General features: G+C 45.7%; 3 long non-coding RNA genes across 7 annotated transcripts; all 3 read right to left on the bottom strand.

Annotated features, from left to right (window-relative positions):
* Nucleotides 1-31,718: 31,718 nt before the first annotated feature.
* On the bottom strand, nucleotides 31,719-59,543 carry LOC144370294 (uncharacterized). 2 transcript variants are annotated; one of them, XR_013430238.1, is made up of 4 exons: nucleotides 52,085-59,543; nucleotides 38,504-50,195; nucleotides 36,458-36,610; nucleotides 31,719-32,181 (listed from the first exon to the last, which is right to left on the bottom strand). It is a non-coding gene; the product is annotated as an uncharacterized LOC144370294 (long non-coding RNA). The 2 variants fall into 2 exon arrangements; XR_013430237.1 differs by having other exon boundaries at nucleotides 36,458-50,195.
* Nucleotides 59,544-64,468: 4,925 nt separating this feature from the next.
* LOC110598557 (uncharacterized) lies at nucleotides 64,469-115,497 on the bottom strand. Of its 4 annotated transcripts, XR_013430236.1 has the most exons (9): nucleotides 114,385-115,497; nucleotides 103,963-104,079; nucleotides 88,319-89,002; nucleotides 87,579-87,704; nucleotides 72,288-72,666; nucleotides 71,779-71,876; nucleotides 70,951-71,020; nucleotides 70,170-70,402; nucleotides 64,469-69,596 (listed from the first exon to the last, which is right to left on the bottom strand). It is a non-coding gene; the product is annotated as an uncharacterized LOC110598557 (long non-coding RNA). The 4 variants fall into 4 exon arrangements; XR_013430234.1 differs by having other exon boundaries at nucleotides 71,779-72,666; XR_013430235.1 differs by having other exon boundaries at nucleotides 71,779-72,666; nucleotides 88,545-89,002.
* Nucleotides 115,498-119,024: 3,527 nt separating this feature from the next.
* On the bottom strand, nucleotides 119,025-121,281 carry LOC144370576 (uncharacterized). Its single transcript, XR_013430490.1, has 2 exons — nucleotides 120,079-121,281; nucleotides 119,025-119,215 (listed from the first exon to the last, which is right to left on the bottom strand). It is a non-coding gene; the product is annotated as an uncharacterized LOC144370576 (long non-coding RNA).
* Nucleotides 121,282-133,375: the final 12,094 nt, after the last annotated feature.

Raw genomic sequence — 133,375 nt, 5'->3', positions numbered from 1 at the left:
CAGATAGTGGCCTGTCCTTGTTCCCAGGTGATCAAAGAGAAGGCTTTGAGGAGGAAGCTGAGATCTGCGGTTTGGCTTTGCTATTAACGACAAATAATGATGACGTACCCCAGTGTCTGAACAACCGTAGGTAGTTCTGACTGCTTTCCTATCTGTGTGTGCAGTCTTCCAGAGTGACAGTGAGATCCTGAGGGCCCCAAGAACTGGATGATGAGGGAATACAATTGTTCCCTGAGAGTTAAACCTAGTAAAATCCGCACACAATGGAAATGATTAGGCAACCATGAAAGTAAATGCAGAGATTATCTGTAATTGTGTGACTGGAGTGTTTGGGAGCACCCAAAACTCCAGTCAAGGCGATCTGGGAGCAATCTGAGGGAGAAAAAAAAAAAAGATGGAGTGAGACTGTAATTTGGTAAGAAGAAATCTAATCAATTGTATTGTGCCTTCCCAGAAGAGAGACCTCTTCCACGGCTGCCTGTCAGGCCGGGATGAGTGTCCGTCCGTCCGTCCTTCTGACAGGGAGACGTCTGTTATGGAAACAGATGCCCTGGGCTGTCAAAGCCAGTCATAGGTGAGTCATAAAACTGTTTTCTTTGGTTCTGATTCTGTGATTCTCACCCCTTTGTTTTGAGAAGTCGATTTTCCATGTCAGAGAAAGAATGGGCTGGAGGGGCCAGAGGGCCTGAGACCCAGTCCATCTTGTACCCCTGCCATGTCTCCACAGGCCTCTCGAGGCCCTTGTGAATGTGAACTAGTTGCCCTGCATTCAGTTAACTGGACAGGACTGACGAGGGCAAATAGGAGTTCTGGGGCCCCCATTCTGCTCCCCTCCATGCTATTCACAAGGACTGGCCAGAGCGGGGAACTGGGGAGATCCTCCTCAGACACGCTTTAAAGACAGGTCAAAAGGAGGCACTTTGAAACACCCCGGCCCCCTCCTGCTGCAGATTCCGGCTGCCAGGCCTCTGGCCTCCTTCTGGGTCCGCAGGCTCACTCCTGAGACACTTGGTCTTGGGTTCCTCCTGCTGAGGGATGGGCAGCGTGGCCACAGGGGCTCCAGGAGTGCCCTCTTGGCACTCACCTTCACCTGAAGACCAGGAGCCCCACATGGAGAGAACAGCACTCAGGCTGGTCCCTGAGAGTGGGGGAGGACAGCCCGTGGCTCCCGGCACTCTGAGGGGGTCCAAGGGGCAAGGTCTGCTCTTCTCTTTCTTTCCCACCCTTCTCCACTGTTTGCCCCCTGGAGAATCACAAGGAGACACGTCTTTGCATGATCTCTGTCACTCTTCTCTGGGACAATTAGCCCTCAGGACCACAGCCAAGGTTCAGGCTTTCCCACGAGTGGACTTCCTAAGAGGCCACGGGGCGGCATGGTCGTGGGGCTGTACACGGCAGATCAGGTGCAAGGCTGTGTCCTCAGCCTTCTTCTCTGTCAGGACCCCACCACACCCATGTCTGCCCTCTCTTTAGACCAGGAGTCCTCTTCCCCTCCCCAGACAGCGTCTCCCTTCTGCCCCCAGCGTCTGACTCTTCTCCCGTCTGAATACCCTTTCCAATCCAACACCATCTTCTTCTCCCTCCCTCTGGGGTGATCTCTCTTCTTGCATCAAATATCGTCCACTCACTCCCATTTCTTAAAGCTCCAGACACATCCTAAATCCCTGAGACAGGCCCTGCTCCCTGCTCCCTCAACTCCCCCTGGCCTTAGCGTCCATCCACCTCCTCTTAAAGCATTTGTGCTCGACCTACAGGACAGTGTCCCTGTGATTCATTCCTTCATTTGTGAAAAATGAGATTCCAATCATGGTGTATGCACGCCGGAGACTGTTACACAGCCACTTAAAATAATGGGGTGGAAGGGAGTTTGATGAGGTGGAACAATGTTCACAGCACACATTCGGTAAACAAAAAGAGGGAGGGGGGAGGAAGCAAGAGGGAGAGACTACAAAACTACAAAACAGTGTGCATGGAATGTTCACACTTTAATAAAAATATTCATAATTTTCCATAAATGCATGTGCGCATCTAAGCCTCCATGACGGAGTATGTGTACGACTGTGTTCTCAGCCGTCATCTGGCCTCTGGGCACTGGGATGATTGCAAATGATACCTTCTTCTTTGTGATTTTCTGTGCCTTCTAATTTGGTTTACAATGAGGAGATATTACTTTTGTAACAAGAAAAAAAGAAAAATCAGAATAAGTGTGATTTTTTTTTCTTGAGATAGGAGTAAAAAATGCTTTTTCCATATCCCACCTCCCCTCTGGGTCCTTTCTGTTTATCCACATTGGTACATGTCGTTGTGATTCTCAGCAAATGAGCCAATTAAAATAAGACTTAATTTATGTGAGCAGATCATGGCTGTTGATAGTTAAAAAAAAAAAATAGTCAACACTGAGTAATGGTCTCTTTGGTTGTCTAAACCACACTGTCTTCTCCAGTCTTAGTTCTGCTCAGCTTTTTGGCTGAAGGCAAGCAATGTTGCCTCTAGAATTCTTTCACCTAACTAGAATCCTCTCTTGGCCTTGGAGAGTTAGTATTGTGGTTAACAATGTGGATTATTTTCTTCCTAGACTGACAACTGGGTAGGGATTTCCTCTCTGCCACTTACTATGACTATTGACTTTCCGAGCCTTGGTTTCCCATCTGGAAATTGAGAATAATGAAAACATCCACTTAGAGGATTGTCCCGAAGACTAAATGACTAAATACAATCAAGTACTTAGCACAGCGCTTGGCATACAGCAAGTACGTAACAAATAGGAGTCTTTATTAACCCCTCAGCAACCTTCTTCCTTAGAGGAATGACTTGAGGACATTGAGAATTATTTTTAAGTCTCATAGGCTTGACTTTGAATAAAGAACCCAAGAGCGGGTTTTGACAGCTTTCCGAGGACGGAGGTGGAGTGTTCTGTTCTGTTGCTTCCATCTCAGAAATATTTAGACATAGGCACAGTACCTGAGCAGTTTAAATTCTTCCAAAGGGTCCTTCTTTAAAATGTCATCCTTCAATGACCTTTCAGTCATTTGGGGATGTTTTCTGTGCTTTGAGCAGACCACATTTCAATAGTGACCTGCTTAAAATCCATAGAAATTCTGGCTTTCAGCTCACTGAAACAGAATCTGTACATGCATGCCACATCATTATCTAGTCTCTACCCAGCAGCTGGTGACCAGGAACTCCTACCACAAGGCACAGGGTCGCCGGGCACCCAGAGTGAACTCTGAAGAGAAGTACTTTCTTGTATTGAAACTAAATCTCACTCTCTGTAGCTTTCAACCTTTGGTCCCCCCTCGGACACTCAGAAGGGAACATAAAGGCCAGCCTTTTCCTCCAGGGCATCCTGTCAAATACCTGTGGCCAGGGACTATGCATTCTTCTCGGCCTACCTTCTCTGGGGTAAACATCACCAACTTCTAAACTAGTCCCCTATATGGAAGGTTTTATTGGGGATTTTAGAAAACATTCTAATTCCCCTCCTGTCAAAACAGAATAGCACAACATGGTGTCCAGATCCCATAATCCAAAGGATAGAGTAAGATGGTAGGAGCCTTCTCCTTAAACCCCACAGTTACATTCAGTCGCCACGGCTCCATCTGTTCTTAGATGTCTATCAGGAATTTGGTCTTCACATCCTAGATAGATAGATAGATAGATAGATTGATAGACAGAAAGATGTGCCCTTCACAATCACCATTTCTACATTATAATGGTCTCATCCTATGACTCTGATATTGTGTTTCTAAACCCAATATAAGATTTTACATCTCCTTGGTTAAATTTTATCATTTTGGATTCATTCCATACTTTCAGCTTGTCAAGAATTTTTATGGACCTGATTCTGTCATCTAGAATATTTGCTACCCATTCCAAATTCCTGTCAGCCACAGATTTGAGGACTATGGCTCCTGTCTTCATAGAAGCCATTGATTAAAATTTTGACTAGCACTGAGCTGAAATTAGAGCCGTGGGGAGGTTCACTAGAAACTTCTCTCCAACTTATCATTGGTCCAAATCTTTGGCTCCTTCCCCAAGTTATTATCTGCCTAAGAACCCTTTTATCATTTCTTAATATATCTTAGGGTATAATATGATATGGTATGTGATATGAAACGAAGTGATGTGATATGATTTTTTTTTCAGAATGCATAAGTGAAATCCAGAAATATACTTTTCTAATCTACCAATCTAAAATCCTTACTTAAAAAAGAAAGAAGTAGACAAGTCTGACATGACATGCTCTTACAGAACTCACTCTGGGTTTTAAATTCTCTGCTACCTTTTCTGGATATTCTTAAACTGTCTTTTTTTTTAATAATTCATTTTGGAATTTATTTTCTATTTTCTTTTGAAAAGTTAGATTGACACTGTCCATCTGGTCTCCGAAAACTTCTTCATGCTTCAAAATTCCTCAAAAATCCCAAGAACCACCTGAGGTAGGCAAGGACAACAACTTCAAAGTGTGATATTGTGTCCAGGAGGCTTTGTTAGTTTAGATAAATCAGACAATTTGTCTTTATTATTTAATTATTTATAGTTAATTAATTATATAAATGAACAGAAGAAAATATTAAAAAAATCTGTTACCTTCAGTTCAGGATAATTTTTTAACTATAATCCCAAAGGCACAAAAACCAGAAGGTGAAAGGCTGATAGATATTACTCCATTAAAATTAATTTGGGACAACTCTAAAGGGACAATTCAGCTTCATGCTCTCGGTGGGGTGGCCAGGCTTTAGCTGCAAGTGCTCCCTTGATCTGCTTGTTTAGCCAAGTCCTGCCTCCCTCACACTTTTCCAGGCATGGCTCCTGGGGATATAATCCAATAAACTCCCTGCATGCAAATTTCCATCTCAACGTTTGCTTTCAAGGAAGTTGACTTAAGATAATTGGTATCAAGGAGCAGATTTGAAAAAAAGGATTTTGGAGTCCAAAGCTCTCTCTGTAGACTCAGTTGTAAATGAGGTTCTGTCATTGATGGTTGCTGGAGGACTGGTGGTCCCTGGCATGCCATATTGCCATGTTATTAAAACTTTTATTGGTGGTGAACTGGGAAGAGATACCAGCAGAAGGGAAAGCATGGGTGGGTGGAATATCTCAAGTACTTGAGAAGCATCAGAAAATAGCAAGTTTCAAACTTTTGGAATTGATGGCTGTTGCTGGGTACTACTGATGCATTAGATAAAGACAGTAAAGGCTAAGGGTGATGAAGTACCTAGGTCAGGTAAAGTGAGAAATCCAGAGGAGCTCCATGGCGGCATATTAAAAAAAAAAACTCCTCTCTCCTGCAGCGGGAGACGGGAAAGGCGAAGGATCCAGCCAAGAACTTTATTACAAATGTAGCAAAATATTACAACAGTTGGAATTTCAGCCTGGGCAGTCTGCTATGCCAGACTCACGGATGTTGGGAAGGAGTGGGACCATGAGTCCTGGAAAGAGACATCTGTATTGATCTACTCAGGAAGCTTAAAGCCCCAAGTTCTCCTCCAGCTCTCTGCAGAAGTGTCCCACTCCTTATTGGAAGCCAAAAAGTATTGCAGAGGACTCTTGTTTGAAAACCACAGAGACTATTTTCTAGATATAACCCACCCACCTTATTAGATACAAGATCAATAGTTAGGGTCACATCACAGCATAAACTAACAAGGAAAGTGCTATGCCTACTAAGGGAGAAAGGGACTCTATGTCAGACGGACTATGGTATATAGCCCATAGGTCACAGCAGGAGCTTGGAAAGTAGGCACTAGACCATCTCCTAAGAGTGTGGAGTCAAGGGTGGCAGAACACAAAGTTGGATAACAGAGATTTTATTGCGATGGAAGTGCCCTCCCCAGGACACAGGATGTGACACCCAGATAAGCATTGGGCAGAATGGTGCTATTAGTATACCAGAGGTCTCTAGGAAGCTTGGGACAAGGTATGGCATCACTAAATAAAGTAGCAATGCAAAAACTGTCATGGTAGATGATGGAAGAAACAGTATTAAAGTTCAGAGACGTTGCCATGCTAGGATGGATACACTACATAAAGCCAGAAAAATCCTTTGGCTTAACATATTTCATGGGCCTCAAGATGAAGGCCTCCAGATGCTTCATTTATTAAAGCAATAAAGAATGAACAGGAAAGTGCGTGCTATGGTCTGAATTGTGTCCCTCCAAAAGTCTGATGGTAAAGCCTTGACCTCCGGTGTGACTGTGTTTGGAAACTGGGCCTTTAGAAGGTAAGTATGGTTAAGTGAAGGTTACAGAGGTTGGACCTTAATCCCAGAGGACTTGGTCCTTATAAGAAAAGATACCAGAAAGCTTGTGCCCTCTTGGGCTCTCCCCCTCCCCTGCTTCTCTCTGCCATGTGAGGTCACAGCAAGAAGGCTGCTCTTTGCCAGCCAGGAAAAGAGAGCCCTCGCCAGAAACTGAATTGATTAAGCCTTGATCTTGGACTTTCGGCTTCCCAGACTAAGAGAAAATAAATGTCTGCTTTTAAAGTCATATAGTCTGCGGTACTTTGTCATGGCGGTTCAGAGCTGACTAATATAGAGGGCCACCAAGACTCTTAAAAATTCAGTCTTCTGCAGACCCGGGTTTATGCACCAGGGATCGGAGAATGCTCAAATAATAGAGGCCAGGTGGTGACTTCACCATCCAAAGAAAGGTGGCTTCAATGTCATAATGATTGGCAAGGTCAGTGTGGCAGCCAGCTGGAGGCCTGACCTGCAGAGAGCTCGGAAGATGAAAAGACTTGTCACATTATTGGAAATTTTAGGAGTTCTGCGTCCGGGATGTGCCAGGACATTTTCTCCCAAATAAAGGGCAAATTCTTCTTCTCTAATCCTCAACAATAAGAAGGAAGCACAATGCTTAATAGATCTCATCTGGTGCTGAGGGAAGCAGATGGTACACCTGAGAATACCACGCTTCCCTATTGCATGGATGAAATGGGAGATTTTAAATGGAGTCTTAAGTCTTGTGCCATAAACCTGGCAGACCCTATGGTATAGGAGGTATCTATGGAGAAAAATGATACCACATGGAGTTTATAGCAATTCCCAGGAGGAGACTCAAAATGAAGACCTCAGATTTCTCTACGAAGGCCATGCCATGTACTTCAGAGATGAATACACTACTCAAAAACTAACCACTGCTAAAGGACACTGATAGGAACTGAGCATCTGACCATAGGACATCAAGTGGTCAGAGCTGCCCTTCATGAGCTGAGCGCTATCATATCTGCCAAGTACTAAGTTTAGGTAGGATCAGCAACAAACTTCTCTAAGGTGAAAGTAACTCAGGGTCAGAAGCAAGCAAAACCAGAGGGTTCAAATAAGTTGTGCAACCAGTGGTACAGAGTCTGTGTTCTCAGCTCGCACATGTAGCACCAGTTGTTACCTGGAAAACAACTACCTGCACAAAGTCTAACCGTGTTCAAGGATGGATTGGTTTGGTGTGTGGGTGGAAACTGAAAGTAGACTTCTGCAACCCTCTAGCACCCTCAGGGTGGTCCTGAAAGACCCATAAAGAGACCTCCCACTGGCCAGTGGTGGTTCAGGTGATATGGCTGGTTGCCTATCTTGAATGACTGTCCACTTCTATAGTGGTCTGAAGTAAAACCCACATATGAACCTTAGGGGCAGAGATGAGTGATGTGGAGCTTGTAGGAAAACAGATTATAAGATTGGGATGAGGGAGAATGGAGTGGTAACTGAGGATTAATCTTCACCATGGGGTGAAGACCTTTATCTCATAGGTCAGTCCCCTTCAAAGATCACCCACCCAAGACGAGGCACTAGATTAAGTACAACCCTCCCTCAGTGTCCACAGAAGATTGGTTCCATGACCTCTCCTCATCCCACATGAAGACCAAATCCAGGGACTCTCAAAGCCTGTCTATAAAATGGAATCGTAGGTGCATATATTCTATGCACGTTCTCCCATACACTTGAAATCATCTCTAGATTGCTTATAATACTTCTAATGCTTAATACAATGCAAATGCTATGTAAATAGCTGTTATACTGTATTATTTAGGGAATAATAACAAAAAAGTCTGTACATGTTCTATTCAGTACAGATGCATTTTTTTTTTCAAATGTTTTTGATCCATGGTCCGTTGAATTCACGGATGTGGAACCCCTGGGTATGGAAGCTAACTATTTTCAAAGGAGGGTGTTTGAAGTGGGACATGAAGACAGGAGGTGACTGATGGATGGAAACTGGGCTCCATAGATTGAAAGTTTTAGATTGGTATCCCCATGCAGGGGAAGAATTTCATCAATGGAGGTTGAAGGATAGCAGATTTTATTACTAAAGTAGATATTCAAATTTATGCTATTGGAGATGGGAACATTTCTATTGATGATGTGGCCCACTATGGCATCATGGAGTGAATATGACTCAGATGAAGAAGAGATGGTCATTGGACATGAGTCACTGAAAGAATGATGAGGCCAGATGTATAATGCCTGGTCCACAGGGATGCTGATTTTGCCTGGGACAAGGGTAAGAGTTAAACAGCAGAATATGAGGAGCCAAATGCTAAGCCTCAAAGAAGAAGGATACATACAGCAAGGAGCCTCAAAGGATTATTTTGAGGATATATATCCTCAGAGGATTATTTAGAGAAGGCACGGTCAATGGACTGACCCTTAAAGTCTACAAACTTTTACAATGTGCTGGAGTGGCATTGGAGGGGAAGACAATGTTTTTCAGACTTCCCAGCTTTGACATGCAAGGGGTATAAGCAAACAGATCTCTATTTGATGAAAGTTGGCGAAATTTTGGTTAAGGCAAGAATAAGAAGGACGGAAGCATGTGGATTAGCATTACTTGCCCAGAGCCACCCAGGTAGAAGCAGAATTTAACTGTACCAGGCAGTCCAGCTCCAGAGCGAGCTAGCTCTCTCACAGTGAGTTTGTCACAGAAGGAAAATTAAAACAAAATTTACAAATTCTGTTAAACTCTTGTTCCATCAGTTAAGTATATTTTTATAAGGGCACAGTGGTCAAGTCAATTTGCAAAATGTTTATCTAAGGTGTTATATAGGATAATCAATAAAAGGTGCTAGGTATATGGTGGAGGGCTTGGTATTGTAGGATGGATGAAATGCTACATGAATAATTTTACACTTAATTCTTTTTGATGCTAATTCAAAAAGATTTGTGGATTCCCTCTCCTCAGTCTCAGACCTCCTTGGGCACTCTTTATCTCTACTCTCAAGGAACTGGAAGCCCTCAGATTTCTTGCCTGGGGTCACCTACTATGGTCCCAAGTCCAATAATCTTACTTTTTCTCTATGTCATCAACACTTAACTGGTCAAAGTCCATATTCCAGGGCACTGCCAGTGGATCAGCTTGCTAACCCTGGATGCCCTCCATTCTTTGTGATTATCTCTGATAGTTGTTTTGTTTTTGTTTTTGTTTTCATTTTTGAGATAGGAGAGAAACTGTATTGTTCATCAATTGTAAGATATATCTAATTTTGAATCTTTAACATGTACCAAAGAGTACTTAATTGAGGAAATAAAATATGGTATACTTGATCTTTTTTAAAAAAATAAAGACTATTATTGACATGTCTTATGATAGCTTTCAATATTAAAAAGTATTGTGTGTGTATATAAATGATGGTGCTGATGCTAAGTGACATTATTAACTAATAACAGACTAGAAACAAATATACATACAGGATACTTTTTAGTGATTTAGTGTATTATGTCTCTGAGGAATTTGAAAAGAGGTAACCTTTGTCACCTGGTGACCAAAAGTTACAATTTCTCAGAGTAATGGATGGGTGATAGTAAGAATTTTAAGCTTCACTTAAGAACACTAAGGATTTATCTTTGCACAGGTCAGACGTTTATTGTTGCCTTGAAATCTTGGCATCTCTCCTTGCATTTAAGACCCGCCCTTCCCATTGCTTCCCTACAGTCTCTCCATCCCTTAAGGTGACAAAAGAGGCTGCTTAGGGCTGCAGAAGTTAGGTTCCACCTAGAGTCATTTTACTGTGTTTATTTATGCTAAGGACATGGGAAGCAGCTGAACCCAACATGGGGTGAAACCCCAGGTCTCAGCTTTCTTCAATCTAGACCTTCCCTGAATCAGTAGACAGCCAGCCTTCATACCCCATCTCCCCAGGGAGCCTGCAGCTGGGGGAGAGGGGCTCTAGGGATGGATGGGTTGTTAATGCAGTCAGACAGTTACATTGTCTCATCCTGACAAGGCTGCCATTTAACATCCTCACGGGCAAGCACCGTGACCCAACCACACAGCTAATGAGGCTCAGCATGCCCAGCTCAGTCTTTCCGATTCTTAGTTAACTTCACTGTCCATAAGCATAAATGCTAAACTAGCCCATGGTGGTGCACAATGGAGACAGTGGCTCGTGCATGTGGAAATGGGGCCGCTGGAGCCTCCAGCCTGTTGGAGAGAAATCTCTCCCAGGCGAGGAGACCATGAAGAGCAGGGAGACAAGCGTTTCCAGCCTTGTTCACACAGAGCCCCTGGAAGGGACTTTAGAAAGTATTTTGCCAGGTGCCTTTGCTTTACATAAAAAGAATGTGAAGACAGGTGTTAGGCAGAAAACTTGGCTACAACTAGCTCAGAGATCAGACTTGCGCCCAGGGCTTCTTCACTGTCTCCTCCCAAACAGTAAAGTCCTGCTGGGATGCTTGGACGGTACCCAGGCTTAGCCTAAGGTGGTGCCCTTGGTTCCTCCCTCCTCTGCCCTCCCGTGATGCTCAGCCCTGAGCCTGTTGTCCAAGAGCTGGGTCCTCCCAGGCCCATCCTTTCCTTCCTACCTTTACCTTGACTCTGAACCACACCAACAACCTCCCCAGTGGCTTTCCTTGCATGAGAGTTGGCTCCACCACGTCTTCTGCTTGGCCCTTGCAGATCCAGTTCCTGACCATTCCTTTTCTTACGGCCTTTCCCTGCTCAAGAGCCTACTCTTCTGGTTCTCCATGACCATCAGAAATTCTGTTTGCTTTTTCCTTCCTAAGAGCAAACACGATGCTCTTTCAAGGTCACATCAAGCTTCCCTCTTGCACAGAATGCTGCCTGAACACTGCAGCTGCTCCGTCTCTCACTCCTTGACCCGTGACCTCCTACAGCTCTCACGGAGACTGCGTTGCACACACCCTGCCTGCACGGCTATGTGTACTTGTGCGGCTGAACATTCCATCTTTTCAAGTGATTTCTAAATTTCTTAAGGAAGAAAATTATGTCTACACTTGGGCCTCCCTTAAAAGAGGGCTAGAACAACAATGGGTGCTTAATATACTCCCATTCAGTTGAGCCATAAGCAATGCTTAGGTCCAGGTCGCATTTGTTGGCATTTATATGCTTTCCAGAGGTGGTTCTGATTGCAATTGTAAGAACAATTACCCATACCCAGTCCCTATCTACCATGAACCATGAAAGGCCTGCTTTTTAGACTAATGCACAGTACAATCAAAATCTATAGAAGAACCAAGAGGATTCCTTAGAATTCATTGAAACAAGACTTGATGTGCAGAGAGGGAAACCTTTACGTTTAAATCGAATATATGGTGCCCTAAGTCTTAAGTCAATCAGAGCTCAACCCTGTACGAAATTCAGTTTTCTTATCTGTAAGACGTAATACTATCTTGCTTTCAGCAGGGAGGGGGATGGGATGTGCTTGCACATGAGAGTGCTCAGCACGCTACCTGGGACATGGTCTGCTGTTCATTACTTGTTTAATTTCCTCCTTGGGATTAGTCACCCAGTGGGAAGCACTAGAGAAATAACTGTTGGCACCCTGAGCCAATGGCTGCTCCTTGTTTTGTGATGGGGTCAAGGGTCATGAAGAACTCCTGGAGTCTTTTCAGAGGGGAAGAGGGATTCACGGTGTTGGAAATGTTTTTACTGATTGTAGCACACAAGGGGCCCCACGATGCTCTTTCCTCATTTCGATTCCCATGCATCTCACCCTCTCTTTGCCTTTCAAAGTCTGGCTGACCAGTTGTCAGCCGCTGGCACCTTAGTCATTGGTGGCTTCTGCCCACAGTGTGGAGTGGGGTGTGGGGAGGAAGCCCTGGGCAGGCAGCCAGCCCAGCAAGCTTGGATTTCCTCCATCCTCTGCACTCTTCAGAAGGAGGGACTCCACACGACACCAAGGGGACCTTGAAAAGGTCCTACTAATTTGTGACTTTGTTCCTAGAGCTGTCCCTAAGAAAATATGACAGTGGGTAGAGGCAGTTTGGAGATTCCAGGAAAAAAAACAAATACAAGGAGGAGAAAACATGTTCCTTTTCTACTTCAACATAGCAAAGGGTTTCTGCAGGAGCACCTGAGTCCCAGCGGGGAGTCTACTTCTGGGGAGCTTTTGATAATGGCTTTCCCCCCTCAGTTCTTTGACAAGGAAGGATAGCACAAGCCACAATGAGACCATTCACTGCCACTGCCCCCCGGCACCTCACAGATTTCTTTCTTTCTGCAAGGAAGATGGCATTTCAGAGTTGACAGCTTCTCTCTCAAGCTGTGCATTTGCTTTGATAGGTGAGAAAGTCAGGGCTCCCCCCAGGGTAGGGCATTACAAGCAAGTACTGCTCAAGATAAGCGAGAGAGAGATCTGATAGAGGGGAAGGATGGTGGAAGCTTTTGGTTCACCATCTTCCAGTCAAGCACGGCCAGGGTAATTGTGGTGGAGCAGGGCCCCATGAAGGGAGGAAACCAAGCCGCCCAAGAGACAGCACTGGGTACCAACAGACCTTCCACCAAACCTGTCTCTCTGCCTCACTAGGAAATTAAAAAGCATCACTGCACAGTGCTCCATAGAGCAGAGACCCTTGGCTATTAACTGTTCCTGCTCATATGACCACACACGGAGCTAGAAGCTTACGGAAATAACTGTTCTTTTCTTCTCTTCCCCATGGAAGCTATTTAGGATGAATCACTCCGAAGCCCAACTTCTCAGCAGGTGCAACTACATCCCTGCAGCCAGTGGGTGGAGGATAAAAGGAGACAGATTAGAGTGATCAAAGGCAAAATCCTAATGATCGTAGCTGCCTAATAATGGAGCCAAGTGTCTGATAAGGCGGTGAGGTCCTTGTCCAGGAGGTGCCTGGTGGGTCGTTTCCAAGAGCATTCCCACTGTGTGGAGACTGGACTAAGTCATCTCTGGCCTTATGCCGCAGCCCGGCTGGCTGAGCAAAATAACCGGGGGGTGACGAGGAACTTGTGTAGATTGATGCAGCAGGAGTGGGAGCCATTTATTGTAGGACGGAGGGATATTTATACATCCCACACTGTTTATCTTAATTAACATAAATAGATACAGCAGTCAACCAATAAGGAATCTCCACACTTAATGGCTCGCTGGCTCCACCTCACAAACCACTCCCTCTGGCAAAATGCCAGGCGCCATCCAGACTTCTTTACAGACTCTAACATTTGCCAGGCGCCATCCTGACCTATTTACAGACTCTAACAGCCTTAGACGTTGCTGATACTGAGTTTCTATGGGAAACCACTCACAGAAGTTGGAGACGGAGGACAGAGGGGATGGCACGCAGATCCTGTGCTGAACTAAGGTAAGCATGCCGAGGGCCGGGCACGGGGTCTACTAGAGGCTGTGTGGCAGACCTCTCTCTGGCTCTTCCATCTCCTCCTCTGATCTATTCAGTTGCTTCTAGGCAAGTTCCTAGCTCTTCATTCTTGGAGGGAAACACTAAATGCTAATGACATCCTCGGGACAGGTTTTTCCCTCCCACTTCTCTTTTGTGGTTATTTGGAATTTGGCGTCCAGGTAGAAAGAGGCCAGAGATGACAAATTGGGCTGACTTCCGCCCTTTTCCCTCCCCTTTCATTCCAGCCTCCTGCTGGACTCTCACTGATCTTTGGAGCGACAGCCAGTTATTCTCCCAGAGAACCCCCTACCCCAGGGACAACAACCCACCCTGACCCTCCCAGGAGCAGCAGAGAGCAGAGGTCACTGCTGTGGGCTTGGCGGCTGCGGGCATTGCCACCTTACCAGTTGCCAACCATGCTGTGACTTTGAGCAAGTTAATTCCACTCTCTCAGCCTCAGTTTCCTCCCCAGGGGTATAAAGGATGAAACCACCTCACAAGGATTTCTGTGATTCTCTTGTGTATATTAAGTGCTGTCTCAATCCATTTCTCCTCCTATCCCAGAAAACATGGGATGGGATCATTGACCAAGAAGTTGGTCTGGTTTATGGTTCTGGAGGCTAGAAGTCCAAGAGTGTGGTGCTGGCATCTGGTGAGGGCCTGGTGCCACATCAGGACCTGGCAGAAAGACAGAAGGGCAGTTGGGCATGCATGGAGCGGGGAAAACAGGGGTGGCCTTGCTGGGTAACAACCCACTCTCACGGTAACGGATCTAGTCCACAAGAAGGGCTTCAGCTCCTCTAATGAGTCAATCAACTTTTGAAGCCTCTGCCTCCTGGGCATTGAGAACTAAGATCCTAACACACAGACTTTGGAGTGACGCTCAAACCATGGCAAGTGCTTAATCCACCCTATGTGGGTAACAAAAAGTGACCACTATTTACTACCTATTATTTACTAATTCTACCACCCACAGCATTTTACTGTCTTCCCCTGTCCCCTGGTCCTGCCCCACTGTCAAGATCTCTCCCTGTCTAGATCCAGCCTCCACGCTCACTTCCCTCTTGCATATCAAGGACATCCCTCCCCCCATTTTGCAAGCCCCCAGCATCATCGTTTTGGTTTTTTTTTCATTTTCTTTTGAAATGCTTCCATCAGCATGCAAAAATATTGCTCTATCTTCTCATCTAAAAAAAAAATCCTATAAGTCTCCCTTCCCTGCCAGCTATGAACCTATTTTTTGCTCCCCTTTGCAACAAAATCCTTGAAAGTGTTATCTCTACATCTCTACTCACAGCCTTCTAGGCCCCCTCTTACCATTTTCTCCTAAACCCACTCCAGTCAATCCCGCCGCCACACCAGTCCATTCAAACTGCTGGTATCATGGTCTCCGGTGACCTCTGCATTGCTGACTTAATTCCCTGTTCTCATCTGAACTGACCCTTCAATAGACTCTGGCCCAGTGGCTATCACCCTCCTCATTCATCCTTTCTTGGTTTTCAGGACAACACTCTCTCCAGAGTGTCTTTCTGCCTTGCTGGTCACACCTTCTTAGATCCTATTGGTGGCCGCTTCCCTTTGCTCTGCAGACCAACAATGGGGGCTTACTGGACTCACTCTTCTCTGTCTGCTGTTATCATCTGTAACCCACAGCCTCATGGCTTTAAGTGACATCTATGTTCCAATGGCTCCCAACTTTACATGTCCATTCTAGACCTTGCCCTGAATCTATCATTCCCATACCCAACCTCCACCTGAGGACTAATAGACACGAGACAGTTACTGAGTTCAAGACTAAGCCTCTTATCTGCTCTTGCAAATCTCTGCCTTCTAGGGTCTTCTTCAGCTCAGTGGGATGGCCATTTCCATCCTTTAGTTCATTCATACAAAATGAATAAACTAAATGATGAAATACTTTAGCGTCATCTTTGATGGATCCTGTATCCAAACCACCAGGAAATACTTCCTGTTCCAACTTTAGGAGCATTTCTAGAATCTGCCCATTTGCTACTACTTTTATAGCAGCTGACCTGGGTCTGACCCTGCCATTTCTTCTCCTCTAAACACCTGCCATCAGCTCCTAGTCCATCTCCAGCTTCCACCACTGCCCAATTCTGTCTAATCTCAACCAAGCAACAGAATATGCCCCCAACAAAGCAGGTGGGATTGCATCCTTGTTCTTTCTGCTCAGTTCTCACCAGTGACTGGCTTCTCAACCTGCCAGGAGTAAACTGGAAGTCTTGCAATATTCTAGAGAGCCATGTGGATTGGGATCTCTGCTGGTACTCTGACCTCTGCTCTCATTTCCTACTGTCCTCTCCTGGCTTTCTCTGTCCCAATCACAGAGGCCTTTGTCTCTTCCTTCTGTCCTACAAGCACATTTCTCTTCAGGACTTGTGGAGGAGCTCTGCTTAGGACAGGTGGGCGTGACTCAGTCCCTCGGTTCCTTTCTACCTCAGCTCAGATTCTCTTCTCAGTGAGACCTTTCTCTATCATTGCATTTACTTCATGCTGTGCCTCCAATCCCCTTCCTCATATCTACCTTTTTCTCTTTCTATAGCACTTACCTCCTTTTAACATGCTATATAATTTATCTATTTTTAGATCTCGTATTGGATGTATAGCCCTTGTCCCAACACACAATTTTTGCACACAATTAAGCACCACCAACGCAGGGGCCTTTGTTTTGTTTGCTGATGTATTACCCAAACATTTTGCAGTGGCTGCCACAGAATGAGCCATCAGAAAATCTCTGCCAAATGCAAGAATTGTGTTATTAATTATTGTTAAACCATTTCGGTTCACAGTCATTGAATGGCAGGAACACAGTTAGACAAGGCTGGCACATAGAACCATATGCAAGACTCCATTTCCTCAAAGATCCTTGCTCACCGCAAGGATAAATCAGGCAGCCAATGCTGCTGTGTGACTAGCAGGTGTAAGGGGGCCGGCAGCATTGGATGCTATACTCGAAGGGCTCTGGACCATCCTTCTGGGGAGGATGGATGGCTTCTCCATCCATCAATCTACTGAACCACTGCACTCCTCACTAGAAGAAGACAGGAGGAGTTAATACAAGGTCCCTGCCCAAAAGGCAACACTTAGCCACATAAAACAATAAGCAGACAGTAGCAGGCAGTATATCATCCAGCGCTAAATTGGGTGTTATTGACTCTAAGTGCTGTTCGAGTTCAGAAAGGGGAGAAATCAATGGGCACTAAAGCCACACGCGGATACCTGGGCCATCACTCCTCAAGTTCCTTGAGGGCAGGAGCGGTGTCATCTTTTTATCTTCTTTCTATTTCTCTTCCTCTCTTCCTGGCCCACTGACTTTCCTCCCGTCTTTCTTTGTCTTGCCTCCCATTCAGCCAGGACCGTGAGGGGCCTGGCACAGACACATACCAACTGCTCTCTTTGTGTCTCCCCTAACTACTTTCAAAAAGGATTTGAAGCAGCTTATAGGGATATAAAATAAATAAATAAACGTGCTTTAAAAGAAGGCGACAAAGAAAAAAATAAAAAAGCAAAGCAAGGGCGGAGACCGAAAATGGAACCAGGAATGTGGGAAAGAGGCGGCTAAAATACAAGCCAGAGAGGACCCGGCCGCCCGGCGACAGCTGAATCCCACGTTGGGCTCTAAGCTTTCAATGGACGATTTGGAAAGGAAAACCCGATTAATTATGCAATTCATACCGTCCTTAGGACAAAAACACACCAACCCTTCAGCAGACACAGAACGACTCCAGATACTGAAGGCTTTCCCTGAATTTCTCCCCGGGGCCCCGCAGAGCAGACACATTCCAACGCGCTCCACAGCTGAACAGCCTCCTCCAGGAGCCTCCTAGAGGAGCCTCCACCCCGGGGAACCTCAGGCCTGTTTGTTCCAGATGAATTGTCCACACTCCTCTTTTACTAATCTTGAGGGTCAGGGGACAGCGGTGGCACCTACCTGGGGTCTGAATGAATACATTTAACAAGGTCAAAGGGAGTAGGACAAGCTGTAGAGGAACACTGCTCTCAGAACTCTAAAGGATCAGAACAAATGCAGCACGCCCAGTGGACCAGGGTAGCCACTTTTCTCTTTCCTGCACAAGCCGCATTAGTGTTTTTTAATTGACACATAATGACTGCACGTATTTATGGGGCCAGTATGACATTTCCATAGATGTATATGATGGGTAATGATCAGATCAGAGAAATCAATCTTTTGCCTCAAACATTTATCACTTCTTTGTTTTGGAAACATTCAAAATCCTCTTTATTATGCCAGCTGTGGTGGTGAATGCCTGTAACCCCAGTAGCTTGGGAGGCTGAGGCAGGAGGATTTCGAGTTCAAAGCCACCCTCAACAAAGGCAAGGCAGTAAGCAGCTCAGTGACATCCTGTCTCTAATAAAATACAAAATAGGGGTGGGGATGTGGCTCAGTGGTTGAGTGCCCCTGAGTTCAATCCCTAGTAACCCCCCCCAACGCCAAAAAAATCTTCTTTACTTTTTTTTTTTTTTTTGGTACCAGGCATTAAACCGAGGGGTGCATAACCATTGAGGCACATCCCCAGTCCCTTTTCGTATTTTATTTAGATATAAGATCTCACTGAGTTGCTAAGTGCTTTGATGATCTGTTGAGGCTGGCTTTGAACTCTAGATCCTCCTGCCTCAGCATTCCGAGTTGCTGGGAATACAGGTGTGCACCACATTGCCCAGGTTTTACTATGTATTTTGAATCTACAATTAACGTTGATCATAGTAACCCCATTGTGCTGTAGAACCTTGCAAGCTGTTTCTCCTATCTACCTGCACCCCATACCTATTGGGCATTCCCTCTCCAGCCCCGATACTCCCATCCTAAGGGAACCAATATCTATCTGCTGCTTCTATGAAATCATCTTTTAAAATTTCCACATGTAAGTGAGAACATGCAATGTATGCCTCTCCATACTAACATATTTTATTCAACATAATGTTCTCCATTTCTATTCATATTGCTGCAAATAACAGGATTTTGTTCTTTTTTTTTCTTATTTTACTTTAGGGTGGAATAATACTACATTTTATACTTACCTTTGTAGTGATGTGTGCAATTTACTTGTTTTTCTTGCTTGATTTTACACTCATAAAGGCCAAGTATAAAATGGAATCCTGTGAGTCTTTGTACCTCTCACAGTGCCTAGCACCAGGCCTTGCTCGAAATGAATTCTTTTTTTCATTTAACAAATCTTTGCCACATGCCTACTTGATGAGAGGCACTTTTCTAATAGTAAACAAAACAGATGAAAATCTTTATGCTCAGTGGAATTTACCATTAGAGATGGATATGAGACAGATGATCAGGAAATTATATAGTATACAAGAAGGTAAATAATACTATGGGAAAAATTAGAAATGAAGTATTATAAGAAGGATTTGGAGTGTGTTAGTACAGTTAGTATTAACTCTGATAGTCATTATTCACCTCACTGAGGGCACACTTCAGCAAACAGTTAAAGAAGAGAAGGAAGTGAGCCAAGTAGATATCTGGGGAAAGAACATGTTAGGCAGAAAACATAACTAAGGGTGTGTACAACTGAGGAGAGACATAGACATATATTTGTTGTACATTCTTCAACCCCCAGATAATTGGGACTAGTGTTAGAGATGTTAGAGTAGATACATGGCATACAAAAGGACAGCTGTGGGATAATAAAAATCCTGACATTCTTAGCAATAATAGGGAATTGCTTTCAAATGTAGAACAGTATGTATTGGATGGAGAATAATATTGATGATCATGACCAGCTTGGAGGCAAAAGGTCTTGGCCAAGGTCTTAGGCTAGGTAAGGCTGCAATAACAAGTAAACCCAGAAATCTCAGTGACTTAACACAAAACCCTTTTAGGAGATTCTTCCATCTCTCCAGGACTGCTCCCTTCAAACAATAGTTCTGGGATCCAGGCTATTTTCACCTCATGGTTCTGTCATTTGATATTTTAATTCCATGACAAATGGAGCAGGGGAAGAGAGAACAGATGGAAAACTCACACAGTTCTTTTATCCTTTGGCCCAGTGACTCATCCCACTTATATCAAAGCTCTGTGGCCAGAATAGTCACATGGGACTGCAAAGCATTCTGAGAAATGCAGTCTTTCTATAAGATCATGGAAAGGAACACGAGACTTAATAAACTAGTATTGCCTTTGACACAGAAAGAGTATGTCAGGCTACTTAAGTTTATGGTACTGTCAGACAGGTTAACCATGATTTAGATCCCATTCTGAAATGAGTCTTATATTATGACTCTAATCCTCAGAGATGGGGGGTAAGCTTGGTCAAGATCATAGTCAATAACAATATCTGGATGACTTGTTTTATGCCTTGACTCTTAAAAACTTAATAAAGTGAATACAGAGAATGATTAAGTCCATGCTCTGCATTAAGATCTATGCATATATTATCCTACCATTTATTGAACAAAAGGACATAAAACACACTAAATATATTCTGAAGGAGATTTCTGTATGTTCTGACGTGGGAGATATTCTGATATAGATTTTAAATTATTTATCCCTTTGGAAGCATCAAAAATTTTTATCAATATGTACCTGAGAGAAAATCTCTACCCACAAAACTGTTTCTCTTTCTTATTTCTTCTGCTGGGTTTTAATCTTGCCATCATTGTTTTACATTGGTCTGAGTCTCTGTATTTATTTATTTTTATCAGATCCCTTTTGCTAATTTCAGATATTTCTCATCCCGTGTCCTTAATCGCTCAGGGTCTGGATAAGAAATAATAGAGTGACATCTGGAATACGTCGTACAAACCTGCTTTCCACCTGCTCCATTTGTTTTGCTTGGCTCATTGCCCAATAGTGACTTCACATTCAGCTTCTCTGGTTTCCTACCTTTTCTTATTTGTGTCCCTTCTGTGTGTTTATTCTGGCTCTTCCTCATGTGGAGCACACCCAAACCCATGCATCAGAGATGCAACAAATTTTCTAAGTGCAGGTAGAATAAATTCCTGACTGGCCATATGACCTACCTATTGATATATGGATTTGGTCTCTGGTAGAACAGAAGATACCTTTCCATCAACCTTTGAATACTCTCGAGTTGTAATTCTATGTGGTAGTTCCTACAAAACCTGGGCAGATGGGGCACATTCAACACTGTGTTCTAGAATATTCCAGCTTTGGAAAAGAGCCATGTTAGTTTGCCGGGGCTTCGGCTGCTGGAAATGCACCCAGACGGGGTGAATTCTCTCTAGTTGAGAATGAGACAAGAAGAAAATAAGAAACACTGAAAGAATTTGGTTCCTATATAACGAGATCGTAAGATAATTCCTGAAAGTATTTTAAATTTTGCAGACAACAAAGGTGGTGCATTCTTCCAGATCTTCTTTTGGTAAGTGCATTTAACCAGAGTCAGCCAACTCATTGCTGTTTTAAAACTATATCTGTTTTGAGTTTTAATAAGTGTTCTTGGAATTTTATAACATATCTTGAGAATGTTTGTGTTTAATCCCAGTTTTTTGGTCTTTATTATACTTACTATATATTTATCAGATATTTTTTAAATGCCCCCAGGATTTATGTTCCCAATTTCTATTGCTTTTTTTTATTTTATAGTTAATTAAATCCTGTTCAACCACTGTTGTTTCCAAGGTCTTGTTTTTCTCTTCATTTGTTATTTTCTTCCAGCTTTTTAAAATTCTTGAATTCCTAGTTTTAAAATTTTTATTCATTCTTATTTTATGCAAGCAATTGAGATTTGAATTTGCCTTTATTATTTGACAATCAGAAATTATGGTCATAAAAATCTACTCTTTGAAATTCATTGAAGTTTCCTTTGTGACCTTGAGTATGATCAATTTTTTATAAACACGTCATGTTTATTTGGAAAAAATGTATTCCCTTAGGTTATACATTTTGATATTCACATGTAAAATTAATCTTGCTTGTTATATTATTCAATCATCACTTTCCCTGTTTATTTGAGTCAATTTGATATATCAAAGACTGAAAGTGCTATATAAAGGCTCTTTGTGGGATCTGATTATTCATGTATTCCAAAGTCATTTTCATGATATTTACAACAGAAACATTAATGACCATTACATCTTTAATGTGAAGAATGACCTCATTAACCTGCTAACTGCTTTTTTTCTCTTGAATTCTCCTTTGCTGTTATTAATAACAACTGTTCCTTATTTGTGTTGACTTGGTATACCATTGCACATACTTTTATTTGAAAATTTTGTAAGTAATTTTGTTGTAGTTATGTTTTATAAATAGTATGAAGTTGGGTTTTAGGTTTTGTGGTGTTTTAGCAGTCTAAAATTCCTTATATTTTAAACTGGATACTTATCTGGTCACATGCTTATGTAAATGCTTTATTTTAAATTAGTTTTAGACTTAAAGGAAAGTTGCAAAGAAAGTGCAGATCCCATTTCCCTCAGGCTCAGTATCTTCTACCAGTTAAAACTTAGACTCGTATAATATGTTGGTCACAAATTATGAATCAATGTTGGCATGCAATTATTAACTAAAGATGAATGGTTTTTCCAGAGTTCGTTCGTTCTTTCTTTCTTTCTTTCTTTCTTTCTTTCTTTCTTTCTTTCTTTCTTTCTTTCTTTCTTTCTTTCTTCCTTCCTTCCTTCCTTCCTTCCTTCCTTCCTTCCTTCCTTCCTTCCTTCCTTCCTTTCTTTCTTTCTTCCTTTCTTTCTTTCTTTCTTTCTTTTTGCCTTATATCTTTTTCTCTATGGGGTCTCATCCTGGATACCCCATAATATCATGTTTTCTCTTTAGGCTCGTTTTGGCTGTGACATCACACTTCCTTTATTTTTGATGACCTGGGCAGTTTTGAGAAGTCAAGTTTCTTCAACTGAACTTTGATATTTTTCTTAAACTTAGATAAGGAGTTTGAGGAACAAGGCCCATAGAGATAAACTGGTTCTCTTCCCATCGTATTAAGAACGTCCTCTATCAACACCACGGATCATGCTCATACTGGCCTGGGTTCCACAGTGTTAGACTCACTTCTCTGCTGACCACTTGCTCTTTGGTCTCTCTTTTCACACTGTCCTCTGTAGATGGCAGCCTCCTTAAGCAGCCACATAAGTACTAGGGAGGTGCCCAGAACCCTCCTTATAGATAGAAGATCTGTTGAAGTATTTGGAATCCTTCTGCCCAGGTGATTTTCCTGGGCTCCTCTATTTACTGACTTAACCAATCATTAGTTTATATCAGAATGGACTATGTGTTATTTATTTTATACTTTGGATTAAGCCCAACAGTATTTTTATGTTTTGTGGCTCTGATTTTGGCAGCTTTGTCCACTGGGACTCTTGCAATTGGCTCGTGTGCCCAGTGACATAACCCTTTCATTGCACTGTTTATTAGATAGTTTAACATTCCCTTACCCTCTGGCATTATGAGGTGTGCTACTCTCTTCTTGTGTATTTTCTTCCCCTGTCTGGAACTGAATCCTTTCTCCAGGGAGCCCTGGTTCCTTTTTGTGCAGGAAGGTAATTTAAGGTTTGGACCTTGGGTGTGCTTGTTAGTACTAAGATATCATGGCATCTGGCCCTCTCAGCTTAAAAAAAAAAAAAAGAAAGAACAGAAAATCAAGTCGTTTATTTACTTTATCTTTTTAAAAAAAATTTAAGTTTCTTGGATCCCCTCCACCCCTGCTTTCTACCATGATGACAAATTCTCCTGATGTAGAAAAACCAAACCCAGGAAATTCACATTGGTACCACATTATTGACCAGAGTGCAAAGCTTATTCAAATTTCATCCTCTTTTACACACATTCATTTGTGTGTGTGGGGGGGGGGGAGGTGTACACGTGTTCGAAACAGTTTTGTGCAATTCAATCCCATGTGTAGGTTTGTGAACCCACCTGTGATGCAGAACTATCACCACCACAGAGGATCTCTCTCATGCTAGAGGAGGCCACAGCCCAACCTCATGCTTGTCCCTGGGAAGCACTAAAATTGTCTTCCATCTCTGTAGTTCTGTCCTTTTGAAGATGTTATATAAATAGAATCATACTGAGATTGGCTTTCCTCACCAGGGAAAATATCTTTAAAATCCATTCAAGTTGTTACATGCATTAATGCTTTGTTCCTTTTCATTGCTGAATGGTATTATATGGAATAAATTTACCAGAGGTTGTTTAACCATTCACCACCTAATGAAGGACATTTGTGTGGCTTCCAGTTTGGGGTTATTACAAATAAAACTGCTATGCACATTCATGCATGGGTTTTATTGGAGCATAAGTTTTCATTTCTCTGGGATAAATGTCCAAGAGTAAAATTGAATTGCATTGTAAGTACATGCCTAGTTTTAAAAGCAACTGCCAAACTATATTCCCAAGAGGCTGCACCATGTTACATTCCAACAAACAATTCCCATCAGATCTCTCTTCTTTGCATCCTTTTCAGCATTTGACCTTATCCATGTTCCTCTTTAAGTGTGCCATTCTAGCACATTCACGGTGACATGTTGTGGGTTTAATATGTGGTTTGCTAAAGGCTAATGATGTTGAAACATTTTTTCTTGTGCTTATTTCATATTCGTATCTCCTCTTTGGTATTTCTGTCTTTTACTTTTGAATTGTGAGTTTGTTTGTTCTAAGATAGAAATCCATCATGAAATGAATGGTTTGGAAATATTTTTTCCAAGTCTAGCTTATATTTTCAAGTTCTTCTTAGGGCATGTCATAGAAAAAAATTTAATCTGGGGAAATTCAATTCATTAATGTTTCTGTGGATCATTTTTTTGGTATCATATATAAATTCTTCAGATCCAAGAACTCCTAGAGCTAAAGATTTTCTCAAATGTTTTCTTCTAGTAGTTTTATGGTTTCTGTTTTACATTTAAATCCATGATTGCTAATAATTATTTTGAAGGCTGATATATTTTACCTATCTGCTGTTGTCTAGCTCTATGATTCATTGTGTTTACTTCCTTATAGTTCTTTTTGACAATTTTCCCTCTTTTTTCTCCTTATAATTTCTAATTGCAATGTTTATAATAATTGAAGGAGTTTTCCTAATTATCAATATTAATAATAAAACTAAATTTATTAATTTTATTCTATATAAAACTTATCCAACCCTAATTTTTTTTCTTCTACTCACTATGCTATTCATATTGAATATTTCTTACCTGAAGATACACTTTTTGACATTTATATTATGTTTTCTAGTTATAAAAATAACCATTGTGAGATAATTCTATGTTTATTTAGTTTTATTGTTCATGGGCAATTCTATTTTTACAAAACTATAATTGTTTTTAATCATTTCATTTACTAGTGTTCATTATTTATTCAATTATTTAAATTATTTTAATTCATAAATGACAAGGTTTTGTAGTAATATTCTTGAAACAATATAGAAAAACCTTTCTGGGACTCTTATCTATGAAGGCCAATTCATGATGATATGGATTCTTCAGCCTCTGTTTTTTCTTGTTTTATTTTTGGTTTTAATATTCTGTAGATTTTCTATGATTTTTTGATACTCAGTGATGTGGAAAAGAAAACAGGATATAAGAAGAGTGTCAGATGAGAATACCTAAATAAGCAAGAGACCTGACTGCAAAGGAAGCAAAACTGAATCAATAATTAAATGTTGCCCTAAAGGTCAATTAGGTTGATCAGTGAGAAAAGTTATTGGATTTTCAATTAGAAAATAATTGTAACCTTTGAAAGAGTAATTTCAGGGAAATGGTGAAGGGAAAGTCTGCTTCTTAGATCTGGGAAGAGCCTTAGATATATCTAGTCTGAAGTCTTCACTTGCCTGTCCAGAATGTAACAGAGTGACTCACCTAAGGTCATAAAGCTGGTTAATGAGGCCAGTAATAGACACCATGGGTATACAACCATAGACATTCCTGCTTCCTGCTCTTTGTATCAATAACAAGAGCAGAATTGGAGAGAGAGACAAACTGATCTTGTCGAGGGAAGGGAAAAGAGGCTGTGACAAAGACCAGCTGAGTGGATGAACGCTGTAGATGTGGATCTTTGATGGAGGTGGGCAAGGCAAAGGGGCAGGGGCATAGGAACGAGGAGAGAGACAGTGAGAGACAGAGGGAGAGAGAATCTGGGAAGCTAGGCATAGTATTTTGAGTTTGAAGGTCTGTCAACATTGGCAATGACCTCGTTCTTCCAAGGTCAAAATGGAGGCTCACAGTTGCCTTGCTGGAACTGACAATCAAGAAAGGAATATTAAGTGAGAAAGCCCACTTAATAAATCTGTGACCTTACCTGTGGAAACAGTGGTGATACTGAACAGTGTCAACCAGAGCTGAGCTGAAGAGTGGCTTATATTCATTGTATTCCTCTATTTCACATGGCCTAGGTTCCCCAGCCCCAACCCTGCCATCCTAGTTAAGCAGTGCACCTAAACTGTGGGTTGGACCACAGTGATATAAAATGTAAAGTGAGAACAGTGAAGACTCAGGGAGTATACAGGCCAGAACACAGAGACACTGCCTTCAGTAGACTACATATATATTTTTAGAAGCAATGAAACACAGAGTTAAACTCACTTCCGGCTAGAGTAGATAACATATCTTAGGTGCTTGGCAATGTCTATTTCTCCATTTCCTTTGATATTTTACTGTTTAATTTTCCCGTTTTATATCATACTTAATTTTATACTATATCTTAAATCCTACTGAAAGAAGAAAAGCCATAATCCTACCCCCAAACCCACACACACAACACACACACACACAAATAAAAATGGAAGTCAGGAAGTATGTCAAACCAAAGGAGCTTGGCTATTATCATTGTAGGCCTTTGACAGTGATGAATCTGGTGCAGTCCTGCAGGCCACAGAGGGCCTGGGGTCAGCGATCTTTTCTGCTGGCTCTCCAATTGCTCCAGTTTCAGGCTGCACTAAGCCAGTTGGTAAGCAAACAGGGACCACCATCCATTAACATTTTTCAGTCTTTTGCAGTGTACTCTAATTTATCCCTGTCATTTAGACCCAGGCTGTGGTCTTTAGCTTATTTCTGAGATCTTATTACATTTTTTATTCATAGAGAAGTAAGATTTAGGTATCGAAGATCAATAGCAACCTCCATCATACTTACATTATTAATAAGAAAGATGTTGTATGAAGACAGACTGCGTATTGGATTTGCTCAACAGCGGGTAACAGACAGGTAAGATGCTTTGCTTACATTATGCTTTGTCTGTTTTCTCCTCTGATCCATGTGCAGGATTCACCCCTTCTGGGAGTGTGGTCTCTGGCACTGGCCTAGCATTTTACAAGTTGGTCTGGTACAGCCACACCTCAAAGAGGAGAAGCTGTCTAATTATTGGAAGGGGTCCTAAGAAACAAGAGATCTATACTTTCTTGGGGACCCTGGATTGCTATTGTTTTGCAGACTGTGCTGGATCTCCAGTGCCACCGGGAACAATGCTAGTTAGGTACTTTACTGTTTGCAAAGTTATTTTCACATACATTCCAGGTCAGGATTTCCTCTCCCAAACTCCAGCTGTTGTCTAGCACCAACAACGACAGCTTGATATTCTTGCTGCTCTAATACTTGAAGTTATTTTAAGGCACAGACTACAACAGTGTCCTGCCCAACCCAAAGTCAGAGCTTAGTTGTCTCCCCCCACCTCCCCCGCACCCAGCATTTTCCAGAAGAGGTAGAGGGAAGTCTCAGAGGCTGAGAGCAGCCATGATCCTCAAGTAAGAAGGGTAAGGACCAAGGAGGACTGTGATTTCTGAGTCTCCTAAATCACTGTCAAGTAGAAGGCCTTACTCTGTTATTGTCCCATCATGTTCTTACTCCTTGAGGGAGTGAAATCCTTCAAAGTTGCCTGCAGCTCTCAGTGACCTGGGACCAGGCTGAGCCACAGGTCAACTCTCCCAGTCTTCCTAGTCTGTTATTTCTGTGGCATTTGACACCACTGATCACGTCCTCCTTGACAACAGCCGCCCTCGGATGGCTTCTGGAAAGTGGTCTCTTGCATCTTCTCCGACTTCTCTGACCAACTCTGCTTTGTCTCATTTTCTCCTACCCTCCCTTCTGTCCCCAACACTGAACGGTAGTACTTCCTAAGGTTCTGTTCTTGGTCATTTGTTGTATCAGTCCCCATGCTCTTCCTCTGCAATTTCATCCTCCCCATGGTTTAAACTACCCCTACAGAACTCTACCTCCCAAGTCATCATCTCTAAAGAACTGAGGCCAGTCTTTGAGGCTCCCTGCCCCTCCTTGCTCTCTTGAGATCCTATAGGCATTCCAAATTGAACACTTCTGGAACCAGGCAATTTCCTCCTCCAGATCTCTGCTCCTCCCTGTTTCTAAGTGATTGGCAGCACGCAGGCAGCGAGCCAGCACGTCGGAGGTGCATTCTCCTCCCTGATGCTCGCTTTCCTTTTCTGCCTCCCTTCTCTCTGCCAAGCCCTCATTACCCTTGCCCTGACTTAGCTTTCATCTTTCTCTTATCTGCCCTAAGAGTCTTGGACTTTATTTGTCTTTCTACTTATTAATAGAGTTTCCCAGAGCTATTGGACTAGAATACAAATATGAACTTATTACTGCCATAATTAGATTACTTTAGTGGTTTCCTGATACTGTTAAAGAACTCAAATCCTCCAGCCTGGTGAGATCTCTCCTGAATTTTCTGCAGACCTTCTTCTCCCAGGATGCACAGTGGCCTTTATTCCAAACATCATATCTTAAGCCCCATTCATGCCAGCCCCAAATGTCTTGATGTTATATGTCCCTTAAGAATTTATTTTTCACTTTTCCTTCCTCCTCTGCTGACCATGTCCTGGCAACCCCTGAATGTCACTCCCTCTCTGTGGACCTGAAGAACACCTCTTCACCAGCAGGAGTCTGATCCTGGATTCTCTGAATCCTACCCTCATTGTCCCACTCCTTCCTCTCCCTCCAGGTGGAATCATGCAGTTTTCCTTGACAAACTCAGTATCCTATGTAGACTGCTGGTAGAATACTTCTAATTTTTTATTGCCTAATTTTTGTTTATAGAATCCCGTATTAGTTTTTTCCACAACCCTAGAAATAAGGATGATTGTAGTGTATCTAACACTATGTCCCGGGTACGGTGGAAAGCACTTTTGTCACACAGACAGCTAAGTGGCTGAAAGAGGTTTTGTATCTATCTGTTCTGACTCTAAAACTTAAGAATTGAATCACTGTACTTCACTACCAATATTGAGTATATGAAAGGCACTTAGTAGGTGCTTGACAGATGAATTTAATGAGATTAGATGCTTGGAAAGGTGGGCTGGATGCCACACCTGTCAAGGAAAAACAAAGTTAGGGGCTAAGCAGGGTCAAATAATCCACCAGGAAGATTCAGCAAGGCTGGAAAACTGCAAGAATCAGTGTCTGGAAGCATATTCTGAGACCCAAGCCAGGAGAGATTGGCAGGAAGGTGAAGCCTGGATCCTAGGACAAGTCCTCCATGGACCAGATGTGTATCTCTACCATGGTGTCCTGAGATACTACAATAGAGGCTTCTCTGAAGACTTAGAGCCAGGTTTTGATGATCTCAGGGGCCAAGTGACCTGAACCTGAGCTCAGCAGAGTAGTAAGCTACCAAAGAGACTTCCCCACCTATAGCAGACCCAGTGACGGAAGCTTGAGCTCTCTCTGCCCCTTGATCTCTTGAGGACAGGAAGAGTTTCCTATGACACTTTGAATCTCTCCAGCCCAGTAAATAACACATGGTAGGCACCTGTTAAATGTTTGTCAAAGAATTGAAATTAAGCAACAAAAACAAAACCAGGCCAGAAATTCAGCCACTCTATTCCCCTCTTGCTTCCTTACAAAACCCACCACAATCCTGGGGACATAAATATGCAATAAATTATAGTATATAGATAGCATCTTTTTAGGGACTATTTTTCCCCACACTAAACCTACAAGGAAATTTTTATTTCTCTTATCATCCCTTTCTTTCTAAGTATGAATTCAGAATCTCCTAAGCAGCAAGAATCCCATAGGTTAGTGGTTGTCAGATGTCAACCTTGGGTAAGATTTTCTGGTCCCAACATTCTTGTCTCCTGGGTAGATATTGACAATATCCATATGGAGGAAACACTGCTCCAAGGTTTTTTAATAGTCAGGAAGTAGCAATTCCCATCTTGCATTGCCTACATAATTTTCTATTCCAACTCTCCTCACCTCCAAAGTTATTTTTTCCAAAGTTCCTCACAATTAAAAACTTCAGAACATAAATTTCAGTCTCCAAGGGTTTATTAAGTATAATCTGTATCCCCAGCATTGAGCAAAATTGGATAGAGCAGTCTTGAGATACGAGTCCTTCTCTCGACTTTACTTGGAGATAATATTACTCTTTCAGTGTTATAAAGAGTAGGAAACAGGCTTGCAAAGTTAAGTAACTTGTCTAACATCAAACAGCTAGCAATGGCCGAATTGGGAATCTAAGGCAGATTTTCTTAACTCTAAATCCTGGGTTCTTAATGAGACTACTCTACAGTAACAACAACAACAACAGAATTTAAAGTAGAGAAACAGTAGTTGGAATTAGAGGAGTCGGGAGAGATTTAATGGAGGTGCTGCAGTTTGAACCTTGAATGTCACCAAAGGTCTACAAAGGCTTGGCCTCCCGTCCACGGTGCTATCAGGAGGTGGTGAAAATATCAGCAGATGGCACCTAGTAGAAGAAAGTTATAGGATGTCCTCAGGAAGGATATTGGGGCCTGGCCCCTCCTCTTCCATGGCTTCTGTGTTTTCTGGTTACCCTGAGATGAGCAACTTCCTTTACCCTGGGCTCCCTCCATGATGTATGGCCTCACTCCAGGCCCAAACCATGAAACCTCCAAACTGTGAGCCCAAATAAGCCTTTTCTCTTTATAAGTGTATTATTTCAGGTATTTTCCCCACAGTGATGGAAATCTGGCAAACCCAGAAGATAGGGAGTCACCAGCTGGAATTTGGGTTTGGGACTGGTAAGAAGAGAGCATTGCAGAGGGGGAGGGACACGGTGAACAAATGCTCAGGAAAGGGAATGTGCTCAGTCTGTGTAGGATGAAAATGAGGGAAGATGAGCAAACAGTAATAGACCAAGAGGGGACGCCTGGGGAAGGAAGGGTGGCAGCCCTGGTCCTCTTCCTCCCATGGTTCCGCTCCCACAGCTCTTGCTTTGCTGCTCGGCCACACGGGCCAGATGCAGGCCTGGCATTTCCCCATCCCTCCTCCACCCTGTCTCCCCGTTCTAAACACCAACCAGTGGGCAGCCCAAACACATTTCTCAAAGTCTAATTAGCATCAACAATAGTTCAAGCTAATCGCCATAATTAATGGAGAGACAAGGCAGTGACTGGGAGAATTATAAATGGGGATAATCGAATGTGATTGAGTCTGGAGCAGCTTCTATTCAGGAGAGCTGGAGGGGGAAGGAGGCGACTCATCCCCTGTTCCTTTCATCCCTGCGATCTGGGCTCTCCCACTCCCCTGGCCCCCCGTCAGGCAGCGTGAATACAAAAAGTGACAGTCTCATCAAATCAGATTCCATCCACAAAGCAGGCAGTGACCTCTCCCCGTGAATTACAGTTATTAGACTTAATTATATAATAAGAGTTGCACAATGGCCTGGACCCCCTCCTCTCCTCTGACAACACTGGCACCCCCGCGGTGACAACGGAGCCACAGTTTTCTCTCTGGCCTTTTTTTTCTTCCCCAAATTACTCTCCTTTTCTCCTTCCTCTTTGTTCTTTATTTTCTCCTTTCTCCTTTTTCCCCTGCCTCCTCTTCTCTACACCTCTCTCCTTCTTTCCTTTATCCCACCACCTCTTTTTCCTCTCCTTCTTTTATTTCTTGGCCTCTCTTCCCAGGAGCCTCTCCAACTTTTGCAATCAGTATGCAAGAAAGCCCTAGATATCTGCCCTCGTTTTCTGAATTGCTCCTGCACTCCTCCCCCCCCCCAAAAAAAGGTGTTCCGTCCTCTGCTTCCTTTTAGTGTTTGTGCAGAGGGAAAACATGGTGGGATGTCCTCCTCTGTGGGTTTTCTTGTCTTCCCACAGCACTTTGGCAATGCCTCTCGCTTCCTGTTGGAACACAACAGCTCCACTTCTTCATGAGATGGTTCCCCTCCCTCCCTCCCTCCAGTTCCTCCTTCCTTCCTTCTTTCTTAACCTTCCATATTTACTGAACTCCCAGAGTGTACCAGACACATGTACGTATGGAAATAGGAAACTAAAAGCAGATCCCCTTCACCCCTGAACTTCCTGTCTTTGCTAAATTGACTTCTTCTCTGTCCTCATGATTCAGATAAGTGGTTCTGATGTCCCATGGGCTTTAAACATGGAGGTCTTATTTTTCTTCTTCCATATTTACTGTACGGAAATTTTGTCAACAAGCCGGGGCTATACTATGTTTACTCCAAGTAAAATCCTCCTGGGATCCCCACGGTCTGCAGCGTCACTCCCGTCATCCAAGCCTACCCCACCACTCATTTCAGACCTATATTCCACCGACAGGTTCTGGAGACCAGGGCCCTTATCTGGGCATTGTCCTGTTGGTCAGAGATGAGGGCTGAATTCTGAAAATCTTCTTCGTGTCTAATGCAGATGAGCTGAATAATGGTTGTCAAAGTTGTTCCCCCTCTGAAGAAAAATCCAGAAAGGCATACTTGTAATTCTACAAAGCCAAATGGTATAGTTTTAAATGCAATCTACTCCACGTACTACATTGACAGGGACAATGTGGTCTACCTCCTGGCCCCATCTGTGGGCCCACTCCCAGACAAGCCTGAGCACACAAGGAGTGTGAGGATAGCAGTTGATGAGCAGGAAGGGGAGACATAGGGCCAGGTTTTACTTCCAGGTCAAGGGTAACAACTCTATAAAGCAACGTAGGAAAAGAAGGTACAGAGAGAAAGCAGGGTGTAGTTTGGCTGATGTAAGGGTTAACCAGCGACCACATGGGCCTTTCATTAAGATGAGTAAATATTCAGAGTTTGGAGCTTTCCTGGAAGAAAGGATGATTTATTTCCCCTTTCCTTTATATATGAAACCCAGGGGTCAGCAAGATTTTTGGAATTCATGCTACATACACTTTTAGATATTTCAGCAATAATCTTTAAACACCGTACCTCTGCTAGCATATATTTGTAAGACAGAAAGGAATTGTGAAGAAAGGCTAGGATTTAGAATATAAAGACCAGACTTCATGAAATTACCAAGTATGTGGCTCATGGATTCATTCTATCAAATGAAGACTGTAATAATGAAGATGAAAATAGCATGTGAGATTATCTTTGTATTAATAGCTGTCTTTGCCTGACCCTACAGGTTTGTTGTGAGGATCGCATCATAAAATAGGTGATAAAATGTTCCGTAGCTGTTAATCACCGTACACGTTGGTTATGTTGGATCCCCTATGGTACTCTCTCTCCGGGTGCCAGATATGTACAAAGTGAATCTGACATGTGCAGACAGATCGGTATCTGCTTCTCTCAGTAGAGAATGATTATGGCCAAGTTACTGCTCCTCATACAATGAAGGTCACATCACATAGAGAATGTGAGGTCTCCCTTTCTGCCCCCAAGTTCTCAGCGTGGCCCCAAGAAGGTCACAGAAAGTGTGATACCAGGATTAGACTGAGCCACACCCCTGCCACAGCAATCAGGCACATGGCTGGCTTCATTAGCTGAAGCCTGGGCCCTCCACATCCAGAGAGGAGAGCAACTCTGGCTCTGTGAAGGCACACCCTTGCCCTGCAGTGATCTGGTCTCCTGTGCACTTTTTGGAAGGTGCAAGCCACAATCTAGAGCAGGGTCTTGATCAACTTGGGATTGACTCCATGTCTGTCCCTCATCCCAAGGATCCTGTCCTTAAGTATCACATGGGTTGTGTAGAGGTGACCTTGGCAATGAAGTTTGGTAAGCAAGCCAATGAAAGGAGGTGGAGTCCTCTGCCCGCTCCCATGAGAACTGGAACAACTTTGTGTCTACAATATATGATGTGTCCCGGGGGCAGTAGAGCTCCGGTGATTGTCAAATGGAAGCCAGAGGACTGGGGTGCTTTCCTCAGGGCCCTAGCCAGTCTGTTTTGCCATCCAGCTTCGGGTCGTCATGCTGTTCTGCCCACACTCTCACACCCTAATGGATTGGAGCCACAGGAGGGACTTTTCCCCATTTCCAGTGAGGCTCAGACCACCACACACTTCTGAGCTACCTTCAAGATGCTCAGGAGCAACTTAAAAGTTGCCTAAGAGTTCCTCTTTGTTTCCAAGATCTCTCCAGAACTACCTGGCAGCCTTCTTTGCATGACTCCTTCCTTTTAAGGAAAGCATCGTCTCTCATGGATTCCAGAAAGAAAGGGAGTGGCAAGCAGAAAGGTAGCAAGAAAGGAATGAAGGATCATGGAGCTCCTGTTGCCTTACCAGGCACTCAGCTAGCTACTGAGTAAAATCTCATGCAGTTCTCATACCACACGGGAGGTGGTTGGTATCGTTCCCATTCTGCAGATGCAACAACTAAGACCCTCAGTTTCCCAGCATTAGTGAGCAGTGGAATCGGGACTAGAGACGTTCAGAGCTCCTGTTCCTAGTGCCACCCCTCTTGTCCGTCCCACATGGAGAAGACCTGGGAATGTGATGGGGGGACCTGATGCCATTCGCCTCTTGCTCTACAGGCCTGAGAATTAGAGGTCAGGGCCCAGGAGGTGTGTATCCCTATTTTAGGCTTAGACTCTTCCCAGCCAAGGATGTGGTGCCCAGGCCCAGCGCTGGCCATTGTACACCAGCAGAATACTGTCGCTCCATCCACTTGGAAACCAACCAATCATCTCCTGCAAGAGCCCCTCTTCAGCTCTAATTGTCTCTAAGAATCTAAAATTGTTGATAGACATCTTTTTTCTCATACTAGAAATAAAGTGAGTTCCTGATGGGAATGAAAGAGAGAATGGAAAAATGTTAAGTACTTTAAAACACACTATTTATCATGCCATGAATTGTATTTTGTTTCTGAGATTCTTCTGTCATTATGTGATTTTAGAGAGGGTTGGGTCCTTTTTACATGATTTTTTTTTTCCTCCCATTCTCCAGGGAGCTTGTAGTACTTAAAACTGTGTTGTATAATAGATAGTATAATCACCGTAAATTAAATGCGCCTCTGCCGAGTTGTGTTTTATGTTAATTCCATTGTGTGGTGGCAGCTGCTTGGGAAAGAAGCTATAGATTGGCAGGGGACGTGGGTTTCCAGCTTTGCCAAGTACCCACAGCCACAGGTTCTTTGCTACAAGTGGCATTTTATCCCGGGCGCCAGCCAGTGCTTTGGAAGAGGGCAGAGAGGCTCAGGATGGGACCGGTGCACCCCCATCTGGGCCAGGAAAAACTAACCTTGATTCCCAGGATGATGGCCCAAGAAATCTTTCCTAAGGACCATCCGAATTAGGGTTCAGGAAGGATCTAGCTGTAGTCAAATTCAGACTCACGTTTCTAGGAGCAAAGTGACTTCCCTAGTGTAGGATACTCTAGTTACTTGATTCCATCTACCCTGAAGCAATAGGCCGAGAACCTCAAAATCAAAAGGGGTCTGTGAATTTGATTAGAGAACTATATAAAATCCATAAGGAAGGGTATTTCTGTGTTAGATGAGGTTGAGGAACCCTGGACAGCAGAGTTGGCAATAAAAGCTCAAGAGAAACAAGGGTGGCAGGTGAAAGCAAGGGGCCCTGTCAACCCAGCCCTGGGGGAGAAATCAGTTAGATAGAGGGGTCGCTAGCCAGGTGCCCCAGCTACAGCTCCACAGGATGGACCACAGGACACTGAAGACACTGGTGTGGAGAGGATGTTCCAAAAGACATAAAATGAAATTTTACAAAATTGAAGATCTACTATTTACTCGCTCTAGGCTGGCAAATATTATCCTTTTTAGTTTTTTTTTTCTTTCATTTTTTTTTATATTATTCATATGATTCAAAGTTACTAGCCAGTTCTGTGGGTAGAGAAATCAAGTCTGGGGGAGATCAACTTGGCAAAGTCACATAGTTAGCAGTAGACCATGCCCCAACCACGTCTATGGGTTCCATGTTACCTTCAGGAGGAAGTCGAGTTGGGCTGAAGGGCAAGATGAAGGAGGGCCTTTAGCTAAACAGAGAAACGGGCTGATCTGAGCCAGCTCCTGGGCGAGGAAACCACATGGGAAATTCGCACAGCTCGCAAGAGCGTGTGTGTCGGAGTCATGGGGGGTCCAGTGAGCAGAGCGTGGGGGCAAAAGGAGCCAAAGAGCCAGGCGTGGTGCTGCATGCCTGTAATTCCAGCAACTCAGGAGGCTGAGGCAGGCAAATCACGAGTTCAAAGCCAGCCTCAGCAAAAGTGAGGCGCTAAGCAACTCAGTGAGACCCTGTCTCTACATAAAATACAAAATAGGGCTGGGAATGTGGCTCCGTGGTCAAGGGCCCCTGAGTTCAATCCCTGGTAACCCATCCCCCGCAATAAAAAGGAGCAAAAGACCCTAGGGTGAGTTGCTTAGCTTCCAGACACTTGTTTCCCATGGGTGGGGACCCTGGGAAGTCAGAGAGCAAGGTGTCAGCCTAGTCGGTCCTGGTGAGGGGCCTAGCTTGCATGTGGTCACCTCTCACTTCGTCCTCAAATGAGGCACTCCAGTGTCTCTTCTTAGAAAGACATTAATCCTCCGGAATCAGGATCTCATCTCTATGACCTCATTTAACCTTAATTACCTCCGTACAGGCCCTGTCTCCAAGTTTGGTCACATTGAGGGAGGGGAATTTTAACATAGGGATTTGGCAGAGAGACATAAACTTTTGGTTCATCACAGCATGCTTTTATTTTTATTAAAAAATATGCATTTTTCCTTTAGAAGGATAGACAACCAAGCATTATGGGCTGGTTTGTTTTTTTCTTCTTTTTACTTACCAGCATTATCTAAGTTATCTGCAGCAAGTCCATGTTAGTGGTTGACCAAAAAACTAAGTTGAAAAGTATTTGCGTCCATTTTCCTCAGGGCCTTGTACACTGGCTGCATTTAGATGCATCTGGTCAGCCCTGCCAGCTGTTCCAGAATGTTCCCTGTGTCGGAATTTGGGGAGGGGGTGATAAAGATGAAGATCTTTAGAACAGGCCCACACTCACGTTCTGTCCAAAGCCTGCCTGTTTTTCCCAGGGGCGCCTTGAATTCGGGGGCCATCACCCATTCCTGCCCTTCTGAGGCCCACTGGGGACTAGGGGCAGGTGCCTAAGACGGGCAACAGGCTGCCACGCCATTGATATGCAAGGCGGAGCTGAGGCAGCTTTTGTATCAGAGCTTCACAAAAGCAATTCTCCGCAGTTGATATAAAAAGGTGTCAGTTCTGGTTTAAGTACTGTATTACCAGCAAAGATTTATCTGCCTCAAAGCCAGGCCTCACCCACCCAGGGAATAAACAGCTCTCTGCTTATCGGTTTCATGGAGCACAGTGGTTCTCAGGTCATTTCTGCCTCCAAAAGGACTTTTTTCTTTGCTTTCCCCAGTTGTCTCTGGCAATTTACCAGCATAAGTGACACCTCCTAATGCTGATGATTGGGATGATGAGGGGAGATGGCCCGTCCACACCCTGTCCATACTCCTTACTCACCAGGGCTCCTGGGAGGACAAAAATACTCAGAGGGTCTTTTAAACCAGAAGCAAGTGGGAACATGAAATTCTGAAGTCAAGAAATCAAAGGGGGAGCAAGGAAAATCTCTTTTCTACAAAATGATGGCAAGAGATTGGCAGGTTTGGGTTAAAAAAGAATCCTTTAGAACTGGCTGACCACTGTGACTACCAGCATTCCTAGTATCCTCTATGAGACACCAGAGCTGGCAATGGAGGCGGAAGTGACATGGAGTTACTTCCAGGAGCACAGTTTGAGAGTGGAGATGCAAATAGATTTACCATCCAACAGGCATGGATTTCCCCAAGGGACTCCATACCCATTCCAAGTCACAAAGCTACTAAATGCCAAGGCTGGGATTGTAGGAATCTGACTGGATTCCCTCGGTGACTTAGAAGAAGCACTAAGCCCCTCTGAACCTTGGTTTCTTTTATATAAAATGAAGATGCTAAGAGAATCTCTTCTGGCTCATGCAGGTGACGTGAGGACCAAAGGCTACAGAACATCAGGGTTGAGTGTGGCTGGCAGGTGCGGGTGCAGGGCCTGCCGTGTGTCCACTCACTGAGCTGAGAACCTCAACAGGCAGCAACGCTTTTCATTCCACACGTGGTAGCAGATAGAACTGGCACATATCCCTGGAAGATGTAGTAAGAAGGGCACCACCTCGTGCACAGGTATAAAAGACAAAGATCATGGCACATTCTGAAAGCTGTACTGAGTGACCCAGGGAGAGGGAGAAGAGATGGAGTTTCATGTGAGATAAAAAAAAAAAAAAAAACAGAAATGGTAGGTGTGGGAAGGGCATCTGAACACAAAACTCCCGGCCTATCCCCTTGTTTTCTTCCTGCCTGGCTGGTTCTCATATCTCCCAATCCACATTAGCCAAGCGCCGTGTACCAGAGAGCTGGGGGAGGGGACGTGCGCCGTAAACCCTCCAGTGCCCACCACGGGCACAAGACACTTTAAAGGAAAAGTGGTCCCACTAGTTCTTTGCTACACAAGCCGTAAAGGCTGCTGCAGAGTGATTTATTAGAGCAAGCAGCCCTGCCCCAGCAGCCACAGCTGGCTGACCTGGGGACAGCGTGCAAACAGAAGATAGCCACACAGGGCACAGGGGGCCTCCAGCCTTACCTGCAGGGACCCTCATCAATCTGGGTAAATAAATAAAGGTAGGTCACTCCCCACGGTGTCTGCTGGGCTCCTGAGGGACCGTTCATGTTCCAACCAACCAATCCCAGCCAAGGGCACGAGGTCCCAGCATCCAGTTAGGGGCCTAGGCTCAGAGCAGTCACGAGCCACACAGGCAGGTGTGCACAGTAAAGCTCCTTACCTAGAAATCTGGGCCAGGTCCAGCCCTACAACAAGGTAGTGCTTCCTCTGCAGGACCGAAAATTGTATTGTTCATGCTGCTCAGAATGAAAAGAAAAGAAAGAAAAATTTTAAAAACTCACCACTTTTTCTTAAAAATTCCCTCATTGCTAAGATTGACCAAAGCAGATGGTAAGGTTCTCTTGAGGTTTGTGACCTTAGAGAATATTGATGGTTGTGACTTTTGTAGGAGATAAAAATAAACTTGCTAGGTCATCTTCCAGACTATTTTTCACTTTTAAGTTTCTTTCCAAATATTATCTAGTCAAAATGTTGTCTTGTTTATGTGCAGGCTTTGGAAAAGCTGAGCTCTTTACCTGGGCCCCATGATTTGAATGGCATTTGACCCTTGAATGAAGAATGTGTGTGTGTGTGTGTGTGTGTGTGTGTGTGTGTGAGAGAGAGAGAGAGAGGGGGGGGGAATGGGGACTGAACTGACTCTGCAGACATGCAGCCGTGACACACCTAATAGAGCTGTCCATGGTAAACCCCTTGGCTGATTCTTTGACCCAACATTCACTGACTAAAACCATGACGTGCTGATCTGTGCTGAGCAGGAGCCACAGACAATCAATCAGCAGGTTCCTGCGCTTCAAGAAAGCAGTGTCCACAGTGAGGACTGGGAAGGGCGCATCAGAGCTACGCTAAAAACACGTCCAGAATGAAGTAGGATGCCATGGAGTCTGCAGAAGACACCACCCCCCCAGTCCTCCCTCGCCATCTTCCAGGATAAAATATTAGCAGATAACAGAAGGAGGTGGCAGACTCCTGATTCAGGGAATGGAGCGTGTATGTCAGGGAATGGAGGTCACACTGTGCGATTGGCTGGAGAGGGAGAAAAGGGACAGGAAGTGTTGGTGAGGGGCCCCAGGGAGCAGCAGCAGTGGTAGAGATGGGAAGGTGGGGAGGGTTTGTCATTTAAGGGGGTGGTCATGATGGACGGCCATCGTGGCCATCCCACTCCTCCAGTTCTTTTTCACTTCCTGATGCCATGGAGTTGCCTGGGGATTGGGGAGGGAATGAGGCAATGCAGTCTTCCCATTCCCCTTGCCCATCCGTGGTGTAGACAGGGCATATGATGGGTTTCTATCCAAAAAATGTGAGTTGTCTGGAGGCCAATTGGAATGAATTTCTACGACTCTTTATGGTGTTCTACGAGGCACAGTCCATTTCCCTGCCTTTTGATATAGCCTCTTCACACATTGCTTGGAGATGCTGCCGGGGTCTTTGGACCCAAAGGGGAACACAGAGCTGACAGCATCCGTCGACGTTATTTGAAAGCATGAGCAGTGGATGGAGATGCAGCCAAGGTGCTGGGTTGAATGCTCCGAAGAAGACAGAACAACTGCAGGGAGACTGGAGGAGAACTCTTGGTCGGCCAGTGGTTGGTGGCCACGGCTTAGCTTTGGGGGAGCGGTTTCAGCACAGGGTACAGACACTGCATGAAAGTCATTAAGAAGTTGTGATGGGACATAGAAAACGGTGTAGAAGGGGAACCCTGTATATTCAAGTCTGTTGGTCAAGAAAGGAGAAAGATAAAATGGTAGCCAAGAGAAGAACAGTCCTGAGGAAAGGGATTTAATGGGTGATGGAAGCCTGTGTATGGGCACAGAAAGGAGCCAGAGAAGATGTTGAGTGTGACCAGGAAGGGAGGTCCTGCTCAGGGGTATGGGCACAGTAGAGGGAGGGTAGAAATCTGGTAGAATTGTGCCTAGAAATCTGGGCCAGGTCCAGCCCTACATCAAGGTAGTGCTTCCTCTTTTTATTAAGGAAATAAGAGCCATTGAAAACATGAAGAGATAGTGAGACAGAGAGAATGATGGTGTGCAAAGCTCTCTATGGTTTAGAAAGCATGTTCACATAGATTATATCACTCAAGCCCTGTAAAATGGGTGCTACCATCATCTCCACTTGAGAGGTAAAGAGCCGGAGTTTTGGGAAGGTCCACAGCAGACATTCATGCACTAGCATGAATTCCAACCCTGCTCAACCCAAATTCTGTGTCCTTTCAATGTGCTGGTTTGGGGAAGTGGATACCTTCTGGGAACACAGAGCTGGAGAACAGCAGTGATTCTGATACCAGCTATCTATCAGAATCCCTGTGCCACTTTTAAAGATAAAGAGTCCTAGACTCGACTGTTTTGATAACCTGTTGGTCAAAGAGGTGTATTCGTCTGTTTTCTGTTGCTATAACAAAATGCATGAGACCTGGAAATTTATGCTTCATGGTTCTGGAGTTTGGACAGTGCAAGAGCTTGGTGATGGCATCTGTTTAGCATCTGGTGAGGACACCATAGTGCATCTTAACATCAGGATAGGCATCACACGACATGACAGAGCAAACACGCCAGCTCAGATTCTTCCTTTTATGAAGTCATGTATGCCGTCATGGGGCCCCCTTCTCAAGACCTCATCTAGTCCTAACTACCTCTCCATGGCCCCACCTCTGAACACCATTGAAATGAATTTAGGGACTAAGTTTCTAGCACATAGTCTTTTGGGGACACTTCAAACCAGAACGCATGCACTGTGAGCCAGTACTGCTAAAAGCTCCCTCCTCAGCGGAGTCACGGTTTAAGAGAATTAAAGAATCAAGAAAGGCCAGTTCCTGGAGGACTTTACTACACTGCCTTTGAGTCTCAGCATAAGCTCCTGTGCCTGTGGGTTTCTCAGAATTACTTTGAAAGGAACAGAAGGAGACAGAAAGAAGGAGAAGGAGGAGAGACAGGAGCGGGCAAAAGCACCTGTCCTTCCTCTCATTCGTCTTCACTACACCCATCTATGGACTCCAAAGCCCAGATGTCCTCATCCCTGAGTTTTAGTTCTGAGAGTGGACTCTATTCCAGTCCCAAAGACAAGAGGTTGTTCTGCCCCCTTCAATCCTCATTCCATTCGCTCTTGCTCAGTTCATTCTTAGGAACGAGTTGGGATGCCACTAGGTTAGTCAGGTTTCCATCACTATAATGAAATAACTGAGACAGTCAACTTTTCAAGAGAAAGACTTCTTTTGGATCGTGGTTTTAGAGGTCCTAGGGCAAGATCAAGGGCACCCATTGAGTGGCTCCCTTTGCTTTGGACCTGCTGAAAGTCAGCATGTCCCAACAGGAACATAGGGCCAAGCAAACTTGCTAACATCACATGCCAGAGAGCAAAAAGGGAGAGGAAGGGGACAGAGTTCCACCATCTCCTTTGAGGATATGCCCCCAGTGACCTAAGGACTTCCCATAAAGCCTCACCTCTCCAAGGTTGCACCGCCTCCTACTAGTGCCACCCTAGGGACCAAAGCTTTCTACACAGGCCATTGGGAGCTACTAAAGATCCAAACTCCAGCAATCACCATTCAAACTTATTTAATCTTCTTTGAGCAAGGAGTACAGAACACGGTGGGAGGCACTTTCAAGACAGGGTGTCCCACAGGGAGCCAGGCATTTGCAACCTGTCCCCAAATCTCCCTCCTGGAAGGTGGCTGTGATCTTGGCACACATATTCACAAGGCCACCTCCAAGAGTCGCAGCAGTGAGTTCCTGGAGGGCCCAACGACCTAAGACACGTGTGTGAGGTCTGACTTGAGCTGAGTCCTGCAAGTAGACCCTCACCAGGCAGGCCAAACCCTGTCAGACTGCACGAGGGAGGTGACCCTGTCTCTCCGGCACTAACAGCGTGTGAGCCGGGTCCAGCACCTTGAGAGCCAACTCATAGTTGGGCAAAGTGAAAAATGAATCGTTGTTTACATGATGATTTTCCTCATCTTATTATGATCACTCTTCCTCTCCACCTCCACCTGCCAGAGAAAATCAACACAAGGGCTGCATTTGGGGGCTTCTCTGTTATCAATATCCTTATTCTTAAAAAAGAAAAAAAGAAAGAATTGAGGGGAAAAAAATCTCTCCACTTTGCTGTCTGCTAACCCAAAATGCATGAGGAGCCAGGCGATGTCCCTTCCCACCCCATGTGTCTGCCCAGTGCCATATATTTTACATGCCTGCACAATGCGTTTTATGAGGCATATAAAAGCCAGACGGGAATTATCTCCTTCTCCTGTACGGGCTGTCTCTTTTTGGGGGAGAGATAACAGAGACCTATTTCATTTTGCTGCTTGCTACTGGATGCTCTGCCATAAATTGAGAAAAGAAGCTCTTTTTGAAAAATGCTTTCTTTGACCCTATTGTCACTGGGAAACCTCAATGAGAGAAATACCATTCTCTATAGGATCTCGGTTCAGAGCAGAGCAAGGAGGTGCAGTTGGGGGGGGGGAGCTGTTGTTTTTTCTCTTCTGTTCTCTCCTTCCTTTCCCTTCACGGGGGGACGAGGCATGGGAAGGAGTGGTCTCTCCCTTAGAGGAGGGGCTGTCAGTGGACATGAAGAACCCAGGGAGCAAGTCCTGGCTATGCTGAACCCCAACATCCTCCCATCACCCCGTTTCAGAGAGACAGGGCTGCAGCCCCCTGTGGGAATACATTCACTCCACCCATGCTACATCCAGGCACGCTCAACGCACTATCAAATATGCACCAGCAATATTTCATTATCGGGTCCTTTGCAGCCCAGTGCACGCCTGGGTGAGCCTAGAAATTAAACTGTACTTTCACCTCTAAAGAATGCCGTCCCTGCCGGTGCTGAAGGGGAGAGATTGCCAGGCCACCGGGCTGTGGAGTGATGCGAGAGCAGGGCAGGGGCCTAGCAGGCAGAAGCCTTCTGCTGGCCTTGGTGGAGAGGTCTGGGGGTAGTCCATCTCCCCAGAGCTGAACAGGCTCCTGGGCAGAGGACACGGGACACCCTGAGGGAAAGAATGGGAAAGGTCCTCCTGCGGCGCCCCTGCAGGAGCTTGGAATCTCTGCCCTCTCCAGCATCCTCCACCTAGATCCACACACCTCATTCTATCCTCCGTCTGCCTCGTTGGTCATCTATTCTGTCCCCAGTCATGTCAGGGGACACCAACAATGTCCAATGTCAACAACAACAACAACAAAATAATGTCAACAAACACAAGAAGAGATAGAAAGTCTACTTTGCTACCATCACCATTTTGTTGGGACTGGACTTGTCACTGAGTGTCACTTTTGGCCTGGTGGGCCACTGCCATGTGGAGAGGAGAGGAGAAAGGCAGCGCCGGAGCAGTTGCCCTGCACAAGCCAGCCAGAGCCAGGAGGGATGGGGAAGCTCAAAGGGGACAGGACCTTGGAGTTCTCAAAATTCAGGACTGGTCGTATCACTCCTCTGCTCAAAATCTTCCAGAATCTTCTTACCACTTAGAGTCCATCCTGAAGTCCACTGTGGCCTGGTCCCTGGTAACTCCCTGACCTCAGCTTTAACCGTTCTCTCCCTCATTCACTGTGTTCCAGCCTCTCTGGCCTCTCAGATGTTTCTAGAGCTTCTTCCCCACTACTCCCAACCTCCAGCAAGACCCTGTCTCGGGGACATGGCAGAGACACTTGTCTTTCTCAGGACAAAGACATCAGGGCCAACATATCTTTTGGGCAAGAAGAACTCACATCAAGAAGTACTAGGAGCCAGGTGCAGTGGCCCATGCTTGTAATCCCAGTGGCTCCGGAGGCTGAGTCAGGAGGATCACAAATTCAAAGCCAGCCTCAGCCAAAAGCAATGTGCTAAGGAACTCAGTGAGATCCTGTCTCTAAATGAAATATAAAATAGTGCTGGGGATGTGGCTCAGTGGTCAAGTGCCCTGAGTTCAATCCCCAGTACCAAAAAATAAAAATAAAAGAGGACCTTCATGAGAGCCATGGTCTCTGGCTGATAATTCTCAGACATCTGATAACCTGGGCAGAGTGTCAGGATCAACTCGTACCAAGATTTGCTCCTAGAGGCCCACTCACTCCACGTCCAGCACTGATGTAGAATCCTGGGGAACTTGGAGATAAGTCTAAGTGGCAAGGGGTCTTCTCTCAACTTGCTGGACTCTTAAGACTTCAACATGGGAAAGTTTAAGAGGAAAATAAAATATATAGAACATGTTCTGGAACAGATAATGAGTGGTGTGGATAATCAGGAAGAGATGTCAGTTGTGCCTGGGGGATCAGGAAAGGCTAATGGGAGATCGATAACTGGAAATGATCCATTAAATATGGAGAGGATGTACAGAGGAAAAGAGAGAGATCTAGAAGGTTCTCCTGAGATGAGGTCTTACTTGAGTTTTCCCCATTTCACAGGTGGGAAGAGGATACCACCTAGCTAGGCACACTCAGAACTGTGTTTAAAATGACCTAGAATTTCAAGGATTTGTCACAGATGTGGTCCTTTCCTGCTGACTCCCAGGGAGAACCTGTCACAGGGGAGCCACACACGTTTTATGCTCTAGCAAGACCCTTATAGTTGAGAATAGCATGTGCCTCCCTTCTTTAGCTCGGGGCAAAAGCTTAAACAGAATATGAGTAACCTTCTTGCTTCCTGAAATTGAAAAGAGATGGTGAAATGGTCCATCCTAAGAGATGACCTGCCGTGGCCAAGACAATTCTGGGCATCAGCTCTGCCAACAGAAGGCAAGCAGACTCTTCCGTTCTTTCTAGACGGGTCATGATTATTTGAGTAATGACTGAGAGTTCTGAGAGCACGCTTCCCAAGCTGGGAGCTGTCGGGACCACCCACCTCTTGCCCTTCCCTTTTGAAGCACCAGTAGATCAGGGGCTGCAGGCGATCCTTTACGTTGGGAATGTTAATGGAAACAGGCTAATACCAGGGTCAGTTGAAACCTCTCAGGGGTCTCTCTATGTATGATATTCAGCCCTGCTCTTATCGATGAGCACATCTATATCGAGCTGTTTTAAAGAAGGAAGGGATGTAGTTAATCATAAGTTTCCATTTGATCAGGTTCTGTAATGAGGTTTTGGTTATGGACTTGGTATTTCTATGCATGTTAATAGACAAATACACAGGCAATAAATATTGTTATAAATATGATGAGATGGATAGGTAGATACAGATAGATAGATAGATGGTTATAGATATAGATATAGATAAACAGAAAATGAATGACGCCTAGCCATATTTATGCATTCCGCATCCCAACTTCATTTAATAGAAGCGTCTGTGCTTTCAGAGCATTTAAACATGCAGACACAAGCCACTGCAGTGGATGCCGGAAGGACATTGTGTCCCACCTGAATGCAGATAAGTCTGGAGTCCAAAGAAGCCCCAGTCATCTGTGTCCACAGAGGACAGCCAGCGTTGTATCCTCGGGTGCAGAACTTTGGGCCAAAGATCTGAGTGTGTTGGGCTTCTCAGAGGTCACGGCAGCTGGAGGCCAACATCTCATTAAACAGTTCTTACCAACTGTCTTAAAAGGCAGGACTCGTGGCCTCCAGCCCTGGGGGATGCTGTGATTCTGCACATTTATTGACAGAAGCCAGGTATCTCTGCTGACACCTACCCGGGCTTCCTCAGATCTCCTAGCCAGCCTCCACCAGCCCGAAGACACACGGCTCAACTTCAAGGCTCCTAAAACTGCATGGGGTGATGCCAACCTGGGGCTTCCTCAAAGCCGGCTGGCTGTGTGGCTGTCCTGCTCCCGTCCCCAGTAAAGATCGTGAAGAAGAGGGGAATGAGAAGGGCAGGAAGGGCAAATTCCTGAGCCCGTTGAAGAATTTAGCCAGTGGCTAGCAAAGAGAGGAAAATGCTTTAGAGGAAGGGGAATTTATTCACGGACACCTGTCAGAAGCTGTCATTCCCTGGCTGAAGTATAGTCTGAATTTTACTATGATATAAATCAGTTCCTCCTGGACTTAATAACTCTTCTTTATAGGTTTCTTCCCACTCATAAATAAACCTCATTCCATATGTATATACTGCAAAAGGCCTACTTGACTTGCAGCGCCGTTCATCGGGAGAGGTAGGTGCCAGCCCACATTTTGTCATGGCCATGGGGCTTTCCAATGGTTCCACCTTCAGGGAGAGACCTCCCTTCCCTGGGACAACGTCCACCTCCAAGAAGGTTTCCATTGAAAATGTTCTTACAGGGCACCTAGGACAAGGCTGTCTGACCAAGGAGAATTGGTATGTCCTCTCAAAGAGCCAGGTGACTTCCAGGATAGGTCCAAGTGCGTGTGGCAGAGCTGGAGGTCACCTTGCTGGAGTGGGGGTTGCGGGGGGTCAGGCATGGCTGCAGTGTGCCTGACCAGTTCTCCTGGCAGATTTGTGAAGTTGCAGATTCTGATGAGATGGGCCAGCTAACCTCTGCCAGATCCCAGGGATGGTCTGGAACGCTCCACTGATTGGGGAGGCCCTTAGCTCTCCATGGAGCAGTGAACTTCAGCACCCTGACTCATAACCACCCCACCCTGGTTGGATTTTTGGACACCAGCTCCATTCTCTTCTAGTGTGACGAGAGAGCAAAACTTAGTTTTTAAAGTTATGCGCTACAGTATTCTCGGGGTTTTGTACACTCTCAGAAAGAGATAAATATTCAAATTCTAATTTTAAAAATGTAGTTGGAAAATGACGATAGAAACCATCTTGTCCAATATCCACCCAAGGAAGTAAACACCCCCACATCCACCCCAGCAGATGGGCACTCAGCCTTCCTATTTCTCTTAGAAGGAGAATTATAAAAGGGTTTAGCTTTTATTTTAAACACAACTCTTAATCTTTAAAGTAAATTACAAATAACTTGTTCGGATAACATTCTGAAATTTTATTGTCGTTAAGATCTGCAAGCACTCCATGAGAATTCATAATTTTAGGAGGAAATACATCAATATAGTATTTAATGATATGGATTATCTGGTTTTGAAATATGCCAGGTGCTGTAATTACAAAACTCAAACTAGTAAAAAACATTGAAGACAAATCTGGTAACCTCCTGAGATAAGAGCTCTGAAAATCAAAATCTGTGTTCACAAAACCAAAACTAAAACCAAAACCAAAACCAAAACACCAGAAAATAGCGTGTTGGCAAGGATGTGGAGAAATTGGAACCCTCGTACATTGAATCTAAAATGATTCAGCTTCTGGGGGAAAATCTGGCAGTCCCTCAAGTTGTTAAACATAGAATTTCCATATGCTTCAACGATCCCACACCTAGGATCCACCCAAAAGGGTTGACAACAGGGACTCAGACAAATACATCTACATACACCTTCACAGCGGTGATGCTTGCAATCAAGAAAAGGTGGAAATAGCCCAAATGTCCCTCAGCAGAGAGATGGATAAACAAGAGATGGTATGTGAGTACACTGAAATGTTTTCAGCCCGAAATGAAGGGAGAAGTGCAGAACCGAGACATGTTACCATGTGGATGGAGGGAAAACACCATGAGAAGTGAAAGAAGCCAGACACAACAGCTCATGTGTTATATAATCCCATTTATAGGAAATGTCGAGGACAGGTAAATCCATAAGGTCAGAAAGCAAAGCAGTGGTTTCCGGGCTGGAGCAAACAGAGAATGAGAAGTGATCGCTTGATGTGTACAGAGCCTCTTTTGGAATAATAAAAGTATTCGAGAGCTAAGTAGAGGTGGGGGCAAGCAGCACTGTGAAATTCCAGAATGAAATGCATAATTTTATGTTTTGTGAGCCTCTCCTTAATACAAAGAATGTAAAAACAAGCACACATACAAAAGTGATCTATGAAGCCAGATATGGGGGCGCATGTCTGTAATCCCAGCAGCTCAGAGGCTGAGACAAGAGGATTGAGAGTTCAAAACAAGCTGCAGCAACATAGTGAGGCCCTAAGCAACTTAGTGTGATCACATCTCAAAATAATGAACAAACAAACAAACAAACAAATAAATAAATGAAAACAAAGAGCTGGGGATGTGGCTCAGAGGTTAGGCATCCCTGGGTTCAATCCCTGGTACCACTCCCCACCCCCACGCTAGCCAAAAAAAAAAAAAAAATCTAAGAGCAAGTTTCATCTCTGAGACAAATCTTCCATGCATTTTCAGGCAAGTTTCTTCATGTTTGTGGGCCCAAGCTTTTTTTATTGACATACAACCCTGGTAGCACTGGTCCGCCTAGTAACCCATCTCAACACAGTGCCCAATCTGCAATAATCAGAAGGTTGATACCCAAAAAACTAGAAAATACTTTAGCATTTCTGGGTTAATTCAATCAGTAGAAATTGCTTCTACGAATTTTCTCTCTTGCTTTCTAAAAAAATTAGTTTTCAAAAGAAAAATATCCCCCTTTCCCTCCCCTACACACAAGATCGCCATCAGACACCAAACCAGGGCAGGAGTTATAAACGGCCCTGCACTCGTGGTTGTGAATAAAGTTTTACTGAAACGCGGTCACACCCATTTACTGCTGCAGTCCCTGAGACTGCTTGCATGCTATCAGGACAGAGCCGAGTCCTTCCAACTGTGGCCCACAAACCCCTCAATTTACCATCTTGCTACTTACATCAAAAGGTCATTGACCCCTAGTATAAAATAATGTAATAAGAAACTACCATTAAATTACAAACTCATGGAAAAGACAATAAAATAACATAAAAGGCAAGAAGAAACCCTAAAGGAAAGAAATAAATTGTCTGACCATTCACAAACAGTAAATAACTTTGGAATCAAGAACATAATAGACATCTCTGTAAATCAAACAACTGGCCTTAGCAAAGAAGCCCACATGGTCATCCGTGAACACAGATGACCAAAACTAAATTAAATTTTAAAGAGAGAGACGGAGAGATTAAATGGGCAAATATGACTTAAAAATAATGACTGGCCTCTGAATGTGTGTTAATCTCACTCTCTATTTTTTAAACTTAAAGGATTCTTTTGGGAAAAGCTGTCCCCTGGGGTGATGACACAAGTATTTGGAGTTGAGATCCTTGCAGTTTAATACCAGCTTCTTTTTAAAATCGAGAAAAATTAAATTTAAAGTGGGACTCTGTGTGATCCTGTTTTCCTAGAATACAGCCCGACTGTCCCTTCTGTCTATAGATGTGCTCAGAAGCTTCTAGAATGATGTGACGCTATTTGCAGATAGCATGACCTGGGTGACTTTCTACTGTCTCCTCTCTGTCTTCCTGCAAGGCTCAGGGCAAATATGCTAAGATGTTATCTTTTGGGTGGTACCCTGAGAATAATGGCCACTTTCTTCGCTTGTATAATTTTAGATGTCTCTTATACAAAACTTTAAATAATATTTTTATTGATTTGGTGATGGTGTTTTTGTACATTGCCCACGGTACCTAGAACAAGGAAGGCACGTGATCCATGTTCATTAAAAACTGTATTGATTTCTGTTTTCTCAAATGTCCGAGGGACTGTTCACTCTTCTCAATGACAATAAGAGTTTGAAATATTGTTGACACAGTTAGCTGTAATATATTTCCTACCTTATTAATTGCAATAGAAAAACAACCACATCCCTTTGTGATAACAACAAAAGAAAAAGCAATTTAAATAGTTGTAAGATGCCCCAAAGATTTGCCATGTGATGACAAACTACAATATCCAAGGCATCGCCACCCATTTTCTCCCCATTTCTCCCGCCGAGAGGCCGGCCACAAACACACTTCCCCAGATTCTCAAAAACTCAATCATGCGCAGCCCACGCAGTTCTGGCTGTTCCATTTCTTTCTCCAACTTTTCTCGAGCTATTTATTTCTTTTAGCTGCAGTTTTCTAATGATCACGTCTTGAACTTTCTAGAACTCATCATTCTTTCCACCAACGACCTAGATCCACACAACAGGAAAGCCCTGTAACACAGAAGGAAGGAAAGATCAGGAGACGTGCAGGCGTAAGGACTGAGGGTAGCTGTTCCTGCAGCTCTGAATTTAGTTACGACTGTGCTCCCTGCAAGGAGACGGCAACTGATCAAAATCATTCAGAAACAGATACAGATGACATATGATTAAACATTCACGTGAGTGTGTTATCTGTCTATTGAACAGAGTGATCAATTGGAGTGGGCTGGGATAATTGGAGAATCTGGGTCTCATGCTTGATCCCAAAGGAAGCTAAGACTCCGATAAGAGGAGAAAAAAGGTGACTTCTGATGAAAAAAGTGCTTCAGCAAAGTGCAAGGCAGACAGGGGCATATCAGGCTATGGACCCAGGGATGGAAGCCACCTGACCAGTGGGGAGTAGAAAAGGCGTGTTGAATGGAGTAGAGCAAGAAAAAAGATCATGACCCGGGGTACAAAACCCTATGCCACCATGATCTTAAGAAGTCAGTATTCACAAATATCTACTAATCGCTAGGGTTCATCCCCATTCACTGTTGGTTTTTTTTATGTGTGTGTAACACATTTTGTGTGTGTGTGTGTGTGTGTGTGTGTGTGTGTGCGTGCCACATTTTCTTTATCCATTCATCTGTTAAGGGTATGTAGGTTGGTTCCCTAGCTTGGCTATTGTGAATGGAGCTGCTATAAACATTGATGTGGCCACATCGCTCTAGTATGAAATTTTAAGTCCTTTCGATGGATATATATTTAGGAGCGGGATAACTGGGTTAAGTGGTAGTTCATTTCAAGTTTTCTGAGGAATCTCCATACAGAGTGGTTGCACCAGTTTGCAGTCCCATCACCAATGGATGAGTGAGTGCACCTTTCCCCCACATTCTCACCAACACCTGTTGTTACTTGCATTCTTGATCATGGCCATTCTGACTGGAAGGAGAGGAGATCTCAGTGTAGTTTTAACTGGCATTTCTCTAATCAGCACAGGTATTTCTGATTCAATTGAGGAATCACATGAATGAAAAGAAAATGCCACAGAGAAAGAGGAGAAGAAAAGAGGGAAGAAAGTAGCTCCTGTCTGCTCCTCAGCCTCTTCCCCACGAGAGACTCCAGCGTCCCCAAAGACGCTGTGGAGAAACAGCCGTCCACAGGGCCTGCTGCTCTCCTGGGCTCCAGGCTGGTCTGCCCACTGCCTGCTTTGAGACCTTCTCTTGGACATCTCAGGAGTGAACCATCAAACTTGGCGTGGCCAAAACAGGGCCCCTCTTCTTCCACCTCTGCTCCTGCTCTTTGTGCTGGTTTTCTCACTACACGCCTCTGGTCATCCAAGTTGGTCCTCAAGCCTCACAACCCAGTGGCTGCCAGGTGACAGCAATTCCTTTTCCAGAGCATCTCCTACTCCCAGCTCAACCCTTTCCCTGCCATCGTCTTGCCCACGTCTTGCTATGACGATAGCAGATGTCTTCATACCCTTCTCCCCGCCTGGGCCTTCCCTCCTACCCCTTCACCACGTCCTCCATGTGGTGGCCGGGACTGGCTTTCTTGTGCCACAGGTCTGATCACGTCATGCCTCTGTTCTAAAAACCCAGGTGGTTCCCCTCTGCATCAGAAGGCCCAGAGTCCCGAGTCTGATCTGTCACATCCCCCGAATTCTAACTCTATCCATGCTTTTGGCCTCATCTCTCTCTCTTTCCCCTCATTTCCCCTGTTTAACCACTAACATGTCATTCCATGTATCTCTCCCTCTCTCTCTCTCTCTCTCTCTCTCTCTCTCTCTCTCTCTCTCTCTCCATATATAGTTGTGGATGAGCCTTTATTTTTATTTAGGTAGTTTTATGTGGTGCTGAGAATTGAACTCAGTGCCTCACACAGGCTACACAAGCACTCTACCCTGAGCCACAGCTTACCAAGGACGTCCCTTTAGCCACAGTCTGTCGTCACTCTTGTTTCTCTCTTCCTACTAAGATATTCCATTTCCCTCCAGGCTCAGTTCAAACATCTCGCCATTCTTCTTAAGATGCTGCATCCCTGCAGCTGGAATAGACTAGAGGACAAGGCACTTTGGTGAGGGAATGAATGATTCACCCATCAATGAGAAAAGAGATTAATAAAAGATGGAGTTCTTGCCGTCTTGGTGGAATTCTCCTGCATCCCATGCCATTTTCTCTTTCCCGGCCTGAGCTCCCCCAGAGCCTCTCTGTTCGATCGATCCGCAGCATCCACCACAGTATGAACGATGCTCCACTTCAATGTAAGATTTGGTTTCCTGGTGGGCCCTTTAGCACAGGGCACGTAAAGACCAGCGATAGGTTGGGCTTCGCACTGTGTTCTGAGTCTTCAGTCTGACATTCCTGGTATGGAGAAACACTAGAGAGTTCAAAGGCAAATCAAACCTGAATGCAATACTCAGAAGGCTCCCTAAGACTCTGCGCTGAGACCAAAAAGTTAAATGCACATGGAAACCCACTTTACTCTCCACAGTGGGCATGTGCCAGGGGACAGGCTCCAGAATGGTGTGACCTTTGTGGATTCTCGTTTTCTGAGCCCTCTCACCAAACCTGGCCTCCAGGCTTGGAGGACTCAAGGGTGTCTGATCTTTGACCCCTGCCCCAAATCCTCAAGTTTATAAGGATCATTCCTTCATCTGTGTATAAACAATAAAGTGACAATGGTGTCATTACTGCCTTTCTCTGAAAGAACCCTTTACCCTGGATGGATGAGGAACCAACCACCCCCAGGGAAATGAATACCATAAAAAAGTTTGGATTTGTGCTTGGGGAGAATATGAGCAGAAAGTGGAGGAGTCCTGCATAAGGCACCTTGGGACAAACTAAGTGGGTGGCAAGAAGGCCCACGGAATGAAAGGGCAGGGAGGGAAGCACCAAAGAGATGGTTGCAGAAACCTACAGTGTGTCACGTTTGTAAAATGGTTTCACAGCTTCTAAAGTCATTTCAGATGATTTCTCTCTGTGGATCCCCACAAGGTCACTTTGGAGGAGGAACGGCAGTTCTAGTTTTCTTCACTTCACGGATGGGGAAACTGAGGCTTGGTGAGGTCTGGAGATTCATCCAGGGTCCAATAGCTTAGTCAGGACCTAATCTAGGATTTCAAGCCAGTCTGCTGACCCCGGGTTGCAGTGATCCTAGGACCACACGGCACAACCTCTGAAGTTGACTTTTTAAATATTGAGTCCCCTTATACATCTAACCTGTATCCTGTAAATATAGTAGACAGCAGCTTTTAAAGCTGGTCACCAAGTGTGGGGACCCAAGGACCTGGGAGCCCACTTTCTAGCTCACTCTCTGACTTCTCACCTGCCAAGTTCTCAAACATGCTCAAAATGTGATTAGTTTTACTAATCCTTTTGCTAAATTGTGTCATGGTATCCATATGCCCGTGAGCACCCCATGCCCAATTCAGCCCCGGGAGATTATTCAAATGGCTGCAGAGAGCTCCCGCCTGCTCCTCCTGCAGCCATGTTGAACTATTCAAAATGAAAATCGGGCATGTGGCAGTAACTCAGACGGGACAGCTCTATCATTCACCAGAGGGCTGGGCACAGCCTCCAGGGTCCTTATGTCTTTTGCTAGAGCCAGTACCTCTCCCAGCGCTCGCTCTCATCCTCTGCACAATTTATTTCTCTAGAGCGCCCTTCATACGCGCCAGCACCGCTCACTTCACCCAGAGCGTCAATCACCAGATGCCAAGAGAAGGGGACGTGTCCTTGGGGGAGATTTAAAGAGAGACCTGAATCAAGGTTGGGGGTTGTGAGAGTAGCACGGGATGGTGGAGAAGATTGGGTGGACTGGCCAGGACCCTGGTAGGCACAGGCAAAGGAAGGAGGACAGGGTTGGGCACGGGGAAGAGAAAACAGAGAGCTGGCTCTTATGGTCCCTCTCCACTGCACCAAGCAACAGTTTGCTCTTGGCCTTGAATTTCTAGAGACTTTAACTCAAGTCCTGCTGCTCAGGAGTAGGGACAGCTTCAGGCCACTCCCAGGATTCCAAGTGCATAGAATTCTGAGATGGCTCCTAAGAAGAATAATCAAAACTGACCCATGTCGGTAATGAAGGGACTCAATTAAAAATATCTCTTTCCCCCACCTAAAATCAGAACTGAGAGAGAGAGGCCCTGAAGACTGACAGAGAAGAAGACACAGAACAATGCGATTATCACCAATGAAAGTGAGGCAGCGACCTCAACTCAAGCAGGTGGGGTCAGCCCACTTTATTTCCCTCCACCTTCGATGGGATTATCCACCAGCCCAGGCAGCTCTGGGTATGGAGCTTGCTCCCCTAAACACATGGAACAGAGGCACAGAGAATAGCTGCTTCCTGCAGGTAAGCTGGGTTGAGAGAGGTGAGAGGGGGGAGCAGATCTGAGATAGGGATTTAGAATAAGGAGAGAAAAATAGGCGACCTTCAGGGAGACACCCTTAAGCCACTGAAATGCAGAATCAAGCCACTGAGATACTGAAAACACAGTTGCAAACCTTAGCCCTCGCCCTTGGCCCATGCCCTTGACCCATGCTCTTGTAAAACGAGGGCAATGCACAAGCTGGGAAAACCTACGCAAAATTATACAGCTCCACCCTGGATCCACCTTCAGTCCACCACCTGATATAGCCCTTCTATAAATACTGGACCCCAGCCCAAGTCAGGGCTGCTTCTCCCTCTCCAGACAGTCTGCCTTCTCCCCTGAATGTGCATCTACCTTCCTAAACAGACCTCCGTCTATGCCTTTGTCTGGCTTACACTGAAATTCTTTTCTGTCGTGTATGCCACGAACCCTGCTGGTCTGAGTTGAGTTCCCCCTCTCTTCTGGGACTCTTTGGACCCTTCTCTGGGGACATCTATCCTCCTGTAACAGAGCCACACAGGCTCTCCTCCTCTCACTCTGGCCCATCAGAACTCACCTCTCAGAGAAGTCCCAGAGGCTTGGAGGGCTCCCTACTAGGATCTGCAAACATCTTCTTCTCCAACACCTAACCTATGCATAGTCCTGTACAGACTATAAAACGCTAGAGAAGCTTAGAAGAGGCATCTTTTTATAAGTCTTCTGAATGACTCAAATCACGATTTTTGTACCAACTTTACCAATAAGAAAAGTGAGAATTCAAATGGTGGTTGACATGAGCCCCATTGGGCGGTAAGTACATGGCAGAGTTGGAAGCCAAACCAGGTGGCTGACAAGTTTTTAAAATCAGGTTTCACAAAGGATAACCAGCAGGTCAGGTAAGAAGCTCTTGAAGCCAGAGTTGCCAGTGACCACAGGAGAGGTGGACAGGCAGATGGGCTGAGCTAGTGCAGGGAACTGGAGCTCAAGGTATGCTTGCATTTAACATGTCTTACTTAATACCTGCAGCATGCTGAATGCTGTGCTGGAACCTGGGGATAGAGCCAGAGAAGACAGGCATGACCTCTGCCTTGTGGAGCTGGGACAGAATAGGGAAGTGCCTAGGATTGAAGGAGACCCTTTGCCAGGAGGAACAGTTGTCCACCTGAACAAGGTCCAGCCGTCCGGCCGGGGACTCACAGGAACTCAGGGAAGTACATGTTTGTTGATTTATTCCACACAGTCGATTATGACTCAGGATGGGCCCAAATTGAAATCAGCCTTGGGTGTGGAGTTTGAGAAGCCAGAACTGGCCTTGAGATCCTAGGCAACCAAATTAAGAAATTGGACCCTGGGTGCCCATTAACTGTGGTAACTAATACAGCCTGACTCCAGAAGACAAAGCGCCCGGCTCTGTTATTCCACAGTTTCTTTGTCTTTAACCTGTTTTGTTTTTCTCTGGATCTCCTAATGAAGTTATTTCTCAAAAAAAAAAATTATTATTTTTTTTAAATAGGATAAATCAAACTCAAAGGGACTTGTTTTGCTAAGGCTAAGACCACAAGAGAGAAGGGATGGAGCCCAACCCTGGAAATGCCGAGAAGGACCAATGAGCTGGTAAATAAGGTGAGGAAACCCGTAAAGCACAGGAAAACAGGTTCTTTCCTAGACAGCCCAGGCCTCCCCATTTTCAAGTTGCTGAAAGGGAGCCCTGAGCGGCGCTGGGAACCATCCTTAGGTGTCTGGACTGGAATCCGAAGGGCTCTCTGACCACACTGTCCACTCCCATGACATTTCCCGGTTCTGCTGTCTATTGGGGGAGCTCCTCCCCCAGTCATGGTGTGCTGGGGGTGCGGGGGTAGCTCCTCCCAGAGCAGGAGGGAGCCTGTCTAAGTGGGAGGCGGCTCTTCCAGCAGAGCCACAGAGCTCTTTTGTTACGCACGATTTCCTGCATCTCTCCTATGAAACAGACCAGATGGAGAGAGCAGGGCAAGGCTCGGCTCCCGCTCAAGGCAGAGGATGATTTGGAACGAGTTATTTGATGTCTTTTCCAAAAAAGTAATATTCACTACTTTGTTCAAAAAAAATCCTCAAGTTTCCTAGAATACATCCCCAATTTGCCAATAATCATCTGAGCCTCTCCTTGGCCTGACTTCTCACATCTGACTGTTTGGGTTCCCTTCCCACATACACAGGTTGAATTGATGAACAATAAGGGCTAAGATCGGTGCCTTTTTTTTTTAAAGCATCAGTTTATAATATAAATAACATGTTGAGTAAATCAAGAAATATGTATGTCCCTAAATAGACCATCTCTGTAGATGCCCATTATAATAATAAGCCTTTTACCTCTGCTATCAATTACCCCAAAACCATCTATTATTTTATTTTTATTTTACTTACAGCTTCCTGTCCATATAATTGACATACAATAAACTGCACATATATATTTAAGTGAACAACGTGTTAAATTTGTGTGCGTTCTACCTGTGAGACTGTCACCCCAGTCATAAATACCATCCTCCCTGGTTTCCATGTGCCGTTTCTCCTCCTTCTTGCTCTTCCTCACTCTCCTGACCCATGCTCCCCAAGGAGCACCTGATTTGTTTTCCATTATTATAGATTAGATGGTACATTCTATAATTTTGTGTAAACGAAATCATATATCAGACCCCCTTTCTTGGTCTGTGTTTTCATTCAGCAGTTATTTTCCAGATTCATTCATGCTAATGTGTATATCAGTGACTTATTTCTTCTCGTAGCTGAGTGGTATTACATTAAGTGGGCAGACCACAGTGGGATTGTTCTTTCACCTGCTGATGGTCATTGAGATAGTTGCCATCAGGAGGTTATTACAAATAGAGCTCCGACCAACATTTCTGCATGAGTCTTTGTAAGGATATATGCTATTCTCTCCCAAGGGTAGATATCTCAGAATTGAATGGCTGGATCAATGCCAAAGAGATTTTTGGATCAATGCCAAAGAGATTTTACATTTTATATTCTTCATAGCAATTTATGAGAGTTTTGTGTGGCAACATGGTTTCTATTCTATGGAATTATGAGTAGTATCTCATTGTGGTTTAACTTGTAATTAAGAATGTAGGTGTGGAGGGAGGGGCTTCTCACTGTGTTCTTAATTTGCACATGATTTCTGATTAATATCATTTGGTGGTTTTTCAATTGCCATTTTCCTATCTGAACATCTCTTTGGTAAAATGCCTGTTCAAAACTCTAGCCCAATTTTAAAATTTATTTGTTTTCTTATTATAAAGTTGGGAGAGTACATTGTATATTCCAAGTACGAGTCCTGTATAAGGTGTATATTTGGCAAATTTTTATCACAGTTTGTGGATTGCTTTATTATTATTTTAATAGATTCTTTCAAATAACAGAAGTTTTACATTTTAATGAAGTCCATTTTATCAATTTATTTTGTGGATCAATCATTTTAGCATGCCTAAGAAATCTTTGCTTAATCCTAAATCTCAAAGATTTTCCCTAGGTTTTTTTTTTTCTATAAGTTTAATACTTCAGGGTTCATCCTTAAATTGATATGTCGCTTTTTACTTAAAATTTTAATATACTGAGAGATATGGATCAAAGTTTATTTTCTTGTATGTGGATGCTCAACTACTCCAGCACCATTTGCTGACAAGGCTATCCTTTTATTAAATAATTCCATTTGTATCTTTGTAAAAGCAAATGAAGCAGTCCTTATTTGAATGGATCTATTTCTAGACACTCTATTCTGTCCAGTTGAAAATGCATACATTTTTACACCAATATTACACTGTTAATTACTACAGCTTTATAGTAAGTCTTGAAATCAGGTAATATTAGCCTTTTAACTTTTTCAAAATGTTTTATGTCAATCATTTGGCTGTTCTATTTCCATATGAATTTCAGACTTGGCTTGGCAATTTCTACCTAGAAACTTATTGAGGTTATTATTGGAATTTCACTGCACCTGAAGATCAGTTTGGGGGGAGGCAACATCTAAACCATATTGATCTGCAGATTTATGAACATGGTATACTTCTCCATTTATTTAGGACTTATTCAATTTCTCTCAGCAAGTTTTTGTAGTTTTCAGTGTGTGAGAAATTATTTATCAGATTCATTCTTAAGTATTTTATATCTCTGATGATATTATAAATGGCATTGTTAAAATTTCAATTTGTGATTGTTATTTGCTGATAGAAATACTATTGATATTTATATACAGATCTTCTATTTTACAATTTGCTAAACTCACTAGTTCTAATAGTATTTTATATATTTTTAATATCCCATTAGATTTTCTACATGGATCTTCATTTTGACATAGTTTCTTACGTCATCTATATATTCTTTCCTTCTTTTCAACTCTTTTTCTTCCTCTATTGTGTGGGCTAGAATCTTCAGTACAATGGTGAACAGAAGCAGCGAGAGCAACATTCCTGACGGTAGAGGAAAGCATCAAGTATGATGTTATCTGTAGAATTTTATAGTTGGCCATTATCAGGTTGAAAATTTCCCTTTTATTCCAAGTTTGCTGAAAGCTTTTATGATATATTGAAGTTGAATTGTGCTAAATGTTTTTCCTATCAAAGATCTCAAAATGAGTGATAAAGAGTAAACTTGGGCTATGTAAAGTATCTCATGTCTGTAATCCTAGTGGCTGGGAAGGCTGAGGCAGAGGATCATGAGTTCAAAGCCAGCCTCAGCAAAAGTGAGGTGCTAAGCAACTAGTGAGACCCTGTTTCTAAATAAAATATAAAATAGGGCTGGGGATGTGGCTCTGTGGTCGAGTGCCCTGAGTTCAATCCCTGATATTGGAAAAAAAAAAGAGTAAACTTGAAAACAATCAGGGTAAAGAGATTTGGGGTACAGGGAAATAAAGTTAAACAGCAGATTTCACATCAGAAACAATGTAAGCAAGAAGAGAGTGGAACAACGTCTTTAAACACTAAAAGAATAAAACTGCCAACATGGCATTCTATACCAAGCACAAATATCATAGGAAAGGAGTGAAGACTATTGGAAATGATAATTATGTGGGTAAGTAGCATATATAAATTCTTTCTTTTTTATTTAAATCACATTAAAATATAATTGACTGTTTAAAAGAAAAATATTAACAATGTAGTATGGTGTGTTGTGACATAGGTGGAAGAAAAATATCTGGCAACCATTGAACAAATGAGAAAAATGGGCAGATACTACAGTGTAAAAGTTGTTATGTGTGCAATGGTATGAGGTTGCTTGAAGCTAAGGACAAATTCAACATATATCCTATCACTTCCGAATCAACCATTTAAATAACACAACAAAGAGCTCTAGCTAATAGCTCAACAAAAGAGATAAAATGGAATGGAAAAATCCCCTGGGACAAAAGAAGATATTAAAATCACACGTAGGAGCAAGTAGGAAAAAGATGGAATGATGACAGATTTAAAGGCAAGGATATTAATAACTGAATTTCATGTCCATTCAGGGAAGGGCTGTCACTTCTTTTTTGTCCCCAGGGCAGCTAGCACAGGTTGCAGACGTGGGCTTTCTGAGTCATGTCTAGGTGTATTATCTCATTCAGTGACCTTGGCTCCAGAGGTGGAGACTCCAGGCTCTCTGAGCTTCCTGAATTGGGCTTCTCTACTACCTGGTGGGGCTATGCTTTGCTCACCATCACCCCTCTGGCTACAGCCACCCACACTGGCTCCCTCACCCCACCCTGGGTCCCTGGGTGAGCTAGAACCCTCTCGGATCCACTTGCCAAACTCTGCCTCCTAGTACAGGACTGACCTTGTGCACCTGGAGAGTAGAAGGCATCCTCCTATTTGCCCAAAACTGATCTATGGGCTGGCAGGGACTCCTCCATTCCCTGGTCCAATGCTTGATGGGGATGCCCTGAAGCAGGAACTGCTGACCTCTCCTTGGTACTCACAGAGCATTCTCACTCAAGGCCTGGCTCCTGGTCCTGATCCTCACTGAATGGCCCCCACTGCACCCTAGCTAGTGAGGAAGGCTGATTGTTCTCCTCTTCCCAACCTCCATGTGCCTGAGTGAGCTGCTGTAGATTCATGTCGTGGCCGCTCTGCCTCCAGCAATCTGGCTGCTTTCCTCTCCTCTAACCCCCTCCCTCCACCATGGGCTGAGGGTGCACCTGGTTTCATGATCTCCCATCTTGAATGGCAATCAGCGTTCCACCAGACATGGCTTTCCATATCCTTGACTTTATCTTAATAAATAATCCAACACATTTAGCAGAAATCATTGCATCTTTGTTTAGGGATTAGGACTGGAGATATATTTAAACTGCACTGAGCACTGGTAATCCTGAAAGGGCTGAAGCAATCCTGATAGCACTACGGGGCCACAGCAGTTAGTGCAGCCGCTCAGCTGCAGATGTTATTAAAGCCGCTGTCTGCGCTCAGCACCGAGCAGATAAGCAGAGACCAGTATGCACGTTCACATATGTACACAGGCTCACTCTGGTATGCAGGGGTGCGTGCAAACACACATGCCTGCACATTTCAAATGCATGAATTCATGTAATTATGCCTTCAAGCCCTTGCAAATTCATATGAGCCTGCATAAACACAGGCATGTGGGAAACATGGTTTTTGATGCATATGTAAGCATATATGCCCAGTTGTTAATTTTGGAAATAAACAGAGACGGGTCTGTGTACATATGCACATGAGACCCTCTCTATACAAATATGCAAATATGCAAACTAGCAGTTGTTCTGTGGCCCTCTAGTTCAGGGCACAATGGTGAGGGTGTGAATCCCTGGGCTCTAGATACACAGTTGCAAACAGATCTAGGTGTCTCATGACTATTTGTTCTTGCTTTTGTGCTCAGAGGTCTCTGTCTCCTGGGTGTTCTAGCAGAGCCTCGTGATACTAGGAATTACTTGGAAGCTGGTCTAAAGCCTGATCAATTCCGCTGCCTTCTGCCCCAAGAGATAAGACACAACAACAGCATTAAAACTTCTCCACTCCCTGCCCACCAGTCACCATGGAGCTACTGTCCCAACCACTAGTGGACCTGATGTCTCCTTCATTTATGTATTCATTGTTCCAACAGGTATTTCCTGGACACCTGCCAGCTGCTCAGGCCTGAGCACTGAGTCTTAAGAGGCTTCAAGTGTATACAAAGCATATTTCTGTCTCTCAGGATCCTATAGAGTACAGGTCTATCCAAGCATCAGTTATATAACAGGAAAAGACAGTTAGACGATGTCACAATAATGCTAAGGACCCTCAGGTGCATGTGTTGGGGTTCCCAAGATCCCATTTGAATATTCACTCGGTGCTGAAGGAACTCATCATGAAATCGTGCTCACAGCGAACGCTCCTCGCCAGGAGGTCGTGAGGATGCGCAGCTGGATCTTACAGGGAAAGCAGAGTCCGGCTACCTGCTGGCTTCCTCAGGCTCTCTCCCTGCTCCAGCCACCAAAGTGCACAGTCCCTGCCTGGTGTGTCTCCTTAGAGACCTGGTGCCAAGACTCGTATTGGGGCTGGTCTGGGCCACACAAACGGCTTCACACATTTCCAAACTCTGGCCTCCCAGCAGGACAGCAGGTGCTCCCGGGAACACAGTGGAGGCGCAGCAAGCCATTCTTATCATGTTGGGGCTTATCATCCAGGGAAGCAAGGGAACTGGGGAGCACCCCGTCCCGGGTGTCAGCCAAGGACATCGCTTGCAAGCCGACCTTCCTAAGGAGAGTGTGGCCAGCCTGCTCCTGTTTTTCTCTTCGCAGAGCAGTGAGGAAAGACTAGAATTCTTAGGAAAAGACACTTGAGTGTGACCCAGGACTTCATCAAGTGTCTTGGAGGACGGCGGCATTTGGCCAGGGCTGAAAGCAGAGAACGCAGCAGCTCTGCCCAGGGGAAGACAGTGGGGGGAACCGGCTTCTCAAACTATTCCACAAAAATCGATTTTTATTTGAGTAGAAACTCTACCAGTACCTGGGAACTTAGATCCAGCCCTTAAAGAGTTATAAACCAAGAAGGGAGATACAGACACGGAGCCCAGAGACTTCAGCAGCAAGTTGGGAGGGGAAGGATTCCGTTGTGACTTAAAATGTTCTTAGACGTTTGCATCTGGCTGAGGCCTGATGGTGAGGTGAGGAAGGAGGATGGGAAGGCAGGAAAGCAGAGTTCCATGCGAAGGGGTGAGGAGAGAGCCTCGGAGCCCAGGCATCTGTACCAGTGATCAGTCCCGGGCAGACCTGGGCTCCACACACAGGCACGAGTTTCTGTGTGGTTTTGGTTTTGCTGTACTAACACTCCCATCAACAGAGCAGTCTCACCTTCTGTCAGGCAGCTGCTCATCTTGTGGAATGATCATCAAATATTTAATCATGTGATAGTGAGAACGCCAGAGCTCATAAAGGTTGGGGACTTTCTTGTGGTTTTCCCCTTCATCCTCCCGTTCTCTTTTATCTAATACACCTGCAAGTCCTGGGGTCTGTGCCTCTAAGCACGTCATCTCTCACCATCTTCAGTGCCACCACTGTGTTCAATTCACTAGTCTCATGTGCATGAGGAGTGAGAATGTTCACCCCCACCACCCCCATATTTTTGTACTGTAAATAGTATCCAGGGGCACGGTGTCACTGAGCTACATCCCCTTTTTATTTTATTTTTTTTAAATTTTGACACAGGGTCTCACTGAATTGCTGAGGCTGGCCTCCAACTTGCAATCCTCCTGCCTCGGCCTCCCAGTTTGTGTGTGCCACTGAGCCCAGCAAAAAATGTTCCCTTCAAAATGTAAATCAGATCATAATACTCTCCCGAATAGAATCTAGCAAATGCTCATCATCTTCTTTGCTATAAAATCTAAACTGTTTCCCAGCACCTAATGCCTTAGGGGTCTGGGCCCTGCCTACCTCTGGGGAGCATTCTCCCTGCTACACCCTCTTGTCCTTCTTTCTCCCAAGGAAACACGTAAAACTCATTGTTGACTCTGGGCCTTTGCACTGGCTATATTATCCCTCTGCCTGGAAGTCTCCTGCCGGGGTCACTGGGTCACTGGCTTCTTCTGATCATGCAGATCTGCTAGGAAGCACCCCTGCAGGAACTTTACTAGGGTTTTACCTAAAGTTCCCCCTTTACCTCTAACCCCAGCTTAATGACTCAGTATTTTTTTTTATTACTCAGTGGGTTCTTTTCTTTATATAATTATTTATCATTATCTGGAGGATTCTTTTTTTTCTGGTGTGAATTTTGTTTCTTGTCTTCCTTTAACTGCAAATGCTCCGATACAGAGGTCCTGCCCAGCTGGCCCAGTTAGCAAGGTGCCTGGCCCTGTGCTTCACATTATTACACTGAATGAACGAAATGTCCCTTGACTAGCAGGTGGCTGGGTTGGGCATTAACAGGCCCTGGACTTTGTCTTCTGCCTCTATTGGAACATGAACATTCAAAATCCTCCTTCAGAGGGAGAAGGGGGAACAAACTGGGGGATGTGTCACAGTGAGGAAACCTGAGGAGTGGTGGATAGGAGCCACATGGCATGCTCAAGGGCAGAGCAGGAATCTGCAGCCAGGGCATCTGCAGGCAGAGTGAGGGATTCCCGACAGGCAAGTCGACTGAAGGGATTCAAGAGGAAGAAGACAAGTGGCGGGTGGTCAGCGAGATCCTCCGAGGCTCACAGGGCCTGCCTACTGGTTGGGGGGAGCACAACAGTGCATGAAACAGAGGCAGACAAGGTAGCTGTAGTAGCTGGACACCAGCTGCCAGTCTGGACTTCAGCATCAGACCTGCCTTCCCTGGAGGCATTGGCCAGAATGTGGCAAGCCTCAGCCTGGGGCCTCCATCAAAGTGCGAGCTCAGAGATCTCCATGGGCACCTGGTGGAGCCAAGTGTGAATATGGGTTCAGCTAAAGATGGGGTGCTGGAGCCGGGGCGTGAAGGCAGGGTGAGCGGAGCTGCCACAGTCTGGCTGGACACAATTCAGGAGCCACTTGTCAAGCAGGAACGAACTTTATTTTTAGAACATACACTCCACACCACACAAGCTCTTCAGGAATTCCCTCAGAGCCCAACTGCCACCACAGGCTTCCGGAGAGCCTGCTCGTGAGGCCAATTGGCTGGGTCGTGTGGCCAGAACCAAAAGAATCCCCCAAAGAGCAGCTCAGTGGTCTGAAAGGGCAGGGAAACAGCCCAATGAGCATCACTGCAGAGGAGCTAATCAGCTGGCAGCTGGAAGTTTGCTGGGGCCCCTTTGGCTGTGGCTCTCAACACGGAGCAAAGAAGGCCTAGAAACAGAGAGGCTCCTTCATCCCCAGGGCAGAGCCAGGGTGGCTCCGATGCCAGAGCTGCCGGACCCTGCACACTATGGTCAAGAGGCCACATGCAACTACTAGGAGAGAAAAGAGCGAGCAGGGAGCCAGGAGGCCACTGAAGCAGGAAGCCAAACACACGCCTCGTTCACACTTTTGCCAGGGGCCACCCCGATGGACTCCTCCAGAACCAGCAAGAACAGAGGCTGGAATCACGCTTGGGAAGAGAAGATTTCCCTGCCAGCAGCCCTTCCTCCCAGCATCCAGCCAAGCTGGCCCCAGTGCAACAGAGAGCTTGGGAACTGCAGTAAGTTCCAGTGCGTTCTGCTCCATTTATGCTCCCAGGGTCTGCAGAAGCTAAGATGATACTCTTTATGCAAACCATAGGCATCCTCTGGCCACACTGGGTTGAACAGAGGGAAAGAGGGGAGAGAGAGGGGACCCAGGGCCTGTGAACACAGTCCCTTCCCCATGCGCGGTGAAGTGCCATGGAAGAGCCCTTCCTCGTTTGGCATCTGGGGCCTGGGTGGCCCGTGTCCACGCCTCTCGCTGATGGGGAATTGCCTCTCACTGTTTGCATGGAAGTGACTCCCCAGCAGATGGTGAGTCAGACCTTGATGTCTCTGTGTGTGCTTTGTACATTTTACTCGTTGGTAATGAATTTACAAATCCTTTAAGTACGGGAAACAGAGCCTTCCCACGAGCTGAACAGATGGGAGAGAAGGCTTCCTAAAGGCTTTCCAAAGTGGCCTTTTTTCACCCCCTCCTGGCTTAATATCTCTCTCTGTGTCTTCAGACGCTTTATTAGCTGGGGCTAAGGGAGAGTTTGCCCGGCCTCTTCTTCTCTGGCTCCCTGGAAAGTACAAGGCAGGCCTGCCCCAGCCGGGAACCCGTTAGCAGGATGGTACTGGGCTCCAGCCAAGAACATTCAACATCCCATCCCGAGGGCTGCTTGAGTCACGGAGGGAAGCAAGAAAGGGAACCTCTTGCAAAGCTTCTCCTGACTTGCCTGGTGGACAAGAGGCCCAGTGCTTCCTCTGAGCATCCAGAGTGGGACAGATTGCATAGGTCAGAGTTGCAAACCTGTGGCAGAAACAGCCGTGACGCCTGCCTCCCCTGAACCACGTCCTTTCCCATATAATTTTGCAGTGTGAACTCACTTCGGGGGATTCCATGTCCTGTCCCTTTATGCTAGAGTCAGGCATGTGACTTGCTCTGATCAATGGACTGTTGGCAGATTGTATGGACTTTGCGATGGCCATTCACAGGGCTAAGGGATGACTAGGTAGCTGATAATACATTATTTCTGCACGTGTGTATAAGGATGCTTCTGCAAGAGATTGGCATTTGAATTGGTGGACTAAAGAAAGCAGCTGGTCTTTACCTGTGCAGGTGAGCCTCCTCCAATCCAGTGAGGACCCACAAAGATTGAAAACTAAAGAGCACATGTGTTCTCTGCTTGAGATGTGACTTTCATATTCTTCTGCCTTCAGACCTTGGTGGTCTTGGTTCTTGGGCCTTTGCATCCAGGTGGGACTTATATCAATGCCCACCCTGGTTCTCAGGCTTAGATGGGAATTTACCTTCAGCTTTCTTGGGTGTCCTGATTGCACCTGACAGATCACAGGATTTCTCGGCCTCCATAATCACGTAAGCCACTCACTCATAATAAATCTTTCTATATGCAGTTATGTATTGCTGAGTGATAGGAATTCATTCTAAGAAATGCATCATTAGGGGATTTTATTCTTTGGCTAACACCATAGTGTGCGCTTGCACAATTCAGGATGGTACTTATCCAGGTTATAGTATAATCCCATTGGACCGCTCTCTTAAATGTTGTCTCAAGTTGACCAAAACATCTTATGTAATGCATGACAGTATCTCTGTATATATCCTTTTGGCTCAGTGTCTCTGAATAAGAGTGACAAATAAATGCACTTTCTAACTAAAGCTTGTTCTCATGTCCCATAAGGACATGCCTGGGCAAGCTCACTGTCCTGGAAGGAGGAGATACATGGAGCTGAGCGAGTTCCCTGCCAACCACAGACATGGACCCAGAGCCAAGACAGACAAAGCAGATGCCCGTGGCCAAGAGTCTGCACGGTAGTTTTCTCTCATCTAGAAGAAACATAATTATATAAATGGCCATGACCTACTGAATCTATACTGAATGAAGGGGTAATCACTACACTAACATCGTAGAGTTGTCTTAAAGATTCATGGAGACATTAGACTTAAAATATAGCACCAAACTTGACCCTTGACAACCACTAAATAAATGTAACTTACTGCATTATTTATGTGAATTAATTTTAATCATTAAAAAAAAACCCTCAAGTGAAAATATCATCATTTCATTTTACAGGCAGGGATTCTGAAGTACAGAACAGTTAAACTGATGTGGCCAAAATCAAACAGCTGGAAGAAGTAGGATAGAGACTCACATCCATTGAACTATGGAAACAATTAGAGAACAGCATAAAACAAGAGACACCGTGAGCACATGTCCAGACACGGAGTACACTACTGGGAGTACCACGAGGGAGAAAACTTAGATGTCCAGGCCAGGGCTTTGCAAGCCTGCTACTACTGGCATTTTTGGATAGATAGTTCTTGGTTTGGAGGAGATGGCCCTGTATGTTGTAGGATGCTCAGCAGCATCCCTGGCTTCTACCCACCCCATGCCAGTAGCTCTTCCCCTCCAAGAGGTGACAACCAAAACATGTCTTCAGACACCAACAAGTGTCCTCTCATGGGGAAAAATCACCTCTAGTTAAGAACCACTGGTGTGGAGGTATCAAGGAAAGTTTTATGCAGCATGCAGGAATCGAAGGATTGTGCTTGGAGTGTACACAGAAGTTACAGTGACTTTCAAAGACCAATCAAGAATTTTAAATGGAAAGGAAACATTAGAAGAGACCTTGTTAGAATGAGACCATTCTTTCCTGGAAAACATAGCTGGCAATCTTTCACCAGCATCCTAAAAGAGCAGATACTGTCTATTTTTAAAATTTCAAATTCAGGAAATTTATAGACTACAGCAGGGTTGTAAGTTACATTTGCATGAGTTGATTTTCTTGATATAATTTATAAAAATTGTATATCTCTATGTTTACTAGGACAAGAGATAATAGAGTCCAAAAGTCCAATGTATTTGGAACTTTCCCTTAGCTTTACAGAAAAAAAAAATCCTACATGATCCTGACTATTCTTTTTGTTTTAATTTCACCAGAGACAGTGCAACTGTTGTCATGAGCAGAACCAGGAGAAGTGGCACTTGGTCACACTGCCTTGCTTCCTGACTCTCTTGAGCTTCTCACTCATCACTTTATATTTCTGTTTCTCTTAATGTGGGAAAAAGACATATGTTGATTGCGCGAGATCTAATTTCCCTTCAATAGCTGCATTCATTTCCTAGGTCTGCCGTAGCAAAGTATTTCCAACTGGTTGGCTCTTTCTGAGAGCCTGGCCCTGCCTCTCCCAGCTCCTGATGGGTCATGGGCAACCCTCTGCACTCTGTGTCTTGTACATGCTTCGTTGCAAACACAGCCTTCATTGTCACATGACGTCCCCCTGGTATCTCTTCTCTTCTGATAAGGGTCCCAGTCATATTAAATTAAGGGTCCACCCTATTCTGTTAGGACGTATCATAACTAACTACATCTGTGATGACCCTGTTTCCAAATAAGAATAATTTCTGAGGCATCAGGTTCCAGGATTTCAACTTAACTTTTGGGGAGGGTGGGGACACAATTTGACCCGACCAGTTACAATAACCTGTGAGTGCTCACTGGCTCTCCTGCATGACCTTCTCTCCACCCAACCCACCTTCTTCACAAACATCACCCATTTCTAATCCCCAAATGAATGGAGCCAGAGAGACCCCACCCGTCATCCCAGAACCCCACATATTCTGCCATCTCTTCCATCAACCTCCAGTCCACAGGCCTTTGTGCTGCTCCACCATATACACGGAGCACATGGTGTATGCAGTATATCGCCTGCTCTATCTTCCAGGCCTTCCCAGGTTTCCTTGTAACCTCCTGTGACCTGTGTCTGCACCAGGATAACCAGAGAGCCAGGTTCCGTCTGGGGATGTAAAGGGGGTTTGCTTGGTTGGATAACAAGAAGGCTCCCCAGTTACCAGGCCATAAGCCTTAGGAGAGAGTGTCCAACTGCTAACTGCCTTAAAGTGGGCAATAGATAAACGGTGGAGGAAACGTGGGAGGGGGAGGAATTGAAAGGAAATCTCAGAAAGGTAGGTTGAGGCAGGGAGGAAGGATGTAAAGAAATAAATGGTAAGAGGAGCTAAGGCCTCAGTTCTAAAAACTCTGAAGACCGCAGCATGTCACAATAGCCCGTGGCCAGGTGGATCCCTGCTGGGAAAATCCTAGAAAGAGTCACCAAGAGACCCTGCCCAGGGAGGGTCATCTTTACCCTCTATAACTTCCTCCTGGAAACTCTCCAACTTGATGATCTAGCTAGAAGCTTCAAGTTAGAGCTCCAGTCTCATAAACGCCTCCATGGCCAGCAATCAATATCCTAAAAGTAATATGCACACAAATGCGGCACGTAGAAGCCCACCACAGTGGGATCTTCTCTGCCCAAAATCAATTGTGAAAGTGTATGTCAAATTACAATAGCACTCAGCTCCACATAACGAGGCCATCTTGCTAAGTGAGCACCTGATTGAAGAAGTGGCTCCGCGGTGGGGGCTGCGGCGCACCAACTCTTCAGGCTGCAGCAGCCAACTGCTGGCTTCCAGGTGAGCAGCCGTCTGTGGAGGGATGAGGGGCACAGCGCCCGCCTGGAGGTGGTGGGGGAGAAGTCAGGCTCCCAAGTGGGAAGGACCCCCTTACTCCAGTCTTCTTCCTTCTTCAACCTCTCCCCACCCCAAGAAAAATGGAAATTAAGGCTTGTAGGACAAGCAAGCATCATCTAAAGAGAGAGCAGGGAGACAGGGCAGGGTGGAGCCGTGGAGGGACACATGGAAAGTACAGGCAGGAGTTAGGAAGGGGTGAGGACGGGTTCCAAGGGAGGGAGCTGTTCTTAGACCCCAGCCTGCCCACAAACTGACTTTGATTGGAGGCCCAGCAAGACCTAGGAGGTCAGAACCTGCCCTACATCCTCATTCACAGAGAAGGATACAGGTCCAGAGGGGCAGATGGGCATTAGCCATGAAAGGGCTGGGGTCTCTGTCCATCTGGTGGGATTGTCTCCGTCACCCTAGAGCACTTCAGACCCCAGGACATTTCTCCACCTGCTTGTTACTTTCCAAAATGTTGTTGTGACATTTTTTCCCCCAATGCCACTTTGGGGTCACATTTGGTTCCCTCCATCATTTCCCTTCTTTAATATTCCCAAGAGGAGTAATTCTTACCTTAGTAGCAGTGGGGCAGGCATTCTGGAAGAAATAAGCCTCCTCGGATGTGGAGGTAACTCGTAGCAAGTGTAGACACCCAGCAAGGTGTGCTAGACACCTTGCAGCACTCCCAGCCCCATGTGTCCAGCACCAAGGGAGGCACACACAAGGTGAAGGTTAACAGTAGGAGCAGATCAGGCCATTCCTCAGAGCCAGAGGATGCCACCCTCAATCTCCAAGGAAAGGTAGGACTTGGAAAAATGAAAAAAGGGAAGAGGAAGAGAATTTGTAAATACATAGACGCCAAGTCATGGAGCTCTGAATCACTGGAAAAGAATTTAGCATCTGGGGATGTAGCAAGAATTGAGGCAGTGATCAAGACCTGCCACCTCCAAGCCATCATATATGGACAAATCAGGAGTAGACCTGGCCTGACAAGTGACGTGCATTTAACCCAGTTCTCCCCACCCATTCCACAGAGACCCTCTCCCGATGGGGCGGGGGGTCTCTGTGTCAGAAGCAGCGGCAGGGAGCCACCTCCAGTTGAAGAGCCATCAGGAAAGGTGGTTCTCAAGGAAAAACAGTTCTGTGCCCACAGTTAGCTCTAGAGAGAAAAAGAACCAAGGAAGCCCATTTCAGACATGGCCCTAGAGGGGTGGGGACAGCAGTGAGAATCCCCAGACTGTGAAACACACAAATCAATGTCTCTCCCTTGCTCTCCAAGAAGGTGGATTCTGCCCATCCTTCAAACCCTGATTCATTGGGGCTGGGGATGTGGCTCAAGCGGTAGCGTGCTCACCTGGCATGCGTGTGGCCCGGGTTCGATCCTCAGCACCACATACAAACAAAGATGCTGTGTCTGCCAAATACTGAAAAATAAATGTTAAAATTCTCTCTCTCTCTCTCTCTCTCTCTCTCTCTCTCTCTCTCTCTCTCTCTCTCTCTCTCCCTCTCTCTCCCGCTTTCTTGAAAAAAAAAAAAAAAACCTGATTCACATCCTTCCTCCTCTGTGATGCCCCAAACCACCCTAGAACCAGGCAGCCCCTCAGATCTCTGGGGTTCCTATTCCTTGGGCCTGGGGTCTTGTGATTTCCTTACAATGTGCCTCAGCCATTTATCAAGTCATTCACCCTGGGTTACACCTCTCAGGCTCTCCCAGGAGGGCAGGGCAGCCTCATAGTTACTTTTTTGTAATATGCAGGGGTATACATATAATATATATAAAATATTGTATTATATATATATTCCATTAAAATTATATACATTCTAATGAATACACATATACATACATAAAACATGTAAGTACACACAAACACACATTTGTATCCACATTTACACATGTAAATAAAAGAGAAACCTACTGAACTTATTGAACATAATTTTCTCAAACTAATCAAAGCGACATAACCCCTGAGAACAAGAAGTCATTTTCCGAGGAATAAATGATGGGCTTTTCACTGTGGGAGCGTATAGATTGGGGGGATGCAGCTGCTTACGTTTTCCACATCTGGACCATTGGTTTGAACCTGGTATTGTTTGGATTTTCCAAGGTGGCTTCATGGAAGGGTTCCAACCTTGAGAGTTTGGATAAAGTTAGAAAGAAAGTGAAACCAGAGGTCACCCCTACCTGTCACAGAGCAAGGGCCTCTGCGACCGCGTCAGGAGCACCCACTTGCGGAGCTTGATTGATTTCTGCTGGTCTTCAGCCCCTGTGTGGATCTATGGCTTGGAGACAGGACTGGACTCAGAGACTGATTAGCATTCCTTTTCCAATTTTAAAGACTCTAGGGATCGTTTGCTAAGGTTCTCCTGTTCACTTAGGCAGCAATGGGACTTTTCTTTTTCAAGTCTCCTGCTTCCCCCAGCTTCCATCCGTAAAAAGGAGTGCCAACGCTTACATTCCCATCTGAAAACCTCCTTCCAAAGTCACTAATTAGAAATTATTTATACCCCTAAACATATGCATGTGTGCTGCTGCTCAGCATGTTGTTTTCGTGCGCGCCCTGATCCGCACCCGCTGCTCTTTAAATGTCCCCATCACTCTGACTCTCCATGCTGATTTCGACAGGCCCCCGCCCCACGAATCCCCAGTCTGAACAGCTCTCTCGTAATCAATGTGTGCCGGAACCCAGTTACCTCGGCTCCATCCATCTTCCTAAGGGTCCTTTGTCACTGGTCGGTGGTGTGCCAGGCAAAACCAGGATGGAGATGCCTTCCCCCACTCCATTGGAGGCGTGCAGACGCCCAGAGCTTTCTGTGAGCCATGCAAGGAGCCTTGGGGAGCTAGGGAGACCTCAAGGTCACACACACACACACACACACACACACACACACACACACACACACACACCATCTTATCAGAAAAATCAGCAGAAGTTTTATAAGATCGGATTGTCGATCTCTAGGAGCCAAGTGGCTGGTAAGGAGGTAGCCATAAATTCAGATGCCTGTGGCCCCAACTTTAGTTCTTGTCTCATTATTGTGACTTCACGTTAAAAAGAACAGCTTTAATCATCTGTAAAACAAAAGCCAAGGAGGCATGCTCAGAGGTTGAAGAAAAGGAGAAAGGCTGACAGACAATGTTGGAACAATTAAATCCACTGTTGCTCTTCCAACTTACAAATTGGAATCACCTGCCAGGGTGTGCCTGTTTATCCCCCTCTACCCCGCAGCCTGATTAAGGATTCCAGACAGCTGACAAGTGCTCTGAACATGCATCCAGTAACTCCCTGATCTGCACGCTGATTCACAGAAGAGTTTCCCTAATAAAGCATGAGGTACAGCTGCCTGAGCACATCTGCTTTATCATCCACCTCCAGCAAACTCTAAGGAAACAGGAGAGATGGAGGAAGCCCGGCCCCAAACGTACCCATCCTGTGTCTGGGAAGCAGCTCAGTGTTCAAGGCTTGGTTCCAACTATTCAGAGAGTGTTGGGGGTACAGCTGGGTTCAGATGCAGAATTAATTATGAAGTCGTTCAATTAGTTTCATGAGCAAACATATACCAGGTGTCTACTCTCTGCCAGCATTGGGTGAGGCACTGAGGATGTGGGGGAAGGGAAGCCCCATAAAGAGGTAATGACCATGCACAGGGTAGGTTCGTCACAGGGGCTGTCCACTGTGGTAAGAATACAGAGAAGGAATGGTCACCTCTAAGAAGGCTTGAAGGATAGGATTTGGGGAGACATTATTAAACCTGGCTTGAGCAGGTCAACATATTAACCTTCCCCTATACGTTTTCGGTGTAGTCAGGTTGTGTGTGTTGGCACCTCACAAATATCTTCCCAGTCCCCCCACAGGGCCAGCAGTCTTGCACCCTTTCCTATAATCTCTTTTGCCAGATACTCCCACTCTGCCTTAGGCTCCTCAAGGGCTTCAGATAGGCTCTTTCCTCTGGTCAGTGAGGATGGGGTAACCTGAAGACTGAACAGAGGCAGAGCCTGGCCTTGGCAATGAGGCTGTTTCAGCATCCGGTACCCTTTCCCAGAGGGCCTCAAGGGGAAATCACCTCCTGGTTCTGAGCATCTAGAGCATGATTGTCATCTCTCCCTAAATGAGCAATGCTGTAATACCTGTTCAGTCCAGAGACACGGAGTAACAGATGGTAGAGAGCTAGTACAATGGCAGGCGTACACCAAGGGCTCAATCTCTGCTCACAAAAACTACTACAATCAGGAGCTCAAATGCACACACACACACACACACACACACACACACACACACACACACAACGGTATTTTATAATAAGACTATCCAGACAGTAGGACATGTAGAATTATTTTAAATTTACTATTCTAAGACCCAGAGATGAAATGCCTGGTTTCCCCCCACCACCCCTCTCTTCTCTCAGGCAAATTATGCTTGAATGCAGGATGACATTCTGTACATCACCCCCGATGAAGTGAGAAGATGAATGTGCCAGGGAAGGAAATGCCTCCCCACTCAACAAATCAAGAGCAAGATCCAGCTGTGTTTTCTAGAAGGTCCCAGAATATCCTAAGACAGAGAATTCTCTGACATTTATCATTTCTCTTCCCTGGGAGGACGCTGAAAGGAAGCTTGTGGATACAAATGTATTAAGTCATCTTGGAGCCACCGGGCAGCTATGGAGAGACAAAAGAGTCAGATGAAAGGGGTCTCCTGCACTTATACCTGAGGGTTGGTTTGAAAGTCAAGACAAGACCAGATGGACTTTAAACTAGGCACAGGAGTGACTTTCAAGAAATGGAATACTCTGGGTGGGACAAGTTAGGTGAAATTCCTTTAGGTGGTTCCCTGAACATCTATAGTATGGAAAGAGGAGAACTGCAAGGAGGTGAGGACCCTGAAATGGCAAAACAAGCCACTGCTCAACTCTGGCGTTGATTCTTAGTTAATGGAGACCCCTAGAAACCTGCCCAAGGGGTACTGATCTCACCCATGTCCTTCATTCTATATCCATAAAGCCTGCCACTTCCACCCACCTCACATTCTAACTCAGCTTCCTTTTGCACATAACATCTCCTAACTAATCATATTAAAATACTTCATGAGGTTACTTTTATGAAAAACCCACCAAACGGATAGAGAGGAAACCAAAAGAATCACATAATTTTGTTCAATTTTAGTCAAGTATAAAGTCTTGAAATCCTGAAAGAAGTGACTAATTTTCCAGGAAATGTAAATTACCAAAATTGACCGCAGAGAAGATAAACAAGTTGAACAGAATAATTACCAAAAGAGAAATTTGATTTTTTAAAAAACAATGTCAAAAAGCTCCTGAAAGGAAAAAAATAAAAATAAAACCAAAGAGTTTCACAGAAAAATTCTGTCTAATGTGTAAGTAACATATGTCTCTAGTGCTATTTTAAACTGCTCCAGATCGTAGAAACAAAAGATTCTTCCAAATTACTCTGATAAAGTTAGAATAGCATTGATAATAAAACCTGACAAATTAAGCACAAACTGCAAACCAATTTCACTGAATGGATACCAGTGCATACATCCTGAATGGAATATTATAGTCAAGCATCAGGCAAAGGATTGAAAGGATAATTGACCATGACTAAATAGTGATTGCCCCAAGAATGCAAGGATGGTTTATATATTCATATTAATATAATTGGCTACATAAATAGATTAAAATAGCTTCCAAAAATGCTGAGAAAGCTTTCAAAAATTTTTTGACATTCTTTTTTGACTTAAAAAAAGTTTGAAATATACACACTTCCTTACTATGATAAAAATTTCATCTATCTGAAGCCAAAAAGCTTCATGGTTAATGGAAAAACATATTAGAAGTGTCCTCATTAACATCAGGAATTAAATGATGATGTTCAATTTTGCTACCATCATTTAATATTACTTTTTTAAAATTTTTATTATTATTATTATTATTATTATTATTATTTTAGTTTTCAGTGGACACAACATCTTTGTTTGTATGTGGTGCTGAGGATCGAACCCGGGCCGCACGCATGCCAGGTGAGCACGCTACCGCTTGAGCCACATCCCCAGCCCATTTAATATTACTTTAATGTTATTCAATGCAAAATAAAAGGAGAATAAAAATAAAGGAAAAAATAACATTTTGCATTATTTATAAAATATCCAATGGAATAACAGGAAAGTTCTTTAAAATTCTGTTACAAAAGATAAAATAATTAAAAATAACAAAAAATTTGCAGTTGTTCCATAAAATCAGAAACTATAGAGGACAAAGAGATCTTTTCTACATTAGTGTCCCAAAAAATAACATACCAAATGATAAGTTTAACAAGTGTGTAAGATGTATATAAAGAAAAAGACTTTTAAAGATTTGTAATGAAAAGAAAGGTAAAAAGAACCAATGGAAAGACGTATACATTCTTTGATAGGAAGACTCAATGTGATAAAAATATCAATAATTTCTAAATGATTCTCTAACTTTAAAAGAATCTCACCAAGTATATCAAATTTTAGACAAGCTAAAATTTACAAAGAACAAATATAATAAATAAGCAATAAAATCAGGACAAAATAACCAAAAAATGTTCATAAGGGATGAGGGGCCTAAACCTATCAGATATCAAAACATATTACCAATCTGCAGTAATTAACACAATATGGTATGGAATCGGGAATAAGCATTAATGAAATAGTAGGTAATCTAGAAATATAATCAGATATACTTTAAAAAAAGTACTAGAGGGCTGGGGTTGTGGCTCAGTGGTAGAGCGCTCGCCTAGCTTGTGTGAGGCCCTGAGTTCAATCCTCAGCACCAAGTAAAAATGAAAAAATACAATAAAGCTATTGTGTCCAACTACAACTAAAAATAAATAAATAAATATTTTTTAAAAAGTAATTCTAAAAAAATACAGTGCTAGACATAATGAATGTGATTTTGCATATTAATATGAAAAGATGAATTACTCAATAAATCTTATTGATATAGTAGCCATCAACAAAAATATTAAAGTTAAACCCCTGTTATAACCGAAAGATTAACTAATACCTTAAAAATAAAAGATGAAACTAAATGCACTAAAAGAAAAGAAGACATATTTTTAATAACTTCAATATTGCAGTGTCATTAAAAAGGGATTTGGTTACAATTATAATTTATTATAATAAATATTGTGACATGCCGAAGTCTGGCTTGGCACAATTCAGGAGCCACTTGTCAAAAGAAACTAACTTTATTTTTAGAACTACAAACGCCAAACAAAACAGCTCCTCAGGAAAAAACCCTCAGAGCCCAACTGCCACCACCGGCTTCCACAAGCCTCTCACCCCCACACCAGCCTCTCAACCTCCCACAATCCTCCTGCTCTTGAGGCCGATTGGCTGGGTTGCATGGGCGGAGCCAAAGAAGTCCCCCAATGAGCAGCTCCGTGGAGGAAGCCAATCAGCTAGATGTTGCTGGGGCCGCTGTGAGCCAATCATCAGCCGGCAGTCTGAAGGGCAGGGAAACAGCCCAATGAACATCACCGCAGAGGAACCAATCAGCTAGCTGTTGCTGGGGCCGCTGTGAGCCAATCATCAGCCGGCAGCTGGAAGTTTGCTGGCAGCTGGAAGTTTGCTGGGGTCCCTTTGGCTGTGTGAAATATATTTGACATATATTTCAAATTTTTCTCAGTGATAAAAGTGTTATAAAATCACTTTTATTTAACACAGTTCTTGAATTTATAGTTAATTAAACTTGAGAAAGAAATTAGAGTCATCCCAACTGGAGAGGAGGAAGTCAAATTATCCCTGTTTGCAGATGACATGATTTTATGCATTGAAAACCATAAAGACTCCCCAAAACAAACTGTTAGAACTAATAAAAAATTGAGTTAGTTGTAGAATCAAGCATCAACATCCAAGAATCAGTATGATTTCTATACTAACAGTGAACTGAATGAAAAGAAAAATCAAGAGGAAAATCCAATATATAATAACTACAAAAAAAAACCCCTAAGAATAAATTTAACCAAGAAAATGGAAGATCTCTATACTGAAAATTGTAAAACGCTGCTGAAAGGAATTGAGAAGACAAATAAGCAGAAGGAAATGCTGTATTCATGGACTAGAAGAATTATTACTGTTAAAATGTTGATAGTACCAAAGGAATCTACAGGTTCAATGTAATCTCTACTATTATGATAGATGTTATAAGATATTATATATTATTAATATCTCAAAATATTGATGACATATTTCACATAAATAGAAAAAAATAAATAATTAAAACAATGTTGAGCAAAAAAGAACAAAGCTAGAGCACACTACCTGTCTACAAAGTTATAATAACCAAAACAGCACAGTGCTGACACTGAAGCAGACATATAGTCCAATGGAACAGAATTCAGATTTCAGAAATAAATCCACATGTATACATCCGACTGGTCTTTTTACAAAGGTGCCAAGACTGTACATCTGGGAAAGAACCGTCTCATAGGTAAAAAGGAAAAAAGTGGGGCTGTGAATGTGGCTCAAGCGGTACCACGCTCACCTGGCATGCGTGGGGCCTGGGTTCAATCCTCAGCACCACATACAAAGATGTTGTGTCTGCCGAAAACTAATAAATAAAATTCTCTCTCTCTCTCTCTCTCTCTCTCTCTGTCTCTCTCTCTAAAAAAAAAAAAGAGGAAAAAAGTGAATATCAGATTTATTCAAAAAGGATTAAAGACTTAAATGTAGACTCAAAACTATAAAACTAATAGAGTAAAACATAGGGGAAATGCTTCATGACATTGTATAAGACTCCAGAACACAAACAATAAAAGCAAAAATAAACAAATGAGATTGTATCAATCTGAGAAACTTCTGCACAGAAAACAATTCAGAGACAACGTACAGAATGGAGAAAATATTTGCTAACTATACCTGAAAATGAGTGAATATCCAAAATATATAAGGAACTCAAATAGCTTTTCATAGTCACTTTTCCATCCCTGTAACAAAATACCTGAGAAAATCAACTTACAAATAGAAAGGCATGTTTTGGCTCATAGTTTCATAGGTTTTAGTCCCACTTCCTTTGGGCATGTGAGAAATGGGGAGTGTGACAGTAAATAGAATACGTACTTACAGTGGAATAATCTGAAGTTGTTAAAAATTAAGGCACTGTGTATATATGTAAATGTTCATGTGTATATATACATGTGTGAACATATACATATATATACATATGTGTATACATACATATTATATATTTATATGAAAAAAACTGAGGGTACTTTTTTGTTTTTAAAAGCAAGGTGTATCTTTTTGAACCTTGTACTAGAAGTCCTAACTAATGCAATAAGACAAGAAAAGGATATAAAAGATACATATTGGAAAGGAAGAAATAAAACTGATTTGTTCACAGATTACCTGTTTGTCTCTGTAGAAAATCATAAATAGACAAAACAACCTGGGATTAATAAATGATTATAACAAGTTTGTAGATGCCAGGTTAATATATAAAATTAATCACTTTCTAATATACTAGCAATGAACAAATAAAATTTGAAATTTCAAATGCTGTATCATTTACATTAACACATTAAAAAACTAAATAGGTATAAATCTAACAAAATATGTCAAGGTATATTGACATATATCTTATAAACCAAGATAAACCAGAAAACTCTGAGCAAAAACTTTTAAGAACTAATTAAATGGAGAAATAATCTATGTTCATGGATAGGAAAATTCCATATTTCAAGATATCACTTTTTCTCAACTTGGTGTATAAATTCATTGAAATCCTAATCAAAATCTCTACAGGTTATTTTGTGGTTTTCAATACACTTATTCTAAAATTTACATAGTGGAAAAGAATAGAAAGCCCACCATCTTGGATATCATTACCAAGGTACATGTATGACAGCCCATAGGGTATAATGCTACATTGTGTACAACCAGAGAAATGAAAAGTTGTGCTATAATTGTGTACAACAAATCCAAATACATTCTGCTGTCAGAATTAAATTAAATTTATTAATTAAAAGAAATAAGTTAACCATAAAAATTTTTTTAAAAAGAATATGAAGCCAAGAAATAGACCTACATAAATGTAATCAACGGATCTTTGACAAAGGAGTAAAGGCAATACAATAAAGAAAAAAAATAATCTTTACTAAAATTACTGGACAGCTATATACCAATAAAGAAAAAAATAAATAAGACCTCCTTGAAGGTAACAGGAGAAAACCTAGATACCTTGTCTATGGCTCTAAGTTTTTAGATAGAACACCAAAGACATGACTCATGAATGAAAACATTAATAATCTGTGTTTTATTAATATTAAAACTTCTGCTCTGCAAGAGACAATGTCAAAAGAATGAGAAGAAAATGTTCTGGGGAGAAATGTTTGCCCAAGACACGTGTGATGAAAAACTGTGGCTCAAAATATACAAAAAACTCTTAAAACTCAAGAATAAGAAAAGGAACAACCTGATTAAAATATGAACCAAAGACATTAACAGACACCTCACCAAAGAAGATATACAGACGGCAAATAAGTATATTAAAAAGTGCTCCACATCATATGTCACCAGAGAAATGCAAAATTAAAATAACAATGATATCTGACTACATACCTTACTAATTAGAATGGCCAAAGTCCAGAATGCTGGCACCACTGAAGAATGACAAGGACGGGAACATTGGGAAATCTCAATTTTTGTTGCCTATAGGAATGCAAACTCTACAGTGCTTTGGGGAAAAAAAAAACAAAAAAACAATCTGGTAGTTTGTTGTAAAATTAAACATACTTTTACCACATAATCAGCAATCATGCTTCTTCTGCCCAAGGAGTTGAATACTTATGTCCACACAATAACCTGCACAGGGAAGTTAATAACGGCTTTATTCATAATTGCCAAAACATGGAACCAACCAAGATGTCCCTCAGTAGGGGAATGGGTAAATAAACTGTGATACATCTGGATCATGGAATTCAGTGCCAAAAAGAAATGAGTTTTCAAACCATGAAAAAGCATGGAGAAATCTTCAATACATATCATGAACTGTACGAAGCCAATCTACAAAGGTTGCACACTGTCTAATTTCAACTGTATGATACTCTGGAAAAGGAAAAACGTTGAAGCCTTCTTTTTTTTTTTTTTCTTTGCCAGGGTCTAAGGGCAAGACAGGAATGAAAAGAGCACAGAGGAATTTTCAGGACAGTGAAAACCCTCTGTATGGCAATGGGTGATGATATTCTGTTGATATGATGGTGGGCATATGTCATTATACATTTGCCCAAACCCACACAGTGTGCAACCCAAAGTGACCCCTGATGTAAACCACACTTTGGGTGATAACAGCATCACTGTGCGCTCATCAGTTGTGTCAAATACACCACCATGATGAAGGATGTCAGCCTGGAGAGGCTGTACGGGTGAGCAGGGCGGCAGGTGTACGGCACATCTGTGCACCACATGCTCAATTTGGTAATGGACCTAAAATTGCTCTAAAATATTTAAGCCTTAAAAAATAAAAAAAGGAAGGTGCAAAGCAATATGCTCAATGTGCTACCTATTTACTTACTGGAAGGAAGGAAGGAAGGAAGGAAGGAAGGAAGGAAGGAAGGAAGGAAGGAAGGAAGGAAGGAAGGAAGGAAGGAAGGAAGGAAGGAAGGGAAAATAAATGCTGCTAAGTTATTATGTTATGTGCACAGAACTGCTCTGGATGCACAGGCTGTGCAGAGTGGGTTTCCACTGGAGAGTGGTGGAGTAGCTGGAGACAGGGTGGCGTGAACCTGTGGTTTCCTGCACACTGGGTCCTACTCTGTGGATACACATCCTTTATTCAAAGCACTGAGTGCCCATCCATGTCCCCAGGCCTGGTGACATTAGTTCAGGTGTCACTTTGTGTGAGTCAGAAACAGCCTCAGGCTCCAGGGACTGCTCTGCACTTGAGCTCTCTCCTCACTGCCTCTTGCCACACCTGGTGCTCTCTGTGACCTTGGACAGTTCCCCTCCCACCCATGCTCCCTCCCCTCCTGCCAGGCCTTCAACCCCACCCCACCGGCAGACCTTCGCTGCCCAGGGTCCTCAGGATCCCTCCCTGTTTCCTGGTGCTGGGGGGCTCAGGTCTTCTCACAATGCCCTGGTGGTGGAGACTGTTCTCTGTGTTCTGAATGCTTATTTTCTCGATTTTCATGCCTTGAAACTCAGTCCTCGGTGAGGTAATATTAAGAGGTGGAGCCTTTGGGAAGTGTTCAGGTCAGGAGTACTCACAAATGAGATTAGTGGCATTACAAAAGAGGCTGCTTGTTCCTCCATCAAATGAGGACACATACAGGGTGGCATCTAGAAGGAATAGACAGACACCTGACACCAAGTCTTCTGGCACCTTGATCTTGGACTTTGCAGCTTCCAGTGAACAACAGACTTCTGTTGTCTATAAACTACCCAGTCTAAGGTATTTTGTTAGAGCAATTGAAGGGACTAAGACACAGGTTATGCACATCTCTGTGACTCCACAGTGGCTTAAAAGTAGTAGGTGTTCAATAAAAAAGAGAAGATTCATTTGCTTCTCTACCCTCATCTCACACACCCAACAGCTTTGGGGTAAATTCCAGACTCCACAGGGAATTACAGAGATGCCCTTGCATGCTGACAGAGGGCTGGCTGGGTGGCCTTCAAGCCTTCCCTACATTCCGGCTCCAAAGATCCACTCCCAGTTCCCATCTCACTGATGCTTCTCAGCCAGGAATCCCAGGAGCCCTGCAGTTCCAAGCACAATACCTGCCAGAGTTGGAAACCACTCGGCTGAATTTACTCTGCAGCCCAGACATCCCATGCTCTCAGCCCTCAGGACGCAAGGGGATTTGCAGGGAAGACAGGAGAATAAAACCCAAGCTCAGCAACATAACGAGAGCTGACAGGTTCGAATGAAAAACAAGATGCGGTTCTGTTGGGATCGGGGAGTGCACGATGGCGGGGTTTGGAGGCTGGGGCCCAGGCCCACAGTGGGGTCAGGTGGGGTGTCCTTCCCTCCTTTACTCCCCTCTAATCAGAGAACAGTCAGGGGACGAATGGGTCAGCAGAACCAGGGTGGAACCTGGAGATGCCCAGACAGGCCACAAGAGCCCAGGGAGCTGGGGTGACCTCTGTCTCCTCCAGGACCCTCTTCCCTGGTGGGGGTGGAATCTTCTCCTTTTTTCCCTCTGCCCCTGTTTTGATCTCTTTTGGTGCAGTGCTGCTGTTAACAAAAAATACAGCATGTTTGAGACAAAGCATGCACATTTCCTCCTCCAGAAAGGAGGCCTTTGAAAGAAAGGCGAGTGATCAGAATGAAGAGAGGGCGCTGGAGGGAGGGGTGCTGGGGAGAGGCCCGGAGAAGGGAGGAAGGAGGATTTGGTCTCCCACATGGTCTTGTGCCTTTCCTTGTGGAGGGGAGGGAGTCTTCTAGGTTGAGGGAGAGAGGCCAGGCCAAGCCTTTAAACTCACAGAGTCAGAGGCCAGTGACCTCCCTGCCTCCACGGAGCAGGTCATGGAGGAGCTGTCAGTGAGAGGGGCTGCCCAGGCCCGCCCACCCACTACACCACACTGCCTCATGTGTGGTTCCACCCACTCACGACCACGAGCACTTATACATTCACACCCACACACAGGCACACTCATGCACACTCACTATCACAGACTCACACACACATGCTCACACCTCTGCTCACTCACACGACGTCTCACACAAGCACAGACCTATGCCTGCTCACACTGTCTCACATATTTGTGCACACGCTCAAACCACCTTCACATGCAAACACACACACTCACACCCTAGGTGCAGTCCTGACTGATTTGCAAACGTGATCACTAGAAGCTTCTCTAACTCTCCTTTCCTGGGTCTCTGCATGTCCTTCTCGCAACTGACCTTGACCTTGCCCCCACTACCCCTGGCCCAATAGTCCGCCCCACTTCCTGCATTCCTTAGCCTCAGATTTAGGTCAAGCTTCGCCCCACCCTGGCTCTGGAACGCCTCGCTGCTCCCCTCGGTGGGTGCCTGCCTTTCGCGGGCTAGACTAATCCACTGAGCCAAGACAGCAGTGGCTAATGGCAGCTTACTGCCTGGTGGATCTTGGTGAGCCCCGAGTTTGCCCCAGGTTGCAGCTGCAGTGGGGACCTGCCGGTGCAGAGATTGCTGCAGGAGCAGGGCTAGTGAGTTTCTCCCTTTCAGACCATATCTCCCATGCAACATGACCCTGGACATCAGGCAGGGGAGCTGTGTTGGACAGCCCCTTGGAGTTTTCAGCCTCCTGGAAGAGGAGTCCCAACCACAGAGGGTACGTCATCCATGCTGGCTGCACCAGAGGAGGCTGCTGGGTAAGCTGAGAAGTCTCCCAGGTCCACAGATCCCAGGTATCAGAGAGGCATCTCCTTCACACCACCCACCACTCCACAGAGCAAATGTTTCTTAACATAATGTATGCTTGGGAACAAAGGACAAGCACACAGTCTACTTTGGACCTTCTGCTGGGCCTAGGAGTGTACTGGATAGGTTTATATGTTCTCAGCAAATGGGACATGAGTGGCCCTGGAAAATACTATACTCCCTCCTTGTTGGACTCTTGGCTCAGTCCAAACTTGAACCAATGGGACTCTGCATTCTGATTCAGTTCCCAAGGCTAAAATGTGCTTTGGACAGCACACTGTCCCTGGACCTTCCCACTCCAGATGCCCATATCTCCCCTGCTCTATTTCTGCAACTTCAGCTGTAAAAGTTGCCTTTACTGTGTCCTCTGTACTCTTAGGAAGAGGACTCAGCTCTTATGCTCTGCAGTCTGCAGGGTGGGAAGCAGCACAGGATGGATGAGGACACAGCTCCGTCCAGCACCGCCACTTACGAGTCCTTGGCAAGTGGCTTGACTGCTCTAATTCTGTTTTGTTGGCTGTCAAGTGGGGTTTGTGACTCTGGAATTTACAACTCCAGCACAGGCTGTTCCCCCACGTGGTAGACTGTGTGTCAAGTGCTACCTCGCCTCCCATTTACATATCTAACAGGGATGCCCAACTTAGTAGACCCAGAGCTCAACTGACCTTCCCCTCCAAAACAGCTCCTCCGTGGTCTCCCCATCTCACTCGGTCCTCCCACCTGTGCAAGCCACGACCCGACCCTCAGAGTCTTCTTCCCCACCCCATAGTCTAATCTCCCACATGCATCTTCAAAATTGAACCAGGACACCGTCACTTCCCACTGACTCTCCACCACCTGTCTAAGCCATCCTTGCCTCTGCTGCATTCATTCCTGCCTTGTTTCCCACTTCCTGAGATCCCTCCAATATAGCCACAGCAACAGAATACAGGGGTCCTTTTAAAATCATGTAGGAAAAATAAGAATTCATACCCCATTTGAATCAAATGAATGATATATGATAGGTCAAGATCATTGTAATGTTTTGAGCAACCAATAAAAAAATAAAATAAAATACAAGTAGTACATGCCACTCAAATCCTGCCAGGCGTCTCCATCTCACTCAGGATAAAAGCCAAAATCTTCCCCATGGTGTACAAGGTGCCCCACCTCCGCCTCCACGCTGCTCCAACTCCCCAACTCAGTTCCCCTCCGAACATCATCTTCTCCACCATCTCCCGGGTCCTCTCGCTGGCCACCGTCTAACTGTGCTGCTCCTTGAACTCACCAAGCAAATATGGGCCTCAAGCCCTTTGCACCTGCTCCACCTTTTTCTGGAAGGCCTTTCCCCAGACAGGCACATGGAGAAACATCCCCCAGATGCTCCAAGACTGCCCCACTACTGCCTTCTGAGCCAGACTTTCCCTAACTGTGGCTCTCGGAACTTCCTTTCGCCTTCCCTCCAGGGTCCCTACGGCCGTGGCACCCATTGTCTTTCTTTGGCTTATTTATTTTTCTTATTGTCTGCTTTCCTCTCCTTGATCTCTGTTTGAGCATGGCTCTTGGTCTGTTGTGCTTACAGATACGTCCCCAGAGGTTAGAACAGTGCCTGGCATGTATCAGGTCAGAATAGACCTTTGTTGAATGAATGAATGAATGAATGAATGAATGAATGAATGAATGAATGAATGAACGAGTGAGTGTGTAATACTCCATTTTCAAGCTTTTCTGACAAGGTGGGAGGATGGTGCATTCACTGAGTTTCTGGCCCACCATTCCTGCCCCATGTGACCCCTGAGGAAGAGTCAGCTCCACTGTCTCTGGTTCCTTACCTATAAAATAAGCCCGTTAAACTACAGCATTAGCATAATGGTCTCCCCAGGCTCTGAAGGGCCACCCCCCTGCTTCCTCTGGTCAGGGCTACCAGAGCATGCCGAATGTCCCAATGGTTGCCTGCCCCGTGGGTGGGATGAGATGCAGAGGGGGCTGCCTCTCTTATCTCCCCCGCCTCTGCTGGCTGGCAGGAGCAAGCTTCCCCGAGGCCTCCCACTGCTGGACTCCCCCAAAGTGCTGACTCCTGCGAGTCTCTCTGCTCATTTTCTATGCATTGAACTTCAAACACCAGAGAGGCACTCAGGCAGCAAGATGGGGGGATTTGGCCATTATATTCTCTCCCGCTCCTTTTTCCCTTCATCTCCCTCGAGACAGGATTATGAGTTGCACCTATTAATTCTTGTCTGGAAGCAACCAGCCACTCTTTTCTCTTTGTGGGGTTTTAACTACCTCTGCAGCAATGGAGGAGACCAGGAGTCTTTCACCCACCCCCCACCCAAGCAGAGTCTAGGCGAAGGAGTGTGCTCTAAGTTAAATAGCCAAGAAGGCCGCTGGAGGGGACCCCAGGCCTTCTCCACAAAGAGAAGGAGAGCTTGGAGCCGAGGGAGGGAATGGAGCTGGGAATCGTCCTCCGCTCTGCTCCCCCACGACCATCAAACAGCCAAAATGAAACGTGCCTGGTGAACTCAGTCATTTATTCATCTATTTCTGAGTAACTGACTCCCAAATTCCAGGAACTATGCTAGACCCTAAGGTGCAGGGTTACAGGACGCAGCCTAGATGCCGATGACTGGTCAATGGTCAGCAAAGTTCACGCTTCCAGCGGTCTGATTGTGGAAAGCGTGGGGACGCCCCACTCTGCTGGGAGAGTCCAGGAAGGCTTGCCTCGGGGAGTCACGGCCAAGTACTCTTCGAAGGTGAAAAATTGTAAGGGATAAAATGCACAGAGGTTCGGAGACTTAAAACTCAAGGTTCACTTCTCCAGTCACGCGCACCTCCAGATGGCTAAAAGGAACAATCCGTACAGGGAAGAAGCAAGAGATGACTGGAGGGAAGGTGGGCTCTTGGCCGTCACCCTGAGGGTGGGCTGCTGCTGATGACATGAGGGCGTGGTGTGATCAGCTGAAGGTGTTAGGAGATGCCTCCTGTGGGAAGGAGGAGGTGAGGCGGGGCTGTGGTTGGGAAGTGGTGCAAGACTGAGGACTAGAGTAGAACCTGAAGGAGCGGGTTCCAGTCACTATCTGGGGAGAGGGCAGGTGACCCGCAATGAGCTAATCACTGGTGAGAATTGGAGTGGAGCTGTATTTAGAAGGTGGAATCAGCAGGTCCTGGGAATGATTCCATGACAGGGGTTGGGGGAAGGAAGGAAGAGCAGAGGGAGGGAAAGAGGGAGGGGGAATCCTGGATTACTCATTTGGGTATCTGGGTGGATGATAGTGACATTTGCAGAATAAAAATACCCAGCAGATTTGCAGGGGGAGTGGCAGCTCCTTTTCTGAACAGTGGCGTCTTCGCACTTGGGGGCTGTGTGAGGGGAGAAGTTGAGAAGCAGCTTCAGGAGGTGGGTCTGCTGCACAGGGAGAGGCCATCTGGGGACATGGAGTGGTCAGGGACAAAAGTCACCCAAAGCTGGGAGGCGTGTGGAAAGTTTCTCGTGGGACTTTCACAGAGAAGAAAGTAGACAAGGGTTGACGCAGGAAGTGTCAAGAGAGGCTATAAAGCTGCCCCACAAGAAGGCTTAGACACAATCAGATCCAAAAAGAGAAACTCAGATGTGGCTTTGGGGAGTGTCTCGGTGTCGATTACCTGGATTGTGGACTCTCTGAAGGAAGGAGATGTTTTTCAGGTGGCTTCTTCTAGGGACAATCTCTGCCACTGTCATCTCCTCCCATATTCGCTGCTGCACCCCAGGAGCAGGGGTGAAACAGACACCTTAGAGAGAGCATCAGTTAGCACCCACCACCAGGGCAGTGTCCCTGTACTGAGACGAGAGCATACCTGACAGCATACCTCATACCTGACAGCACCCCCCCACGTCCCACCCTGCACATCACCTCCTCCTCTGGATCCTGCCTTCTGGCTCCATGGTCAAATCTCCATTCTCATGTGTGCTGCCTGTCCCCATAGGTTTCTCTGAGAATTCACTTAGCCTTTGCATCCTTCCCAGTCCTTGCTCTGGGGTCCTGGCGTGAGTCCCAGTCTCTCAGGCTGCATACCCCGTGAGCAAGTCGGGCAGGTGCCTGAGGTGCCTGAGGCTGACTGTCTGCACATTGAGTACCCAGGCTTCATCCTCCTGGGAGCTCCGGAGCTTCCTGCTTCTGTGAGGACGCCTTGCTACAGTCTGCCAAGGAGGGGAAACCCTATTCCCTCCAAGAGAGGACCAGGAGTTGAGGTCCAGGGGCCTTTCCATCTGCCTCTATTGTAACTGCTCTGTCTCCTCTCCACCTGGCCTAGTACTTGCATTTGATATTAGCTCTCCATCTCCATCTCATGCCTGAATGCTTTGCTCCTTGCCATTGATTGCTAGACCATTCCCATAACACTACCTTGATAAACAGTAATCACTTAATAATGGCTCTTTGGTGTCACGGATGGATATGATGGATGTCCAGTGATCTTGCTGAAGAACGGGTTCAGTTGGTGCAGGATGGTGAAATTTGCCTTCCAAGTCCCAAGCTTGTTTTCCTGATACTAAGCATCCTCTTTAAATATATATATATAAAAAATACCTGCAATACTTATTATGTTTCCCTCCTTTTGCTGTGGAATTACCTTTGAGAGTTTTCATTAAGTCGTGACTCTCAGTGCTCTCTGGTCCAGGAACACAGCTGTGGGAATGGGGATCAGTGGCTCAGACCCTGCTCTCGAGTGTTGTGGTCCAGCTGGAGGAGAAACCCACGGTCACCCAGGCAGAAAGCCAACAGCTAGCGCTTGCTTCTAGGGTCTGAGCTTCCAACCCGGGAAAGCTGCTCCAGGGAAGGGAAGCTAAACAGCCATTCATCAGGCTTCTACTTAAACCAGCAATGCATCTCGGTCAGTCTTCCCAACAAGCCTGCAGAGGTCGCATCCTGATGTCCATTTCACAGAGGAGAGCAAACGTGAGGAGAAGAGGGGGCAGGAAGGGCATGAGCTCAGATGTGGAACAGCGCTATTTGGCCCGGGCATTGGTGTCCAGTTATGGAGCTGGGAGAAAGCTCTTCCCCTTGTCCTTTGCTTTCTCATCTGAGTATCTGAGAATTATGTTAAAAAAAAACAAACAAAAAAAAAAAAAACCTGAGTTCAATTTCAGCTCTGTTTTGTTGTTGTTGTTGTTTTTTTTAATTTCAACATGGTACGTGTCCTAAGAAAGCCATGCTCCGCTGCAGAATGAGACCCAAACAATCCTCTTGGACCATAGTTCTTTCAGGGATGTGTCCTGGACTCCATCCCCATGGCTCCCAAGTCATCCTGCCCACAGTGTCCAGGTGAGCTTTTTTTTTTTTATAAGTTTTTTTTCAGAGAGAGAGAGAGAGAGAGAGAGAGAGAGAGAGAGAGAGAGAGAGAGAGAATTTTTTTTTAATATTTATTTTTTAGTTCTCGGCGGACACAACATCTCTGTTTGTATGTGGTACTGAGGATCGAACCCGGGCCGCACGCATGTCAGGTGAGCTTGCTACCCCTTGAGCCACATCCCCAGCCCCCAGGTGATCTTTTAAGACAGTAGCTCATGGTACTGGCAATGGTGAGATCAAGGTTCACACCACACACTTCCCAGGAGGTCATGGGCCAGGGCTTGAATGTAAAAGCAGGGAGAAGGCAAAACTGGGTGGGCTGGGGAGGAGCCCAGCCATGCCGAAGAGGGAAGGGAGCAGGAAAGCCTCATCTGCAGGGACTGCTCTCTGCAGTCCTAGGGTGCAGCAGCCGATCTGGCATGTCCTCAAGGGAAAGTGTTCTCGCCCTCCCCATTTCAATGTAGGTACCACAGGTACCTGCATCCAGAGAAACCCAGATGTTCTTGTTCTCAGGCTTCCCGAGAGGAGGCAGGATGGTCCACCCCGACAGTGCTCCAGCTGTTTGATTGGGCAGGGGTCCCCCTTGAACTCTGGTGTGTGGAAGAGGTGCGGCTGGCCCACACTGCAGAGAAGGGCCCTGGTGGGGGGCTCTGAGCTCCTCATCTCACCCAACTTCCTCCCAGACAGAACTCAGAGCTCTGATGATCCCCCGCCGCCACCCCCAGCATTTGGTGAGCACCATTCAAAAACCATTGATCAGCCAGGAGGCCACCATTGCAAAAATGAAACACAACCACACACCTCAGCCCATTCCAACGACCGCAAATTTTACGATCTCAGATGACGAGAAACCCAGGGTGTCTCCACCGGCTTTATAACCTCATAAGAACCAGGTTGCACTTGGTTTTATTTTTAGTGCTCTGCAGTGTCCAGGATACTCGAGATATAAGTACCTTCTCCAGGGCCACCCATCAGGGCCATAAGACACCAGGTCTCCAGTTGTCACTTACAGAGGCAAAAAATGGAACCTGCTCATTCTTGCCATCTTTTAAAAATCAGTAAACCTTCCCCAGGCTCTCTCCAACTGTGACACCTCTCATGAGCTGGGGATGCCTCCCCCCACACACACATATACACGCACACACACACACATACAAGTTGTGCATCAACAAAACCCATCGTCTACACCAGGGATGGGGTGGGACTACTTGTCCATTAATTATACAACTGAATAGAGAAGGTTGGTCTTATGGTTTGGATCTTAAATGTTCTCCAAAAGCTCATGTGTTGAAGGCTTGATCTCCAAAGGAGCAATACCTCAGAGATGGGGCTTCTGAGAAATTATTGGAACACAAGGGCTTTGGCTTATGGATGGATTAATCCCTTGATACCTGAATGGAGTAGTGGGAGGCAAAGGCCAAGGTAGGAAGTAAAGCAGGACTGGAGGAAGCGGGTCACTGGGGAACTTCCTTGGGGAACACATCTTATCCCTGGATCCTTCCTGCTTCCTGCCTACCACGATCTCAGCAGCTTCCACTACCACACAGTTCCACCATGATGCTCTGCCTCTCCTCACGCCCAAAGTGGTGAAGCCTGCCAACCGTGGACTGAGACTCTGAAATCACAAAGCCAAAATAAAACTTTGCTCCTCTAAACTGTTCTTGTCAGGTATTTTGGTCACAGTGACAAAGGCTGAATAACACAGGTGGGTACCTGAACACCATCCAGCTTCTGCTCGGAAGGGAGTGGAGGAGCTATTACCTAGCCGTCCAGCAGCGTGCACAAAAGAGGAAGGCGTGTCCCTGGGACCCTGGGATTTGGCTCCGCTCTGCTCTGTCACCCACGGTGTTCATCGGCCTGGGCTCTCCACCAGGAACTTGTTTCTTCTTTTTCATTCTATGCATCCAGCTAAAATCCTCAATTACCTCGAGGTTCTTTTTCTCCCAGGCAAGGAAACAGCCTGAATTCGAGTTAGAGTGAGAGGATGTGCTGCAGGGCCAGCAGAACGGCACGAGGGTTCATGTCCTTGTGTCCCCATTGTCTGGCTGCCCAGGGCAGACAGGTTGAAGAGACATGCATGACAACACAAAGTGAAGGGGACCCTGGTCATTGCCGCTTTCCATGAGTGGGGGCTACACTTGCTTTACCAGGACACCCCTCCTTTCTGGTGGGTGACCCCGGCCTAGTTCCTCAACCCTTCCATGCCTCAGTCTCCTTATATATACAATGTGTGTGTGAAGGTATGGGGTATTTGTAACTAACCATGGAACAAGAACAATGGCGTAGACAACGTCGTAGGAGTAGAAGAACTATCTGGGTTTTTATACATACACAAAGCAGTCAACACATAACATATCCTCAAGAAATGCCAGCTAATTTCCACCACTACCACACCATCACCATAACCAGGGAACTATCCTCACAGGCTAATGGTGCCAGAGCAGAGCTCCCTCGTGGTGAGGCCAGGAAGGGACGGACTCCAAATATATTTTGTGCCCGAGCACCCTGGGACACTATGGGGATAGAAGAATGGACCCACCGTGGATGAAGAAATGGACTCAGTGAGGATGGACAGGCTCACTGGAGAGTAAGGGAAGAACCCACTGGAGACAGCAGGAAAGTACCCACCGGGAAGGGAGGGAATGACCCACTGGGGAAGGAGGGAGGAACTGGACTCACCCTCTGAGCCTCTTCACCCCAGAAGTCCCAATGGTGGGGGCAGAAGCACCCTGGAGCTGGCTAAGCTGGGAATTTCCCTAAGCCTGGCACTCTGTGGGCTCCATAGCAGCCATGGAAGAGGACCCAGTTGGCAGGTGGGTGGTCAGCACCACAGAATTCATCCTGCTGACCATCTCCAACAACCTAGCCACCCTAACACAGAGTGACTCCGTCATGATGTCCCCAAAGCTTCCTTCCTGCCCTTTGCACCCTCCCACGGCCCTGCCTCCCCCCTTGCTGCCTTTGAGGCTCCAGGCTGCCCTAGGCTGACCTGGCAGCGCCCGCAGTAACCCACTCTGGGTAGGAGGGGACACCTCTGGGCCACTCTCCTGCAGCTCCAGGCCCTGCCTTGAAAAGTCGGCCAGTGGGTGGGAGCAGGGAAGAGCTGCCTGCGCCTTTGCACTTCCTGGCGGGGGAACATCGGGCAGCCCATATGGTACCGTCTGGCTGGGTCTGGGGACGCAGAGCTGGGGAGGCCAGCATGCTGCCCCCTGCAATGACTCTGAATGAGGAAGTCAGTGATGTGTGCAGATTTGATGGGATGGCGCCACGTGCTCTCAACACGCAGTCTGGGGCCGTTTCCAGCAAGCTCTTCCTCCAAGATCCCTGCCTGACGAAACTGCCTCGGCCTCTGACAGTGCCGCTCTTTCTGCCGGGATTTCTCTGTCCCCCACCCGCCACTCCCCCCACCCTCTCTCCCCTTCTCTCCTCTCTTCCCTCTTCTCCACACACATCCCTCTTGCCCAGTCTCTCTTTCCTGTGCTTCTGCTCCTCCCCTCGGTCTCCAGTTCTTCCTCCCTCTGGGCACCCCCACCAACACCCCCTTGCACACCTTCCCTCGCTCTTTTCAGGGCCTCCCCCACCTAGGGACGCTCCTTGCCTACTCCAGCAGGGGACCCTCACCAGCTCCAGCTCCCAGCCCAGCTCCTCTGGACCCAGCTGTCACTCTACTCTCAGCTTCCTGTTTGGCTCTGCTCTGCTGCCTGCCAGGGGCCTGGCCTCTGCCAATCAATCCCCCAGCATGAAATATCCCACTGACTCTGGACAAGTGTCCAGTGAAAGGAAAGGATTGGCAGGGAGGTGATGTCATCAAGGCTCAGCCCTGCATCCAGAGGTCTCCTTGGCAGGACATCAATGGGGTCGGGCGGAGATACAAATATGCACTTGTGTGTTGGGGTAAGAGGACGGGAAGCCAGACAGGAGATCCAGCAGAGAGCCCAGTAACCCAGATCCTGGAACAGCCTGCTCACGGAGGACAAACACCCGGAGGACGGAGCCAGCATGGTGGGTGAGTGCTCATGGTGGGCTACATGGTGGTAGAGGCGCCGAAGAAGTGTACAGGGCCAAAGAGATGACCCAGGAGTTAGGCAGAGGGGGAGAGGAGGCCCAGAGTCTGGAGTATCCACCTGAGAGCTTCACATTTGGACCATTGAAGCCTTGAATAAGGTTAATCAAGAGTGAGATGGTCATTGGCCTAGGGTGCTTTTGGCTACCACCTGACCCTCTCCTGCAGCTCCAGCCCCTGCTTTAAGGGAAATGCATGTCATCTCAGTGATGCAAGAGGATGCAGGAACCCGTAGAAGGCTTCAGTCCCGCAAGGGGACAGCTACACTGTCTCAGCCACTTGGGTTAGTGTTTTAGTTGGCTTTTTGGCTGCTGTGACTAAAAGGACAGACCAGAACAACTGTAGAGGAAGAAAGGTTTATTTAGGGGCTCACGGTTTCAGAGGTTTCAGACCATAAGAGGCTGGCTCCATTCCTCGGGGCTCAAGATGAGGCAGGACATCGTGGCAGAAGAGTGTGACCGAGGGAAGTAGCTCACATGATCATCAGGCAGCAGAAAGAGATCTCCACTTGCCAGATACAGATATATACCTCAAAGCCACACCTCCAATGCCCCACCACCTCCAGCCACACCCCACCTGCCTTCAGTTCCCACTCAGTTAATCCCAGCAGGGGATTAATTTGCTAATTGGGTCAAGACTATCACAACCCAATGACTTCCCCTCTGAACCTTCTTGCATTGTCTCACACGTGAGCTTTGGGGGGAGACCTCATATCCAAACCATAACGGTCAGGATCCACAGGGAGATGAGGCCCCTGACAGAAAAGACAGTGACACCTTATAAACAAGCCACAAGAACTGGGAAGGGAAACTTCAGACTTTAGGACAGCGTAGTTGGTCAACACTCAGGGGCAAAACCAGCAAACAGTTCTAGCTTTCTAATAAATACCCCCACCTGTCTTCTCCTGAAACCTCAACCTTCTCACTGGGCCACAGAGTTTTTATGACATCATGGCCCAATCTCTGAACTTGCCAGCCTCTTTGGTTTATTAGAAGAGTTCCTTAGCTGGTAAGACTCAGTCTCAAACTCAGATCAAAGGGCTACAGCAGCCTGGGGAGCAGGGTACATATGTGTGTGTGGACACATGCATGAATCAGTATTGAGGACAGAGAAGGTTGTGTTAGCAGATTTAGCAAGCACAAATGTTATTTTTAATTTCATATTCAATGATATTGAATATGGAATAAAAATATCCAAATGTATTTTTTTTAGGATAAGTATGTCCTAGGCAGTATTTGGGATATAATTATCCTGACAAGTATTCATTCTTAATCTGAAACTAAACTAGAACTGGGCATCCTGTATTTTATCTGGCAACCCATGTGGCATTGGGTACATAGTTTGGCTCCTGACACTCCCTCTTCTCCTTCTCAGCACCATAGTCCCAGGGGTAGTCAGGAACGAGGGGTATCCTCAGTAGAGACACCCCTTTCCTTAGCCTCCTGCCCCAGTACCATACCTCACTATGTTCTGATCCTTCACCCCTGGTCATCTCTGATTATTGCCCCGGTTCTTCTGTGTGGTGGCATCACAGTGCTGGCTTGGGTGTGGAGGAAGGGCCAGTGCAGTGTTATGGCCCCCCCCCACTCTTCCTACCCTGGATGGGGCTTCCACTTCTGCTCATCCTCTCTCCTGCCCTCGTAGCTCCTGACACAGGTCTCCCCACCCTGACCTCCCCTTTCTAGGCTGGAGGACTCAGAGGACCTTCCTCTTTTGCAGATGGGAGAGAGCAGGCTCTCCACCATTTCTCTGCCATCCTGTGTCTGCCTGTTGGGCCAGGCCAGCACCAGTCAGACAGGCTTCAGGATAAGCAGATACTAACTGGACACGAAACGCCCATCTGCCTCCTTGCAGGGGCCCTGTCTTCATGCATGACTCTCTCCAAGTTGCCCTCCCTTGGCTCTGAGCAGAAGGAAGCCATGCTCCTCCCCTTCCCCAAGGCTCAACTTCATTCCCTCTCCTCCCCTGAGCCCCTGAAGGGGTGTAGGCAGGAGCAGCACGGGAAGTCCTCCAGCCCCCACAGCAGGCCCTGCAGCATCCGGCACCCCCACTTCAGGTCTTCTCAGTACTTAGAGGCAGGAACGTCCCACTGTTTGCTCTCAGCCTTGGGCCCTGGCCACAATTCCGGGGCAACAGGAGAACCCCATTTGACATCTTGTTTCAATCCATTTCTCCAGTGTCTAATGCCAGGAAGAGGAAAGAGGCAGGGTCCGTGGAGAGCAGCCAGGCTGGGAGTCAGGGCCAGGGCTCTGGCTGACACTAGCTGTTGGACCCAGAGCGGATGCTCTTCTCCTGGTCCTCAGTGTCACCTTCTGTTACATGGACTGGCCCAGGGTGTCTCTGTCAGCTCTTGTAGTCACTGTCATTGTAGAGGGAGGTTGAGAAGTGGAAAGACCACGGCAACCCTTCCCAGGCACGTGGCCTTCTGAGACTCTAAGATTTGGCCTCTTTACTTCCGGTAATTGCCCTTCTCTGCTCGGAGGCCACCGTCACCCTTCAGCTCATCCTCTTCTTAACTCTGTACAGCTAGAAGCAGGGACAGACCAGCCTTAGCGCCACGGAGAGCAGAGGCTTGCACCCTCTGAACGCAGACACAAGGTCCCCGGGTCCTGAAGGGGCTGCACACCCCACACCATCAGCAGCACTGAGCGCCTACTGTGTGGCAGAGTTTTCCCTCACATTCTGCATAGTAGGCAAATAACCAAGTGACTTCTGGTTAGTTCTCCTCACTTCCTTTGAGACGTGATTGCCCAGTTTCTCAGGCAAGGAAATGGAGCCACGCTTGATGTGACAGAGTGTGTGCCACTGTGGTTCTTGGGCATGCTGGGTCGCCATTTCACTCATTCACCCCCAGCCGCCCTCTAGTGTGGAAACTGGGCCTTAATCAATCAACCCGATGGATCACCAATGACAGCAACTTAGCCTTGTGACACAAAGATAGGCATCAAGCATGTCACAGCAGGAACTCAAGACTGTTTGTCTGACTTCACAGTCTGTCCTGGCTCTATGTCACCGTAGCCTTGCCAGGCTTGCTGTCACTAGAAAGCGAAGGGCAAGGTGAGAAGATTTCAGATTCAGGGGCCCTCCTGGTGGTCATGGTTCCTGCTGGGACCTCAATATATGGGTTTTCTCCCTTCCCCCTAAATTTGCATGTGACATCCAAGCCCTCAACATGACGGTGAGGGAACGTGGGGCCTTCAGGAGGTAGTTAGGCCAAGAGAGTGGGGACTTCATGAACAGGGCAGGAACCTTTAGGAAGAAAGGGCTGAGAGGCCTCGGTGGCCCTTCCTGCTGTGTGAGAAGGCACCTTCTTTGGGAAAGTGAGCCCACACCAGACATGGAGTCTGCTGGGCCTTGGTCTTGCACTCCCCAGCCTCCACAACGGGAGAAATACAGTTGTTGATACGCCACCTGGTCCCTGGCGTTCTTTCTAGCAGCCTAACTGGACCATGACAGCTCGTGAGCGCCCAGATAACCTCAGATAACCTAGGCCGGGCACCCAACCAGCAGCAGAGCAGTTCATCTTCAAAGACCAGTGTCCATTCTGATTGGCTGGTGCCTGTTAAATGTTGTCCGTGTAATCCCTGACCCATCGTCAGCTCCAAGGTCTCACCAGCAGGATAATGCAGAAAATGAGCCGTTGTACTCACTGAGCTACACCCAACCTGTAGAAGGGATAGTTTGGGTGTAGTTCAGCGTGTACTACTCTCAGGAAGCCTAGAGTGCAGTCGGGGAGGCCTGGTACATATTCACAAGACGTTTGGAAAACAAGAGGGGGTTGACCTGAATTCTCAGCTACAGAGTTTGAACAGTGTTTTAGTCTGTTTGAGCTGCTATTACAAATTATCACAAGGGAGGTAACTCACAAACAGCAGGAATGCTTTTCTCCCGGTTCTGGAGACTGGGAAGTCCAAGACCAGGGAAGCAGCAGATCTGTGTCTATTGAGGACCCATTTCCCACAGATGGTGTTTCGGATGCTACCTCTCAAGGTACAGGAGCCAACTGGCTCCCTCGGGTACTACTCAGCACCCTCCCAGAGCCCCGCCTTTTAATGCCTTTGCATTAGGATTGGGTTGCGACATGTGGACTTGGAGGAACATAAATATTCACGGTAGATAGGAAGCTGATCCAAGACCAAGTTCCTCCACAGGAGAAGAAGCCTCCCTAGCTCATTTCCATTGTTTTTAAAAATACATAAACAGAAAACAAAAGCCTTTTATTCCCCTGTGGGCCTGCAATGTACTAGTTTTTGTAATGTGTTTCATCTACTTTAATCAGCAATATTAACTTGGCACAGATTAAGTGTCCAATAACGTGGAAGAATAATAATGAGACGACGAGTGGGGAACGTCCATGCCATGGTTTTTGCTGTTGGGGAAGACAGCGGAGAAGATTCAGAGCTGTGTCTTGCAGGGGTGGGGCAAGCCTGGTTTTAGGACCAACCAGCCATCAACTAGAAGCCTGGTCTTGACTTGACACTCTGGATTTGACTAAGTCACGGAGTCTTTGAGTCTATTATTCTTTTATTAAAAAAAAAAAAAAGAAAAGAAAAGAAAGAAGGAAAAGGAAATGATAAAAGAACCTCTTGATGTCTGCTTCGGAGGGTGTTGGAGGGCTCAGTATGACCAGGTGTCTTAACGTGCCCAGGACAGAAGCTCACACCTAGGACACTCTGTGTGGTGAGATGGAGGTTATCTTCTTTCTTTCTTTACCACAGATATTTCTTTTGGTGCAACTTCTATTAAGTCCATGCTAACAATTGTTTTCTTCTTCCATAGCCTTTTACTGTGCTTTTTTAAAAAATAAACTTTTTCGTTTTACTTTGGAACAGTTTTAAAGAAATGTCAGAAAGATGTTCCCATTTACCCTACATCCAGTTTCCTCTATTATTAAGTTTTACAGTACATTAGTCATAACTAATGAACCAACATTGATACATTATTATTAACCAAAGTCCCTACTGGATTCAGATTGTATTGGCTTTCACCTAATGGCCTCGGATCCCATCCAGGAGCTCATATTATGGTAAGCCACGTGTCTCCTGAGACTCTTCTTGGCTGTGACTATTTCTCACACCTTCCTTGTTCTGGATGACCTTGACAGTTTGGGGTCACAAGTCAGGTATTTTGTGTAATATCCCTCAATTTGGATTTGCCTGATCCTTTCCTCATGACTGGACTGTTAGGTGTTTGGGGGAGGAAGACCACAGAGCCAAAGAGCTGTCCTTGTCACATCAAGGACACACACTACCCAGGTGACCCCGCCTGCTGATGTTGACCCTAATGATGGGACTCGGGTAGTGCTCCCGGCTTCTCCACTGTAATGTTCACATGGTCTCATGAGCTGCTCTCTAAAGCATCTCTCTTCCCTCATTCTCAGTAGACAGGACTTACCTAAGTAAAGCAAGAAGGCCAATACTGTAAGACGACATATTCAGAACTCAAAACAGTAGGGCGCCAATAAATTCAAGAAGGAAAAGGTCAAGAGAGCTGCTGGGGTCAGACAAAACTCCATGAGGGTGGACACCTTAAACAGAGGTCCTCGTGTCAGGATGATCAGCATGTAGACGGGAGGCCAGGATTGAGGTAAGTGTTCGGGTATGGGGAATGACATGCCGGAAGGCAGGGGCCAGAGCAGGCGCCCATGCTTGGGTCAGTACATGGCCGGCCTCACTGGGGGTGAGTGGTCAGAGGTGGCCAGGGCCAGGTGGAGCTGCTGCATGCTTCAGAACACTGGCAAGAGCATCCTCTTCAAGGTTTCTCTTAAAGTCTTGTAATTCCACAAGCAAGCAGAGCTAAAAACAGATTTAAATAAGCAGGAGGGAAAAAAAGAGAGAGAGATTTCTAGAACTGAATCCCTCTGCACATCTCCAATAAAGATTCTAGCCCAGACAGACCCTCAGCCCATCTCCAGCTCCCCCCAAAGCAACAAGAAGTGCAAAGATCGAGGGGCAGCCAGGACAGGTGAAGAGGTTCTCAAGTCCTCACGACCCAGCCATGTGCCTCCTGTGCACGGGCATAGGTGTGTGTGCAGATGCCCCATGGGTTACAGGCATGTGCACGTGTGGGCACAAGCCAACCTCCGCTGTCCACACATGGACACATGCGTGTTGCACACGTTGCACTCTATTACAAGTGACAACCCAACCTTGAAGACCCCACAAGGTGGCTCCTGGCACCCACCCTTCCTTGCGTGCTCAGGAGGGAGCAGGTGAGCCTATTCATCTTCATTTTCTGTGTTCTCCCCTCCATCAGCTGCTTCGCTACCCCCAGATGGGCCGTGCTGGGGATTGGACTACAGAGCAGGCTTTCTTGAGGGAGGTTGCAGAGGAGAAATCCAGTAAATACTTAATCTCTGACTGGCTGAAAGTGCTGATAACCAGTTTATAGCCAGAAAATATTCTGCGCATAGTGTCTGGAAGCTAAGTTTCTAGTCAATTCTATCTTCCAGGGAGGGATTCACAGGGACTGCTGGAGGCCAGGGGATATTGGCTTAAAGAATAAAAATTCCTTCCTCTTTCCTTTGTCCTGTCATGCAGACAGCAGAGTCTTTCAGTGCCCATGGAGAGGGTGTGGGTGGCCCCTGCTAGGCCCTGGGATATGGAGTGGGGCAGAGTGAAAGGAGAGGCCAGGACTTCAGCCTCCTGAATAATGAAGAGCATCCACACTGGAGCACACTCATCCAGGTCTGATTATAAATCCTGCCTTTTTCCAGCCCGGCCGCCTGGGGGAGGTTGAGCACCCTCTCTGTGCTTTCGTTTTGTCATCTGGAGAGTGCCTAGCTCATACAAATGCTATCCATTTATTATGTATAAAATAATAAATTGCATACCCTGAAATGAAAGCAGCTTTGAGAAAATAAAAGATGGTAACTATTGACACTCAGAACACGGGGACTCCAGAGACCAACTTCTTGGAAGGCAGGGTTTGCCATCAGACGGTCGACCCAGATGACCTCTCAAGTCACTCAGTTTGTCCATATGTTTAAATAACGGCCAGTGTTTATTGAAGGAATTGTTCAGGGTGATTTATTTAACCCGCACAGCCATCCTACCGGGTCAGTATTCATCGAGCTTGGGGGGATATCGACTCCCACTTTCTAGGCTCCGACCGGTTGACAAATAGAGCCAGGGCAGGCCAGAATCTCAGCTTTATTAACCATCAGGCTAAAACACTGGACTTGGGCCTGTGACCAAGGTGGGGTCTCTTATTATTAGTTATTCCCACCCAGGAGAAGCAGTTTCCCTCGGCAGACCCTTCTTTATCCAGCCCTCCAGGGCACCCCAGCAGCTGGAAGAGAGTCCCCAGCTCTGCACAAGTAAGCAGAGCCTGGGTAGGGCACCAAGCAGCCTGCATGGGGGTACAAATGGTAAAAGAAAATAGATCCCTCTTCTGAGAAGGCTGACCTAAAAGGAAAATCATGCTCAGTCATGAGCAGTCATCTTTATCCTAATCTTTCTAGCCAGGGAACAGTGAATGTGAACAGAGAAACCAAGGGTATGTTTCCAATCCTGTCCCTGCCTGGGAGACTACATGGCCCACAGTCCTGACCTGCCTAAAGCAGGGGTCTCCTGCACAGGGGTGGAGAAGGATACTCAGAGAGGCCAAGGGACTCTGCTAAGACTTTACGCTGGGAAACCAAGGCTGTAGCCTGGCTGTTGTACACACGCCCCCTACACGTGTCTGTGTGCTGGCCTGACTCTCCTTCTGGGGCTGCTGGTCATAAAGGCCTGAGACGCTCCTGCCCAGGTCCGCTGGCCACCCTGCTTCGCCACTGGACCGCAGCTTCTCTGCACATGGAACTGTCAGGAGGTGACTCTTTCAGACAGTGATGATTAACCACCAAAACGAGTGGCACAGATAGTAAATGTGGTGAGCTTTTAAAAATAGCCCAGAAAGCCCTTGGCATGCGTGCAAAGGGCAGAATGCCACCCTGCAGGTCTCAAAGAGGAAGACACAAGGAGGCTGAGCTGGGGGACCTCCCCCACCCTGCCGGCTCAGGGCTTCAGGAGCGCCCAGGCCACACTGCGAGCACATGGCCCCAGAGGAGGGGACTTTTGCCTGTGTACCTCTGACCTGAGGGCTCTGGCAGGAAGGCGCTGCCCAGATAGGACCCTTCCAAAATGAGTAGATGGAATGGAGGCCCAAGGGTCGAGGCACAGATGAGCGAAGAAATTAGTCCTTATTTTCATCCTTCCCTGGACAGGGCCTCACAGGGCCATTGTGGATTTCAGACAACCCAAGCTGTTGGTGGGATTCTCCCTCAGGGCCTTGGGTTTCCTTGGAATTCAAGCACTTAGCGTCAAGATTCCAGGGCCAGGGGAAAGAGATGGAAGGAGCTCAAACCCTCGAGGTGGGTCAAAGGCAGGTATTGGAACTGAGGCAAAAGCTCAGAGTAGAAGAGCAGGAGAGAGGGCCCTGGGGAGCACCATTCTGGGTGCCAAGGCACACAACTTCTCATGGTGTGGGACTGTCCCAGGTGTGGTGGCCTCCAGGGTGACCACCACAGCTGGCTCTTCAGACACATACCCATTTCTACCCTGCAGCCTGCTCAGCCTTCCTTACTCTGAATGCAAGCTCTTACAGGCGGAAGGCCCCTCTGGCCTTTCCTGTGGACTAAGGGGCTTTATTGGGGCTACTACTCAACAAGAGAGAGGGACAAGCCCAGCTCTTTGGGGAAAGATGCAGGATTATTTCTCATTACGGCCCCTTGGATCCTAGCAATTTCACAGGTGAGAAATTTCCTCTGAGCTCTATGTAAACAAACTTCTGATTAAACTGAAGAAGTTAGGAGATGAACACCAATACAAAGATTTTCATATTTTTTTTATTATAAATAGCCCAAATATTTGGTCCCATTTCCAGTTTAAATGGGTAAACCATAATATTGATGGCTTGCAACAGATGCGAGATGAATTGAGCTTCTCTACCGGCTAGCTGAACCACTTTTAATGGGGAATATATCGAAGCTATAAATTCCTGCAGACAGGATTGCTATGCAATAGCATAATATATCTTCTATTCAATCTTTTATACATTATGTTTTGTCCTGCATTCCCGTGGATATATTTATGGATCTGGAGCTTTTCAGAGAAGAATCTCCAGATACCTCCTCTTTGCCTTCTCTTACCATTTCCACCACCCCTGGAGATAGTCCTCACTTGTTCTTGTCCTTTTTCAAAGAGTTGGAATGCCCTCTTTCTTTTAATAGATGGATTTATCTGCTAAGGATGAGGCTTTGTGGCTCTGAACATTTCTAGAGTGTTATTGCCCAACGGGCAGAAGAGGTTCCAGAGAAAATGAGTGTTTATAACAAGTAGGGGTACCTGTTGCTTGCTCTCCCAGCATGGCAGCAGGCAAACTTTAGGCATGATTTTTTTAACCATAGGTAGAGGAGACAAATCAGCTATTACAATCTCTCTTTGGGAGTGGCAGTAGCAATTCACCCACTAACCTGAGATCAAGACTTAGTGGAGCCAAACATGAGGGCACCTGCCTGTAATCCCAGAGGCTTGGGAGGCAGAGGCAGGAAGATCGCAAGTTCAAAACCAGCCTCAGCAAAAGCAACTCACTTAGCAACTCAGTGAGACCCTGTCTAAATAAAATACAAAATAGGTCTGGGGATGTGGCTCAGTGATCGAGTGCCTCTGAGTTCAATCCCCAGACCTAGTAGAACTAAGTCTCTCGGCCTCCCCCACTCCCACAGCAGGATGGGGGTACAATGCAGCTACCTTAGGCCAGCTTCTTGGAGACTAGCTCAACCTGGATTTGCCTCTCTGCTTGGCCCCTTCCCAGGTATGTTACACGGGCTTTATTCCAAACCTCAGTTTCTTCATCTGTAAAATAAAGATAATGGCTCTTCCAATGGGGTGCTGATAAATATTTAATGGCTTTGTTTCGTTTATTACCTTTGTTTTTAATGTATGTTGTTTAATTGCAAGTTCATATCATTTTATTTTTAGTAACAGCTCTGTTTAACAGTCAGCTCACTGGATTACTGAAAATCGAGCAATTGGCTTGTGTGAGCTGGTAGGACCAATTTTAGCGCACACACACACACACACACACACACACACACACACACACCCACCTCATGTCCCCCAGGGCATTGCTGAGGTTTGGGCACATGCATCTGAAGCCTGGTGCAGGGGAATCCTCTATTTAGTGATGGTTGTCAGCATTAATACTGAGAAGAAGTGTGAGAAGACAGGAGAAGGGAAGAAGAGGGGATGTTGGTACTGAGAGGTAATCAGAGTCGTATTCAGCATCAAAAGCCCATAAGAGGAAGAGCACTGACTGACACCTCCCCAACACACACACTTGTCCTTTTGGGGTCAGAGCATCACAAGATACCTTCATCAGGTTTCTATCAACTGCATGGGGAACTCTCCAGATGTCCGGTACCGCTGTTTTCAAGCCCAGGGCCAAGAGATACATTCCCAAGCTAAGCAGAGGTCATCTCTATATGAATTGCCATAACCTGACTCTGTTTCCATCTCCTCATGGGAAACAATGGAAGTTGACTGTGAGCACATCTGCATAACCAGCTGTATTCAGAGTAATTAAAGGACGGATGATAAGGACAGCTGTGTGGAGCTTTCTCCTTGGGTAAAGTGTGGCTAATATTAACACCGACCTTGCAGGTTGTTGGGAGGAGGATTCATTGAGATAATCCATGAGAAGTGATCAGCCCAGAGAATGTTTGCTGCCGGGGTCGTGTCCACAGGCTTGCCAGACCCGAGGAGACCTCATCCTAGGATGGAGGTGTTTGGCAATCGTTAGAAGCAGTGATTGAGTGTCCGACAAGCTTTTATCTTCCCTGCACTCTGAACCTCAGAGATTCCATCCTCCACTCCTTTCTCTCTCTCTCTCTCTCTCTCTCCACTGTGTTTATCAATAGATATAAAAGTTCTCTCACCCAGAGATCCAAAGATCCATGAGTTTGCAGCATGGCCTTCATAAATCGAGGTATCCAGAGGCTGCTTAGCTCACCCCTCCCAGCAGTTCCTCCATTCTTTAAGCCAACCACAAAAATCAGAGATAAAGTGTCTCCTATTCCTCTTTGCTCCCTCTTCCTTTCCACCATCCCCCCGCCTTCCAGAGACTAACAGGAGGAGCATGGGATTTGGTTTCAGAAGCTCTGAGTTTGCTAACATCTCAGGCTCTTACTGACCAGGTGAGACTCTGCATCCTCAGTTGTTAAATGGGAACAGTAATTTCCAACTCAGAGGGAATCTATGAGGAGTCATTTGAGATGCTTTATAAACGGAGCCACTGAAGTTGCTGGTTTGGGTGGCTGGTGTACAACATGCGACTTAGAAGGCTTTCAGATCCATTAGCTCATTTGAAGCACACAGTCTTAAAGTGGGGACAGAAAACAGGGATTCTGAAGTGGCTGAGCGGAGCTGCTGGCCTGGGCTGAACACTCCACTCTGGGCGGAGGCAGGAAGTACTTGGGAAAAATAGGGTGAAACCAGATTAAGAGTTCGGACCGTAGAGTGCTGGTAATGGGATATTTAGGAGCTCTGAGCAGAGGAATGACATGTAATTGAATTTTCTGAATCTTGTCAAGTCGACCTGCTCTCCTGTCTCTGTTACCTCCAGTAAATAGAGCCAGTTTTCGGGGCTTGACTTTCAGCCCTGCTCTCTCCCATGCAGATGTTGCAGGACATTGGAATTTTTCCTGGGACCCCAGAAGTAACGACCAAGACCCCATCGGGTAACGATAAACACACGTGTCTGCTTCAAGTGACTCTGCTGCCACCCTCCCTGAGCACCTTTGCTTCCTATGAGCCATGGCGGGAGGGAGGCTAGCCCGGGAGTCCTGAGTTACCAGTTTATTGAGGTATATTGTAGCCTTCTACTTCCCTCCCATGAGGGTAGGGAGCATGCAAATCAGCTTCCTGTTATCTCAAATACCTGAAATAATCAACTTACACAAAGTTCATTTTGGCCCTGCAGACTGGCCCCATTTGGCCAGTGAAGGCTTGGCAGATGGTGGCGGCAACCCATCATGGAGGAGGCCTGGTCACCTCATGGTCAGGTATGACAGAGAGAGAGGGAGAGAGGGACTGGATCCCGCTATCCCCTTCAGGGGTAAGCCCCGGAGGCCTCCCACAAGTCTCACCATTTAAGGTCCCACCACCTGCCCATACTGCCAAGCTGGGACCAAGCCTCTGACACACAGGCCTTTGGGGGACATTTCAGGCCCAAGATATAGCAGAGGATGGGGGGCACTGGCTGAGAATGGCTGCGACCAAAGCAGCAGCACCTGCTGGGGTTCAAGGATAGCTAAGGATGCTAGCCTTCCTGTGCTCGGGCCTCAGCTCTGCTGCCGCCCAGCTGTGTCACCCGGATGACGGCGCCCAGGCTTCCCACAGCTCTATACGCCGGTAAAGTTGAGATAACAGAGGATACCCCATGAGGGGTCTACAAACCAAAAAGGGCACCCTCACCAGAACCCAACCTGTCACCTCCCTGATCTCCAACTGCCAGCCTCCATAGCCATAAAAACATGAATTTCTGATTCTAAGTCACCTGGGCTAAGGAAGTTCATGATGGCAAGCTGACTAAGACACGTGGGTGACACTTTAGAAGGGAGCGAGGCGTGCAGTAAGGCCTATGTAAACATTTGCTATCACTATTATTATTACATTCCCAAGACGGGTGTCAATTACCTGTTAAAATGCTCCATCACTCCCTGAGCAGAAGTACAGACAACTGCGTGGAGGAGAGGAGAGGAGAGGAGAGGGAGAGAGGCGGTGGGCTACCTAAGACTCCAGCATTAATAATGGCCAAAGAAGTGGCCATTTCTGTGAACCAAAGTATACTATGCAAGTGTCCGCCTTACCTGGCCCAAAATAGCAGACCTACTAAGTGAGTGGACCCAATAATAAAAGGATCATGGGGTGGGCATCCAGAGAGGGAGCTGAAATGGGGAGCAAGAGGCCTCAGAAGCCTCCAAAAGAACTCCTGTGCCCTGTTAGATATCACCACTCGACAGCTGCCAAAATGAAGGCATTGACGCCCGGCAGCCACGCCAATGGCCAACCCCAATGGGGTAAGCAGGTGTTTTCCTCTCCCTCTGTCCATTCATATCTTTAAACTGCAACCCTGGTGGAGCAAGAGAGGGAAAGAAATGAAAAAGTAGAGTGGGCGCCTAGCCCCAGACCACCCTGGAAGTTCCTCAACCCAAGGAGAAGACTGGGCAGAGGGTGAGGAAAAGAAATGGGGTTTAACTAGGGCACGAAACTGAATTTAACTACCACCACTGAATTTCGTGTGTGTTGCTTGTTTTTAATTGGCAATGCAGTCCTGTGAGTAAGAGTCAAGGGGTGTGGGCCACGTCTCAGGCTGGATGGATTTGAAGGACCTGAGGCAAACTCCAGACCTTTGTAGGGTCGTCACGGGGGCCATCATGGGTCCCAGGATTCCCAAGCACAGGACACAGAGGATGCATTTTTCAATAGAAGTCATTCCCATTATTGGACAGACTGGTTGACTACATCCTTTTAGACCAGGATGCCTGACTTAGGACCCACCCAGGCAGGAGCTCGCTGCTGACAACAGATTCTGCAGCCCTTCCTCATCAGCAGACCAGGGAAGGGCAAAGTCAGCCAGGTGAGGAAGCAGGAGTCCCTCAGCCCGAGGGTGGCCCTATTTGGGAGGAAGAACTCATGCCTCTTTGACCTACTTCCTATGGCAGTCTTTCTAACTAGAGACTACCCTTCCCCAAACATGGCCTGTTTGGAAGCCCCTCTTTCAGGTATGAGCCAAAGTCCAGGGTCCACCATTTAGAGATCCCAGCCCAGTGGTCATGGCAGGTGTGGCCACATGCCACAGGGAAAACATGTCCCAGGGTCAGTGCCACCCAGCTCCCTACTAATGGCATGCAACCCCAAACTTTCACCGTTTACCTCCTCCCCATTCACAATACATCCACTCCTCAGCAAAAACAGATCCCATCCTCGACCCTTCTCTCCATCCCCCAGGTCCCCCTCCTCTTCCCCAGCCCTGCCCCTTTGCAAGGTAGACCTGGATGCAGAGGGGCAGCATATGCCCTGTTATCAGCAGCCAGCTCTGACAAGCACACCTCCTAGTCTACTGGAGGAGTCTGGGGAAGGAGGGAAGCAAGAGGCATGCTGACTTGAGTCTTTCAGACTTGAAAGAAGCAGGTGGATCTTCCCAGCACGGTTTTGCAAATTGGTGGGGTGTTTTCTAGCTGTCATTATTGAAGACTGCCACTGGGCTACTGACATTTAGAAGACAGGGCCAGGCATGACAGATGGTCTGCAGTCAGGGGGACCATCCTACACAATGGATTGTTATGACCCCACACCTTGTATGACTCCTTAGTATCATACAGACAGTATAGACATATAGCTCATCTAAAATTAAAAAAAAAAAAACACACATTTTCCAATTTTTTTTCTACTAGGATTATTTATATTTTGTTTCTATTTTCTTTTTTACTTAAGGTCATTTGGTTCTATCTCTTTTCCTCTACAAAGTCCTGTTCTTCTTATCCCAAAAGTGGTTACACGTGAGCATCTCCCCCTACCTGCTCATTCATCTTTCTTTACTTTTCATACAGCATTCCCTCTGACCAGTTCTTAAACCCAAACACATTCATCCTCAGTAGAAGTGAGCGTCTGATACCCTCATGAGAACTTAGAGTGTGGTGGTCATTGCCAGGTCACATATAGAAATAAGTGTCCTTATAGAGCAATGTTTTAAAATACTAAAGGTGCAAAATGTGGAAGTGAGTGTCCCTTCTACCCCCGTGCCCAGGTTTCCTTCCCTAAACACCTACTGTTAGCTATTTCTCCTATGTCTTTCTAGAGATATCCTATAGGTTTACAAGCAGAGAGAGAGAGAGAGAGAGAGAGAGAGAGAGAGAGAGAGAGAGAGGTTCTTCATTTTTTTCTTACAGCAAACATTGACTGATACAATGTCCATCCCTCTTACTCAGAATCTTGCAGTATTTAATATTTCATGGTGATGCTTCCATATCAACACCAAAATCTTGTGCATCCTTTTGAACGGAGACAGATCATGGTGATCATCATGACTGAGCAGGCCCCTGCAAACGGGCATTTGAGTTATCCATGGTCTTTCCTTATTATATACAATGATGAGTAAAGAGCCTGATGCAAACACCACCACGCACACCTGCAAATGTACTTGCAGGCTGAATTCCCACAAGTGGAATTGTTAAGCCCAGGGGCACATGCCTCTCATTTTGGGAAAGAGCATATGGATTGTATCCCCACCAGCGGAAGTTTGGAGGCCCCCTTATTCAACACCTGCTTATTTATTTTTTTAGATGTTGATGAGCCTTTATTTTATTCATTTATTCACATGCAGTGTTGAGAATTGAACTCATGTCTCACACATGCTAGGCAAGCGCTCCACCACTGAGCCACAACCCCAGCCCTTGTAGGCTGTTTTATTGGTGTTTAGGCACACATTATAGGTGTAATGTGTCATAAATATTTTATTTTCTGACCTTTACTTTTTAGTTCACTTATTTTTTTTTTATTTTACCGTGAAGATAGCTTTTAGAATTAGGTAGTCCAATTTTCCAGTCATATTTAAGAAGCCAAGAAAGACCTTTCCCACTCTGAAACGGTTAACAGCAGTAGAACATTCCTATAAGTTTTTTTTTTTTTTTTTTTGAATCTTTCCTGGTCCATCTTTGGTTCTTCTGGGATTTATTTTGGAGACGGGATGCTTTAGAAGTCAGATTTTACGTTGTTTTCCAGATAACTACAAAGTTGTTTCAGCGTTATTTGTTGAAGAATTTACTTTATGCCACCATTTATTTCAAATGTACCTATAGCAAGAAAGAGCGGCATAGCACAGCAGGTGAGAGCAGGAAACCTGGCATGTGAAGGCTGCCATTGTCACTGTCACCCCATGCTTTTGGTGCTGGTCTTGGATCTTTTAAGATAGATTAGTGATCTTTCTAGCCACGTGTCAGCACCACACTCTTCTACTTCTCATAGCTCTGTGACATTTTTGTTTGTTCGTTATCATTTTGCTTACCCCCATAAGCAGTGTCTTTCTTCCCTTTTATTCTCCAACTGGTTATTTGTATGTATGAAGGCTTCTGATATTTTAATATAGCTTTTGATCTGCCTTTTCTGTATTATGTTATAGTTTGTAACAGTTTTAACTTGGTTCACTTGGCTTTTCCAGGTATTGATTTCATGAAACCTAATAACTTTACCTTCTTTTCCCCAACATTTGAACCATTTATTTATTTCTCTTATTTGATTACACGAGTAAAAACCTCCATCCTTATCTTGTTCTTGACTTCAACATGAATGTTGTGCAGTGTGCACGTTATGCATAATCTTGACTTGGGGCTAGAGGTAGATGTGTTTTTATCAAATTAAGGAAATATCTGTCTCTTCTACAATATTAACAGTTTTATCCTGAGTTAGGTTTGCGGTTTATCCTGAATGCCTTTTTCATAGTATTCTGTTTTCTATCTGTTAATGTTGTTACATTCATTATTCCACCCTACAACTTGAATAGGGCATATGCTATTTGCTAGGCACTTTTTTAAGCCCTAGAAATTCAAAAAATACATGTATAAAATTGGTTCCTGCCTTCTCAGAGCTTTCCATCTACTTGGAGAGACTGTAGATGATTAAACAGATGTGTAATGTGGTGTGTTAGGTTTGATGTTTATACAATAATCCCAAAGAGATCACTTCATACAGCATTATTCCCTGCATTCCTAGATAAACTAAGCGGTTATGGTTGAAAATGGGCAGAAAGTTTTTAGACTTTTCCTGATGTCATTTAAGGGAGATATTTAAAAGACCAATAGCCTTGAAGGTAGTAATGGGATTTCCAAGAAAATATTCAACCATGTGCCCCGATAAGGTCAGAAAGTTTAGTAAACAGATTATACCAATTCGTTTTTTCATAACATGGCTTTAGAAATACTGAGAAAAGTTAGAATCAGAGAGTGACTCAATGTTTCAGAAATCACAGTTTATATGAAAATGAGGGAATGTGGGATCTTTGGGTGGGAAATGGCTGGAAAAGGCAGGATGAGAACTGATTCCCCAGACCAGCTGCAGCGATCCCCACTCGCCTGCACCTCTGAGATGCGCCATCAGCCCGCCCGCCCGATGCCTGCCTCGTGCCCTCTCTTTGGCAAACTTTGTCATCTGCCAGATGGAAAGTTGCCTCTGTGGAGCAGCCTGTCCTGCTTTCCCCCATGTGAGTCCTTCCCCCACTTTGGTCCCATGGGCTCTGCTTCAATCTCTCTGCACATTTATCACACTGTGCCGATGCTCTCGCTGAGTGTCTCTGGCGGATCGGAGCAGCATGGCGTACAATATGTTCACAGTCCTCGTGCTGTCCCCTCCCCTATGACTCCAAGCTTGGCCATCAGCTTCCTTTAACAGGCCTGAGACCACAAACCCTATGCAAGCAGGGACTTAAAAGGTGCTTGTGCCTTGAGGCTTGCAGTGCTTTGGGTCTTTAAAACCCTGAGACATGAAGAGTCCCACTTCCTGGACAATAAGAAGACCATGTTGCTCAGGGATAAGCCACCTGGCTGAGGCTCCCTAAGCCAGCCAGCTCATGAGTGAGGCCAGGGCCAGCCAAGGGCAAGCTGACCACCGCCACTAGCCAGGCCCTCCCAGACCAGAGAACCTTCTAGCTGACCAAAAGAACTATGAGAAAGAGTAGAAGTTTGTTGCTTAAAACTACAAAATTTGGGAATGATTTTTAAATTTTTTTAAATTTGTTTTAATTAGTTATACATGAAAGTAGGCTGTATTTATTCACATTGATATATCATATATAGATGGACTACAATTTCTCATTTTTCTGAGTGTACATATTGTAGAATCACATTGGTCATGCAGTCACATATAGACATAAAGCAGTAATGTCTGTTTCATTCTACTATCTTTCCTATCCCCACATCCCCTCCTCTCCCCTCCCTTCACTTCCCTCTACCTAATCTAAGGTAATTCTATTCTTCTCTAGTCCCTGCCCCCCTTATTGCAAATTAGCATCCACATATGAGCCTTTGGGTTTTTGGGGGAATGATCTTTTATAGAGCGAACATTGATTTACACCGTGTCTGCCCCTCTTACTCAATTGCAAGCACTTTGAAGGTCAAGGTAATTCCTTGTTCACTGAACACAGGGACTAGCACAGTGCAGAGCACAGAGAGTCTAAATAATATTTTTTAAATGAAAACTCCAATCTCAGAAGGAGAGATTCTGACTCTACCCTGCTGCAGGCGGCCTGCTCCCACCAGCCACATCCTATCCCTGAGAGTACTCCTTACATTTTTGTGCCTGATTTGCTAAATGTGTTCCCCAGAGACTGAAAGCAGGGGCCTCCTTTGTGTTTGTCCCCTGCTGTGTCATTCAGCACCTAGCGCAGTGATGTGATGGGTCTTTGGCAATTAGCTGTTAACTAAATGAACCCACACAGCTCAGTGTCTGCAGCATCCCATTAGTGGCCCAGGGGGAGAGGGGTAGGATAGTCACCCTTTCTCCCACACATTCAGTCTTGCAGGCCCTGTGGTCTCCCCATGGGGTTACAGACAGCAGCTTCCCCCAATGGAAATGCAGAGGGTGGAGCTGAGGAGCAGGTGGGAGGGGCCTGAGGGGCCATTCTTAGGGTCAGGCATAGCTGGTCACCTTCTGCTGAACCCAGGAGAGCTGTGGCATGCACAATGAAGAGTCATCTCAGTGGGCACCCCCATAGAGTCTGCCAGGCAAGGACAGAGCAGTGGCGTAAGAATGCAGAGATTGCACACCTGTGCCCTGACCTGCTGTGTGACATATTTCCACTGCCTAAGTCCTTTGGGCCACCAAGCCCTGCCCTGCCAGTCAAATATACCAGTTTGAAGAAACATAGTAAATAATAGGAAATAGCTCTCAGAAAATTAAAGACACAGAGACCACCCTCCACTCACAAACAGGCTGTGTTCCAAATGTTCGAATTGCAGAAGGTTTCCCCACAGAAACCATATTGACTCTATGACCAGTGTGATTCTGCAGTCTGTACAATTAGAAAAATGAGAAACTATACCCCAATGATTCAAATGTATGAACTGCCAAGATCATTGTAATGTCATGTGTAGCTAATAAAAAATAAACTTAAATTTTTAAAAAAAGAAACCATATTGAAAATGGTGGTGAGATTTTCTTGCTTCCACTCAAAAGGTTGTTCAAACCATATTGTAAATGAAATAACTTACATTTGCAAAGAGAAACCACAGGAAAAATGCTGTTGCAATACTAGTAATTAAAACAGAAAGAAAAATAATACCGTGGAATAAGAAGCAGTGTTTCTGACTCATCTCAAATGCTAGGACTTGAAGGAAAGTGGACTTAATTAGAAAAGGAGGGGGTGGTAGAAAGGTTTCCTGGAGATCAAAAGGCATCTTTCAGTCGCCTGAATACAAACTGTTTCTCCCAGAGAAACTGGATTTTTAGCGCTGCGTCTTAGGTGGGTGCCATTCCTATCTTGAGGCACACATGAAATGAGAGGGAGAGAAGCTGCATTGGCCGAGAGCTCAAAGAGAAGAGAGAAGGTCTAAGGAAGAGACCGCCAAGCCTGGGAACTGCCCGGCAACATTTCCAAGGCTTGCTTCGCATCACGCTAAGCAATGATCCTATGCGCCTTCATTTTCCCATCACAGAGCCTGCAACAAGTTTCCCCATTTTATAGATGGGGATGTTGAATTTGAACAAGAAAATGACCTTGTCAATGGGGTCAGCCATTGCCAATGTCTTGCCTGGTCACAAGATCAGGAGGCACCACAGCTTTGTAGATTCAAACAGCAATTCTTTATTCCCGAACTCACACTGGCCTCTACAAACACATTCTCGGGAAATCCAAGTTCTGCCGCCGCACAATTCATGTCCGGAAAAACTTTCTTCCCAGGAGAACTCAGCGGGAAATTCAGGCAGCAGGAACGCCCTATTCCCAGCAGCAATAAACTTAAACCTGGAACTTCCTTAAAACCCATATAGTCTTAAACGGGGAACGCCTTAAACCCAAGGACAGGATACTTCCTCAAACCTGATCAGCTCTAAACCCGGATCCACCCTGGTCCTTGGGCAAGGTCACCTTACATGCAATGTCAACAGCAAAATTCCAAGGCAAGTCCATTTAACATGGGGTACGCTGGCAAGGAAATTTCGATGCGTCATTCCTACTTGGCAATGGCCCTCAGCAAGCCATGAAGCTGGAGCTGGGTCTCAGGCCTCCTTGATTCTGCAGCCCATTTCCTTTGTTCTCTCCCTGGCTCTAGGTGAGGAGCAGAGGAGGGAGAGGGAAGTGCCATTTGTAGGGAGGGCCCTGCAGTGAGTCAGGGTCACTATCCTCCCAGGACACCTCCCAGAACAAGGGGTCCAGGAAGCTGCAGCCTTGGGGTGGGGAAGAAAAGTGCTCAGATAAGTCTCTGAAAACTTTTTAGGGTATTGAAAGTCAGAGCTCACAACAGAGGGAGATCCAGGGCAAATGCAAGGAATGTGTCCATTCAGGCTGCTATGACAAAATGCACCGAGCTGGGTGGCTTATAAACAATGGAAGTGTATTTCTTACAATTCTAGAGACGGGGAAACTCAAGATCAAGGTGCTGGCAGATTCCATACCCAGCAAGAGATTGCTCTTCCGGTTTATAGATGGTGCCTTTGGGCTGTGACCTCATATGGAGGACAAGCTCCCTCAAGCCTCTTTTACAAGGAGGCTAATCCCAATCATGAGGGCTTCACGCACAAGACCCATGCACCTCCCACAACCCCACCTCTTAATACCACTGCGCTGGAGGTTAGATTTCAACTTATAAATTTTAGAAAGACGTGAGCATCCAGCCATAGCAGCACTATTAACCAAGTGGATAGAGTCCTTACCCTTAAGAAACAGTAGCCTAAAATGAATGATCTGCAGTAAAATTAAATCCATAAAGAGAAAAGGAAGAGAACCACCAAAATACTAAAGAGAGAGATTAATAAATAAAGAAAGCAAATTAATCACGGAAGAATATATGCTGAGCAGCACATCCTACCTTGCAAAGAAGGCCCTTTCTCCTCGGGTAAACAACCCAGAAGAGTGTGCAGGAAAGAAAAAGAAACTTCACAAATTACCATTTCCTTTCATGTTGATCAACCCAGGGGTTCTCACTCATAAAATTAAAAGAAACAAAATTAAACTGTAACCAGCTCCCTCTGGCTCCTGGGAAGCACTCACGCAGCACGGAGGGGGCCGTGGGGAGGGAAGCACATTAGGTTTCCTCCATCATAGTGATTCCCTTCTCTATGTCCCCGTTGGTGACTAAGTTACACAATCAGCAAGGAAGACCGAGTCTTCCAGGCACGGGGGGCGTCCACTTCCTCAGGAGTGTCCAGCCTGGCCCTAGGCACAGCCTCTAGGATGAGGGCTGCTCTCACTTCCTTCCCAGCCACATCCCTTCCACTGGCCCATCAAGCACGCACATTGTCCATCTGCTCCGTGTCAATGGCACAAGAGTGCTACTGGGCATGCAGATGTCCCAGGCATGGTGACTTCCCCCAAGGAATCCATGACCCAGTTGCAGAGAAAAGGCCAACATGGGAAACAAGTCGAGAAAAATTGTTGGACAAATTTGAGGCCCTTCACCCTTAATTCTACAGCCTGTATCTTTCCACTGCTTCCCTTCTCCCAGCTTCTGTGGATTTTCATGGAGAATCCTGTCATTTCAAGGTGTCATACTCCCCTCTGAGCTTTGGGCCCCTTTCCCATCTGCCAAGTAAGATTGACATGAAAATGGAGAGGACAGTTAAGCCTCACTCTTAATTTTGCAAGCTAGCCCTGTAAGTAAATTATTCATTCATTTTAAACAGCAATTTACTAGATGTAAATATTAGCTCTTCTAACTGACGGGTTAAAGGTTATAACAAACACGAAGCAGAAACTGAACTTTGAGCCACTCTTATTTATGCTTAATGCCAAGTGAAGTGTACTCTTTGAGGGGGAAACCTTTGGCTTAACTTAGAAAATGAGTGTGAGCCCCAACAATCTCTTTTCTTCCCTGTAAACTCTTACAGATCCGGAGGGTCACATTGCAGCGTCTGCTTTCCCTTACGACCTGATACCTCTCCTCATCCTTCTCTCTGTCTCTGAGACTCTGTTGTGTCTCCTCTCTCCCTCCCTCCCCCTCCCTAACTGTGAATGCACACGCTGATAAAAACAGACTAGAAAAAGAGGAGGATGCTTGTTTTTTAGAAGAACAGTGATTGGTTATCCAGGGTCCCATACTTGCCAGGCACTGAAGGCAGCCCCTTACGAGGACATTCTAGTTGAGTTCTCATGAACACTTAGCTCATCCAGTATTTACCCCCCCCCACCCCACCCTACCATGCACTAAAGAAACCAAATCTCTGAAACTCCAGGCTACCTGCTCTGCATCCCTCACCTGGTAAGGGGCAGAAATGAGACTTCAACCACATCTGTTTACCTTCAAAGCCCACGCCCATGCTCTTTTCAACATAATGTCACCCCCCAGGCTCTTGCTTTAGTTGGCACCTCTTCCCTTACGCTTTCTAGAATCCCCAAAGAAACAAAACCAGTAGGGTGTGTGTGTGTGTGTGTGTGTGTGTGTGTGTGTCTCTCCTCTTTGTTCTTGGTGGGAGAGAGATCAAAATTTCCTAAGGACATTGGCTCCTTGATCATGGAGACCAAGAAGTCCAATGATCTGCCATCTGCAAACCTGACCACCAAGAAAGTTTGTGGTGGGATTCAGTGCAGTATGAAGGTCTAAGGGCCACAAGCATCCACGTGTGACAGAGGAGATGGATTCCCCAGTTCAAACGGACAGGGCCCTCACCCTTCCCGTGTCCTTTTGCTCTGTTAGTGACTCTGCATATCAGATGATGCTGCCCACATGGAGGATGGCTCTTCTTTATCCTTTGCTACCAGTTCAAACGCTATTCCCCTCACAGACACACCTGCATTTTATCAGCCATCTGGACATCCCTTAGCTCAGGACTCAGAAGCACCAGCTACTCTACACCCAAAAATATCCAATGCAGAGTTGGTGATCCTGGGTGTGGCTGGCAGAGAGGGCCGGCTCCCTCTCCCACAACTGCTTCAATCATTCTGTACTTCAAGGACAAAAGGAAGATTTGGGGGCACCTCTCAGACATCATCTTTCACAACCTGTGCCTCCTTCCCTGTTCCTCAAAACAGTTTCCCTATTAGAATGCCTTCCTCCTCTGACTGTCCTGTTCTTAAACACAAACATCATCAATGATGCAGGGCCTTGGAGACCCTCTAGAGAGTCCCACCTTTTGCCAAATACACCTGTTACCCAGGGAAGCTCTTAGGAAGACAAATCCCAGGGCTCTGTCTCCCAGTTCTGAGACAGCAGGTTCCAGGTTCAGAGACTTATTTTTTAAAGTCTTCTGGGTAATTCTCCTGATCGTCTAAATTTATGGGCCGCATTGTTAGCCCTTCAAAGTTCTACGTTGAGGTCCTCAGTCCTAATACCTCAGTGCATGACTATTTTTGGAGGCAGGGCCTCTAAAGAAGGAATTGCCTGAAAACCAAGACATTAGGGCAGGCTCTAAACCAACAGGACTGATGTTCTTACAAGAGGAAATCAAGACCCAGATGGGCATAGTGATAAGATCATATAAAGGCAAAAGGAGAAGGTAGCTACCTACAAGCCAAGGAGAAAGCCGGGGGGGGGGGGGGGGGGGGGGGGGGGGGGGGAGGGGCGGGACACAACTTGATTTTGGATCTCCAGTTTTCATAAGTATGGAAAAAAGCCAATTTCTGTTGTGTAAACTCTCTTTCTGTTTGGTATTTTGTTATGGTAAACAAATACAGGCACTCCTCCTGATAAAATACTGAAACTCCTCCTGATAAAGATAGAACCTGGGGTCTAGGAAGGTCAAGGTCAAGTGAGTCACCCAAGGCCACTGAACAGGTGATCAGGGCACAGTCCTGCACTAACTTTCTCCTGCCTCTGCCCAGCATTGAGTAGCATCAGCTTTACAATGAAAATCCTCTGATCTTCCCTACTGAGCCATGCTCTGGGGGAACAGAGGAGAGCGGCAGAATTCCAGTAGAGCTGTTTCAGTGGGAACGACTGACTGACCTGTAAATGGCAGAGAGCAGGGCTGAGGAGATGGAGCATGTGCCTTCTCTCACAGACACTTCTGAAAGGGGCATGAGAGTCACTTACAGAGGGTCCAGCATGGTATTCACTACAGGATTCAAAAGGACTACTTTCCAAATCCATCCTTTGAAAAGGGAATTCTCCAATCAGAGGACACAGTCCCAATTCTGTCACTAATTTTCTCTGTGATTTTGAGTCTATCACTTGATTATTCAAGCACTCATTGCTCATATGTAGAATGGGACAAGAATAGATGTCTGCCTTACCTACCTGATAGACATACAGTGAATATCAAATAAGATCATGTACAAGAAAGCCCTTGGAAAAGTATAAAAATGTTATTCAAATAGGAAATGTGACAGATCCTTCATGCTCGAAAAATATACCTGGGTCAGAATGAATTTCTGACCGAAAGAGGCAGCAGCAATCATAATAGAAATGCGATATCTGATTGATAGGCAGCTTACATGAGTGGCTTTCAAATTTGGGGATGGAATTTGGATATGTAATGAAAAGAACTTGAGACTTGAAACCTGAAGATGAGGTTTGGGGCCAACCCAAATAGAAACAATCTGTGATTTTTTTTTAACAAGACCTTAAAATCCTTTGGCATGTGTTTCTTTGTACCAAAGAAGAGGATTATAATACCCACTTCATAGTCCAAACAAGTTTATTATAAATATCAAATTAGATTACATGTTAACAAAGAGCAGAATGTTATGCAAACAGACAATCTGCCTAAATTTTCAGAGGACACTATGTTAAATAAAGTAGATACAAACTGAATAGGGTGTTCTAAGTTATTGGGGGAGAAATTGGAGGTCAGAAAAATTCTACATGAAGGAACTGCAACTTTAACCAAAATGCATTCTTATTATGGAGTCACAGAGTGTCAGAAATGGCTTGAAAGAAGGTAATTACCAATGTAAGCATAAGTTGACCAACTAAGGGAGAAAATGTCGATTCAGAGATATTCTGCAAGGAAAGGTTGTGTGATTTTAAGAATTTCAATACCAAAAGGTTAAATGGAACAAACTAAACCTTTTAACAGGTGGAATGCTTGAAGAAAACATGCATAAAGCCTGCATTTCCTGGGGAAATAGGAAACAGGCCACTGTGTGAAAGGGTTCTAGCATATGCCATGGACAGAAGCTCAAAACATTGCAGTAAGGCAGAAATTGAAAACATGATCATTTATTTTACCAATGTCAAACTTAATGGAGCAATAAAATTCTGTATTTATACTTTGACCACTAGCCATACAGTTCATCTCTTGATTGTTCTAACTATTCTTGTTACATGGTTTTTATATCCAGCTACTTATATGTGAGGTAAAAATGAGAAGGTAGAGAAAGTAGCAGGAATCGAGTGGTGCTGTGCATCTATTCAGCACTTATTCAATGTTTAATTCTCCAAAAGTCATGAAAATGGAAGCCTATAAGTCTCATCAATGATGCAGAAGTGTAGAAGTTAATGTGTGGATAAGAAAATATTTGAATCCAGTATTAGACTCATCTTAAATGAACAAAGACCTGAAAATAGCAGTCTCTCATAATAAAGGTTTATTTCTCTCTTAAGTGAAAGAAACACAGCAGTTAGGGAGTATCATGGCAGATCCATAGTCATCAGAGACAGTTCCTTCTAGCTGTCTGCTCTTCCACATCTAAGGTATTATCCTCATCTTCATGGCCATAAACAGTTACTAGATCTCCAGCCATCATCTCTATCATCCAAGAAGCTAAATGAAGAGAAGAAAAAAAAAAAGAGACAACCCCTTCCCCTTTTAAGAACCTTCTTGGAAGACCATCTCAAGACTTTCCCTTACAGTGCATTGACTAGAATGTAGCCACATGCTTTTACTTAATCACAAAGGATTCTGGGAAATGTAGTCTTTTATGTGTAATACAATATGTCCAATTAAAAATTGAGCTCTGTTACCATATAAAAAAAAAGTATGAATATTAATCCAGGAGTCTCTGCCATACCACAGTTTACTAATTCCAATGTCTATGCTCTTTGTCAGTTAAAAAAAAAAAACCCTCCTAAAATCATCTGTGTGAGCATTCCCCAAATCCATTTGGACACATGTGGCGTCAGTCAATCTCGTCCTGCTGCTAAATGGGAAAATAAAAGCCACATATTTTGATCATGGTTACTATTGCTATTATTTAGGAGACAATCAGGCTCAATGGAACAAAGGGTGCAGTGATCATTGACAAGAAATCCAGGAAGTTTTCCTGTGTCTGTTCAACCAGGAGATGAATTTTATGTATTGTCATGAAAATTGTGGACAGAAACGTTTCTGATATAAATGTAATTTGGAAGGAGAAATACCAAGACTGGAAAAAGAATGGCAGAAATCAGAGATAAATTTCCTTCTATCCATTGGCCTTTGATCTTGCCAAACTGAACATTTCAAAAAGGAAACCAAGCAGAGATGAATTTTATAGCTTTGCGCAAACCGCTCGAGATGTATTTTTGCAATTGTAAATGATCATGAAAAAATACCATGATTATAAACAAAGCACCATACAATCACATATAGAGCTGGCATTCTGGAAACCGGGGTGAGCAAGCCAAATGCCTGTTATGTTCACTTACTGCGTCATTGAAAGAGCTGCAGCAGCCAGTCGGGTCGGGGCTGGTTGTGTCTTTCTCTAGCTCAGAGCCCCTGGCATCCCTTGGCATGGCTCTAGAGCTTGTCCTGGCTCAGTTATGCTCCATTCCAAAGCCAGCCCAGATAAGCTCTTTCTTTACTGCACAGAGAGTTCCAGAAAACCATGGAGAGTCCCAACCCTAGCTCTGTCTCCAACTCAGCCACCAATGCAGCTTTGTCTCTTCCCCAGCCTGGATCTCAATATTGCATGTATAAAATGAGAAGCATGCTGATAAATCAGAGCTCCTGCCAGCTCCAAATTCCATAAACACTAAGGGAATCACAGTTAGGTTTTAGTGAACAAAGGCAGTGAGGTGAGGAGAAGCAGGAAGTAACTAAACCTTTCCAGGTCTTTTTAAAATTCTTGCACTAAGTAGGAGTTTGTTTCCTCATTCGATCCCATAAGAACAGCAGAGCACCAGGGATTGATTGAATAGGCCCCTCTGGAACCCAGAATCAAAACACAGCACAGGGTTGTGAGCCTGCTACAGGCCATACTTTGAATCAGACAGACAGACCTGAGTCCAATTCCAGATGAGTAGCTTCCTATCTGTGGTCCCCAGGCAATTTTCCTAAGCTAACCACCTCTCAGCTTCTTGATCTCTGAGGGTGAGATAATAGGAGCACCTGTCACGGAGTTGGAAGAGTGAACGGTATAATACACGTAAAGCCCCTACCACCACGGTGCGTGGCACACACTAGGCATTAAGGAATAGTAGCTATTATTAGAAGCCTTATTTACGACGCTTGAGATGGAACAAATCCTACTCTCTGGGAATTTGAAGCTTGTGAGCTTGTTTTGAGCAGCCTGTGCCTAAAAATTCAGGAAAATGCAGATGTGTTAAAATGCTCTGCCCCCAAAGTGTCAGGGAATAGTCCAGTGTTCCATCAAATAATTCAAAACCCAGAACAATAGGTGTGTGTATGTGTGTGTGTGTGTGTGTGTGTGTGTGTGTGGGTGTGGGTGTGTGTGTAGGTGTGTGTGTGAGAGAGGGGGGGCGATGAAGGAAGGAAACCCTGTTTTATAAAAACTAAAAGGAGGTGGGGAAAGTAGGGATGCTGTCCAACCACAGAATGACTCCTGGTCCCACATCTGTGTGGCATTTTCCTTTGCCCTACACTTCCAGGAAAACCCAGCCACCTATGGACATTACCTGGACGCATAACGTAAAGCTTGTCTTAATCAATGGAAGCGACGTTGCTAAAATTCTGGCGATTTTCACTGGGAGCTGACAACATGGTAATTTATATTCTGCACAGCATAACCAAAGAGCTTGTTATGCAAACACAGGCCACTGATTTGACAAATCTCCTGGAAACAGAATTAATGTCTGTATTCTGTGCAAAGATGTAATTTATTTTAATATTTTAAAGAGATAATATCTATCTATCTATCTATATGTATTCAGGGAGTGAGATATATATACACATTGAGATATGTATATTTAAATAGAGCCAAGCTGGGGGGGGAGGGGGCTGGGGTTGGGGTGTGGCCACATTAAGAGGCCAAGGAACCTCAGTGGAAATGGCATTGCTGGTTACTACCAGCATCTCAGATTTGGTGAGTTTCTTCTTCTATTCCTGGTGATAGCATAAATATTATTTTTTGTGTGAAAATGCTTTATTTATGGTGCTACAGCAAGGAACGCATTTCATGGTAATTGAGGGGTTTGGGGATAGAGAATCAGCTGAATTCTACCAAACTACAGAAAAACTTTTAATTGGGTGGAGGCACCAGCGGGTATTTCTTAGTCCTCATGGTTTCTTTTCTTAAAGCAATGGGTTTTTTTTTGTTTGTTTGTTTGTTTGTTTTTTGTTGTGGGGGTGGTAAGTCAGTGCTGGCCTGCTACAAATGATCCATTCCAAGGCTGGAGGTTAATATAAGCCTGATGCCTGCATCAAAGCATAAAATCAACAAAGTCTGGGGAGAATGCCAGAGGGATATATTTTAATCATTTCCCTTGGTGGGCGGGGGGGAAGATAGGGCTCTTCTTTGGGGAATGGGGCTTTCTAGGTCCTAGATGAGCTTTCCCAGAATCCAAATGTTATTTGAATCTGAATTCAAAAGCAAAGGCCTTGCACCTTGCTGTTTTCCAGTGGGGAAAGGAGAAAAGAAATAGCTACCCACCCCACCTCCCCCCGTCCTTGTAGCCCTGGATCCCCTCATTACACTCGCCTCCCACTTGAGTTTCAAAACTAGGATTTGCACTAGGCATGGTGGGGTACACCTGCAATCCAGTCACTTGGGAGGATGAGGCAGGAGGATCACAAGCTCAAGGCCAGCTTCAGCAACTTAGCAAGGCCCTCAGCAATGTAGCCAGACCCTGTCTCAAAACACAACAGGCTGAGGATATGGCTCGGTGGTTAAACGCCCCTGGGTTCAATCCCCGGTACCCAAAACAAACAAACAAATGAACACAAAACCACTGTGAGTTAAGAAAGGGAACCACTCTATTCCCATCTCCCTGGTTCCTTCAAATCTGATCACTTTCTCCTTCCTCCAGTGAACCCCGCCATGGAGAGACCTAATCAAACCTGCCACGTCTGTTGTTGATGCTTAGCTAAGGGCCTAAACAAGAAATCAATGTTCCAAGGCCCAGGGGATGCATTTTGCTGTTTTCCCCGTTAATGTCATGTCAGGAGATGTCACCAGGAAGCCAGGCTACTTAGGAGGGCATCAGTTCGCATTTGGAAAGGCCCCTGATGACACTCAGGCAGGTGAGGCGGGGAGGACAGTCCCAAAGGGAGGGAGGTGTTGGGGGTGGACAGTGAGCTCCTGAGCTCTGTCAGGCTCTGCTGACAGAAGCCGAAGCCAAAGGAGCTACAGGGTTTGTCCTTCCAGCTCCATGTGTGTGTCCAGCCTTTTTCTTTTTTATTTAGAGATAGGGTCTCACTAATTTGCTGAAGACCTGGCTAAGTCGCTGAGGCTGGTTTTGAACTTCTGATTCTCCTGCCTTAGCTTCCCCAGCCACTGAGATTACAGGTGTGTGCCAGTGTCCCATCTTACCATAGCTCTGTCCTATGAGGTCATTATCCCAGGTCCCAGCTGCTGGAAGACAGCTCACTTCCAATAAAGAAAGCATCGAGCCCCTGCAAAGACCACTCTGTACTGACCTTAGGGTAGGATTAGTGAGTAAATGGATCTTTTCTCTCTAGGGGGTCACTCTGGTTCATTAGTATTAACATTTCCCATAGAAACAGTCTGGGGGGGCCCTCATTGTCATGCATCTATGTGGCAATAGAAGTGGGATTTTTGCTCAAATGCGCTCTCCTTTCCTGTCCCACTGCCCTTCACCTCATCTGGTCCCAGAGAATTCAGGGATGTCTCCCAGACCTTTCTGAGCTACACAACAGCAAAAATCCTCACATTCAAGGAACCTGACACTGGAGACATTTACCCAGAATAGAAGCTGAGTTCCAAATTGGACCAGCGACGTGTATTACCCAAGGGGTGGGGGAAGGAGGGTAGGAAGAGCCAGAACTAAATAAATCTCAGCTACAGGGAAGAACAGAGGAGATTTTCCTCAAAGCAACAATGAAAAAAAAAATTCCTTCAGGTTGAAAAGATGAAGGTAGAATTTGCCACGCGAGAAGGCCTTCCACTAGACGTTTTTATCTTGACAGTGGTGTCCTCTTAACATATATTTACTTTCTAATTACCCAGAACTGTGTAATTAACCTGTCACTAGACAGTGCTCACCACGCTAATGAATGGATAAGAATTCTGCGCATTAATAACCAGCCCAGCAGAGGTGAGGTGATCCCTGCTCTGATGACTCCGTTTTGACTTCTCTAACACAGAGACGGGTGTCCCTCACCCCTTTATTTCCTCCCTGGGGACACTGGCTCAAAGGAAATAGACTTTTTAGTATGAGGATGTCCTGGGAGCCCAGTGCACACTGAAGTGAGGTAGATGCCCTGCCTGGGGCAGGTCGCAAGAGGAGGGGTGATGGAATCCTAGCTGCGAAAGAGCAGGGCTGGCACCCCCAGACCCTGGCCTAGGACCGCGAAGAGCAGAGAGACGATGAGGAGGTGCAGATGGCGGTGGGAGTTGGAATGGAGCATGATTTTATTCTAGGGTGCCAGGAGGGCGGAGAAAAGAAAGGAAACAAGCCAGGGATGGCAGCAAGTGTGTGTTAACTAGGTCTTTAGTTTTCTGTGTTCTGACTTCCCCTCTCCGGTTAGCCAGGTCCTAGGAATAATAACTCACCCGTCAGCACACCTTCTGGCCACTCCAGAGCATATACCACCAGCCACCTCCTGTACTCTTGGGTCCACTATTTCTCTGCCCTAATTACCCCAGGGTCAGGGATCAGACGACTAAGGACAACCCTGTGCTTCAGAGTCTGCCGAAATGATTCAAAGTGGCTGCTCCCAAGCCTGCCCACCACCCATCCTTTCCTATGAAAACCACACACACACACAAAAAAGCCTCCAGCCCACAAGTGTCCTCTGTCCCTTACCCTCCCAATCACCTGTACAGCATCCCCGGGTGGCCCGCCGTGGCATGGTGGCCCTTTCTCTGGAGATCTGTGGACATGTCATTGTCTATTCAGTGCCGGTGTTTATTGAGCCCCTGGCCTCACCAGACCTGAGTAATAACACAACCTGCACTTTAAAACAAGGTGTCAGGGAGGACAGTGACACGGCTGGCACAAGAGGGCCCAGAGGACTCACAAGTCACTGCCTATGCCAGGAGGACCCAGTTCCCCATAAACAGATGCGTGGAGGCTGTGGACATCTTTCCTTTCTGGTCCAGAGCAGCTCAGAGACTGAGTGCCACTGAGTAGAGAAATGGGGAGAAGGAACTGCCAGGCTGGGAACCCAGGTTGGGCGGCAATGCAGGCGGGCTGAACGGGGCAGAGAGGGCAGCCCTGGCCGTGCTCACGGCTTTGGTTTAAGAGACAGTGAGGGGGTCCCCATTCTGGTTCTCACTGCCCATCACGATTTGGGGCAGACGATTTACCTCCCCTGAGCTTCCTCTCCTATGAAATGAGGTGCATTGTTTATAGCTCAGGAGGGCAGAACAGATAAACTATGAGCAGGTGCATTTTATACCATAAAGCACTTTATAAAGAGGAGAAGCAGCCTCCTCCTCCTCCTCCTCCTCCTCCTCCTCCTCCTCCTCCTCCTCCTCCTCCTCCGTCTCAGGGTCATAATTGTGGGGTTAGTATTGTTTTGACAGCGTTTCATTTTTTCTCAACAAATCCACTGGGGAAGGAACTGAGTGTTCTGTTTATCTGCATGTGACTTGGGGCCTCAAACTGTATAGATGCTCAACATCCTCAGTTGACTTCAACAAGTAATTGCTGACTTTGACTCAACAGTATTTTTATTTCATTTTTTTAACTGCATAAATCAGACGGGAGAAGGGGAGGGTGGTGGAGAATGGCAATCCTGGAGGCAGGTGACATGAGGGACACTGTTTTGATTCTGCTTCTGGACACCAGCATGTCTGTCCGCTCTGCAGTGGTGGACCCTTGATGGCCAGTGGAAAGGGGCTCATGCTGCTTTACTCAAACACTGAGAAAGATCCCTGTGGGCAGTCCCCCCAGGCAGGGCCTCTACTTCTCCTTTTGCAAGGAAATTGGAATAAGAACAAGAGTCATTCTGAGCCCAAGAATGAAGCAGTGCCCTGGTCACTGAATCCGTTAATGCAGGCCCAGCGGTAACTCTGGGTCTCTTATCCACCCGATGGGCCCTTTCCATTGGCCTTTCAGGTTCCCTCCAGGAAAACAGTCCAGTCCACCTTGTTCTACCTCTTGTGAGTATCAGAGCCCCTGAGTCACTATCAAAAGCCCAGGTTCACGATCGCAAGCTGCCTACAACTATTGCTCATCTGGAGTGCTCAGTTCATTCCAGAAGGCATCCCATAATCCCCACCACCTCCACCCTGCACTGACAGTGCACATGGGCAGAGCCCAGGTGGACTTAAATCTGCAAAAAGCAGTCCTTTCTCCTTCTCCTCCTCCTTCTGCCTCCCTGTTCTCTCATTCACCACCGTCCCTCTGGATCCAGACATATGTGGTTTGGAAATCAGAGCCTGTCACCAAGGGGCTCTGAGCATCCCCTGTGGGCTGGGCGACAGCAGAGAGCTTTCTCCTGCATCGAGTGGGCCAGGAGGGACGAAGTTTGTGTGGACTGTCTCGGCCACCACCTGGCTTGCACAGTGTCAGTTTTCCCTTTCCTCCTCCTCCTCCTCCTACTGTTCTCAGAACCGAGGCTCCATTTTGAACAACAGACCCAACTATTTCTAGCTCCTCGATGAGCTCTGTAATAGGACAAAGGCGGCTGCCTCAGATTTGTGTCACTAATGCCCCCAAGGAGAGGCAGAGGCTAAAGACAGCTCCTGCTGTAGCCTCTTTGTTTCTGTTTTTGAAAAATCTCACCCTGAGGGAACAGCCAGGGGATTGGGTGATGCATTAGGAAGGTGAAAGAGAAGCTAAGCTCAAGTCCCCACGGGGATCAGCCCAGAAAAATAATGCTGCACAAAGCGTTTCGCAGATCAGAGGACAAACCCCGAGCGGAGGATTGAGGGAAAGGCTCGTGGCTGCCTCTGGAGACTGTCTGCCAGCCGGCGACTTCTGCAGGCCTGGTTCTGGGACAACTCTGAGGCCAGCCCCTGGGATCTCCAGACACCAGGAAGGAGCCATCATGGCCATGGCTGTCCTCGGCATGGCCACAGCCCAGGCCAGTCCCTGGGGCCCTTTGGCAGCTTCTCCATCTTCTGTCTCCCCCAGGTGGTGTTTTGCTCACCTTTCCTCCTACCTGGTCACAACATGGTTGCCACTGCCGTGTCACCCCACACGGCCCAGCTTCCCAAGGCAGCCAGCTCCCGTCTCAGGGTTCTTCCTGTCTGTCTCTCCTTCTGTTTCCTGCCGTCAAACTCCTTCTCTCCTAAATCCAAATCCCTCTCAACTAGGTGTCACATCTGAAAGAGGCCTGATAAATTAATCCCCGCTAAAGTGTCCCAGCTGAAACTGACAGCGGCTTAATGTGCTTTGAGCTTAGTGCAGTTTAGCCCCTCCCCAGGGGGCTTGCATTTTATCAGGGGATTCCTGAAGGCACAGGGGACAGTCCTCACCCACAGAAACAGAAACGGTGCAGCAGGAAGGGAGAAGAGGGGACTCAAAGGCAGAAGGCAAGAGGGGTCCCAGGATCAGCCCACCTAGCTGGCGGCCTGTTTCCTAGCATTGCTTAAACCTGCAGAGAGAGCTTCCTCCCTGCAGGACTCCCTGCTAAGCACCGGCAGCTTAGAAGGGGAGGAGAGGCTGGAGAGTATTAGTAGTGTTTTATTTTTTTGATATTCAACATTTGTTTGGGTTTATATGGTGTCCCGGGGGTTGAAAATGGATCGGCTTTATATAAAAGATGAAAAGTAAGCCACTTCCCATGACCTTCTTCCCAAGGATTGCAAGACACAGGTCTTCTACCAGAGAACCACACCATCAATGCCTTCCCCATGACAGAGGTATTGTCATTTCATCGCTATGGTGCCTCACATCGGAACCCAGTTGAGATTAATATCCAGCCAGATGGGATGTGAGATAGAGGGCGGCTGCAGTTAGACAGCCTTAGCCAGGGACAAGCTCCTGTGGCGTGGTAGGGATGGAGCAGCGCGGGGCTCACTGTGGGAGCAAGGAGGGAAGGGGAGTGGCAGGGGAGTGAAGAGCCCAGACTCTGGGAGGAAAGCAGAAGCTAATGAGCAGATAACATCTGGCAGGGCTGACAGCAGGACATGCATTAACCACTGTGACCATCATCAGAGCTCGCCCAGTGCACGATCAACGCGGTGCCCTTTTGGCTTCCATCAGGAGCACTGTCTCCTTTGACTGAAAACAGCAATACTCTGTTCCCAGTCACCTACTTACATGGGTTCCAAGTGTCTCCTATTTTCCAAGGTGGCCTCCATTTTAAATAGAATGTCCATTATCTCTCTGCTACGTGACAGAGTGTCGGCTGGTCCGATTTTATGATAATGTGTCCTAATTGCTGGTTCAGAGAATATGCTCAATGAACCTCACTGGCCATCTGGTGGACTTGTCCCTTGGGAAGAATACAGGAGTTGTAAGAGAGGACTCAGAGGTATTTTCCCCATGCATTTTCCACTGACTTTTTCCTCCCTTGACCACGCTTCTTAGAGGACACCAATGCCAGGACTTGAATGTCCCCATGCTGGTCAAGGTGACACCACCAAGATCAAGAACTGCCCTCTTCTCAGACCTGACTGCATCCTTCCTACTCTTTCTGGACATGGCTGGATCCCTGAGCTTCTGCAGCAACTGAGGCTGAGGAAAGCCCTCCTGCTGTGTGCCCCTCTTCACAGCCTCCCAGCTTCTTGCCCAAGCTCATTAGATTCAACCCAAGTCCACATTCTCTGCTGCACCTTCCCTCCCCTTTTCCCCAGCAGGAGAATTGGAGGTGACCTTTAAATGTCATTTGCAAATGCCAGCTGACGCTAACTGGCTCCAAACCACTGCACAGGCACAGTTTTCCCCAAAGCCACTCGGATGGCAGAGCTCAGGCATGGCATGGGGAAGCTGGCTTCTGGGGACAGGTCTGTGCCCAGAGCAGTGACATGGCATTGAGATCAGCAAGAAAATCCAGATTCCCATGGCCAGACTCTTCCTTTGCCGGGAGGGTGATGTCTGTATTAAATATTAAAGTGGAGGGTACCTTCATGGTACCTAGAAAGAACCCAAGGTCTCAAGCAAAAGGAAAATACATCATTTTGAGAACCTGCTATCTGTCAGGAACCCTGGCAAATATTTACCTAACTTTGATAGGTGGTTTTGTTTTTGCTGTTGTTGTTGTTGTTGTTTCTTGGACGGAATGATGGGATGGTGCAGGTAATTCTCCAACAACAAGGCAGGCATCAGCTCTATATTAAAGGTAGACACGTGCTCAATGAAGTTGATTGAGATGTCTACACAGCTAATAAGAAGTTAAGCCAGCCTTCAAACGTAGGGTCGCTGGATTCCTAAACAATCTCCAGGGGTCTGTCCTGCACCCCACACTTGTTCCTCCTCTCTTCTATCATCTGTCTAGACCTTTCCTTTGCTCATCCCATGATGGTTTCCTTGAGTCTCTGACCTGTTCTCCACTCTCTGATTCATTCAGCAATTATTTATTCATCAAACGGTGTCCTCCTGCTCTGCCGTGTGAGGGCTCCATTTCCCATTCCCCAGCTTGTTGGTCTGAGCAAACTGCCTGCGGCAAGAGAGAGAGGGATGAGTCCTTCTCTCCCGAGACATCGCATCACCAGGCAGGGACCGCCAAGGGCCACGGAAGATGTCACGTTGTGCTCCTTACTCTGCTAGACAGAGGTGGTCCAAGACCCAGATAGGAAGGGGGCTCCTTTAGGGACTGGCCATGTGGCTGGTGGTAGGGCCTTGCCTAGCCTGCGTGAGGCCCTGGGTTCTATCCCCAGCACTGCCCCAAACAAAACGAAACACAAAGTCCCCGCGAGAGTCATAAAGAAGAAAACGATGGAGGTAGCTACAGCTCTGGGCCTGAGGAGTGGGGTTTCTATGCCAGATTCTGGCGTCAGCTCCTCTGAAAACTATTCCATGTCCTTTCCTAAGAGTCCTAGGGACTCGGGGAAGAACCGGCCAGGCTCAGGAGGGTGCCATCATGAGGGGCCAGGCAGAGCCAGGCTCTCCATTTTCCCCTGGGTAACTCACCAGTGGCCAGCCCCAGCAGAGGCAGCACCTGGCTGGTGACACAGCAGTGGCACCCACTCCCACCTCAGGACAGACTCCTCAGATGGAGAGGAGTCCCAGGACCTGGCCCCACTTCCAACCCTCCTGGGGTTTCACCGCAGGAGACCACAGGTGTCATGTGAAGGGTTCATGGAAGAACAGGATGACTTTGAAGGAAGAATCAGAAAACTGATTGTTTCAAGCACTCCTTATCCCAGCAACAGCTGTCACGTCGGATGACTTTTAGATGTCATGGACCTACCAGGGGTTATAGTAATCACAGGTCCCTCACTCACAAGTGACAAAACCGGAGTCACACTGCCGAGGCCTTTGTAAGTGGCTTTCCTCACCCTCATTCATCCATTATTTGCCCTTTCATAAACCAAGCAAGTGGCTTTTTCATTAATCACAACCCACTGGGCTCCCTGGATGTGCTCCGTCTGAGAAGGAGAGGATGAAAGATGCTTTTCCTGCCTTCAAGAAATGCACGGCTCATCTTGCCAAGGAAAATGTGCGCGTGCCGCAGCCCTCCGGCTCTGCTCAGGCTGTGTTTAGGGTGCCGCTACCTGAAGAGGCTCCTGGGACCTGCACGGAGGTCCATCTCAATTGCCCCCGTGGGTCCGCCCCTGCCTTGTCTTCCTGCACTCTCGCCCGTTGCCCGACTCTCATTTCGACTGTCATTTCTCTTTCAATAATATTAAGATACTTTATTTTTTAAAAAGTTATTTAAATCCATGCACACCAACACCCTCCCTGTTACCAAAGGGTCTCTTGAATTAAGAAGAAAATATCTAAAATAATGAAAAATACTTTGGTGAATAAGTCTTTGAGGTGTGATTGAGTGTGGGAGTAACAACCTGAGAACACCTTCCCGCTCTGTTCATTTGCAGCCTACAGGGATGAGCTTTCAGAAGCCCTGTCCTCATTCAAGGATCTCTCTTAGGATTCTGGTAGCCCTGCAATCCAGTCACAAACAAAATGGCAGGGGAGAAAAGTGGCATCAACTCCCAGAAGGCCAGAAGGCTTGTTTTTGGGGGGAGGTACTGGGGATTGAATCCAGGGGTGCTTAACCATTGAGCAACACTCCCAGCCCCTTTATTTTTTTATTTTGAGACGGGTCACACTAAGTTTCTGAGGCTGGCTTTGAATCAGAGATCCTCCTGCCTCAGCCTCTCTGACTGCTGGAATTAAAGGCATGAGCCACTGCTCCTGGCTAATAGAGGTCTTAAACATGCTTAAAACAGAATGAGATGGTGGAGATTTGAGGTCCCTGACACAGTCCCAGTAATGATTGCATGAACGACTCTTCATATTGGCTCCATGGGTGACATTCTGGGTTTATTTTCCATTTCCCCCAGAGGTAGGCACGAAGAGAGGAAGAAAAGGATCTATTCTAGTTTCCCTAGGATGCAACTCTATTTCCAGGAATGCACACGTGCATGGGGCCAGGAAGAGAGGAAGAGAAAATAAAACTGACTCTAGAAAAAAAAAAAAAAGAAGAAGAAGAAAAAGACCAAAAACTGTTCACTTGATAAAGGAGTCTTCTCAAGAAAGTAGAAGAAGGGAAGAGGCCAAGTGCAGTTCAGGATGCTTGGAGTAAAGTAAATAAACAGGGGAGGTGAAAGTCCAAATTGTACATAAACAAGGTGAATAGAGAGACCCTCATGTTCAAAGAGGTGATAGAGTATTGTGTTAACTGAAGAATCTGGAATTCCTCCTCTTAGAGCTGTGTAAAGTGGAAGTTTAGTTTAGGAAGATTCAACAGAAGGTCACTGACATCAAGGATCTAAAATGCAATTGTGCGCTGGAAGAAAGACTCTGGCAGGGTGCAGGGGTGCTCCAGGGGCTGAGGCAGGAAGATCTCAAATTCAGATTCAGCAGCTCAGTGAGGCCCTGAGCAACTTACTGACAACCTGTCTCAAAATAAAAAAATAAAAAAAGAATCCGATGATGTGAGGATGTGACAAAATGGTAATGCGCCCCTGGGTTCAATCCAAAAAAGAAAGAAGAAACAAAAGAGAGAGATTCCACATCCTGGTTATTAAGAGAGGCAGGTGCAATCATTTTTGATATTCTAAATTAAAAGTGCAAATGAGAGAACAATAGGACATACTTTCCTTTGGAGGACAAGGATTCTCTATCCAGCATCTAATTCTCCTCCAGTGATCATTTTATTCTGGTGTTTTCCTTTCTGGAGCATCTCCCCACTCTGGTCTGCCTGCTGTTGGGTGGGGTTGGCCCCATCCCCAGAGCCAGATGCAAAGCACAGACCTTGGTCAGAGGCATCAGCTCCCCACAGACTGGTGGACACGGGACTCTCTCAGGGCTTCTGTGGCACCAGGAGGAAAAGGTTTCCCCCATCTCAAAAATCTGAGGTTGAAAGGAGAGAAGGCCTGGAGCTAACCCTGTCCCTTCCATCACAGGGGGAGGTGGCCTGGGAATGCAGGCAGCGCTCCAGGGAGCCAGGGGGTGGAGAAGATTAAATCCTCAGGACTCAGAGCTCCTGCACGGCCACATCTGACTCCAGACTTGAAACCGCGCTATTCAGTGGTGATGGATGCTCCGCTGCTTTAAACTAAATGAGACCTAACACATACGAAAATTGAGAAGAACTAGGGCATAGACAACTTGAGTTGGGACTCTTGCCAAGAATACGGAACTATTCATCTATGACTTGCCAACTGGTGCTTCTCGCACTCCAAGAATCTCTAATGATATTTTAGCAGAATCTGCCCTCTTGTTGTACAGTGGGGTCGGTTGACCTGAAGAAGACCAGGTAAGGACATGGGGGATTGTAACACCGGCCTAGTGTCTCGTCACCTTGAACCTCAAAGGTTCGGCATAGTAGCATTCAGTATTTTCCAAATAGCAAAAGACCCTTCAGCTTCAAGGGACCCGTGAGCCACCTTTACTACTGGCCTTCCCTGGAGCAAAGCCCTGCCCAGGATCTCACTGGGATTCTCAGCGGATGGAAAATGAGTTGATGTGTACAGAATCCTGATGTGTGAGTCAGTCAACTTTGGCTGCACTTCACCCCTCCTAAATGTGTAACTGCACAACCACCAAACCTCCCTGGGCCTGCTTTTCTACCTGGAGAACCGCACCTTCTTGCCTGTCTCACGGGTTCAATGCTAAGATGCTGCAGTGTGGGGAGGGTACCACGTCAGGCCTGCACTGCCGCTTAACTAGGAAACGGTATGAGGACAACTAGAAATCGCTTCCCGAGGACGGGCACATCAGCATTAGCTTCTCTGTTAGGTAATCTACAAACAAACAAACAAACGAGTTGGTGGCATAATCACAGCTAAATTGGAAACGCTGGCATTATCCAGAGCAAGCTATCTACCCAGAGAAGCTGAGAGGCCTCGCATGCACAAAATCATATTTCCCCAGGCATAGGATTAATTAAAACTATCAAGTGTTCCCAGCTTTCTGAAATTAACTTTGAAAGTGTTTGGTGTGAAGGGATAAAGAGAGAGGCAGTGTGGTGGGGGGAGCAGCCCAAGGGCGGGGCTGCCGGAGGGAGACCCAGGCCAGGGCT

This window comes from Ictidomys tridecemlineatus, chromosome 14 (assembly GCF_052094955.1).
Source record: "Ictidomys tridecemlineatus isolate mIctTri1 chromosome 14, mIctTri1.hap1, whole genome shotgun sequence".
Lineage (NCBI taxonomy): Eukaryota > Metazoa > Chordata > Mammalia > Rodentia > Sciuridae > Ictidomys > Ictidomys tridecemlineatus.
Note: the sequence above shows the minus strand (reverse complement) of the source record. Positions and strands in the feature narration are given on the sequence as shown.